Below are 144,179 nucleotides of genomic sequence, written 5' to 3' on the forward strand. Positions count from 1 at the left end.
ATGAGAATTCGAAACTCTGAGAATTCAAAGAAGTCATGAGGCTTTGGACTTTCCATAAATTATGAAATGAGGGTTGAAAAATGTTCTAAAATGAGGGTTACCAGCAAAAGATTTGGTTGTACTATCCATGACTGTCCCTAACAAGTTGTGAGTTGTGGGAAAGTACAAGTGGAGGCCCACATATATCTAAACATATATTTCTAAATATATAAAAAGTTGTAAATCAAGTGAAAAAATTGGTAAATAAAATATGTTCTAAAATCTTACCTAGACAAATATAGCTTTATAATATCAAAATTAAAAATATACATATAAAGCAATGGTTTTGATGTGACTGAAATTTGACAAAGCATCAAAGATGCCTGAAGTTACTATTGCATATGTCTGGATGTTCAGTGTATGGACTAGTTATGTTGGAATAAGAAATGAAATTTAAGCATAATTGACAAAATATATTCTATTAAATTTATTTTTTATTTCATTCCAGAAAATTCACTATGTTCTTTTGTTAATACTTTAACATAATATTTGTCTTATTGAAAACATGGCAAATTAAATAATTTTATTTGAATTATTGTAATTCTTAGAGAGTTTTTATTAATTTTATTTGTAGAAAATTTGCTTTTCTGAGGCAGTAGCAACTGCAACTGACCCCAAAAAATGTTTAAAGCTATATTTAACTGAAAAAAATATATAAATTTTACATATTATGTTCAAACATTGTAATGGGGTCAAATATAATAAAATTATCTTTATCACAGAGTATGTTACAAGATATTTACATTTCATCATATATATTACTGTTACATATACCACAATTTTTTTGCTATCTTCTAAAGCAGTATCTAGATCCATACAGTATTATTTAAGTTTTTTTTTGCTGTTGTTGTTTTTAAATATATCTTTATTGATTTCAGAGAGAGGAAGGAAGAGGGAGAGAGAGAGATGGAAACATCAGTAATGAGAGTCATTGATCGGCTGCCTCCTGCACGCCCCCAACTGGGGATCGAGCCCGCAACCCCGGGCAAGTGCCCTGACCAGGAATTGAACCCCGATCGCCTGGATCCTAGGTCAATGCTCAACTGCTGAGCCACGCCCGGCCAGGCTATTTAAGTTCTTCTTTCAGAAATTTCAATGCTGACGTGTTATAAAGAAAATTTTTAAATGGCAATATATAGCTCTCTCTCTTTAATTAAAACTATAAAATTGTTACCAGTGGACTTAAAATAGTTTGTATAGAAATTAATTTCATAATTTTTAATGTACTTATCTTTTTCTTCAAAGTTATGGAAATACTTTTATTTCCCTTTTCTGATTTCTTTTAAGTTGTTGGAATATCACTTTTGTTGAAGATTTCAAATGTGGGGGTTTTTTATTAGAAAAATCATTTTCTTTAAAATTTTTAGAAATGTTTATTTACCCATGTAGGGGAACTCACTTAGAGATGCAATATGGCTCCAGCAGCAGCAATATGGCTTCCAATACAATACGGGAAATGTTGGACTCTATCTATAAAAAGAGACCCTGTCCTGGGAGGGGCGTGGATTTTTCCTGCCCCACCACCACTGGGAGCAGCTACCTTGCCGGTGTAGGTAAGTTTCTCCTATTGGAGCTCTTATGAAATTGAATAAGACTATGTGTCAGTTCTTCAGAATCAATCCTGAATTTAGGCTTTTGGGGCCTTCCCTCAACACCCTTTAAAATAAGTATTTGTTTAATGTTGGTGGTTTTGTTCATATTAATAATAGCAAGCAACATTTCTTAACAAATAGCTATGTATATATAACTGTGGTAGGCAGTTAGACAGATGTGAGCAGAGCAAGGATGATGGGCCAGGTGCAGAAAGTCACCAGGGCAGAAAGCCCAAGGTGCCTAGCAAAGGACAACTGTAGGGCGGGACCTCGCCCCCACGGTGACCTTTCCTCCCCTAGCATGCTGCTGGCCATGTGGTTTGGACCCCTGACCTTTCCTCCCTAGAGATAACATCTAGGCCTCAGCTGTAGTTCAGCTCCAGGCCCAGAAGAGCAGCCAAACCAAACCAGAGACCCCATGGCTGACCTCAGGACCAGCTGTGTTGGATAATGACCCCCCCCACCCTGGTGTCTACCAATAAATCAGTGGAGACCACAACCCTGAAAGGACACACCTAGGAAGATGCCGAATATTCTATTGAGATCTTCCCCTGGGACCTGCCCTAAAATCTCAACCCTATACCCACCTTTGTAAAAGAAGTATGTATCTGTTCATTTTCCTTTTATCCAATCCAAGAGGTTTCCCTGCTTTGCTTTCCCCCCGCTTCCCCGATCTATTAGCAATAGATTTTATGTAACCCCCTTCCTCTCCCCCTTTGATCCTGATGCATGAACTAAGTGGTAAACTGCCACTTTCACAAGCATTTTCTCAATCCCTTGGGATTTTACTTCCCAGCCATTGTCGTCAGTTTGGATCAAAATACACTCATAAAAATTTTTACAGGTTTGAATGTTTATTACATGGACACAAATAATTATCATTGTGTGTGTGTGTGTGTGTGTGTGTGTGTGTGTGTGTGTGTGTGTGTGTGTGATGAGCAGGTTAAGGTCTCTCTCTTAGCAACTTTCAACTATATAACAGAGTGTTATTAACCACAGTTCCCACGCCGTACATTAGATCTGACTCGTCTCATAACTGCAAGATTTTCCCCTCTGGCCAATCTCCGTATTCCCTCCCTGCAACCTGCCCTGGTCCCTGGCAACTTCCAATCTGTTCTGTTTGTGTGAGTCCAATTTAAAAAAAATATTTTATACAGTATTTGTCTTTCTCTGTCTTACTTACTTTACTTCTCATAATACCCTCAAATTTCATTTAATTGTTGCAAATAGCAGGGTTCCTGTTTCTCACGGCTGAATAAATATTTCTCTGTGTGTGTGTGTGTGTGTGTGTGTGTATACAACTAAACATAATACAAATCAAAGTAAGTCTAGATTTTACAAGGAAAATAATTTTTGTTTTCAAGAATGTTATTTTTCCTCTAAAATATTTAAATGTGTTAAAAATCGTAAGGCAAACATAAATTATAATTAATAAATATCAAAAATTTAAATATTTTAAGCTGAAAATTGTAACAAATATTTCAAACTTTATTTAAATCATACTGTTTACTTGCCAGTGTAAAGAATCGATGCCACGCTGTTTGAAGAGTGTGCCTATTATGTTAGCTACATGTGCCTAAGCTTAAGAACGGCACAGGCTCACCCGTCCTCTCGCCATAGCAGCGCGGGGCGCTGGCAGCCGAGGTACAGCACTGCAGCGCCGCTGGGGGACAGCCCCCAGCAGAGACTGTGCTGGCCGGACAGGGACAGAGGCGAAACCGGACTAAGCTTGGGCGTGGCACAGAATTTTTGGACACTGGCCTTTGTTCTAGGCCTGGTGAAAAAAAGGTTGGATTTATTCTGTAGACAGAGATAAGACATCGGGAACCTGGGCATAGCTATTTAATTTAACCCCAATAAATCTTACCACCAAACCTCATCTTCCACGTGTGGGTCCCCGGAAATGCTTTTCTTGCGACTCCGTGAAAGGACCCCATTTCCACTGGCAGCATTAAGACACAATTGTTTTTCATTTCGAGGACAAAGGACAAGAGATGTGGAAAAGCATTTCTCTGGGGGAGTAAAATTATTAGTTATAAGAGCAGATTTAGAATTGCATGTCCTTAGTCCATCACTGGACACTGGGTCTCCAGGGCAGAAACACCACTGTGTTTTTAAATAAATTTATTTTTGCTGTGTTTCTGATATGAGTCCCTCTAAAATGTGGGAGCTAGGACAGAATCCCTTTGCCAGAATCAGAGTGTTACTGACACTAATGATTGTCTTAAACATTTAGTTTAGCTTTTAGCCTGGGTGTTGGTGATGAGAAGCCGCGCTCTCTTTGGCTTTGCCTCAACCGCCAGCTCTAACATGAACACCCTTATTCTAGATCTTGTGCACATTAGCTGTTTTCTTTTTATGTTTGTTTCCTTTCTATTTAACCGCACCTCCCAGACCCTGGGCTGTACTCAAGGGGGTGAGATACTCCGATTCGTCAGCCCAGTCCTGGGAGAGGGGAGCCTGCCCCACGCTGGGCTCCTGTTCACGAGGGTCCCCCAGGGCCGCCTTCCCTCCGCAGACATGACCATTAGCTCAGGGGCGGGCCCCTGAGACGCAGAGACGGGGCTTTGCAGAGATCAGCCTGGTCTCTGAGATTCTCTACTTTAAAATTGTAGGCAGTACAGACCATATGCTGTCAGATATTTTTGCTGCAAACAAGAGAATGACTAAGAAAAAACAAAACACCGAAGAGTAAGAGCCAGGAGATTAATGAAAAAAAAATCTGATGATGTCATTTGAGCCCCTGGGTCCAGGCTCACCTACTATGGATGTTTGAATTATATGAACAATTTCAGTCTTTTATTCGTTGTTGTTTTTTAAATATGGAACGTGTCACGAGTTTGCGTGTCATCCTTGTGCAGGGGCCATGCTAGTCTTCTCTGTATCATTCCAATTTTTTTTTTTTTTTTTGGATCTAATTCAGGGAAAACTTCTGTCATTTAGAACTAAAATGCTTCAGATAATACACAACCTTCCTCCCACCTGATTCTGGCCTTGTTCTTTCGTGTACTTTACTTTAGCATTTTCCACGTGTCTTCCTTGTACAAGTCTCTGTGACGCTGTGTACGAGTGAATGAAGCTAACAATGACTCGCTGGGTTTTTTCACATATAAAGGCATATATCACATCCATTGTTGTTTAATTAATTTCTCTGTGATGCGAATCATTATCCTCATGGTTATGAATGAGAAAATTTCTGCTCACAAAGTTGAAATATCTGTTGCAAGATCACAGAGCTACTGAAGCAGATTTTGGAGCCTGGAAGGACTGACTCCGAGACCTAACTTTCAGAAAACATAACCCCCAAAACAACAACCAAACAGCCTTTGTTTGTTTCAGATGCGCTAGATCAGGTTATTTCTTGGCTGCCTTTCTCTTCATGGTTCCACGCCAGACAATTGGATTTCAAATCCTGGGTTAAATATATACAGGCTCTATGACCTTGGCAAACCACCTAATTTTCATAACTCTTGATTTCCTTATTTTTAAGTAAAAATAATACTAATTCCTCTCTCGTAGAGTCATTGGGAAGAACAAATTAGATAATCTAAACATAGAAAGTGTTTAGCATAATGACTGGCACACATTAAGCACTCAGAAAATGCCTATTGCTGTCAGTTGTTGCTATTAACATAGAGGTTTTTAATAAGTATTATTAAAATATGTTTTTATTGATTTCAGAGAGAGGAAGGGAGAGAGATAGAAACATCAGCGATGAGAGAGTCATTGATTGGCTGCCTCCTGATGCCTCCTACTGGGGATCAAGGCCGAAACCCGGGTATGTGCCCTGCCCCGGAATTGAACAGCGATCTCCTGGCCCATAGGTTGACACAACTACTGAGCCATGCTGGCTGGGCTTTATTAAATATTTTAAAAATGAATTAGCTGTATGGTTCCAGACTCTCACTATTCCTGTCCCTACCCTCTGCATACATACCAGTTTCATATAGTTCCCCACGTTTAACCAACATTTTAAATAGGATGCACCCAATGAAATGTTAGAAAGACTGGCCACCTCCCTTTTGCATGGTGGTTTTTCGCATCTAATCAGGAGTTGGCTCCTATTGTGTTTGCCAGATCCCTAAAGCTTCATCAAACATGTGCCTGGGAAATCTGAGGGTAGGAATGATGGGCTTACCAGGTTGAAATCTAGCAGTGAGGATGCTAGCTTTGGCTTCAAAATTACGTGTGGACCTGAGGGCAAGATAGAAAGGACATCATGTCTTCGGTGATTCAGGGAAGCAAAGAAAATAACTGGAATTGGAGCTGGGGGTGGGGTGGAGAAAATAACAGTTAAAATTAGAAAGCAGGCTGGAGATGACAATGAAGACTTCTCTATGTGTCAGCAAGTGCCAAGCTAAAGTAATAAAACTGTACTTCTAATTATTCACTCAGATGCAGTTTGTATCCAGAGAGCTTTGCGCATTGCAATAAAACGTATGGACTCTGAACAGCTGGGGGGGAGGAGCGCAGCAGCAGAAGTGGGGGAAAGGATGTGGGGCCTGGGGCCTGACCTTTGGAGAAGCAGCTCCCTCTTGCCTTTTGTGGTGTCAGTGGAGATGCGCTTGGCAGCAGAAGTGGCCACAGAGCCTGCTGCTCGGGAGCTGCTCTGGGCACCTGCTTTCTCACGTGTTCTAGAAAGACCACGTACTTTCACCAGCCCAGATGGATGCTACCAGCCCAGAGGGATGTTTCTGTACCAACGTCCTGAATTTGTGGGCACTGAGCAGTTGCCAAAGAGTTATGTCCTGACTAAATCATAGCCGTGGGTCTGAGCCCTGCCACAGAACTAAAAGCATTTTTTCACGACCTTGACTCTGCTCTCTGCATAGAGGGGCCCACAGCTCAGGCACCTGTGGGGAAAAACCAATACCTCCCTTTTCTGAGGTATATTTGGGACTGAACCACTATAGCCTCTAGTCCAGAACATGGGCTTGATCTTCTTTTCAACAAATCTTTCTGAGTTTGGTATCTTTGAAAATGCATAATAAATATTTATTTAAAGAGTTGACTCATTGATTAGTTAATTAATTAAAAGATTGCTTCTAAACCTAATTTTTGGTTTTTTTAAGAAAGATTTAGGTCTATGTTAACTCTGGTTCACCCAAAGATAAAGTTTTCTTTTCTCTCAAATTCATTTTGAGAAAATAGAAAATAATATGTACAAATCCTGGAGCCTTAGGTGACCCAGACTTATCTCCAGGTTGCATATAAAGATACTCTAAAAACAGAAAATAAAGTAATAAAAAAAAATTGCCTGATCCTTATTTCACTCTCTCAAAGAACATTTAAGGAAATCCTCCTCAGAACCCTCATTCCTGGCACAGATCAAGCATTTCATAAACAGCAGTTTGGCTCATGTTTTTATTACCGTTTTTTATTTATTGTTGCTTTATTTTACAACCCCTTCCCCAGGTTTCCACCTCTACTGGTTCTGTCCTGAGACACGCCCTTCCTTCAGAAAAACCTCTGGTGGAAGCACACATCTTATCAGAATCGCACAGAAAGCCATTATCAGAAAGGAACACACTTTAAATTAGCTCATCAGATTGGCATTAATCACTTAAAGAAGACAAAAGTAGCCGGACAGTGGGACCCAGTAAGTAGGAAATGGCTCCTTGGCTCATAAAGTGAAGACCATTTAAGGAGGTGCTCGCAAGACGCTAAAATTCCCTAGTTTGTTTGTTTTAAAAAAGGCAAATCCCTTGAATGACTGTAATAAGAAAACAATAATTTATCCATAGGGTATAGAGTTTCTTCTCATACACTCGGAAGAAGTAGCCACCTTTAAACGTGAATGTAAAAGAAGATAGATTTATGGACTTTCTATGTCATGAGGCGAGGATATAATACAATTAAAAGTCCTACTTTAAGTCACCCTCTACAACTGAAGAGTATACGTCTCTAACATGGACTTAGAGAAACAGTTTAATTATTCAAATATTGAGAAATATACCTTGACAAGAGATTGATTCACCAACCAACAGAAATGTAGCATTGGCATGCAAGAGCGTCCCACTCTTTTCACTCTAAATTCACTAAGTAGCTTGATGTTCTCTACTTTGCCAACTGTGTGACCTTAGCCAAGTCACTTCAATTTCTGGGCCTATCGTACACATTCAGTGAAAAGTTTAAACTAGATAATCACTACGGGACTTTCAGGTGCTAAGAGTTTGTGGAAATTAATATCATTTGTAATTTTATCTCCTAAGAGAACAGCCCACCAAGAAGAGAGTATAAGAGGGCTAGTTCCAATTCTCGGGATTTATGCGATGCGCCTGTTTTCTTGTTTAACCAAGTTGCTACCTCTATTTATCTTTATTCTGGACTGATTGACCTACTTCACTAGCATAGTATTAGCGTCCACAATGAAGATCACATCACAGTTTACAAAGCACTGTCTGCTGGAAGAGAGGCAATAGGCTTAATGATCAGAGTGTGGGCTCAGGAGTCATATTGCCTGGATTTGAAACCTCTCTCTATTTCCTAGTCGCATGACCTTGGGACAGTTACTGGTGCCTCAGTGGTGTCACCTTTGCAAGAAAAGCTACTTGATGGGTTACTACAAGGATTAAGTGTATGCATACTTTAAAAGGCTTCAGACAGTTGCACAGGCCATAGTAAGCACTCAGTAACCATTAGCTACAAATTTTAATCACTACCCTCATGTCCACTGATTTTCATAAGGCTGAACAGACATTTCCAGCAGCCCTTCAGATAAAAGAACTAGAGGAGAAGACAAGTTGGACTGATCACCAAAGGTCACCCAATTCAGAAGTGTCTGGTGATGAGTGTGGACCCCAGGCATTCTAGTTTCCTGTTTAGTAATCTCTCTACACACTTTGCCTTCCGGGTGAAACCAAGGCCTAGAGTTTGACCAGTGGCTGGTCATAGGCGCTTCATTCCAACAGAATCTGCTTCTAGGTCAGATGGCATAGCCAGTTCCCCACCAGCCATTTCAAAGTTCTCATTTGAGAACCTGCAAACAGGACAAATGGCTATACGCTTTTCTGTGTACCGAGCTAGCAGAGTACCTCCCAGACAGCTGCTTTTACTGTGTTTTCACTGGAATTAATTAGTGTCATCTTTCAATGGCCATATCACTTTGCAGGTACCTCTTCCACAGAGCATCACTCCCTTCCCAGCACATGCTGTGGATTCCTGCACACATATCTTACCTGCTCTGCTCTATGCTCGCTCCTTGAGTAAATATTGCTGTCTTACTCTTTGTGCATCTGATTATGTGCTGTATTTGTTGATTAAATGGATGAATGAATGAATGGATATATACTTGAAATACTAAAGTATTTCAGATCAGAATCAAATCCTTCAGAGGGACACGACTTTTGGACAGGCAAGACTCATATTCATAAAGAAATTATACCTGGTGGGGGGGGAATGACATGAAAGAGAACTGGCAGTCCTTAAATTAGGAGGTGTTTCCAAAAATTCATGTTAAATTAGTTATTTGAAATCTGGAGTACATTTACGTATGAAAACATTGTCATAAAATATGATCTGTTTCCAATATTTGTCCACTGTATTTTGCTAGGAAAGTCAAAGATGGAAAGGACTTCAGAATTTATCTGGCCAAACCCTTTCATTTTATAGAAGATACCATATGACTTTCTTAACATCAAACAGCGGGTGAACCGAGGCTAGAATCTTAATCTCTTCATTTCCTATTAAGTGCACGTTTTAGTAACAGTACTAATGATAGAAAAAGCAATAATCGTGACAGTTAACTGTATTTATGTAAATATCTATCAAACACTCATTATGTGGCAGATGCTGTGAAAATGACTTTTCACCCAAGCTACAGACCCGGGGATCATCTGCCCAGTCTCCTCCCTCTGCTCCCTTTCCTATCACGTCCCACTGACTTGACTGCCCGGACATTCCTCAGGTCCACCCCCTTCTTCTCATTCCTTTCATCATTTCCTGAGCTCAGGCCACCTCAGCTCCTATCTAGCTGATTATAGCTGCTTCCCATGCAACCTGCAAAGTGACTTACCTACGATACCTGAAAACCAAACCAGATCATCACATTTCTCTGCTTAAACTCTGTCCACGAATCCACACTGTCTACCAGATAAAGTGGAAGCTCTATAACTTGTCCTACAAAGTTCTCTATGATCTAACTCCTTATTTTTTGTCACTCCCTGCCTCCCACTTTGTGCTCCAGCAATACATATCTGCTCTCCATCTTCTGCTCAGGCCCCGATGTCATTCCTCCCTGTGCAGGCTCCCACTCTCCTCTCTGCCTGGAATCGCCACCTCCCCTCTCCTCTCGCCTGGTGGGTCTCCCTATCTGTCCTTTGGTAACAGATTCATTTCACTCTGTCTTCAGGTTGCATACGTCCATCCCTTGAGTACAGGTTCTTGAGCTCCTTACTCAATGGAGAGTGCTCGAACAAAATTTGAAGTAATCCTACCACCACCTTATCAGGTGACCAGAGAGTGTCTAAAGATTTGATGTCTTAGGTGAGTCAAATCAGGGAATCCCTGGTATCGCTGGATCCATCGCATTGACTGAAGAACTGTGGCTGACATCTCTGAGGCAGAGACCAGACTGCACGCAGTGACTGAATCCTCAGAGAACAAGATAGTCAGGGTCCAGATAGGACTGGCCAGCTGCCCTTCTGGGAGGACTGTCCCCAGAAGGCGCTACTTCTAGGAAGCCTGCTCCCTTGTCCCCCAACACTTGCCTTTCTTTGCTTAATATCCAGGTTCTAGAAACTGTTCCATCACCCTGACACCTCTCTTGCTTGTGTCTGCCTCAGGTTCTCTCATTTGTTCTCTCAGATCTTCTCCAACAAGGTTTGACTCCACCTCCCTTACATGACAGGGGTATTGGCCTAGCATTTCCCCTAAAGCCTATGGGCCATCTACAGACACCTGGCAATTTCTTTTGTCCAGCCTTTAAACCCAGAGAGGTTCGTTTTGTGCCACAGTTGTATCTCTCTACTTAAAAAGAAATTGGTAATATTAAAAGAGGAACGTCTCTGTCGCTGCACGCACTGTGCTGCAATGATGTGTTTATGTTCCCGTCTCCAACATGCCCGTGTGTTTCTGAGAGCGGAGGCTATGTCTTATTCATTTTTGCATTTTTTATCCCAACCACAGCGTCTGACACCTAGGAGGCGCTCAGTAAGTGATCATTGCTGTTTTACTGCATTTCACTTCTCTCCTTTGATGTCTGAAGTAAATGAGGGAGCTGACACCCGCCCTCAAGGAACTTCTATCCCGTTCAACCTTGATAATTACTACTATGAAGAGTGTGACCTTTTCTTGATATGAGGTGTACATGAGACACCAAGAATTACTTTCCAGAAGGAAAACATATAGAAATATATTTAGCAAACCAACAACCAATAGCTCAGATCAGCTGAATGGCCAGCTGTGATGATCCGACATTGGTCAGAGACCTATGACAAAAGGTCCACCAGCGACGCGGACATTATTTTTTTTTCAGGGTTCTGAATGAGGTATACAGTTTGTGGAGAGTTGGTAAGTACTGTGATCTGCAGCACAGAGTCAGATACCAAAGGTGTGTTTAACAGGTACTTCTTTCAAAGTAGTTAATGTTGGGGGGGAATCCTAAAATCTAGATAAGGGTTGATTTTTAAAATCTCTCAGAGTCTTAGGAATGCATAAAGGGTGCTTAGAATAGAGACTTCTGGGAACTGTCATTCTTCAGAGGACATGAGCTGGGCACATGTGCAGCTGGCATGTAGATATCTCTCTAACCTCTTTTCTCCAAATTGCAAAACTTGGCAGAGAGGCAAGATCTTCTGGTGATGAGGGACTTCAACTAGCAGGACATTTTGCTGGAAGTCTCGTGCATCCGATGAATTCTTGCCTTGCCTTGATGACATCTTAATCTCTCAGTAGGTAGAAAAAGCAATGAGAGGAAACTGCTGCTCAGGACTTAATTATGATCAGTGAGGAAAACCTGGATAATGACTGTGTTTATAGGAAACTGGGAGGAAAGTGACTATGGCATTTCTGAAAACTATTAATAAGTGATAGGGTGGCCCCTTATTATAATAAAATATGGCAACTATCTCAGTTCCTTTTGGGAAACAGGCAGTGTATGAATAAATTAATTAAAATATTTAGATCAGTGTACTCCAGACACCAGGCCAGTAGGCTTCTAAAAATTCAGAGAAAAGAATTATGATCTTGTGACCCATGATGCAAAATAGTAATGGAGCTCCACTCTTTCATGGGGTGGACATTTCTAAAAAAAAAAAAAAAGAAAGAAATTCAAATAAAATAATTCATGTCATCCCGATTAAAAACAAAAAACAGGAGAAGTCAGCTAACAAAACCCATGGGGCCTCATAAAGAGCCCTTTGATGAGCTTAGATTGAATAAAGACACATATAAAATAAATAACGAGCAGAACGTAACTCACGACAAATCCAAAAGCGCGCATGGTTTTATAGGAACAGTAATAATATTAATTCCCAGTATTTACTGAGGATTTACTGTGTGCCCGGCGCTGTTCTCAGCACTTTGCACACACTAACTCACTGATTCTCAGAAGGACATTATGAAGCAAGTATAAAATGTATCTTGTTTTTACAGATGAAGAACCTAAGAGACAGGCTGGTTCAGTACTGACCCAGGGTTAAAAAAAACAAGAAGTAGCAGATTCGGTATTTGAATTCAAGCAAGCCGGCTCCAGACCCTTAACCTGGACGCTCTGCTTCTATCTACTTTAACTCGGGTTAAAGGGCAGAGTGCATAGGTCTTTGCACAGTAATAATTTCACATGGCTTTTAAAGTGAATATTCCGTGTAGCAAGAAGGAGGTAATAACGGGCTTCACAGAGGTAATAAGCTGGGAACAGATGTCAAAGGAAAGGCAGTCCTTGTAAACTCTTACTCTGTTGCCATTTTCTCCAAGAAGATTGTTTAGTTAAAAAGAGGAGATTAAACTTTGCTGCAATATTGAAGCCAAAACGAAAGGAAAAAGCTCCTTCCAAAATAATATCCATGCTAGGACCCTGGAGGTACTAGCTGGCCGGGGAGGAAACAAGGCACGTCTGTGCCTGAGGAGGGTAAAGGGGCGGGAGTCACGGGCCCCCAAGCCCTAAAGAGCGTCCAGCCCAGCTTTGGCCCATTTCACCCCACAGAGCCGACCAGATTACCCCCAGCTCTGGGTGTGGCACCATGGGCAGCGTTCCCCGGCCACTCCAGCCATGGCTGGGGAGGCAAAGGCCCACGATGAAGCGCGGGCATCCCGACGGAAGGGGGCTCTCCTGGGGCCGAGCGTGTGGCATTTGCACGGCACTTCACGGTTACAAGCACCGTCACATGTATCACAGTCCTTGATCCCCACAGTATTCGTCAGCCGTAGATGCTCCTGAGCCTACTTAACAGAAGTTTAGAGGAGGAGCCCGGCTGGCGTGGCTCAGCGGTTGAGCACAGACCTAGGATCCAGGAGATCACGATCCGATTCCCGGTCCGGGCACATGCCCAGGCTTTGGGCTCGATCCCCAGCAGGCAGTGTGCAGGGGACAGCCGATCAAGGACTCTCTCATCATTGATGTTTCTCTCTCTCTCCCTCTCCCTTCCTCTCTCTGAAACCAATTAAAAAAAAAAAAGTTTAGAGGAGGAAACCCACGAGGGATTGGAACTAAGTATAAAATGAAGGCTCTGCTGACCACACCAGTCTCCCCCGGGGCTGCTGTCTTCCACCGTCTAAAGGGCAGACATGTGGAACGGGGGTTAGGTTTGTTCTGTTAGCTCTATCGGGGCTCTAAAAAGGAAGGAATTTCCCAGCAGGACGGCACCCCCACCCTGAAAGTGTTCCAGTGGAACCGAGAGGTTGGCATGTGAGGCTGCTCTACTGACTGGAGGTTGGTCTGATAAAACAGTGGTCCTCAGACTTAATTGCACGAACTAAGCAACAATAATAAATGGAGGGCTGGCATAGGATTAACACTCTTACAGTTTGTCTTTTATCAGCCCATTAAACAAGGGAAACTGCAAACCAAAGAAAGAATAATCTCCTACTACCTTATATTTTTCTTTCAACATTTTGCTACAAAGTGGTAAAAAAAAAAATTTTGTCACAAACTGGCAATAATCCACAGAGCATTATTTGGGAAACATTGGATTAGAGGGTTTTTTAAGTTCTAATTCTAAAAAATGTACAAGTTTAAATCACATATTTTGGTACCTAATTATGCCTTTCATATATTTTAGCTAACATCTTGAAGTCTTACTCAGCAATGTGTTAAGTTTTTTACATGTGAGCCAATTCAATCTTCCAAATAACCCTATGTAATAGCTACTTTCAGTGGAAACTGAGACTCAGGGGAGTTCTGTGACTTGTCCCTGGTCTCACAGCTGTGAATTCAACTTTAGTCTTTGACTTCAGTGCCTTTGCTCTCAACAATTGTATTATATTCCTTCTATTATTAAATACTAATAAAATATTCCAAATATGTTTACAGACTCTGAGTTCCTAGGTAGCGGTGTTACCGGACAGGGGACCTGGCCTTGAGCGGGTCTCCCCAGGGCCAGCCTATAGTGTGTGGGTTCTTGACTTTGTGCAGGAAAGATCTCACAGGATGGTTCCAGGTGATTGAGAGTACGTTTATTAAAGCTGGGGACAGTGAAACAAGGATGGGCCTAGGATAGAAGCAACCGGAGAGACCTAGGCGGGGCTGCTTTAGCTCATTGGGAAGTCAGAGAAAAGGGGGCCTTTGAGACAGGTTCAGGAGGTTAGCCCAGGACGAGTAGCTGCTCCCCATTGATCCCCTGGTTGAAAGTCCCCAGGGGCTCTCGGAGTTTAGGAGATGCGCACCTGTGTGGGAAGAAGAGGGGGAAGGAAAGGTGCTGGCATGCTCCAGGTGGGAAAGAGCACACCAAGGCCTTCGTTTTGAAGGTTTTTATCTTTCTTATAGGCAGGAATCTTAGGGGAGGCCTCAGGAGAGGGCTTTAGCAGAATATTCATCAGTTTTCCAGGTGTGCCCTTTTAGGTCGTGGTCTCCACTGACTGGTCAGCGCCATGGCAGGGATTCATTGGGCTCATTAGTCATTGCAGTTGGTCCTGGCATTACCCACTTGGTTTTGCTGCTTTTCTGGGCCTGAAGCTGAAATATAAATGAGGTCTAGATGTTATCTCTAGAGAGGTGACCTTCTGTATCTGCTGTAAATTGCTCTGCCCGTTTGTTCAGCTCTCTGTCTCAGTTTCCCTATTCCACTTGCGTCCTGCATGTGCCCCGACCCAGCAACCCAGGCTGGGGATTGAGCCTGCAACAGAGATACATGCCCTTGGCCGGAGTAGAACCTGGGACTCTTCAGATAGTGGGGCGACGCTCTAACCACTGAGCAAATTGGCTAGGGCCATTTTTAATTTCTGAATCCCATGATTGCAGTTAGTACAGAACCTCCACTGCATTCAGCACAATCAGCAAGCATTTATTGAATGCCCACTGTGCTCGGCTAGTAAGCTCAGGGCTTACTGAGGCACACAGGAGATATTTGTTGGTTCATTAGTTGATCAGCAAATTTGTACAGGAAAATGTGAATTGATAAAATTGGTAAAATAGTACTCTCGCTTAACTTATTTACTGTGAGTATTCAAACTTACATGAATCACCAACAAGGAGGGTCTTTTCTCTGACTTAACAACCCAAAGAAGAAAAATGCTGATGTTCTGTTACTTCAGACTCCTGTCCCCACGCCAGGGAGAACATCAAGGACCCCGTCCTTCGTTTCCCGTGTTCTCCACCTCCGGCCTGTGCCTGCAGACCGTCTTACAGCCTGAAAGGCCAAAAGACTCCCCTCTGGATCTTTCTGAGCCTCTGCGCCATTAAAAAGGTGTTGAAAAGAACCTACTATGAGCCACATAGTAGGGAAAAGTGGATCTATGAGAAAAGATGAGAGAATTCGGGGTACTGTGGTCCAGAGGAAAAAGCTGTGGAAGGGCTGAGAGCTGGCGCTTGACCTCACAGTTCCCACTCGTACATTGCCCCTCTGTGCCCCGCGCCCCGCGCAGGGAGGGTCTGCACAGCACCCCCTGAACCGGGAAAAGGCTGGCTTTGCGTGTTCTGCCCAATCAGTGCAGTTGTTATCTTGGTACAAGCGCAGTGTTTGGAGCCCAGGGGCTGAGGCCTGGCTGCTGGAGTTGCCCCCCCTCTGCCAGGCCGCCTCCCCTGGAGCCGCGTGCCCTGTGCCCCTTCCGCTCTGCTCGTCCTGCCCACGGGCGCACAGCCATCCGGGGCCTGGGCCCCAGGACTGCGGGTGGGCGACAAGGAAAGCGAGAAGAGCAAAGCCTGTCCATGACAACCTGAAGGTGACCATGCTCACCTTTACTTGAAAATTGCCTGCGAGCCCGGCCGGGCGTGGCTCAGCAGTTGAGTGTCGACCTGGGATCCAGGCGAGATCGGGGTTCGATTCCCGGTCAGGGCACATGCCCGGGTTGCGGGCTCGATCAACGACTCTCTCATCATTGACGTTTCTCTCTCTCCCTCTCCTTTCCTCTCTCTGAAATCAATAAAGATATATTTAAAAAAAGAAAAGAAAAGAAAAAAGAAAATTGCCTGCGAATGAACTACAGGTTCTTGTGTGGATAGGCAAACATATGCAAATGTGTGCAAATGTGCGGCCCTCTTAACTATTTTCACCATCTGGATGTGGCCCCGTGTGGCACGGCCAGAAGAAAGTTGGCTCTAAGGGGTGGACTCTGTCTAGCTCTCCCCTTGGGCTGACGGGGGGTGGGGGGGTGGAGGGGGGGTGGTGGCTAGAGAAGCACCCTTCATGCGCCAGGCCCCCTTTTTCCTACAGAGGCCCTGAGGAAGGGGCTAGGGTGCCTCGGCATGCTCAGGCTCAGGCCATATGTATTGCTTTAATCCGGCTTGTTCTGTTCTGGATAAGGCGGACTTTCTGTTTCCTGTCCCCTTCCCCATCCCCAGTCCCCTCTACCGCCCCCCTGCGCAGACCATGACGTGCTAGGAAGACAGCATTGTATCATGTTGTTCTGGGAATCCCAGCAAACAAGGGAACTTTCACGCCCCTGGGCCTCAGCCATCGGCTCTGAAACAAAGATAAACCCACGCATTTTAAGGCACCTCCCAGAAGGTCACATGGGAATGTCTGGAATCTGCGATGGAAGACGCAGCAGCAGGGCTGTGCTGTGTGACTCACCGCGGCTGGAAGAGGGAGCGAACAGAGCCAGGGCTCAGAGTCACTCTGGACACAGGACTGGGTTCAGATGTTAGGTTCTCCTGGTTTTTAACCATTTATACTTGGACATGTTGCATCATTTCTCATTTTTTTCCCTTTCTGTACTTAACCTCTGCCCTCACGTGTGCATTGATACATATAACAGACATTCAAAATTCAAACTTTGTATCCAGCCCAGGGCTAAGCTCTAGGAATTGAAAGATAAGCCATAGACTCTGTTCGTAAGACACCTAGCCTAGGGGGAGGGACACAAGAGGACAGAGGGCCAACAGCACAGGGCGATGACTAGTATACCAGAGGTGATTTGGGAGCACAGAGCAGGTGCGCCTGACTCACCGGTGCAGCCTGCGGGGACATGGAGGGTGGCTGTAGGTCAGGGGGCTCCCGAGCAGGTCTGAAAAGCAAGTTTAGGCATTGGCTAGATGAAGAGGAACCAAGGAGAGCTTTCCAGTTCACGGAGCAGCCCTGTGCAAAGGCAAAGAGGCCCAGGAGAAGAAACTTGACTTAGCATAACTGGCAAGGCTGGAGAGGCAGGAGAGCCATGCCAAGGCCTGGCTTTACGCTAGGACAGAGGGGCCAGTGACACTTGGAGGAGCGATGTGGGCGGATAGGGCAAGTTTTCAGAACATCTCTGGCTGCAGGTGGACTTATTTTGGGACGACCAGGCTGGAGCCCGAAAGGCCCATCCAAAGGCTAGAGAAGCGAGTCCCCCCACTCGGCCCAGGAAAGCTGGATCGGAGCCACTCCAGCCAGCGTCCTGCTCCGTGAGCCCGAGCTGCTCACTGGCGGGTCCAGTTTACCCCCGAGGCTCCTCCATCTCTGCTTCGCCTTCATTTTGCTCGCTGCTCCTCAGCTGCCTGATTTTCTCCTGTTGCCCTTGACCCTCCTTTGGGCAACATTTCTGATAAATTAACCTGTACTTAGTGTCCTTTATTTAACTCATGGCCACTCTTAGAGGGATTCTGGTAACGGAGAAACACAGGCAAGGGCAGTGTTTGCCAAGAGAACGACACTGTAACAGCCTTGCCCGGAGGACTGGCCACGGAGGAGCGGGCTCAGTGGAGGGGACCGACCTATGAGGCCTGCCCGCCTTCACCCTGCCCCACTCAGGTCACATGGGAGAGGCTGACTCCAGCTAACCAGAGAAAGTTTCTGGGGTTAAGTCTGTCCCGGGAACGGGGCAGCCTGGCCTCTGCCTTAGAAACACGGCGCTCGGACACAGGGTCCAGAGTGGAGACTTGTGTGGCGGTGCACACTCGCCTGCCCCAGCGCCTGTGGGCGCACAGGTGAGTCTGGGTGTGGTCCCTCCACTACCTCGAAGGCGTGATATTTGCCATCCTGTGACATGTGGCCAGCCCTCCCCCAACGACACTCAGTCACTTCTGATCCTGCTCTCACCTCGCATCTGATTTACTGAGAGTTCCCGCCGTCACCCTTCCTAGAGGCCACCCAGAGCAAGAGAGAAGGGAAAGGTAGAAAGGTTGTGCTCCCATTGCCCACGGCCCTCAGACCTCTGCCATTGGGGGAAATATTTGAGGAAAGTCTACACTTTTGGGTCAGAGGGAGCCTGGGAACAAACAGAGATGTGTTTTTGTTTTCTCACTTTGTCTAAAGCATGGGAACCAAGTGTGTGCAGGGCCTGCTCCCAGGACATGGTAATTCCTGAATTTGGAAGTAGAATCTGGAAGGCAGAGAGACTGGAGAATGGAAAGTTCAGGGAGCCAGGGCCTTTCATCTGCTGGGGGCTGGGTAAGGGGAGGGGGGCCCTGGGTAAAGACAGAGCTGGGTTTGAATATGCAGAAAAGTGTTCATTCACTGCTCTTCAGACTTCAGTGTGCTGACATGTGCCCTGTGGTCCTGTTAAAGTGCAGATTCTGATTCCATAGCAGATCCCGTAGCAGGTCTTCCCTGGGGGCCTGAGAGTCTGTATTTTCTATAAGCTCCCAGGTCTTACCAATATTGTGACCCACAGCCCACGCTTTGAGTGGCAAGGGTGTAGAATATATGGCATCGATCTACAGGGTGTCCCAAAAACACGTATACACACTTTAACAGCTGATAGCTCAGTTGATGTTTCTTTCTTTTCAGCCAGACTAAGCTTTGAACAAAGGAAATTCATCATAAAATGCTACTGGAAGTTTGAAAGCACAATTGAAATACAAACACTGCCTTTATAATTATTATATATAAAAATGCATACACACTTTAAGAGCTGATAACTCATTTAAGTTTCACTCCTTTTCAGGTCTAACTGATTTGAAATAATAGGTGAAGCCAGACTAAGCTTTGAACAAGGAAAATTTATCCACTAGACTTTTTTATGGGGGTACATAAAAGATAAAGTTTATGGTGCAAAACCGGCAACAGTTGACGAATTGAGAGCACACAAATACCGAAGGAAATGATTCTTGATATCTGCGATTCTCTTGCTTCCCATGATCGGCAGTGCCTGGACCAGAACAGTCATCAGTTTGAAAACAGACATTGAAAAAAAAATTGTTCATTTCTGTAGATTCTTTTAAATTTTGAAAATGAACTGTATGTTAATAAACACTAACTTTATAATCATTCAAAGTGTGTATACATTATTTGGGTCACCCTATATTTCCAAAGAGTTGGGGGAAGCTCAGGGGTTGCTGAGCAGACAGGTTCTCCCCACTATTCCACCTTCCTACAAAGAGCATCCAGAAGATGGTATGTCCCTAGGGACAGAAATCACAGGAGACAATGTGTGAGAAGAGTTGGAGTGTGGTCTTTGTCGGGTCCTCGGAACAAGGTTCGGTATAATAAATGGCAGTGCTGAGGCATCACTGCTTTTTGGCGGTCGAAGAACATTTTATGCCTTGCCCTAAATAACACTGTAATGCAGCAAAGCCAGCCCAAATGCCAGCAAAATGCCTGCCAACGGCCCCCATTATCACCATTACCATCACCCCCGCTGATCGGCCTCTCATTTAAAGGGAGGCCTATCTTTCTGGGAGCTTCCTATCAAGCTCTCTGAGGAAGATTCTGTTAGCCCTTTGGTCACTAAGCTAAGTGGAGACACCAGGACAGAGGTGGAAGGGTAGCTCCCAGCAGTCCAGTGCCTTCTGGTATATCATTGCCTTTGTAGGAACTTACATTTAGGTGGAATGGCCCAGAAGGCAATGGATATTTTCCAACTGCCTGCAGGGCAAACTCTTCTTTAAGATTAATTGCAGTGCATTTCCTCCCAGCTGTAACTCATTTTACAGCTTCCACATCTGTTGGTTCATTTAATCTTTATGTCAGATCTGTGAGCCAGGCAAAACAGGTATTATTACCTGCTTTTCTCAAGAAGGAAAACTAAAATTCAGAAAGTTAGTAGGTGATGCAGCTCAAAAGGCCAGGACTCACGTCCCCAACTCAACCTGGTGCTCTCTTCAGACACACAGGGAACAGAAATGACCCTCAGAATCTCTGACCAGTGGCTGGGTATCCTGGGAGTTGTCTACTCTGGTTTGTTAAAAAGTTATTTAAATTAAGATCATCCAAGACCTGGCAACAAGGAGCAGTGGGGAATTGGTAAGCAATTTCTTAGTTCTACAACCTCTATTTATTAACATTAACTCTGGTTAATAACTTTCTAAAATATGTATTTAGGCTTCTCTGCTTTCTTTTCATAGGACACCTTCGTCTTTGTAGAGCCAGTATCATCAAATGATTCTCTAGCCAAACCCAGGTCTGGAGAGAAGTGGAGCTGAAGTGACAGCTTCTGGCCACTAGAGGGACCCCAGGCACCAGCTACAATTTTTCTGCAGCAATTGGTGCTGGGAATGGTACCCGTCTCTAGGAAAAATTTAGGTCAGATGCAAATCTGGCAAAGAATCCTTTCATTGTTTAACAAACCAGGTCCATAAAAGACCAAAGTATCTCAGTTCTAAACCAGAGGACTTTAATTTGAGGATCCAAGCAAAGATACTAAAATTAGCACAAGTGGGACCCGGACACCAGAATCAGAGAATATGCGTTTTAGTTTAGCTCTTTCATTTAACATGTTTTCATAGAGTTTTCAGAGTCTTCTAATCCCAAACAATCTGATTCAGAATATCTTTTTTTGTTTTTAGTCTTCACCTGAGGATACATTTTTACATGTTGATTTTGGAGAGAGAGAGAAAGAGAGAGAGAATCATCGATCAGCTGCCTCCCGCATGCGCCCCGACCAGGGATCGAGCCCACAACCTGGGTATGTGCCCTGACTGGGAATCACACCCACGACCTTTTAGTGTATGAGAGGACACTCCAATCAACTGAGCCACGCCAGCCAGGGCCCGATTCAGAAGATCTTAAATTGAGTTCAAAAACTACTGAAAATTTCTCCTTAGGCGATTCTGACGCACTGCCAATTTGGGGGAAGCGGTTGGACTGGTCCTGGCTGTATCCCAATGCTAGGGTGGCCCTCTACTCTGCTTCCATTACCTGTTACTGTCCAGCCTCAGCTCGAGACCTTCTGTAACCGTGAACTCACAACTCAGATCAGTTCTATCCCCTGGTTGTCTTCTCTGTCCAGCTCTTCTCTCTTACAGCAGCATTTGTGAGTTATCTGTTTGCTTAGTGCCTAATGTCTGCCTCTCCGATTTGTCTCTAAACTTCACAAGAGAAAGGCCCTCACCTGATACATTCACCACCACAGGACAAGGACACTGGACAGTGCAGAGCGTGTGGGGGCTGTTTGGGTGTATGTGTCCACGTTAACAAGAATGCCACAGCCCATCCCTGTAATCTGTGATCCAGTGGTGAATAGCCTTTCCTAACATTTAGTCAAAATCAGTCTGTGACTTCTTCCCAGCAATGTGCCTGGTTCTAAAGCTACAACTACACACTCGTCTAATGCTCATTCCACGGGACAACTATTCAGCTATGAAGACAGCTATATGTTTTCTACATTTTTCCAGCATCAGTGTCCCATCCCCACTCACCCCTGCTCTCAGCCCCTCCTTAGGGAAGTAGCACGGCCTCTAGATTGTCTTCATTTTCCCCGTTCTCCTTTTAAAAGTGCTAATTTGTTAGTGTCACTTTCAACTTGTGGTAACCAGAGCTAAGCTCTCTGTTCCAAAACTGGCCTGTCCAGGGCCGGAGTGACTGATGTAGTGCCCCCGCCCCCACCCCACTTCCCCGCCCTGTACACTGTGTCTCTTAATGCAGTTTGAGTCTGATTTGTTTTTTGGCTGCTACACATACTATTGAATCATCTTTAGCCCGTGGCCAAGTGAAAGCTTTAAGTCTTCTTTTTTTTATAAGAACTTCTGTTGAGTCAGGTGTCTTCCATCCTGTTTTTGCCATTAATATTTTTAAAACCTAGGTTTTGCATTAAACTCTATTAAATTGTATTTAATTTCTGCAATGTTTGCTATCTCGGTGAACTTCCTTCCAATTTGCTCCTCTCACACCCCAGAGCTTTCCAGCAATGTGAGGTGAACGCCCTGCCCTGGGTCATGAAGGAGCGGGTGTGAAGGAAGGACATGCTCATATTTCTGGAAGCCTCCAGGCCGATAACAGAGATGGTCCACTGCTTCCTCACCTCTTTCTCGGGTCACAGACAGAAAAGGGCCCCCTAACTTGTAAAGAGTTTTCTTTCCCAGTGCTCCGCACCTCTTATTTTCCTCGGGGTGGTCAGCCTCATTGCACTGGCTTCCAGAACCCACCGGGCGCCTCCTAACACTGGGTAAGAACATCCCGGAGGTGGCCAGGCTGCAGGACCACCCACTGACCAGGGCCTTTGTGACTTGCTGAGGGTCTTCGGCTGTGCAGTAGAGGCCTGGCCTGGGACGACTGGGTGACTGAGGACTGGCGGGTTGTCTGTGTGTCCTGGGATCCAAATGTGTTCGGGGTTATTGAGGAGAGGGTGGGAAATCCTGAGGACCAGGGAAGGAAGCTGACAGGCGTGTGCCTCGCAGTCTTCAACTTAGTAGGCATCCAAAACAACCCCTAGATGAAATGAGCTGTCCACCCCTAAGTGCTTAAAGGGCCACCCAGACCACAGAAAGGTGACTTGCCAGGAAGGGGAGGTGGCGAAGGGAGCAGGGGTGCCACCCGAAACTGAGGAGGGGAAGGGGGAAGTGATGAGGAGACAGAAACATCAGTCCTGGAGACGAAAGCGACCTTGGGGTCCTAGGAGGATGTGTGATAAAATCGGAGAAGGTGGCCACACACCACAGTGGATTCTGAGCCAATGGGTGCGTGTCCCCTTGAACTCCAGGCTCCTGGGGCCCACTGTCCCCGAGCGGAGATGACAGGCGCAGCCCTCCGCAGCGCCCCCTGCTGCCCGGAGCGCTCAGCGCCCCGAGGCGCCCCCCGGGTGCTCAGGAGACGCGCGGAGTCCCCCGGCTCCCACCCGCCAAAGGGGGCGCAGAAGACAACCCCTGGTCTCTTCTGTCCCCACGTGGTTGACGGGCAAGGGAGGCAGCCCGGGGCTCCGGGAGGGGACCCTCGCTCCACACGATGCTTTGCCCGTTGGTTCCTCCTGCCCTCGAGACTCAAGCCCCAGGGTGGGCACCGTGCCCCGCGCCCGCAGCCAGGCCGCGCACCCGCCCTGCCCACGAGCTCTCAGGGCTGCGCTCCGGGCGCAAAGCTTCTCGCCCGCTGGCAGGGCGGGGCGGCGGGGCGGCGGCGCGGAGACGGGGCTTCCGCGGGGGGCGCGCCGGGGAGGGGGCGAGCGCGGGGGTCGGGGCGACGCCCCTCGGACGTCGGGCGGCCCCTGCTGGGGGCGGTGCGCGCTGAGGTCGCAGGAGCGGCAGCCGCGGGACTGACTGGGGGGGGGGGGGTCCGTCCGGGTGGAGGAGGCGGGGGCGCGGGGCCCGGGAGGGAGGCGGGGTCGGGCACCGGGGGCAGCCTGGGGGGGAAGCGGGGTCGCCCACCCGAAGGGCAGCCTGGGGGGAAGCAGGGTGGCCCACCCGGGGGCAGCCTGGGAGGGAGACGGGGTCGCTCCGCCCCCCTCCCCCCCCCCCCCCCCGGGGGCAGCCGAGCTCTCGGAGCGGGGCCCACCCAGCGGGGCCCACGCAGCGGGGCGGGGCCGAGCCTGCTCCTCCTGGAGGCCCCTGAGTTTAACTCCAAGCACAGCGAGGGGGCCAAGCGCCCGACTTGGGGTGCCATCCTACGTCTTCCTAAAGGGAGGCTTCGTAACTGTCATCGTATTTTCCAAGACTTATAACCCCTCCTCGCCCAAAGGTAACAGCACCTGATTCAGGGGGAGAACAGAAGGCCCGGGCCTTCAGGAGGCTGCGGTTTTGGGGCCACGCACAGCGGATCCCCCCGGAATTCGGAGACCCACTTAGGAAAAACGCACAGACCATCCTTGAGAAGGGCGAGTGGAACTTGGGACATTCTCTGCGAAATCTTAGTGAGTAGACAGGTTAAAGTGCCCCCCAAATGTGGCAGAAACTTACACAGAAAGGCAGGAGAAATGGGCAGTGGGGGCGAAGGTGGGCTTCTCATGCCAGACACCAGGCCCACAAACAACTGGGCCACGCATTCAGGGTATTTGAAAATTACAAGGACTTGCTCCTCTCACTTATACAAATATGTCGAAAAGGTTCCTAAACCTAAGTGTGACATAAAGATGTCTAAAATCCCCCTAAAAAGCTATGCTTCCAAACTCCCCAAACCCACCCTCAAGTGCTTTTCTCTCTTGGAGATTCCCTCTTCCTCTCCCCCAAGTAGTTCCAGGAAAGATAAAAGCTAAAGCATTTTTGCTGAACTGATTTTTAAATTCCCTCACACCCTTCCTGCCCAAACCACCTAGAAGATGTGTAGAGATGATTTAGGACTTGAACTTGTTAATTAACCTAAACAGTCACATTCATCTGCAAGATGCATTGTCGTTAATTAAAACTGCGATTCTCCTTGTGCCCAGACAGAGGGCGGCTGATGTCAGAATAATTAAAATAGTATATGATGGTTTTCTTGAAAATCCCTGGCAATTAGAGTTGGTGATGAACTGGGTTTAAAATCCCAGTGAAGTTTTCAATTAGGCTTCCTCTCAGGGTGGCGTCTGAAGGAAGGTGATGGTGAGGCTCCGGGATAAAAGGGGTAGATAAAAGGGTGTGCGGACCAGCTACCAGCTTCCTAAATCCTCTGGGAGGGACCTGAGCTTGGAATAAATGAACCATGGGCATCAATGTGATCTTCAACCTACCCTTAAAAAATAAGGCTCTCTCCTTAAAGCAGCAAATGCGGACACACACATGCACACACGCACACACACACGTACACCCAGAGCATCCTGTGCTCCCAGGAGCTGCTCCCGGGGTTTCATCTCTCCAAGAGGAATTTTTCTTTAGTCAGGAGGCCCAGCAACTTGTACACAGCCGAAATCCCTGCCAACCCTGAGATTAAATTCTTAAGGATTCTAAGGAAACGGGGCCTGTACTCCTGAAGGGTGCATAAAAGGCGCCAGATTCAGAGGAAGGTTGAAGTGCTTGCCGGCGCACAGTGGGTTAAACAACCTGGGGTAAAGGACTCCTAGGGAAGCCTTAGAGGAAAGACAGAGGTCAGGGCTAGACATCCCAAAGAACTATCTAAATGCAGCAGAGCTGGGGGCAGGGTATCATGGGCAGGGTATCACTGGGGCAGAGCTGGGGGCAGGGTATCACGGGCAGGAGGTAACTTTAGGGAGGTGTTTCCAACCAACCTGCCCTCTTACAGGCCGCAGGCTTCTGCTCCTGCTTTCCCTTTGGGAGAGATGTGATAGCTGCTGAACTATCCAGGGTTCTCTCTAACAGGACTGAACAGGAGGGGTTTTTACTTGGAAACGTGAACTGGGGGGAGATAAGACAACCCGGTGGTCTTCAATTAAGTTTCCCTTGCATGGGGTCGACACGGAAAGATTCAGCAAGTCAGACACCCGTAACTAGGTCATTCGCCTCTGAGAATCCAGTACCTTGTAAGGGAGCTGGGCCATGCCTGGTAGGGCTGAGAGAGTGGGCCCGGGCTGGAGGGGGACCATGAGAGAAGGCTGAAAAGGAAATAAGAGAAAAATAAACCACTGGACACATTCAGGAGCCGTGTTGACATAATTTAGGTTTGTAAATGATTTTCCTCCTTCATTTTCTTTCCTTCTCTTTCAGAATGTCTCCCGCATCTCAGCCAGCCCCTAAATCCCACCTTTCAACTTAGGATGTGCCAATCAGCAGCTAAGCTAGTAGTTACTGAGAGACAGGAGGTGGGGGCTTTGCAGGGTTTGTCACTGCCCCCAACCAGGACAATTCCCAGGGCCCTTGGCACCGCCTGCCCAGGATGCTCTCGCTCATCCCTGCACCTCTCCTGCACTCTGCTAGGCATCGCCAAGCACAGAGCCAAGCAGAGCTGGTGCAGGGCAGGAGCCAGGCATAGCTCGCCTCTGAAAATGGGAAGACCACATTTGGATTTCAAAGTACGGAAACTTCTTAAGTTTCCCCAGCTTTTCATTGGGTTAGAGAGAGGAACTCTGTGTGTGTGTGTGTGTGTGTGTGTGTGTGTGTGAGAGAGAGAGAGAGAGAGAGAGAGAGAGATCTTGGGTAGGGGGTGAATTTATGGGTGGCAGTAGCAGCTGTTCCCCTTATGGACAGAGGCTTATTCATTGCTCTTCCAATCACCACCTAAATGTGGCTGTGTAGAGGCCAAGAAAAGCCTCCAGGATCAAGATTAGCAGCAAAAAATCAGGGGGGTATTTAAGGGAGAGGTGCCCAGGGCATAGGGATACAGTGTGAAAGATAGAAGAAAAGATTGTGTGTGTGTTGGGGGGAGGCTTATTCTAAGAGCTGGGGTTGGAAAGAGAAATCTGGGGGACTTTAAGCAAAAATGAATCACGTCAGGCCTCTTCCTCTTTAAGTTTCTCACACTGCACAACTTCTTGATTTTTAGTTCCCTGCACACAACCTATAACAGAAAAGATTGGGCACAGAAACAGGGGTAAAGAAAACTTACGTGTAGGGAGTGTGTCATAATTCCTGATTCCATGTCCTAAGAACAAGGAAGGAGAGAAGAATGGAGTGGGGGGGGAGGGTGAGAGAGGTGAGAGCACACACAGGTGTGTGCAATTCACACACTGATGGCGAGGCAAGCAGATATGTCACCATGTGTTATTATACGCATGCATCTAACATGGGCGTGAGTTTTAACAGATCGAGGCAGATGGACATGCTCACACACAGGGATTAAGGTCATGCTGAGGAATCAGCCTCAGAGAAATGACTCCTAGCTAGTGGCTCCTAGAATGCTCTTGATCTGTCCCCTGTACTGTGTGAGGTCCCAGGATGCTTCTCTCCACCTTTCCCGCCACCACTCTGATCCCTAAACAAAGCCAGCAGGTGGCAGGGGGACAAAAGGCGTAGAGGAAGGTAGAGCAGGCCAGACGGGGAGGGGGAGTCGCGCTCCAGGCTCATCTTTTCTCTCCTCTGCTTTGCTTTCTCCTGTTTCTATTTTTCATTCATTTGCTCTCTGTAGCAGCTTCTCTTCTTTCCTTACCTTCTAAGCCATCTCTCCTAGTTTTTTAGGGTTAGCTGCTCCCCTCATATCCTGGTCCCCTTTCTCTGCCCCCTTGGAAGAGATGGCAGTGACCTCACACGTGGAGAAAACACCTGTGTGCCCTGAGGATGTTTTCTATGTCATTCACTTTCTCCTCAAACCAGCTAGAGAAACAGAAGCTAGCAGGGCAATCTGGAGTGAAATGTCAATGTCTGTCTGTCTGTCTGTCTCTCTCTCTCTCCATTTTCCTTCCTCTCGTCTACATTTCCAGACAAAATAAGAAACCACCAGCTTCATAAAATCAGCATAGACTTTAATTCAGGTTGGCAGTGGGGAGAGAGCTACAACTTCCCTGCAAGGGTGTCCGGTGGAGAGGCCCATCCTGCGGGGAAAGGGCGAATAGCCCGGCGGCAGGACAGGGCCAGGAGCAGGGGTGTGGCCACGCAGTGCAGTATCGCCAGGGCTTCTGCCAGCTGCAGCAGCAGGTCCAGGGTCTTCTGGGTCGGGCATGACGACAACACCAAGAGCCTGGACCTCACTAGGGAGTCCAGTCCCCAGAGCACTCCATGAAGCCACCAGAAGGCAAACCAGAGCCACAAGATATCGACCCAGGGATACGGCCCCCGGCCCAATGCTTTCGTCAGCCCTTTGGCTCCTAACAAACACAGTGGCAGCAGGACAAAGACGGCGAAGCAGGCGGCGGTGTGCAGAAAGCGCACGGTGCCCTGGCTGAGTCTCAGGGTGCAGAGTCCATTGGAAGTGTCAGTGGCCAGAGTGAGTGGCAGCCCCAGTAGGAAGGCCACTCCCCAAAGTCCCACGGTGAGCTTCAGGGTGAAGCCCGGGACCTGGCCTGCGCCCAGTCTGGGACCCAGGCAGGCACGGCAGCCTATCAGCAAAGCTTGGGCAAAGGCCGAGCCATACCAGACTAGGTGGGCCAGGTGGCACAGGTAGGTGTTGTGGGCACCGCTTAGCCCTGGTGCGAGGATGGGCACCACGACGCTGAAGAGGGCACTGCCCGCAGCTAACTGTATGAGGACCTGACGGCCGGGACAGAGCTGCCGGTCAAAGATAGGTCTGAGAAGAGCGAAGAGCACAGCAGCACTCAGCAGGATGCCCAGGACCCCGGCCAGGACGTAGAACGGCAGCGAGGACTCATCCAGCAGGTTACAGGAGTGGCAGGGGGCAGCTGCGTCCAGCCCGCTGTAGTCACTGTCACCGTAGGAATAGTTCCACTCAATCGAAAAGTTACCTTCGAAGGGAGAGGCGCTGGAATTCTCAACAGTGGAGAAGTCCACCTGGAGGACATCCCCAGAGGGGACAATCATAGCGTCTAGTTACCCCGCTGAAGAGTCTCTGGGGGACTAAGGCAAGGGAAGGGGAGGAGACAGGGGAGCCCGGGCTGGAGAAAGGGGGCTGGAGGAGTTGGGTGCAGTGGGGATGATGCAAAAGGACATTACCGCTGAGAGCCCGGAGCCGGTAGAGAAACAGAGTCACGGAACTGCAAGGGGAGGTCTGAGGGCAGGACTGGAGAGCAGGGGAGGGTCAGAGGGATGGCAACCAGGGGCCTGGGTGGTACTTAACCGAAAGACAGGTGAGGGGGGAAGTGACAGGACCTAGGGGTCTGTGGTAAGAAGGGAGGGAAAGAGGGAAGGATAAGAGATGAGACGGGAAGGAGTTAGAAAGACAGACAGAGGCCAGACAGAGGGGTATTAGGGGCACAGTTGTGGGTTGTGGGCTCCTCCCCACACTCACCGGGTACAGACAGTTTCCCATGACACCGCTGGGCTCAAGGCAGGCAGAGAAAGGCTGGGGCAGTTCTGTCACCTGCTGTGGTTCTGAGATAAGTGCCAGGGACTAATGAAAGCCATCAGTTCTGGGCAGGGCCATTGGGTGGCAGGGGGTGGAGGCACATTCGGGAAGCCTTTGCCCCATGCCCGCCGCCTAAGCTTCAGGCCACGTAGGGCATTGGCCGGGGCTTCCTGTTTTGAGGTTGGAATCTGCTGGTGGGGACGTGCACTCGGGAAAGGAAGAAGGTGGGGACCAGAAGGTGGGTATTTTCCCGAAGGTGGAGAGGGAGGCTGAAAAGCCAAGGGGCTTTCCAGCAAGGATTCCTTCAGCTCGAGGAAGGAAGAGGGGCCAGGGGTGAAGTGTGAGACAGAGATAAGAGACCTGCTGGGAAGCTGGAGGGAAGGCAGCTGACGACTCTCACTGCTCCTCCACCCCTTGAACTTGAGCCAGTGAGACTTCAAAAGCCCTGCGTTTGTGAGAGGGTGTTCGTGGTGCTGGGGCTGGACCCATGGGATGCTGACAAGCTGAAGGGGGTGTGGGCGGGGCCCTGTGCATAGCCTGGGTGTGCCAAGGTGCCTATTTACCTGTGCGTGGCCCTGTGCCGTGCATCTTGCGCACGTATCTGAGGCAGCTGTCCGGGCCTGGGTCTGGGTGTTTCGGTGTGAGGGGGGAGGCCTGCCTAATGAAGCTACTTCAGGGAGGGACTGGGCATTTGCCTTGTCACCATGGGTGCAGCCAAGCATCTTTCATAGCAAGCAGGACACGGGCTGACGACTTGGAGCAGGCTCTGGGGGACAATGGGACAGCATGTTTTCAAGTGGGCCTATTGCCTCTGGGGTAATCTCTGTTCACATTTCTGTTGGGGACACAGGCTGGGCAAGCGCTGCACTGGCCTGGTGTCTCCACACTGTGTGAAGGTTCTCGTGCGGGGAGAGCTTGTTCCTCCCCAGATGGCTGACAGAAAGGGATCCGCCTGGGGGAGGATCCCCCCAAGCTGAGCTCTTTGGTAGCCCATTTTCCCCAGTTGCTTTCTCATGGTCTCTGCTGATTCATCCCCGTTCACCCCCACATTTTATTTCTTCAGTTAGGGAGACTTTCTGGACATCGGGAGAGGCGAGTCATGGGGTGTCCGAGTCGGATTGGTGAGAGAGAGAGGGCTGCTTAGGCGGCATGTTTCATTTGTCCAAGAAAGCACGTGAAGTTTTAACTCCTACTCTGCCAAGTAGCTCCCTCCCATTCACATAGGGCGCCTGGAGGTGGAGTAGGGGAGCCAAGTTGCAAAAGAATGGAGCCCTCACAAAGACCGTTCCCTAGCTCCAGTTTCAGGTTCAGCATGAGGGGAGGTTGGAAAATGAGTTTAGGGGACCTGTTGAAACTGTCCTAGAATGACGTTGGTGGCCTCTTCACCTTCATCTCCACCTTCTCCAATCCTGCCTGATGGAAGACAGTGGGAGCAGCCAGGTGCTCTGCCCCAAACACCCTGGAAAGCAAGGACCCAGCCAACGGGAGTGAACACACTTCTCTCCCTCGGAGAGTTATATTGTTTCCATACAGAGATGCCCTTGGGAGAGTGGCCTGGCGAGGCACACGCCGCCCCTGAAAGTACCAGGTGAGGGGATACCAGCAGAGCAGCCCTTATACACGTATCCCCACAGGAACAAGAGCAGCAAGAAGGAGGCAGCCGAGCGACACGGTGATCCAGATATATTGAGGGTGCCCCTCTGAGATTAGCATAGGAGAGTTAGAAAGATTATAAAGATACACGGTCCCCTCCCTGCTCCCTTCCCCACCCCCACCCACAGACAGACACACAAAACACAATGGTCCCTCTTCCCCCTCCCCCGGTACAAATATGGCTTCTGTGTAATATGGACAGAGTGATTCAGCTCAAAGAGGAAAAGTCATTTTCCCGAAAGCGGGTGCTAGGAGACAGGGAGCCCAACAGGCCTGGGGCACTGGGCTGCCTTGTTGTGTGAGGAGAGAGCCTTGGCTTAGAGGGGCTGCCTGTGGTGCCCAGGGCCCTGCCCAGCTGCTGGAAGATCCACAACGGTACTACCTGAATCGAAGGGGCGGGCAGACCTGCTGGATGCAGCTGCCCCCGTTTTACACACCCCTGGGTTGTCATAGCAGGGAGGACATGCTGGACGAGGGTGACAGCGGGCATCCTGGGTCTGAGGCAGAGTGGCTGGCTGGGCTGGGAGCATGAGCTACTTATCTCCATGGCAACCAGCTCAGGCCACAAAGGAAGACAGAAAATCAAAAGGGGGGGGGGGGTAGAGCTGGGAAGAAGACGGCAAGTTTCTCTCCAGCCCTCAACTCACTGGATACAGAAGTGACAGCGGTGGTTCTAGGGTCAGGGCCAGGGAGTGGCCTGAGGGGTGCATAGCAAAGGCTGTGGCACTGACTCCATAGCTCCAAGAGGGGAGACTGAGGCAGAGGCTCGATGCTCTATGTTTTAGGGTGAGACTAGATGGGCAACTGAGCACAAACACATCCTGGGGCTGTTTTCCCCATGACAGATGGGCACTGGGGGTGGCATGGAAAATGCCAGGATGAAACAACCTCCCAGGGGAGGTACCAAGCTGGATAGGAATCCTCCACTCCCAAGGCCCCCCTTTACTTGTTCCACAGCCCGCCCACCTGCCCAGGACCCGCCTTGCTGCCTCTCTCACACACAGATGTGCACACAAACACACACACATCCACACACTCACAAAGTTCACATTATTTTCTTTGTTTGGGCAGGAAACAGTGTAGTGAAGCTCCTTTTAGTATTTTTGTGGCTATATCTGCCTGGCTGCTGGGGAAGGGAGGAAGGACTAAGGGAGAGCTTAGGACCTGGAAGGGGCAAGGGGCACAGGGTGGGAGGAGCTGGTAAACAACGCCAACAGAGTGGGTGCCGAGCAACAGCCCGGGTGGGGTGAGAGTGAGGGGCCCCTGGGCAGCGAAGCAGACAGTTGGCCTGGAGCAGGGCCTTTCCCATAGCTGCTGGAGCAAGCAGGGCAGCCTTGCCCTGCGATTCCCCCAAGGGCAACTCCTGTGTAAAGGGCCCGGTTTCATACATCACGGGGGACAAGGGTAGGTGGGGCCATCTCTGGCATCCTTTCTCTCCAAATCTACCCCTCTTGGCAGGGAGCCACGTCCTTCCTACATGGAAGCCCTGGGGCTCTGGGGCTGCATGCCACCGGCAGGTCACACCTCCTCAGGGACCCCCATTCATTCCTTCTCCATCGGAGTGGAGCAGGGGCGTCAGAGCGGGACCTGTGTCTCTGTCCACAGCTCCAGGTATGTGACTATCAGCAGAGGACAGGCCCCTCCAGCTCCTGCTCACAACTCCCCATTCCCAGAGGCGGCCAGGAGCGGCTCTGCTGTAGAGGAGCAGGGCTGCGAGCCCCAACTAAACCAGCCCTGCTCCTCTCCTGTCCTTACCTCTTCACCCTCATCTCCTCCCAAAGCTCCAGGTTTTTGCTCTTCTCACCCCAGGGCCCTTGCCCCTCCAGCCTGGAGACAGATTTGATTTGGGATTGTTACAAAAATAATAATAACCCAAATGCAGAGAAGCCATGGAAAGGGCTGAGGGCAGCCCTCCCTCCCCCCACCCTCCTCCCTCCCCATTCCAAACCGAGTACAAAACCGCACCCAAAGCAGACATTCTGTACAGGGGTGGGGGCTGGGGAGCAAGCAGGAGGGGTGGCCCTGGGGTTGCTCTGTACAAGTCCGAGTTGGTTATGGCCCCAGAAGTCCCCACGGGGCCCCTGGAGGGGCGCAGGAAGTGGGTGGGCACCCTAGATGAAATATTCCTTCTTGTCGTCCCCGCCTGACTGCCCGCCTTCCGCGTTGATGATGGCCGTGTCCGCATCGGGCGCGTCGTCGGAGCCTTTAGCTTCATGTGTCAGGTAGGTTCCTAGGGAGGACAGAGGCTCCTCTTTCCAGGAGCAGCTTCCAAACCTCTGAAGCCCCCCTCGCCCGCTTCCCCCCACCACCATTCCTGCCATTTCCCCCCGCCCTTTAGAGCTTTATTCCTCCTCACTGACCTAACCTGCATGTTGCTGCCAACATTCCTCCCATGACCACACCCCTATGAATTAATGAATCCTGCCTTTAGTCAGAGAATCTCATCAATAATACTGGCAGAAAAATAAGTGCGTGTGTATATGTGTGTCTGTATTTGTGTATGTGTCTGTATGTACATATGCATATGTATGTGTGTTCATGTCTGTCTCTGTGTGCATGTGTCTGTGCACGTACATATGCATGTGTGTCTCTGTGTGCACGTCTCCGCATATACACATACATGTGCATGTGTTCATGTATGTGTACACGTGCGTGTATGTATGCACATGTGTGTTCATGAGTATGTGTCTATGTGTCTGTATGTACATGTGTGTCTGATGTGTGCATGCATGTCTATGTGTGTATATGCATGTGTGCATGTCTAGGTGTGCATGTGCATGTGAGTGGCTGTGTGTGCATGTGTGTATGTCTATGTGTATGTATGCATGTATGTGTGTGCATGTGTGCATGCATGCATGTGTGAGCTTGTGTATGTGTGCATGTGTATGTGGGTGCATGTGTGTATGTCTACGTGTATATATGCGTGTATGTGTGTGCATGTGTATATGTGTATGTGTGCATGGCTGTGTGTATGTGTGTGTAAGGTGGTGGTAGGGAAACTGTCATGTAGGCTCCCTGTGCAATGCAGCTGAGAGCTAGCACTTGATCAGTCATAGTCGTCTGGCTGCAGCTAGAAGTATAACAGGGGAGCATCCGAGAGGAAGGCATGTGAGGAGAGGGTAGCGAGGTGGCATTCATACAGGAAAGGAGAAAAGAGATGTTGTGGGGCAAGGAGATCAAAGGTCAAGGAAAATGAGGCCAAACAGAAAGGAGGAAAGTGTATGGAGAAATGGGAAGAAGATGCAGTTTCATCGTTCTCTGCCTACAGCAGAGAACTCTGGTGTCAGCAGCCGCTGGCTGAGTGAGGAGGTTTGACTTTATTGGATGATCAAAAAGTGGGGGGGCTTTCCTGAGGCTCCCTTCCTAGTTGGCTGCTTCTTCTTTCTCAACCGCTCACAGGGGCTACCTGGGTCTCCAGAGGCCCCTCCCGCAGCGCACTCCGCCCTGCCGGCCCCCCGCCCATCTCCCTCCCGCCCCAGCTCTCCTGCGATTCCCCGGCTCTGACCTTTGTGCCGAATCAGGTAGTGGCCCAGGAAGATGAACAGGATGAGCAGCAGAAAGACAATGAAAGCCACGATCCCGCCAATGATGGCGTGGTAGGTGCTGGAGGACGAGGGCACTGGACTGGGGTCTAGAGGGAAGGGGCAACGCACACAGTCAGGCCTGGGGCAAAACAATATCCCAGCGTTTCTGAGCTGGCTCGGGGCCATCTTACACAGCAGAGAACTGAGACTGACGTCAGGAGAACGGAGCGGCATCATTCAGCAAAGGGGATGTGCCTTATGTTGTACCCAAGTTTCTTACACAGTGTGCCGAGCATAGTAACGTTTACAAAAATTAATGTGTTCATGAATAAATAGAGACGTCTCCTCCACTTAACCCTTTAAGTTGAATTCATGGCACTGAAGCTTGACCTTAGCCAAGTCACAGATCATCGCTTTAAAGTTTAAATCATCTCTTGAGCTTTCTCCCTCGCTCTTTCTTTCCCTGTCTGCCTGTTTCTGTTTCTTTTTTCTAATTTCTGGGTTATCAGAGTCTTCCTCCCCTGTCCTCCACGCCCTCATACTCTTCTATCTGCTTGACAGTCTGAGATGGATTCTCTGCAGGGGCTTCTCCACCTAAACCCATTGCCCTGAGATCAGCTGGAGGAGCAGGAAAACACTGGTGGATCCAAGAATTAGGCACTTTGACAGCACCTTACAGAAGATGATAGACTGTGGCCCCTGTATAAAGAACATGCTCCTTCTCTGCAGAGCACTTTAAAGTTCCAGCAAAACCCCAACCCTCTAGCAAGTCTCATCAGGAGGGGCTGCAACTGCATCTTTGCTTCCCATCATCTGGAAGTTTGTGGGAAGTTGAAGATTTCCTTCACAGAAGTCCCACTGTGATGCCTCCAATGATAGCCGGTGTCTCTGCCATCGGACAGAGAACCTGTCCTCCACAGCAGCATCTACCGAGGATCGATTCCCACAGCAGAGGTGGGCTTGGTGTGCCAAGGACAACACCAGCCATAGCAGAGTCCCAAATGCCTGAGAAGACAGAGCACAGGCCCAGGATACAGTGCTGACGTGGCCAAAATTACACTCACGCAGATATGACTCGCCCACCCATGGGAGAACCACTGTTTTTCCACAGACTCAGCTTGAGTCTTGATGCCTCATTGACTCCTTGTTATATATTTTGTCTCTCCTACTTTGTCTCCTCAGGCTTGATTAGGCCAGCTTTTAAGCTTCTTGCCTGCTTATGCCTTATTTAAAAAGAAAACATTTATGCTCTGGTTTTTAATGTTTTAATTGGGGGGGAAGGAGAGGATGGGCCCAGGGGCTCCACGATATGATGGTGTGTGTGTGTGTATGTGTGTGTGTGTGTGATGGTGTAAATTAGAGGAAGCAGAATGAAGGCACCCACTATCTTTCTCCTAGGGAGTATGTGAGACTCAGTCCACATGAAAAACAAATCCTGGATAATTATTCTAGAGACTAGGGAAATGGAAATTCCCTAGAAAAAACATAGGTTTCCATAGCCAACGTCACCTCTGGGGTCATCCACAACAGGCCCCTGTCTCTAGGTGGAACACCATTTAATTTCATTCCAGGCAGGTGGGAGTCAGTACTGCTGAGGATATTCCTGCAAGATGCAGTAACTCGTTCTACCATCAGGCGTCAGCACTGGAAGCAGTTCCAATAAGACTAGCTTTCCAGCCCAGGGCAGGAAGGATCAGCAAAAGGCCAGCCACAGGGCAGGAGAACTTGCTCCCACTGCCAATCATCTTCACAGCTTGTCCGGAGAGATATGGGGGCAGGGGCTGAGCCTCAGTGCATTGCCCTTGCTCCCGACATCTAGCTTTGTTTGTTGTGCTGAGACAGTGCCCACATGCTGAGGTCTGCCCTGGAGTCCGAATCACCCCATCCAGACACTCTCAGGTCTCTTGTCCCTGGGAGGCCTGTCCATGGGAGAACTACTGTTTTTCCACCGACTCAGCTTGGCTCGACGCCTCATTGACTCCTTATTATATATTTTGTCTCTCCTACTCTGTCTCCTCAGGCTTGATTAGGCCAGCTTTAATGGGCGTTTCACTCAAGGAGCCTCCGATGTTCCCCTGACAACGCATTTCCCTTTTCTGAGGAAAGGCTTATGCGACTTTCTGACATGACCCCACTCCCCACTGCCATTGGACTCTCCAAAGAATCTCCTGCTCACTCTCCCTAAAGGGAATTCTGTGCTAGCCCATCTCTCCCGGAGCTGGGTTTTATGGTTGCACCTTTGTAAGAACTTCAGAGAAGCATCACCTAGTTCCTATAGAAGATATGGCATCTGAGAGAAGATTCTATTTCTCGGCATAGTACAAACTTATCTCCATTTCCTGCCTTGAGCCAGGTCTGCAGGGAGAGAGAACAGTAGCAGACGCACCCTGTTCTAGCCAGAGGAGCAGCAGCTCGGAGAGCCTGCTGCAAAGGGAAATGCATCTGCACACATGCTTGAGGCTCTGGGGCCTCTGATCACAGACTTCTTCCTCTTCTTCTGTTTTTTTAATACTCACCTGAGGATATTTTTTCCATTGCTTTTCAGAGACAGTGGAAGGAAGGGGGAGAGGGAGAGGGAGAGGGAGGGAGAGAGAGAGAGAGAGAGAGAGGGAAACATCGATTGGTTGTCCCCCGCATGCACCCTGACAGAGGCTGGGGATGGAACCTGCAACCGATTCTGTGCCCTTGGCTGGAATCAAACCCAGGACCCTTCAGTCTGTGGGCCGACTCTTTAACCACTGAGCAAAACCAGCCAGGGCCATAGAATTGTTATTCTTGCTGCCAGGTGAGTGCAGGGGTTGGAGGATGGTGTCACTTGAGTCATCACTGCTGAACATCCCACTGATCTTTCCTTACTGCACATCTCAGGGTGGATCTGCAGCTGAGTCTTCAGGAGGCTGTTGTCCCTTTAGTCCACTCCATCGGAGTGCTCTCAGGTGACAGAAAGGTGAAAGTGTAAGATGGACAGAGAAGGGGAGGAGAGGGATGCTGGAGGGAAACGGAGGCAGGCTCACCGTTCACATTGAGAGTATAGTAAGCCTTGTGGCTGCCCATGTTGCTGGTGGCTGTGCAGCCGTAGGTGCCGCTGTCACTCTTGTTGAGGAAGGGGAAGATCAGGGCGCTCTCCTGGGTTATCTTCAGGGGTGGCACACTGCCCTCCTTCTCCCACAGGTACTGCTGGGGACTGTGGAGTGTTCAGAAGAGAATAGGTCAGGGAGCTAAAGGAAACAAAAATAACTGGGAGCAGGGAAGTCAGGGACTGTTTGATGAAAGCTCAAGAAATTATAGGGGCCTGAGACACTGAGCTAGCTGCTCAGAGGCAGGGAGAGGGTGACCTCTTGGGGTTCCTTATGGGAACCACAGGGAACCAGGGAGGAGCCTCTCCCCACTTCTGCTCCTTTGCAGTAGAGGCAGAGGATGGGTGCTGTTAGTGTCAGGAAAAATGAGAGGCTCAGACAGTGCAGAGGAGATAGGAAGGCATTATGTGAAGATCACAATCTGAGAGCATGGAGTTGTATTAGAGGCCAGGAAATGAATCTTCTTACACAGGATTGCCACGACCCTCACAGTGTAGCAACAGCTTCTGGCCCTCGCGGGGATGTGGAGGGTCTGGCCTAATCTTCACTGTTGGTGTGTCTGTGGAGAAGGAAATTATGTCAGTGCACAACTCCCACACTGTTCAGGAGATCGCCTTGATTTCCAAATTGTTCTGTTACACATGACAACGTCCACCCCCAATGCCTCAGGGTGCAAGTGGCTGGGAACAAAGACCTTGCTCCCCCTACTTCCTGTGAGCAAGGACCGCTATTGCCGTTGAATGCATGCGGGAGTGGTACTGCCGCCTTGTGGAAGTAGGGTTCTAGATGGTCTGTCCTTGGTGAGAACCCAAGAGCTGTCTAACAGAGAGCTGAGAAGGGGTCTCACGGGTTCATCTGTGCCTAGCACACTGCCCAGTCCATAAATGGGACTTAATACATAATTGTGACAGAACAAATGCACTTGAACTTGACTGTTGAGCTCACAACCTCTCAATCCTCTCTATTCTGTACAGGGGCTTAAACCGGCAGCAATGCTTGAAGAAAAAACATCATTTTTAGTGGTCAGTACAAAAATGAAGTCAGAGCTTTGAAAGAGCAAGAGACAGGGGTCATATTTTGGCTGCAAAAAGGCACTGACACAACAGAGATGGGCTCTGCAAAGGAATGATGGCATCTGCCACCAACACCAAAGGGCTTTTGAGGAGGCTAGGTCCAGATGGCCACATAGAACAATAGAACCAGATGCTGGTTTAGAAGGACAGGTAAAGAGGCAGAGCTTCCCCTATGATAGAACCACCCTTAACAACCGTTAATGAGTGTATTGCAGTCCAATCAAACAGGACAAAGAGAATCTGGCCAGGTGTGTTCAGGGACTCACAGCCACAGAAACCTCTAGTACAGCTCCTGGAGCATAGCATTTGTTGACTGACTACTGATCATGGTTGGGCCAAAAAGCTCCCTGGAGAGTAACTTCCAGACGGTCTGGTGCCTAACAGACATCTTTGGGACAGGAGAGGGCCTTCCTTAGCCTTGGTCAGGGCCCAGACTCAGGGGAAGAAGCCCAACGCCAGGGGCCTCACCCTCAGAACTAACAATCAGAGAAAAAATTATAGCAACATAGAGCTCTGAAATTTACAACATACTTTCATAGATATTGTTTCATTGATCCTCAAGAAAATTCAGTGAAGTAAGCAAGAGCTACTAAGAGACTACATGCTTTGGTGAGAGCAACACAGCAAGTAGAGGTGCTCCAGCCAGAATCCAGGGGGTCTGCTTCCAAATTGAGAGTCTGCTAAATGGAAAGTGATGCTACTCCAAACCTACTCATGTTCAAGTTTCAGCAATGAGTTTAGCAATTGATTTAAATAGCCCTCAAGTCAGGCTTGTATCTTCCATAAGGAAGAGATTAAGGGTTTCATCATTTTAGAAAAACACCCAGCCTCCAGATGAATTAGAATAAAAAGTACATCATTTTACAACTCTTTATCTTCCACTTTTGTACTTTATTTTCTTTCCCGCTAGGTTCCTCCACTCAGAAAAGTTCTTTTTGAAAATTTCCAAATTTCCTCAGGTGAGGAGGGAAGTTCACTGTCCATAGCCAAGGCAGATTCCATAGAGAGATGAGGATCCTTGGAAGGGTTGGGGGTAGTGATCATGATCGTGGCCATTTGGGGTCAGAATCCCAGGAAAAATCAAACAGCTGTGGTAGACAGGAGAGTACCGTAGGAAAAGATCTGGGAAGGATGATGCCAGAGCGATTATGTTTCCTACCACCTGCATTTTCTTGAAACCATCGTAAGCTAGATCAAGAAGAAGCTTTAGCGGTTCCCATGTTCATCTTCTCATTTAGCAAGTAAAGAATCAAGCTCAGAGGGGTAATTTTCTTAGCATCACATGGCTAGTAAGTGGTGGAGGGCAGACTAGAACCTGCATTCTGACTCTTGATTTACTATAGTTACCATGACAACTTACAAGCTGGTTGCATCGCACCAGCCTACTCCAGGGGTTGGTAAACTTACCCATTGGGTCAAATCCTTCCAGCTACATGGTTTTGTAAATAAAATTTTATTGGAACACAGCTGTGTTTGTTTGTTTACATATTGTCTATAGCTACTTTCCCGCAAAAACAGTGGAGGTAAATAGCTGAGAAAGAGGCCATGTGACCCCCAAAGCCTAAAATGTTTGCTATTGGGGCCTTTACAGGAAAAGTTTGCTAACGCTTGGCCTAGTCCTGCCACATCTTGTCTCATTTTGTTTTCACCTGTCCAGTTATCTGTGCCTATTCCTTCATGTGCAGTCACCACCATTTTCCTTTTCCCCACCCCCCATCTCATACCTGGCTTGTCTTCACCCACAAGCCCATGACATACATAAAACTTCAATGCGCTGAGAGGTGGATCTGTCAGCTCCGTTTAGTGATTCGTGGTTCACAGAGCACACGATGTCGGCCCCATCATCCTCCCGGGTAACCTGGAACGTCACTGAGCTGCTCACGGTGAAGGTTTTACCATTGGGATCTTCCTGTATTCGGGTTGGTTCTCCTGGAGAACAGAAACCACACACACACACAGGAACAGAGTGAGCCCCAGCATACAGATACTGTGTGGGCCACTGCAGACACACAGATGGTGAGTTTCAAGTTTGACAAACTTAGCAAGTTGTGAAATGGATATGAGTGTGCACAGAGTATCTGTCATTCCCACTTTCCCTTCTACGTCAGGCCTTGTGTGCACGTACACATGTAGACACGTGCCCCTCCCTCTCTCATTCTCTGGTCCTCTCAGTGCCACCTCCTCCTGTAACCCCAAGGCCGGAGGAACTTACCATGAAGCTCTTGCTCGCCCTTCCGCCAGGTGAGATGAGCTGCAGGTTTGCTCCCAGAAGACTGACAGTTTAGGGTGGTTGTCTCCTTTTCCCGTAATGATGACTTGTAGCCAGTGATTATGGGCTTCTGTGGGATTCCTACCATGCATAGGGGGTGTCGGGATACGAAGGAGAGGGCATGAGGTTACACTCAGCTCTCCCTGCTGAGATGGCATCTCTGGGGGACAGGATACCTCCGTCCTACTCTGGTTTATGACTCGTAGAAAACTAGTTATCTTTCTCTTTGATCTCCTCCCTGAGGGCCAGGAAGAAATGTCTGGGGAGAAGAGGCGTGGTAGTGTGGAGATAAGCCACACCTGAGACATGATATGTGACCTGACAACCCAGAGCACCACTGGGTGGCTACAAAAACAGTGCGGAGCTCAGGGAAGCAGAGAAGGAAATTGAAATATAGGATAAAACAGAGGATGAGAGCACTGTGGTACTCAAGTTGGGTATTGTAATCATACATTGCATGCACCCCTCACGTTTCCCTCACATAATCTTGGGAGGGAGGGAGGACAGACATTGTCATCGTTCTGTTACAGGTTAGGAAATTCAGGCTCAGTGAGACTAAGGGCGTTGTTCCAGAGCAAACAGTAAGCAGAGGAGAAATTATTAGAAGTCAGAGCTCTTTCCGTTTTGTTCCATTGCAAGGGAAACATGGACTGAACTTTTTCAAAAGGCTTGGAGCCTTGCCTGACTCTAGGCTCCTTAAGGGACCCACCTAGAGAGATCTGTTTGCACAGAAGCATGCTGCAGTGACATGGGTTTGGGAGCCTCACCCAGCACAGTGATGAGGGACTTGGCAGTTCTCACAGGCATGGTGAAGATGGAGCAGGTGTATTCTCCCTCGTCCGCCAGGGCCACATTGCTGATGCTGATGCTGAGCTCATGGGGTGTGGATTTAACCAGCTGAATCCGATTATCTCGAAGGGCTAGGGGGGGATTGGGAGAAAGGGAAGCAAGGCTTTCACTAGCACCTTTCACGTTTATCTTCAATCCCAGGTCGGATTTTTGAGCGGAAGGGGTATAGTGTGACTTTGAGCAGGGGGGAAAACCTGTTCCTGAGTTTGAACAGTCTATAGGCCATTAATCACCTTCCTGGTCCATTGGGCACAGAGCCTCAGATACACTCAGAAAAGTAGGTTGGATCTCAAGGGCTTCCTTGTGAGACACACAGCTCAACACATCAGCTATCTCTTACTGCTCCTCTGGGGTAAAGTCAACCCAGGCCCTATAAGACCATGAATGGCCTAGGTAAGAGTTGTAGTAATGAAGTGTCTCTGAATCCAGTTGAGGAGCCCATGGCTTGTTCCCTCAAATCGCCACACCTTCGCGTGTCTCAGCCCCTGGCCTACAGGAAAATTTCCTCTTAGGGCTGCAATCCCCTTTCCCAGCCCATGGTTCCCGCAGACAGAGATAACCCTACCTCTCTTCTCCCCAAAGTAAAGAGTCTGCTGAGCAGGGTTAGACCACTGCAGGGATGAGTCCTCATGGTCTTTCACTTGGCATTTGAGCACCACGGTGCCGCCAGCCACCACGGTTTCATCAGATGTCCAGGGCTGACTGTCTGCAGGAGTAGAATAGGGTTAGTTTCCTAGAATAGGACTAGGGACTAGCAAGCCCTAGTCCCTCCACCCGTTTCTGGGCCAAAGTCCACCTCATCTAATTCAGACTATCCAAGGTCCAGGCCTCTGTGTCTCTTAAGGCATCACGGAGGAAGGAATAGGGGAAAGGAACAGACGTAGTGGTGGTGGGACCTCATTTCTTCTTGTTCTGAATGCACGGGAAAAGTTACCTGTTGAATGTTTGCTTAAGAAACGAACATGGCCACAAACACGTAGAGGAATAAAGGCCCTCCAGATCTACACAGACCACTCCACATGCATCTTTTCTGATAGAATTCTACCATTCACCTTTGAAAACGCACATAGGTGTCTGTTAGTCTATGTTTTGCCTTTCTGCCACCACCTGCCTACATGAGCAAGCACAGGAGAAGCAGTTGTGACCAATAATTCCAAAACTAAAAGTGAACGAAAGGCCAGGCCAGCCCTTGGACTGCACATTATTTATATAAGAGGTAGCTGATAAAACTTCAAACCAAACAAACAAAACAGATTTAAAAAACAAAACAAAACCGAAACATTTTGACACGGACTTTTCAACTCCTCCAACAATAGTTTCCCTTCATTCATCAGCTCCCTTAACATATTTCTTCAGTTTTAATACCACCCAGTCCCCAACACAGACCCCATCACCACCCTGGTGTTAAAGAGCCAAGGATTACAGTTGTCTCTTGGATGTGATGGAGATACGTTTACTAATTCCTCTATCCTTAGTCATGTTAAACAAAAAAAAAAGGTGTCACATGGATTAGCCACTTGAATACCAATTGTGTCTCCTGGTCGGGCGTAACTGTGAGTCCCTTGGACTGTGTGCCACTTGCTTCCTCCTCTCAGGATTATTGCCCCCTTTTCCCCACAGCATAGGGACTGATTCCCATCATCGATCCCCTGCTTCAGGACTGACTTTCTGAGACCCAACAGCACCAACCTTCACAGAACTAAAATAAACAGCTTCAGCTCTGATTCTGAAACGCCTGCAGTATTTCTTCTATGGCACTAATTCACTTAACCAGCATTCTTCCCCTCTGAATGGGAAGCCGAGGGACATAGTGTCCACGTTTCCTAATTGAGTAACTTAGACAATCCCTAGGCTCCCTGTGGCACTGACCTGGCCCCTGCCCTGTCTGCTCATCCCTTCCTTTCTTGGTCACCACAGCTCCATCTCCAACACACGAGTGCTCCTGGCAGAGAAGGTGCATGTGCTGAGGCTGAGGTCAGTGCTTCAGGATAGCTGTCTCCAAACTGAAGCACAACAGGCTGGCCACTAGTTTTAGTGTTTAGAATCAATAAAAATTAGGGCCGAAAGGGATCTTAGGGATCACGGAATCCAATTGTCTAATTTTATAGATGTAGACAACGAGACAATGGAGGTGATGTGATTGCCTAAGGTCATTCTACTTATCGGTGATTCTTGTTAGGACTAGAACTTGGTTCTTCTGACTCTCAATGCAGAGCTTATGTCATTGGAACGCCTCTCAAGTAATCATCTAATAAGAATTAAAACTATGATTTTGAGATTAATGATCTGTGGATTGAGCTGGCTGAGTTGATTTTGGAGTGGCACGTTCCTTAAATACTCCATGGAAGGTTTGGGAAGCCTTTCATTTACTGCTAGCCACATACCAAGTTTTCACTAGTGATTCCACTGTCCCTGGTTCCTTAGGAAGATTTCTACCTTGACTATGTCTTCCAGAACCTCTTCATTCTGAGCAATACACTCCTCTTGAAATCATTCTATCTTTAGAAAAAACGCGTAGGGGACCCAGAGGTCTCTGTACTAAGGAAGGAGCGGGTGCTAGAGATGTTGGTGTAGAGCTAGGAACTACAATGTCAGATGGAAAGTAGAGGAGCAGAACACGGGGTGAAGGCCACATGAGTGGGAGATGGTATGAGGATGGCGGAGGGCACTGAGAGACACTGGGATGAGGGGGCCTGGATTCTCACCTTGACTGACCAGCATGTCAGGAGTGCTCCAGACTGTGGAGCTGATGGCCTCGTCGAGTGGAGCCAGAGTTCCCAGCTCCAAATCCTGCTCCTGCCAGTAGCCTGGGGAGAGAATCTCCATCAAGGATGAGCCCTACATATATGCTGCTGTAGGATGGGATCTGTACTCTCATTTTTGGAGGTGGGGGAGAGGTAGGCCCCTGTGAAAAGCAGGTTCACCAGAATACCCAAGAGAAGGTGGGTTTCTCACAAAAAGGAGCCGTTAACTAAAGTACTGACCAAGGAAGCCAACTCTTCCTCCCAAGGGCTGGATTAAAGGAGGGTGCTAACTTTCATCAGCCACTCACATCACCTTAGAGCCAAAAGATCCTAGAGGTCATCTGGTCCAGGCCTCCTACTTCCTGTGTGAAAGGTTAAAGGTGACACGGAGGAGGTCACTACGAAGAACGTGACAGCTAACCAAAGACTTGTCTTTCCTTAGCCAGGATTCTCTCTGCTACACTCTATTATCTACTAAAATAAGGGCAGGTTTAATAAACAGAAAATACTTTCACATTTACAAAGACCTGTAAAATCAGTACCCTGGTGTCACCATTACTTTGCAGGGTGGACACAGAATGAAGTGACTTGTCCGAGGTCACAGAAATAGAAGAAAAAGACTAGAAACTAAATGCCCGACCCAAATCCAAAGCCCTGTTCGTTTCAGGTAGGCCCCTACCACTGAAGGCAGCGCCCAGGGCAGAAGCGAGCCCAGCCCCCCTCCGGGTCACCTCCTCCGCGGCGCTCAGGTCCTCCGGCCCAGCCGCCACTTACATCACTGACTCTGCTCGATCCTCGGGCTCAACAAGCCTCCCTCTTCCTAGCAGGGAGCCCCGAAACCCTTTGGGGACTACACAGTGTCGAGGGCCTGTTTCCTGCGATTCACCCGAAGGGCCAGAGGGACAAAGAAACCAGGCGATCTTTTCAGGGTCTCCCGCCACAAGCCCAGCGGTAGCCAATCACGTGCGCAAAACTCAGTGAGGTCATCGGCTGCCGGGCAGAGTTCTCAGCCGCTTCTAGTCCCGGCCGAGTCCCGGCAGAACTTCAGGAGCGGCGGCGGCTGGGGGCGCGGAGGAGGGGGCGCGGGCGGAGGGGAGGTGCGGGGAGGGGCAGGGAGGCAGGGGTGCGAGACTAAAGGGAAGTGCACGGGGCTTAGGGTCCGAGGAGAGGGAAGAGGGGAGGGAGAGAATAGCTGGAGCAGAAGGAGAAGAGGGGAGGGGGAAGGGGGAAGGGAGATAGGAGAGAGGGGGACCGGAAGGGGGAGCTAGAGAGAGATTCTGCGTCTGGATGGAGCTCTAAGAGAGAGTTTCAGGGGCTCACAGGCCTTCCTGGAGACGCCCCCTCTCCGGAGTTTCTCATGGACATGCTCTTGGAAATTTAGAAATTACTCTGTTCTCAAACAGAAGTGCTGATGCCCAAATGAGAGGGGGAGTCAAGCAGAAGAAACAACGTCTGTGGCAGATACAGAGAAGTAGGCAGAAAGGGGACAGGGAGAGTGCTGGTTAAGAAAGCCAGCAAAGTGAGGACAAGAAAGCAAGGTGGCCGGAGAGGGCGAGGACTCCCACCCAGCGGAGACCCTCCCTGGGTGCCAGGGTCTCATCCGCCGCCTTCTGTGGACCTCAAGGATGGAGGCAACCTGACGCGGGTGAGTGTTTCATACTGTTTTTTGGGTTGCGTGTCTGTGGGTGAAGCGAAATGGTTGTGCTGGAGTTTGGGGTGGTGGAGGAAAGGGATAGCCAGAGAGGGTCGGTGCTCAGCCCACAATATTGGAACCCAGTGCCCAAAGGAAGCGCTAAACAGGCCTTTGCTCAAACAGAGGAAATAGCCATCTCATACCTTGGCTTAGGACTTTCGGTTTGCAGAGTGGATTTTCAACCATGAATTCACTGAATGTCAAAACAACCTTGAAAAATAAGCAACCAGCTATAATGGCTTTTTAGAGATGTGGTTTAGAGAGGTTCAGGGACTTACCTAAAGGCACACAAATAGCACAGCTCTCAAGGATCCTCTCTCTCTCCGGTGGTGCTCTCAGAGCTGTTCAACAGCTCCTTTTTCTTACAGCATTTCAGGCCATTGTACTGCAATTTACTTGTTTAGTTCTCAGTCTTCTCATGTAAACATTGGGTTGCATGAGAGCAGGGGTCTTACTTTACTCATCTCTGTATCTCTGGCATTTAGCTCATGGTGGGCTCTCAGGATATTTAATTGGCCTGGTAACTCGTTGCGTCTCAACTGGCACTGCGCTATGTCTGTTGCTAGTCAGGCAGTCTGTCCATCAGCCTGGATTTAGTCTTCACTCTCCTGCTCCTTTCATCTGTGCTTTGTTTTTGGCCCTCAGTTCTGTTCTCCTTGCTTACATTCCTTTCATCTCTTCCCTCCTCCTGCATTTTCTTGGGCCTTTTTTTTTTTTTGCATAGGATGAATAAATAAAATGGTGATTAGGTCATTCAAGCTTAACTAAATTGTTCAGATGAGGGAACTGATATCTCCAATAAATGGCATATTTATAATGTGCTTGATATATTGTCTCTGTAGGCTTAAGAGAACTCTGGTTTGTAGTGTTTTAAGTAACTGCTTAAGAGGTAGATGTTTCATTTCTCCCTCTGGGGTGACTCTTCTTTCTCTAATTTTGCGAAATACTTAAGTTTTCTTTCTGTTTTTATAAAATTGTACACCTGTAATGATAAATTCTGAATGCCAACTCCATGGGAGCAGATGAGTAATTATAATTCTACCAACAGGAACATGAGTAAGTAGAAAAAATTATTACCTGGTCTGTGAAAGGCTAGTGCCTTTTTTGAATTTAGGTCTCGGGCCAATTATTTACGACATCAACACAATTCCATCAATAGACTCAGACTGGAAAGGAAAACTTAAGAGTACTCTGAAAGGGCCACTTGGACTTTGAAGTGGAAATAGGGAAAATCCTTCTCAGGCAAGGTCTTTGGAAGGAAATGAGGACATTGAAACCACAGGACCATTAGAGAGGGGAGGACCCTCACATAGAAAAAGAGATGAAGAGAGCTCTGGTCATATTGGTCATATTGTTTCCCTGCTGAGGAACCTTCCCTGACTTCCCAGTGTCTACAGATCATGTCCAGGTTTGTTAGCCTGGCCTCTACAATCCTGTACTGATGCCAGCGTGCCTCTCAGCGTTGTCTTTTCTTTACTTCACTCACCCGCATCCCAGGCATAGGACTCTATTTGGAATTCTTTCTGTAAGCTCTTTGCTTTCTGGCAAACATTCCCTTTCCTACAGTAACTCTGTTGGTAATTCCATTCACCCATCCTCACACATCTAAGCCCTGTTCATTCTTGAAGCCTATTTTCTGTGGCATCTCCTTCAAAAAGTCTCCCCTGATTGTCCCGGGTGAAAATAATTTCTCATTTCTCTGAGTTACAGCACTTTATCTGCCTTCCTTAAATGATGTGTCACTCTACTTTGTACTGCATGTTTGGGTTCCCTCCAAAATTGCACAGATCATGCAGGTAGGGTTGGGATCTGATGCATTTTTTTTTAATCTAGTACTGGACCTAATACAGCATGTTACACATAGAAGGTGCTTAAAAATATTTATTTAATAAATGAAACAAAGGGGCCGAGTGAGCCCCTTCCAGTGTGAGGACTAGGCTCAACGTCTGCCAGTGAAGACGCAACAGTAAACAAGAGAGGGTAAGAACAAACAGGCCTCGGAGGAGGCTCCCCCGTCCAAAGGCTGAAGTTCCAGAAGTCTGCAAGATGATGGGAATCGATATTTATCGGTCACCCTCTGTGTTTCAAGATCCAAGTTAGTTGTTCTATACTTGTTACTCCGGAACAACACATTTAAGGTATTATACTCATGTTAAGGATGAGTTAACTAGGACCCAGACACTAACTAAGGCTAAGAGAAGCTAAATAACTCATCCTTATGATGGATTCAGTACGCCCTGAGATGGGACAGGCTTTAAACTTAGATCTCTCTGACCACAAAGCCCAGCCCTTCTGCACATCTCCACCACTTGCCGCCTTTTGCAGAGCATGCATTTTGTATCTGTGGTTGTGGGGCAGGGGTTACAGGGGGAAATTCCTTTCTGCATTGTTGGCCAAGGGTGACTCACCTAAACAGTATTTACACCCCCACCTGCAAGGTGATTAAAAAAACAACAGTGTAACAAGTTGGAAATGAGTGTTTGTGGTGGTGGTGGTGGTGCAATTTGTACCCACTGGGTTGCATTTTTTATTGGATTTCTTACTAGATCTTCCTCTGTACCTTTGGAGGCTATTTCATGTACCCTTAAGAGCCTTACAGGGTGGGGCTCTTCAGTTAACAAAATTATAGATGTGTGCGGTTAAAACTAATGGAATGGCCTCATTTTTCACAGCACTCTAACACCTAGGCTGAAAACTAACATGATCTTCCTGTTTGCCCTCAGTTGCCTTGGAGGTTCTTAATTCTTTATTTTCCCACTGGTTCAAGTATCTTTAGGATTCCCAGCATTTTAAAGGACAACATAGCCCTTCCATTCCCTAATTTCCTTCCGATTGACGTTCATACTAAGGGGAGCAGAGGAGGGAATTGGTAACTTACTAATGAGCCTCCATAAAGCATATACTGGCACTGCGATTGAGGTTTTCACTCAGACCCCAGGACCTTGCACTCAGCAAGTGCTCAATAAATATTTCTCAAAAAAATAAATGAGCGACTCGAATGAATAAAAATGTCTTCTCTCTCCAACTTCAGGGGTGCTGGTAGGGAAGTCTAGGTGACAGTCCAATCCCCGATTGCTTAGTTTTTATATCGCCCTCGCCCTGTCTGTTTTGGGAATCTAAGGTGCATTGGCCTGAGGGTCAGGGGAGCACAGGTGCACATTGAGGATGGTGGGACAAGGGGACAGAACTCCCCCACGTAACTGCTGCTGCCCTTGCCAGAGCTTGGGCCCAGAGCCCCACTTCACAGACTAGAGAAAATAAGCTCCCTGAGTAAGAGTTGATGGTGACGGTGACGGTGACGGTGAAGATGACTCAGCATTTCTCTAACTGCGGCATTAAAAATACTCTTCATCTCAGCCTACTTATTTCTCATGACTACTGTGACAGGTGGGTGGAGGAGTGTTATCTCCAAGGGAAAAATACACTGAGATCTGTGGCCCAGAAAACCGAAGGGACACACCCTTAGAATGGTTTACCCAGTCCCACGCTGGGCCCGGGGCCAGGTGATTTCACTCCAGTCTTCCCTGACCTCAGACACGTGGGAAAACCTTGTGCCACACACTGAAGACACTGCCATGGCAAAGTCAGAATTAGGTCTTAGCCCCTCAAGCTTTTCTTTATGCCCAGAGCCAGTCCCGTCTGAGTCCTGATTTAGGCAAAACCTCCAACGTTTTGGAATTCACTTTGACCTGACAGACTTCAGAGCACAATACCCTGATCAAAAAAGGGCTCTATTTAACCTTCTTCAGAGGCTCTTGGGCTGCCAGAAATTACGCTACTCCTATGAAGCACATTTCTTAGTGTGATTTCTTAGTGTAAGACTTTGAGGGGCTGAGCACCAAAATATTTCTTATTTTCTGCCCTCCATTCCTTTCTAACTTTGCTTGCCTTCCCTTAAGTTCATAATTCTCTGATATCCCCGGTATTACAGCGCAGTCAAATAAAAGCTGGGGCCATGGGGGTGGGAGTTACTGTCATCTGAGATTGTCTGTCATTTCAGGCGCCCTCTGGGCATTTCCTTCTCTTTCTGTTGTTCCTCGGGGACGGGGCTGTGTCCCCTCACAGGCAGCAGGATCTCCTAAAGCCTCTCCCTGCTTAGCTCAGATACGCTCCAGGTCACATTTACTTCGGAGCTTCAGAGCTCAGTCACGCTTCGGCTGCCTGCTGCCTCCCCAGCGAGGCCTTCTCTCCAGCTCGCTGCACCCTCCGCCCTCTCTGGCTGGGCTGCTGAGTTTTGCTCCCTGTTTCCTCCCTCCCTCCCTTGTTCTTTCTGTCGCTGTCTGTTTTTTTTCTCCCTCAGTTTTGTTTCCCTGTTTTCCTTTTGGCTTCCAGCAGCCGCTTGGGCCTAAAGTCACTACTCTCAGCTTTACTTTATTCTCTCAGGAGGCTCACAGGATATAAGTGAAAACAGGTGGGAACTAGAGGTGGGAACAGAAGCTTCACTCTAAGAAGCTCCTACCCTGCTGATTAGCCCTGTAGCTTGGAAAAGCATGGCCAAAAAACCCAGGGTTTATATAACCTACACTGTTAGATGACCCAAGGTGGACGGGGCAGTGAGGACTCAAACGGGTTCATTGTGCATCGGCTGGCACCTTCCGCTTCCATCCTAAGCAGGTTGGTGCAAATGAAAGGCTTTGTTTCCTGGGCTGGGAAACAAATGGTGTGTGGCTAAGCTTTTCCAGGCCGAAGGAAAGAAGGGAACCTTTTGGGTAGTTGGCTGGCTTGCCTGTGGTGGGCATAGGGGTGGGGTTAAAACAAAAGGCTTATCTTGGTGTTAACCCTCTTTTCACTGAAAAGCAAAAACCAAAACCCAGTTATTCCAACTCTAATAGGTCATGAATAAATATATTCTGTGTATTTCCTAAAACCCTGCAATCAATTTGCACGTCTGGTCATTTTCTACTAACCCCTGATGGCCAGATGTGGCTATTTTAAAGATCTTTTTCATTCTACCAGACAGGATGGAACTGGTATCCTTTTAAACCCTGTTAGCAAAGTACAGCCCTTTGCCCGGCCGGGCGTTGGCTCAGCGGTTAAGCATTGACCTAGGATCCAGGAGATCAAGGTTTGATTCCCAGTCAGGACACATGCCCGGTTCCCAGCAGGGGGTGTGCGGGAGGCAGCCGATCAATGACGGCTCTCACCATTGATGTTTCTATCTCTCTCCCTCTCCCTTCCTCTCTCTGAAATCAATAAAGACTTAAAAAAAAAAAAAAAGTTCAGTGATTCCCCTCCTCTTTCTATCACACCTCCTTCTTCCCAAAATATTTCCCCTGTGTGGTTTTTAGAAGCATAAACTTTGAGAGTTGACAAGAATCCTAAGTAGCGTCTAGTGCAACCCATTTATTTATTTATTTTGTAATTGATTCTAGAGAGAAGAAGGAACGGGGGGAGAGGAAGAGAGACGGGGGGGGGGGGAGGGAGGCGAGAGAAACACTGATCTTTGCCTCCTGTACTCAGGCTCAAACCCACAACCGAGAATCGAGCCCACAACCTTTTGGTGTATGGGCTGATGCTCCAACCAGCTGAGCCACACCAGCCAGGCAACCTCTTATTTTAAAGATGAAGAACTAAGGTTCAGAGGGGTCTGCAAACTTAAGCACAGCGGACAGGCAGCTGGTGGGAGCTGTGGTTATGTCCTAGTCTGCTGTATTCATTGCCATTTGACAGCAGGTCTCTGTACTAGCTAATGCAAAGGTTGTTTCCATCTCCTTTCTGATCCCCATCTCCCTATGCATTGTTGTGAGAAACCCCGGACCCCTAGACGGCAAGGAAAGTAACTATACTAAATGCCCGGCAAGTGAGAGAAGTTGCAGTGAGATGAGAATGCAGACCCTGGAGACGCAAAGAATGGCATCTTCACAAACTTCAGGACCTTACAGGCAGATTCAGTTCTCACAAAAGATGAGGCCAAGGGACAGAAGCCACTTCTGTGCCCTTAGGAGTTAAAAAGGGTGATCATGAGGACAGGCCGTGTGTGTGTGTGGGGGGGGCATCTGCATGGGAGAGAGCTGGAGGAATGCTAACCTGATTGTGAAATGGGAGACAGAGACTAGAAGAGATAAAAATGCAGAAGAGCATGGCCTATTCTCGAGCTAGAGAGAGAAAATCTGGAGGAAGAGTGGGCTTGCAGTAGGCTGACGGGGGCCCTGAGAAACTTGGTTAAAATTCCTAGGAGCAGAGACTGGGAAGTGGGTGGCAGAGAAGGAGGCGGGGACAGCTGTTGCTTTGATTTGATACTGAGTCAGTGTTCTCCGTGCATTAGTGCTGGGAGGGAGCCCTGGGCTTGCCCCCAACTAAAACAAGCCCCTCTGTAGCCAATACTGCGTTGTAGCAAAAACTGCAACTGGGAAAAAACAGAAAGGAAGAGGAATCTATTCCCAGAGAGCCTCTTCCCAGCCTTAGCTCCTTGCTCCTAGGACTGTGCATCTAGCATTCTGTGCTAAGGCTAGTAAGGGACACAAGATAGAGAAGGGATGGCTCTGTAAGCACTGCTGCTGGGGAAACAGGTCCTGGGCAGGGATCTGATTCTAATCAGCTGTTTCTCAGGTAAGCCCCTAGGCTGGCCGCACAATCCTCAGGTGGATGCCAGTCCTGAGACATTTTAGGAGTGTCCATTTGCCCCATTTCCTCCCCACCATGCTCACACACTCAGAAATCAGGACCAGAACGACCTAGGATCTGTATTCTATGTAATAGAGAGTCAGGAGGCCAGACTTTATCTGAGCTTTTAAATGTCCCTTGAACCAAGTGCAGGCACTTACACCTTCTGCTAAATTTATCTTGCTGCTTTCATACGTATGTACTAGAACCGGGGAACCCCCCCCCCCCAATCTTAGGAAGTACTTGGAAAGGAAACATCACAGTGTCAGTGTGGAGTAAATGAAAGCAGAATCCAGCTTAGCTCATTGGAAAATAGGTTTAACTGTGGGAAATCGGGCTGCAAAAGGGCAAGAAAGCCCAGAGATAGGGAGAAGTAAAGGGTAGATTGATTCCCTAAGGATGAGACATCTTAGTCCAGGTTCTGAAGCCCTGCGCCCACCCTCCAGAACGTCAGTGCTTGTTTGAGTGCATGGATGAGTCCCCTCTCTCTACAGGCTCTGCCTTCTCAGGCTGATGACCTGGTGTGCTAGGGTTACTATGCTGTTAAAAAGTTTAATTTGTTAGAAGTCAGGCAAGAAAGCATTTTTCTTTGTTGGTTCTGATTTTACGGACTTGTTTTTACTGTTTCCTTTCGCTGGGTGATCAGTCCAGGTGCAGATGACAGGGTCAGGGCAGTGGTTGGGACATTACATGAAGTATAATGTGGTCCACTCTCCACGCCCACACTATTCCAGGCTCCCCCTTCTCCCAATCCTACCTGAGATTCAGTCTATTCCTCTCTCTTTTTCACTTAAAAATGTGTATTTTTCAGAGGGGGCACATTGTTCAATTAGCCTTACTTTGTGCCTTCCTGGGAGTTTAACTCTTCTGTGAAACAGAAACATTCTTCTAAGTCTACAGACTTCACAGTCCCCAGAGTTGCAAATAACACTGTTCTGACCCAAAGACCTCCTCTTCTTTTCTCTTCTTAAACCTTCATCGAGTGTCTCTTCTTTAATGTGGGGGTATATTCATTTTTGTGCCCCAGGTGCACATATATTCCAATCTGGTCATGCTCTGCTTTTCCTTCAACATGTGTCCCTCAACATACATGGCGTGCTACAATTTCTACTAGTCACATATCTGTTTTATTTTGGGGGGGGGCATAAACACACAGCTTTTCTTATGACCCAGATACAGAGCAATTTTCACAAGCCCATTATTAATCAGAACCTCTTATTTCCAGAAAGCCATATGGCTTAAATGCAGACATTCTCCCCAAAGCAGAATCCAGGCTCTCTTTTCTGCTCATACTCCCCAGGAGAGGGCCAGAATCCTCTCCTCCCCAGGGCTGAGGCTCTGTCCATCTGTTACTGACATTGGACTCCAGGGCTTGGAAACCAGAAAAGGGTTGGCATTATGCAGCAGTTGAGGATAAATGAGAATATGTAAGGCCCAGGGGCTTAGTGATGGTTTTTATATTTATCTGATATTACAGGATAGAGATTAGGGGAGGAAACATATATGTGTTTGGAAAAATTTCATCTTTAAGAACTAGAGTAAGAACCAGTAGGAATGAGTACTTGTCCTACTGTCAGTTTTGCATTTTCTGAGGAAGAAATGATTAGGAGCAGATGGTATAACTGGCCCCTGATTCTATCATAATAAAAGAACTTGGCCCTAGGCCCTTCGAAGGCTGACCTAGGCTATACTAAGTCTCAAGTTACTTGTCATCAGTGTATTTATTAGAGTCTTGCTGGGTTTCCAAGAAGTACCAGGTATTTAAGTCAGAGACTCAACAAACCAGTTTACCTCTGGAGCTTTTTACCCTGTCTGAGGCTTTGGATGGAATTTTCTAGAATCAGAATAGCAAAGAGCCAGGGCACAGAAGAAGAAATGTATGAAGCATGGATCTGCATATTCCCAGTGAAATACGGTATTGAAAGTACTAGTTTTCCATTCTACTTTGCCAAAATCTGGGACTATATGAAGGAAGTGGAGAGCTAAGTAATGGTTAGCTTAGAGATGAATGGCTGAGACATCAGCCTTCACTTCTTTTTCCTTTCCCTGCCCTAGGGCAAGGTGATGAATCTGGCTGTTCTGACCCTGAACTGGAAGTAAATGAGCAAAAGGTGTTTATGGTTCTCAATCAATACACAATTAGTGTAGGTCTAGCTGGGGCAAGAAAAAACAAATCCTTAGAGAAGACCTCTAGGGAAAAGATGGAGAGAGATGAAAGGGTGAAATAATCCCAGAGGTAAGAGTTCACATAGAAGAGTGACACACATGTTGAAAAAAATGTTGGAACCTCTGCACTAGAATCCTTTCTGAAACATGTCTGCTATTCATGAGAACAGGGGGCTCGAGGAGATGAGCAGATGGAAGATACTCCAGCTGTTACTGTAACTTTAATTCTGTCTTCTTAAAGGCTCGCTCATAGAGATAAATCACTCTATTACCTGTCCTTGAAGAATGAAGTTTCTCCTTGTTTCAAATGAGGAAATGGAATGAAATTCATTCTGGAAGCCTGCTTCCCAAACCAGACTCTGCTGTAGGTCATTCATTGGTGTTAACTATTATATGAACTATTATGCAGGAATTGGCACAGGGAAATCAGCATTTAGAAGAAGAGAAGCTTGTGTCATTCTTATGCGATGGGAGGAACAAGCTGTCTAGTCTCAGACTGGCAGGGGCTGAGCATTCTCGGCTCCTTGCCACACTTGATGTCATCCACTTATTGGCAGATACCCCAAAAGAGTAGCAGAATCCAGTTTAAAGATGCATCTCCTGAGATTTAGCCAAGCATTTGGACTCTGGGATGGATGGGATGGTTATGTATTTAAGGCCATTTAGTTCTTTATAAGATGGTTGTAACAATGGAGAACATGAGTCAGGGTTTTGATATTTGTTTTCTATGCCTCTCATGTATTGAATCCCTCCATTATCTATTCTGATAACCCATCACTATGTGTTGTCTACGCATTTCTAAGACTGAGGGAAAGGGGGAAAGAAGCTCCATAGCATTGGTCATCAAGCTCAGAGTGGTTTTAAGAGGTTCATGCTTATACACTGAGTAAGACTCATTTTGCATTCTGCATTTATAGTGTATGCATGGTTATTGTACATGAGCAATACTGCCTTAATAGAAAACATGACTATTTGTAGTTCTGTTTTTAATATGAGTCCACATATGGCAAAAAATCCAGCTCTTTTGAGGCCCTTTGAGGTCACTCTAGGCTCTAGTCTCCTGGACATTTCAAACAACAGTTCTGTCAACCTCAGGATTGCTTGTTTTTTCTGTCCCCTTCCTACAGTTGGTTAGATGGTTGTGAGGACTCTCCAGATCTATATCTCAAGGTTTTGTTTCCCCTTTCCTGGTGGAGCACGTCAGGGGTCAGAACCAAGATCATGTGTGTGTTTGTGATGGGGGAGGGAGATTCCAACACTCTTCTGAGGGCTGTGTTGTGGAGAGTAGAGATGATGAAGCAGGGAGCGAGAGCAGCACCATGGAGAGCGACCAGAAGAGTCTGGAGCGTCACCATGGGCGCAGCACCATGGAGAGCTCAGAGCAAAGGTGGTTTGTTCCACGAAGAGCAGGGGAAGCAAGTGGGACCCTGGGTGAAGGCAGCCAGCTCTCTAGCAATCAACAAACATCGGGGCTTCTGTTAAGATCATGTTACATACCCATCCCTTGCTCTAAAAGGCCTCCTGAAGTATTTTGTTTGAACCTGTCATGTATACACCCAAGAGTATATAAAAATGAGGACTACCATCAGACTTAATTTGTCAACATGAGCCTCAGTAATTACGACAAATTACCTAAGTATTAGTGGTGGTGGAAAGGGTTTTAATTTGCTACAACCAATTAGGAATAAAATTACAGTTATCATCTAATGAGGTAAGCAGTGCCACAAAGCCTGTCCTCTCAGAGACACTAGGGCATGAGGAAGTCAGAATATATTACCACAAGATAGAGTATGATCTGAATTAGTCAGAATGCTCTAAGGTACCCCAAAGGTATCACACATGAAGAGGAGAAGTGGATCATGCCTCTTCAGAAGGGTATTGTTCTCAGGACATTGAGGCCGCTGTGTTCATTGGGACATTTGGTCACTTTCCTTCAGCTTAGGGAGATTTTGGTAAAGAGAGAAACAGCTTTGTTTTTAGTACTTGTTGCTTCAGAGAGAATATGTAGCTTTATCGAGCCTCTATTCTGTAAAAATTTCAACAGCTTCATGTGTTTCAGACTCTTGAGAGCTTGGTTTCTCAGTGCTAGAAGGGATAGATCTCCTTGTCATAACAGAAGATTGAACTGGATTTTTATTTGGGTTATAGGAACCCTTGGCATCAATGGGTTCTGCTCTTGTAAGGAATCATCACTACTACTGATTTTGGAGATTATGGATGGACCTCCAGGACATGACCTCATCCAGGAAACAAAATATTCCAATATAGGGGCCTATAGGCAATGGTTAAGTGGAAATTATTAAATTTTAACATGCAAAACAAAGGAGGAAATATAATTACTAAAACTTTCTAATACCCTAGATTTTTCATTCAGTAGTCAGTAAGGGGCTGGTCCAGCCCACAGCTTGTTTTCATGGAGAATCTAGAGCCTAGATTACCATCCTCAGATGAAATTCCATTAGTAGGAAGTAGATGACTAAAGGGACAGTTGGTCCAGTATACAGCTCTACTGGAACAGGAAACAACAGAGTGTGACTAGTCACAGCCCCAGGGGTTTTATTTCTCTGGTAATAACTATGAAGATATTTTTCCTAGCATGTGACTTAAGAAAAAGCAGCTTTTGATCAAATTCTACATATTGTTTGGGCTGCAATAAAGTAGTAACAGCAAGGAGCACCAAAATAAAATCTAAAGTTTTGCAGAGCAATGGCTCAACTACCCAATCTGCTATTTCAAAATGACCAGAACACCAAGAAAGAAAAAAAAGAAAAAAGAAAAAAAAAAAAAAAGCCATCTGTAGAATTTCATGGCTGCAGAACTATGAGTCACTCTCCAAGTGAATAGTGAATGTCTTCAACAATGTAGTCTTGGAATTAGATTTGGACTTTCTTCCTCAGTTGGAAGAGGAAGGAGAGGGAAAGAGGGAGAGGCAGGAAGAAAGAGAGAACCTAAGAGTAGTGAGCTGACTCATTTTACCGCCAGTCTAGGGCCCAGGATTTCAAATGTTATGTAGCAGAGCACCAGGTTGTACCTTATGGATTATGGGGAGCGTGGGGAAGCCAAGAAGAAGAGTAAAGGGACTACAGGTCTTAATTCTCTGTTTCAACGAGAATAATTTTCCTTTTATCTGTTATGTTTATTTGAGAAAGAAGTTTATATCCTTTTTTTAAAAAAAGACAGAAAACCACTTCCCTAGAGGAAACTACTAAAACCAAGAGTGCTTAGTCCTGGAGAGAACTCGAGGAGAATCTTTGACATAACTGCTGGATAGGACATTCCACAGCTTGGGCTCCACAGCAGGCAGGCTGGTCCTGCATGGAATTAACTAAACTACTAGACCAGTGTCTCTTAGTGGTCTCAGCGCCTCTGTACCAGAAAATGCACCTGTCTGAAGGGAGACCATATCCTTCCCAAGGGTTCCAGCTGCAACTAGGAAAAGAGGAACAGAAACCAAACAGAATAGTTAACAGCTGCAACTAGGAACAGAAAGTAGATAGTTACAACCACAGCTCGGAATGGAAAGTGGATGGAGTAGGTCTGCCAAGCAGGTATGCAGGCTGCTCTAGAGTGAATGCCTTCTGGACTTTCTGGCACACTGGGCATGATCTCTACCCTGGGCACCTGGCCAGGGGGCTGCAGAATGGATGGCAGTGAACAGAAGGTCATTGGGAAGGGAGAAGATATTCATGTGTGGGGCAGTGCAGTACAAGGTTAAATTGCTATAACCTGGTCTAAAGCAAAGTGAGGCTGTCCACTTACATATCTCTACATTAGATCAATTCACAGAGTGCTAGAAGTAACTTGAGAAGGAAGAGTCCAAGGAAGGCTGGTCACAATGTTGAATGTCAAACTGCTCACCAGAGAGAGAACCGCAGGACACATGAAGTTCGTAGGGCTTGTATTCACCACACCTGGAATTGCTAACTTCTGCCAATACTAGTGGAAAAATGTGAGAAGGAAAGGGCAGGTGGAAAACTCTGAATGTCTAAACCGTTCCTGAGTTTCTAGCCACAGCAGTAATGGCCAGGTTCAGATATCACTGCTTGCCCTTCTCCAGCCTCTCAATCCCTCTTCAGCCTTGAGCCTAAAAAATGTATGCTGTCCTCCAGGGAGCAATACACCTCAGCAGCACATGAAACCTGTTTTTTCTTATTCTGAGTAGACACAGCCGCTCTACCACATACCCTTGACCACTCAAGCATCAGTGTATTAAGGTATCTTGTTCTGAAACCTTCAAACCACATCTCTCCATGTTTTGGTCAAACATTACCAGGTAAGTTATGAACTGCCTAACTTCCTGCCCAGGGGCCCCAGACCAACTAAGTGGCACTAGACATCCCTTCTGCATGAGCCTGGCCAGAACGGCTTCATCAGTGAGCATTCTACCTGTGCCCCTGCCTCCCACTCTCAGAGCTGGCGCTGTTAGATCCAGAAACTAAGAGGTAGCATTAATTTAGATAAAGATCATGTGATTGTAGCTCTCCTGCATCAGTGCATCCTAAAACATGGTACACCAGACATAAGCCCACTCTCTGGACAGATAATTCTCTATAAGGAAAACGATGCTAGATTGGACTCTTCCTAGTTAACAGGCCTCCTTCCCCAACTTTGTCTTCCCAACATCTTTAGAAATTCTCCATTCAAATGTAGTGCCTCCCACTCTTTCCCTCAAGCCACTGGCCTAAGACATATTTATAAATATGAGGATAAAACATTTCTCTTCTTCTCAACCTTAGGCCTGCGTGGGGCTGGGCCTCCAAGTTGAGGACAAAAAAGAATAGTGCAGTTGGTGAAGACTTAGCTAGCATAAAGATGTACTCTGTTCTCCAGTGTTTACATTCTAGACTTGAAGAACTCACAGCTTTCTGGGATGGCTTCTTTCTGCTTAGGGACCAGCCTGGCACCGTTAGTTCCCATTGCCGAACACTTGCAGTTTGGGTCACACTCGTCTCTTTAGTGCAGCTAGCAGGCTGGGAAGGCCAGGGCTGCGGTTGAAAGGCAGCCTCCTAGAGGGCCATCACTGTGCTGCAAACACCCAGTGCCTCTCCCTGCCTTGCACTTCATGTGCCCTCCGGGACTCTCCGCACCCTGGGGGAGGTGGGTCAGCAGTGCAGGCCTCTGGGGAGGGGGGATCCCCACGGGGAGGGGAGAGGCTGCTGTCTCTGTGGCGACTCAGGCAGCAACTCCCTTTGGGGAGCGTTGATGGGTACAGGGGGGAAGGATTCAGCCAGCCAGCTGTGGGAAGGGGATCCCCAGTGTCCCCATACCAGGGGACGCTTTTATCACTGATGAAGGCGGGCTGGGGGAGGAGGTGGGGCAAGATGGAGTGACTGTCTCTCCAGCGCTCTGGCTCTTGGCCTGTTCTCTTGAAATGAAATTCTCTACATCATCCCCCCAGTTCCATTCCCGCCCCTTCCACCCGCCCCCGCCCTGTGCCCATCCCTCCTGGCCACCGGGTCCATCGCCCAGGAGCCGCCTCCCCTGCGGTTCTTTCTGTTTCTGCCGCCATCTGGCCGGGCACAGCCGCCGCGCGCCCCTCACCGCCCCAGACGCCCCAGGAGGGCGCATTCCTCTAGTCCCCCCGCCCCGGACCCGAGGCGCCGAGCTCCGGCGGCCGCCCGCCCCCTCGCCAACTGCCTCCCACCGGGCCCTTCGGACGCGGGGTGCGCTCGGCGCTGACCTACATAGCCGGCCGCGCTGGGGGGGCTCTTCCCGGGTCCCGCACCCCGCGCCCGCCTCCTCTCCCCACACTCTTCCTTCAGCTGCCTGTCGTTACAGACCCAGCCAGCGCTGAGCTCCAGGCGGGGGTAAGGGGGTGGGCATGCTACCCCACCCCAAATTTGGGGAAAACCCGTGTTTAGCCCGGGAAAGCTTTGGGTTTTCCATGCACCCCCTTCCCGGATACCTCGATGGTTCCTTTTGCCCAACCAGCCCCCCCGCGGCCCCGGCGGGTTCTCTCCTCCCACCTCAGCCGCCGCCCTCCACGTTGCCACCCCGGGGCCCCCTCCGCCCGGTGTTGTTGTTTTGCTCCAAGGAGAACCCCCCTTCCCTGCCCACGCCCCCTCCACAGCCTCGCTCAGGCCCTGCCCTGGCCACTCGGCGCTCCGCCGCGGGAGGGGGAGCAGAAGCGTCTGCACGGAGCAGTTTGGGGGATTGCACTGGCCACCAACCCTCCAGACAGACAGACACAAACAACCAACACGCCCTGGCTGTCTCACTCCGCCCCCGACACACACCGACACAGACGCACACGGATGCCAGCCCAGGATCGCGGAGCCAGGGCCGCCGGAGACGCGCACCCCCAGACACACGGACACCCCCACATCCCGACCCCGGGCTGCGCGGACGGACACAGCCCCGGGGCGCACACAACGCGCGGGTCGGTGCACAAGGAGGGTGCCGCCCGGCACACCCACGACCCACAGACAGATGCGCAGACAGACACGGGGTCCCGGCGGCGGTGACGACCCGCGCCCCAGGTTGCAAACAAAGCGGACGCGCCCCGGCCGCGGCCGCCCGGCCCCACTCACCGTCCTGGGAGAGGTTGGCCCGGCCCGGCGCCCCGCGGCAGGCGAGCAGCAGGAGCAGGGCCAGGGCGGAGGGCGCCCCCATCGCGGTCCCGCGGGCTCCCTGCTGGGCGCTGGGCTGGGCGGGGAGACGCCGACGCCGACGCCGCCGGGAAGGGCGCCCCGGAGCCGCTGAACCCCGGGGCCGAGGCGGGACCGGGAGGGAGCCGGCGCTGCTGCAGTCGCCGGGATTAAATAGGACGCTCGGAGCAAACCATTCGGCTGGAGGTGGAGGGGGGTGGCGGGGGGCTGGGCCGGTGGCGGGGGGCCGACTGCGGCGCTCCCCGCTCCCGCCGCCCCCTCGCCCCCTCCGCGCCGCCGTGGCGTCTCCCACCCGCTCCCGCGGGAGCTCGGCCCGCGCGGCCGGGGCGTGGGGCTGAGCGCGGGAGCCGGCTCGGCGGCGGGACCCGCGCACCCCTCCTAGGTCGGGGTGGAGGGAGGGAGCTGGCATGGCCCTGGGCCAGCTGGCGGGAGCGGCCACTGCAGCCTGGACAAGGGTGTGCCCACCAGCCCGAGGCCTCCAGCCCCGCCCTCCTCCCTTTGGCCGCTGAGATCCCCAGGAGCCCTGGGGTCCCCTATCAACAGTGTGCCCAGGGGCATCTCCCCACTGGGTAACCAGTTACCTTGACCACTCTAAATACTAACACCTCTAGTTCCTATAACCCAAGGGCCCTTAGTTACCTCTCCAGCAACAATTCGTGGCCCCAGGCGATCTCCCTTGAAGGGCATCTTTCAGCAAACCCACAGGTCATGAGACTCAACATTTCCCTCGGTCCTTTGTCTCAGACGTTACCTCCCTCCCCCAAAGCAGTGGTTTCCCTCCAGACTCTTGCCCAACCAAGTGGCTTACTAAGCAACTCAGTATTTTCCCCCTTAATCTTTCCTGTGCTCCCCTTTACTCCCAGGCTTCCCTCCAATGTATTTTTTTTCTTTTTTCTTAATCTTTCAGAGGATTTTGTTTTTTCTTCTCAAGTTTTAGTGAGTAGGACTCCTGAGTGAATGGTCTGATCTACGGACCCTCAGAAAGCTGCCCCCCTAAGGACCGATGGGTCTGTGACTAACGCAGTTCTTGTCCCCGAGGCCCATGTGGTTTGGATGAGAGGCAGGGCGTCTATACTCCCTCTTGGCTCTAGAGTTCCAGTCCCTGGGGCTGCTGTTCTTTGTGTTTGAGTATCTTTGGAAGAGCCTTGCGCATCTCAGAAAGGGATCCTTCTGAGTCAGTTGGCTCAAACTTAGCTTTTGGGAATCAACTTCTCAACTTTTTAAATCTCTGAATCAAATAATTTTACATTTATATGCATTTTTAAAAAATATTTGGTCCAACCCCTTATAATTCAGGTGCAACTTAGGTCCAAAGGGTATGAACTGACCTACCCAAGATTATACTGACAGTTAATTGTAGAAAACACAGGTACTTATTAGGACATGGAACCATATGATTCTCAAAGTGCCTTCCTTTTCTGTGTGGCCATATTTTGTCCCTAGATGAGGGATTTGGGTCCATGTCTTTCAGTTCCTGGACCAGTCCCCTCCTGTGCTGATGACTAGGCCTCCGCCTGCTAATCCTTAATATTTGGGTTATCTTTTTCCCTCTCAGACAAGCTTTCTCAGTCCTCTGTGATGGATGCAAGGACCACGGTGTGGGAAGTACTTTGTAATCAGTAAAGCTCTGTATAAATGTTAGTTGCTGATGGAGAGGCCAAGAGAGAATATTCTCCAGGGACATCCTTCAGGATGGTCAGATGCTTCCTCCACGGTTTCCCCCTCACTGTTTCTAGAGCTTGCCGGTGGTTTCTGGGAGAAGAGCTCTGCTGCTTTTTGAACATCTCCTGAGTGTCTGAGTAGCTGTTAAGAATTATTGGCAGGACAGTGTTTGACCACCGTGGGCTGCCTGCCTTGCCTGCCTTGACACTGTTTAGAGATTGCAGACCATCCCTCCTCCCTGGGTTCTCCGGCATCTTGAAATCTCTGAGAGGCAGAGATGGAGGGAGTAGTGTTGTTGAGGGATGTAGAGACCCGGGTTTAAGAGAAAGGAGAGGATGGTCTATGGGGTGGAGGAGGGAGAGATAATGGGAAGACTGGACTATCTGGCAGAGGTGGGACCAAGTTGGCATGAGTTTAGTCATGCAGAGAAAAGCATGAGCTGGTGTGTTTTCAAAAAGAGAATGGGACTTCAGCGGGGAAGGATCAGGCTACCCTAGTTAAAGGATCTTGATGGGTAAAGATTATTTATTATATTTGGAGCTAGAAGAAACCTTAGAGATCATGTAAGTGGGCTTAACAGAGGGCAGGTTGGTGTGGGGCTGGGGGGAGGGGATCGGCAGGATGTGGGATTAGGTTCAAGCACCTCTAGCTAATGGTCTTTTGCGTCCGCTGCTCTGCTGTGGAGCCCTTCTGCCTGCTCTCCCTTAATTCTCTGATGACGGCTGGGCCCAGCCCTGCCCTGCACTGGCGCTGCCTGGGAGGAAAACCACGTGTGGGAGGGGGGGGAGTTGTTGTTGAGAGAGTATTGAGAACAAGCAAAGGAGACTCTGGAATGCTCTTTTCCTCCTGGCTCCCTTTCCCTTTTTTGCATCATCGGCATCAGCTTGGCAGTACTTTAGGCCCTGCGAATTGCAAGCAGTCATTGGCTTTTAGAATCAGAGAATAAAAGCACATTAGGGTTGTAAGGGACCTTCGAGATTACCTGTTCAAAACCATTGTTGAACCAACCATGAAAATGAAGCTCAGAGAAATTAAGTGACTTTCTGCATTCACATAACCATACAGGAAAGGGTTCCCAGTATGGGATGGGGGAGACACAGGCCACCCCGCGAGGCAGGAGGAACAAGCGGAAACAATCCTGGGGCTCCCCAGCCAATCCCGGGGCTCCCCAGCCGGGTCCAATTGGAGGAGCTCCTCACTCCAGCACAGCTCAGAGGGAAGAGGTAGTTTTTCTCCTACAGATGTGGATGTCTTCACAGGAATAACTCCTTATCTGTAATCATTCTGGGGCACCCAGTATTTTACAGGCACCCTGTTCACTAGGAATAGAGTTTTACAAAGAAGACTGGCCCACAAGGATTATCCTCATCATAAAAATAGGTGAAACAAAAGTATCCGTGTTGGAATGTGATCTCGTGGTTACTTACCACTCTAAAATGCTATGGTGTGCAATATGTGTTTCCCACATGTTGTACAAAGAGGTTTGCACAAAGTCTGGAGTAGGTTGTCTGTGGGATTAAAGGACTGGCAGCCACAGTGAAAACTGGGGGTGGGGTAGAGCAGGGCAGTGGAGGGAAGGCAGGTTTTGGCTCCTGGATGCCCCTGTCCGCTCAGCAATAGCCTGGGTCACTGGGGGTGTGGAATGTGAAGCTGGCACCAGTGCCGGCTCCACTGGCTGTGTGGGCCCTGGCATTCCTTCCCCACGCCGCTTCTGTGGAGGGAGGGGGCCTCAGCCTGAGTGGGGAGAACACTGCATATTCATCTGCGAGGGGGCGACGGCACCTGTAGGAAAAAACCACACCTCAGAAGACTTGGCTCAGTTCTGCTTTGCACCCTAACCCTCCTTCTCTGTATGACTTTTTCTCTATCTGTAAATTCTACACCGATTTTTCAGTTTTCCTCTTTCATTTTCCACCCAACTAAACCAGAACCCCTTAGTTGGCTTCTTACGTATGCTATCCAGTTTTAATTAACCCCATCCTTAATAATAAGCTCTGTGTGCGTTTTAATTCTAACCTTAATTGAATTCTAATTTCAATCCTAACTTTAATCTAACACAGACTCTAACTACTAATCCTAATACCAAACCCAAATTAATTGTTGATTTTAACCAATATCTTAATTCTAACCTGTTATAAGCCCGCAACCAGGACAGCAACTTGCACATAATGAAAATTATTACAACTAGCATTTGTCAAGACCCCATAGTGCGCCCACTTTGCACTGGGTACTTTCCATATGTGCTATCTCAGTTAGGCACCTGAAAGTACCCGAATGGGGTTGGCATTATTAGCCGCCTTACAAATATGAGGAAACAAAGGTTTAACTAGATTATGCAGTTTGTAAATACTAGATCCAAATCCACTATTTAACTTCTGCTTGACTGGAAAGCCTGTGCTCATTCCTTTTCCACCAACCAATTCTTTTTAATGAACTGCTGTCTAAAATCCTAACTAATTGTAACTGGAATGATTTCTAACATACTGAGTTTTTTGAAAGTGTATCATTAGATTTTATAAGATAAAAAGTAATACAAAATAGAAAACAAACAAACAAATACCAAAACCCAAATTTTCCTGCCCAGAAACTCCATTGACACTTAAAAACATTAAAGTAATATAATTATAAAATTAAAACCATCAAACTATAAAGAAACAAACTGGAAGTGAAAGCATCCTCTCCTTCCCAGGCTGGCCGTCCTGCACACCCCCGGGGTGTCAGCACAGAGCCCTGCCTCCATGGCCTCACAGGGTAGATAAAGTCAAGGTAAATGCCAGTGCAACCACCTGTGTATGTGCATGACTTAGACACGAAGACCACTGGACAATTTGAATTTACGATAACTACTAAAGGCCAAGGTTCTATATACTAAGCTCTTTACATGGATTATGCCTTTTAATATTCACGAGCTCTCTGCGCGGCGTACATCCCTCTTATTTTACAGATGAGGACAGCAAGGCCTGGAGAAGCCAAGTTACTGGCACAAGAGCACAAACATGGTGAATGAGAGGCCCAGGTTTCAAATACAGATTTGTCTCACTCCAACGCCTAAATTTTTAACCAGTAGACTTAGCCAAGAGGGCTTGTGAGAGGACAGGTTATTTCATCTTGCTCCTGAAGGAGAGATAGAAAGAAGAATTGCCTATGAGACTGGACTCAGATCAATGTGGGAGGAAACATTACAAGGGGAAAAACAGCAAGAGAACTAGAGCGCAGAGAGAAATGAGCAATCGGGGAATAGAACAGGTATGCGCGGGGACCAGGGACAGTTTTGTGATAAATTCAGAAAAAAATAAAACCATGTTGTAAATACGAGTGTCACTGTTGCTTCAGTTTCTGGCTGATTGATGTATTTTGGAAAGACAGTAGACACACATAATTATCTACAAACAAAAATACACATTTTCGGTTACATGTATCTGTAGCCTCTCCAGCGAATCCCCTCTTCATTTCTCCACTTGCACCCTGTGCTCCAGCAATATCAAAAGACTTGTAATTGCCGAAGCACACTGTTTGGTTTCGGGCCTCAGTGTTTTTGCACATGCTATTTCCTATACCTGTGTTGCCCATCTTATTAAGCCTGATGAAACTTGTGCTTGTGTTTATCCACCCGAACATTGACGAGGTATCACCACCTCTGTGAAGCCTTGTACCCCGAGATAATCACTCCCTGCTAGGTGCCACCATTACATTGACTGTATGCTTCCACTGTTGCACTGCTTTCACTGTTGCAGTGATTCGTCTGCGTGTTTGTCTCCTCTAGCTTTGAGCTCTTTGAGGGCAGGAATGGTATAATTCGTGAATCTTGTTATTCCTGCTTAGTGTAGAAATGGAAAAGTAATAGATTCTCAGTTAATTCTAGTAAATTAAGCTGAAATAATATATTTATAAGCACATAGGCTACATAAACCATTTTTTTCAGAAGCACATAGGTAATACTAATTACCTCAAAGTTTACGCACAGTTATGGGTCATGATTTAAGTACATCAATCTGGAGTTGATTGGCATATTATCTTGTTAGCATCAGAGCCTTTAGGCCACAGAAAGTCTAACTAAAAAGAAAAAACATCTATCATAAATCTTTTCTGAGAAAGGTCAGGTAATGGTACAAATATCACCACATTTCATTGGTATAACCCTGTAAGTAGGTATATGTTCTTATAGATATACTGTGTCCAAAATAAGGTGAGTCATTCTAATATCCATGTATACATATTTTCATCTACTTAGTCAAGGGGCACTTTGTAATTCTTGGACTTGACTTGAGAGCTGCCACATCCTTTTGCAGATCATCAGTTGTGAAAAGTTCTCATCCTTGCAGGCTGGCTTTTAATTTTGAAAATAGCCAAATGTCTTTGGGATCCAAGTCTTATGAATAAGTTTTGTATCACTCAACATGAGGTTCATGCTGGGTAATACAAATACAAAATTTGGTTGTAAAGTAATATGAAATGGCTTATAGGTTGACTAATATGTTGGTTCTTAAGATAGTTCCCAAAAAGTATTTCTAAAAATTTCTGAACAGTGTCATTCTGGTCTATTTGTTAATACAAACAAAATAAAACTTGAGTTTTATCATTTTATTGTCACACCTGGTAAACATATAAGAACACAAAAAGTCATGTGTCTGGAATAGAACTGATCATTCATTTATAGTTTATTTAATTTGTATGTGAAATGTACAATGCTAGTTGAAATTGGGTGTTTTGTCCCAGCTGTTTTGTCGTAATGTATAAAAAAATTATAAACTCTCAGGCTTTACTTTTTTTATTACAAAATAAAATGATTCGCGATGCTCTTATCCCATCCCCAACTCCCCCCCGTTTTTGAGCCTCATTTCATCTGTGAGGAGTCACTCAAGGGTCAAGAACAGGATAATATTCAGGGATGCAAAATACTTGGTGACTAAAACCAATCTGAGAGCAATGATTTGCCTTTTAGAATCGTAAAATAGGAGTGACTATGAAAAAGAAATGCTGGGGTCTTGAGTATACAAAGATAAGTCAGTAAGCATGAAACTTGCCTTCAAGGAACTCCTAGTCCAGTCGGGACAGTGGGCAAACACATAGTTACCGCACCGTGTGCTGAATGCTACGGCACAATTATGTGTAAGTCACTGCAGAACCAAAGAAGAGGCAGAGATTAAATCTGTAGAAGACCTTAAGGAATGGCTAAGAGTTGGCCAGATGTAAAAGGATGCAAGGCGTTACAGAAAAGGGAACAACAGCACTGACCTAGGATCCAGGACGTGGAGGTTCCCTTCCCGGTCAGGGCTCCTCCCAGCAGGGGGCGTGCAGGAGACAGCCCATCAATGACTCTCTCATCACTGATGTTTCTCTCTCTCCCTCTCCCTCCCTCTCTCTGAAATCAATAAAGATATATTTAACCAAAAAAAGGGGCGGGGGGCGGGGACAATGTATGCAAAATCAGGAAAGCAGAAAACAGTATATAGTCAGTGTGGCTAGCCTGTGGAGGGAGTTTTGCTCGAGATTGCTCTATATTCTGCACACAAGGAGTCATCGAAGGGTCCTGAGCTGGGACATGTCAGTGCCAGATTTGCATTTCAGAGCGAAAGCTCTGGCAGTGGTAGATGGATGGACTGAAGGACACATGCCACTTGTTTATGAAGCCTGCCCCTTCTGAGAACCACAAATCCAGTAACATGACATTGCATAGGACCCACTGAGTGTGATCTTGTCCGAACCTAGGGGTGAGGTGGATATAACACCCAGAGCACTGCTGTAGAACCCAGACATCAGTCCACAGCGTGGCCAGTGGCGTGGAGAGCGCAGACGCAGACGGTGGTGTGCACAGCGTCATGAAGTTTGCGTTCGGTAACCAGCTTTCCTGGCTTGCCAGGGACTGAGGCACTTTCCAGGACTTGCAGTGCAAACATTGGGCAAGTCCCTGACTAACTGGGAGGGACGGTTACCTTAGGCAGTGCCTGGGACGAACAGTCTGCACTCAGTGGCAACCGTTACTCAGGCCTTCTCCCTGGCAACCAGCTGGGGGCCGTCTCCAGGGCCCACTGGGGGGCGGGGGTGAGTTACTTTGTGCCTTAGAGGAAGGTAGAAGTGGGAAGGGGTAGGGGGCAGTGATGAGTCGGAAAGGCCAGGCCATTTGAATGGGAGGACAGAGAGGAAAGGCTAAGCAGGAGCCAGACGACGAGGTTGGTGTTTGTTCCTGCATCCTGGGCTCTCTGCTGGTGTTAAGGAACATTGCAGACTCGAAACAGCAAGCGCTGCAAAGAGCTACTATACATATTTAGTTTTTTATTCATGCATAGCTTTCATATGTCCATCATACCTTCATCCAACATTAATGGAGGACCTACTGTGTGACTGGCACACCACATATGCTCTATCATGTAGTCTTCAGGCACAGCCCTATGCCTTGTAGATCGGATTATTCCCTTTTCACAGGTGATAAAAATGAAGCTCAGGAAATGGAGTAACTTCCTACAAGTGACACATTAAGTGGTGGAGCCCAAATCTTAATTTAGGTGTGTCTTCAAAGTCCCTGGTTATTTTCTAAAACCATTATATCCTTCGGTGCCTGATCATGAGAGTGTCATGGGGCACCAGTGCAGGTATCGAGGAGATTCTGGTTCCAAAGGTTGATGACAAAGATCCCCAGACTTTCTGTTAACAAGTGCTCCCAGGTGATCCCTAGGCCCTGACAATCCTGAAAAACAGCATCCCACAGCCTGGATCTCCTCACGAGGAGCTCACTGACTCCTGAAAGAACCATAGTGTAAACAGTCCATTAGAACACAGTTATATTAAGTTTAAAATCAAAATGTGTCACTGAGCCTTTCAACAAATAATTTCCTTGACTATTCCTATCCAGTGATTGCTAACCTTGTTTATAAAACGCTGTGCAGTCTGGCCCCTGCCTATCTCTCCGGCCTGTGTAACCTCACGGCCACACTCCTCCTCCTTTTGTATCTCTAACACACAGGCTCATGCCCACACTAAAGCTTTGCACAGGCTGGTCATCCTGAACTGGAACCTTCCCTCTCTACTCTGTGCAGAGCTTCTTTTGCTTGCACATCTAGTTTAAATGTCACCTCCTCAAAAATAAACCAATGGGACTGCATCAAAATAAAAAGCTTCTGCACAGCAAAAGGAACCATCAACAAAATAAAAAAGGGAGCCCACTGTATGGGAGAACATATTTGCCAGTGACACATCTGATAAAGGGTTAATATCCAAAATATATAAGGAACTCATACAGCTTAACAAAAGAAAGATAAACAATCCAATTAAAAAATGGGCAAAGGTCCTAAATAGACACTTCTCCAAAGAGGACATACAGATGGCCCATAGACATATGGAAAGATGCTTAAAGTCACTAATCATCAGAGAGATGCAAATTAAAACCACAATGAGGTATCACCTCACACCTGCCAGAATGGCTCCATCAACAAATCAACGAACAACACATGCTAGTGAGGGTGTGGAGAAAAGGGGACCCTGGTGCACTGCTGGTGGGAATGCAGACTGGTGCAACCACTATGGAAAACAGTATGGAGGTTCCTCAAAAAATTAAAAATGGAAGAGCCGTTTGACCCAGTGACCTCACTTCTGGGGATATATCCTAAGAAACCTGAAACACTAATCAGAAAGAATGTATGCACCCCTGTGTTCACAGCAGTGCAATTGACAATAGCTAAGGTCTGGAAACAGCTCAAGTGCCCATCAGTAAATGAGTGGATAAAAAAGCTGAGGGACATTTACACCATGGAGTACCATGTAGCTGTAAAGAAGGAGGATTTCTTACCCTTTGAGACAGCATGGAGGGACCTGGAGAGTATTATGCTGAGTGAAATGAACCAGAGAAAGACAAGTATCACGTGATCTCACTCATATGTGGAATCTAATGAACAAAATAAGTTGATGAAAAGATAGATCCAGAGACATAGAAGCATGGAGCAGACTGAAGAATCCCAGAAGTAAGGCGTGGGTGAGGGAGTGGGTGGGGAGAGATTAATCAAAGAACTTCAATGCTTATATCTGTATAACTCAGGGACACAGATGGCAGCATGGGGAAGGCCTGGGAAAGGGCAGATTCAGGGTGGAGGGGATCAATGGCAGGAGAAAAGGGGGCATCTGTAATACTTTCAACACTAAAGATAAATAAAATGTCACCTCCTCGGAGAGGCCTTCTCATTCCCTTGTAATACCTTATTATTTTTTACTATTTTCTTTATAATTTATCTTTTGTTTGTTTATTTGCTGCCTGTATCCCTTTCCCAGTAAACACAGGCTCAGTGAGAAAAGTATCCTCAATTTTGTTCAAAGTTGTACTGCCAGAAACCAAAAGGATATTGCACATAAGGCCTGGCACGTAATAGGTGCTTAGTAAGTGTTTGAATGAGAACATGAAATTGGACACATTTGGAGAAGACTGTCCACATTCTTTGGCTTTACAATCAAGAACTTTTTTCTTAGGCCCAAAATAACCCCCACTGCCATTTAGGGCTTTCCCCTCTGGTTCCTGGAAGAAGATATCTTTTTCTCTTCTCTGGCCTCTAAATGATGTGTCTCTAGAGGCTTTGATACTGTTATTAAATTGCCCCTCAACCTCCTGTATAAGAGATGAAGTGTCCTCATTGTTAACCTTCTGCCAGTTCTTTTATCATTTCCAAACCTCTTCTCTGATCCTTTTTCCATAGATAGTTGGGTTCAGAACAGGTCCTGGTAGGTGAGTGAGGTTGATGGCTATGAGTTGGACATGAGATGCTATGTCAGGCCCTCTTGTATGTTTTCCTGTTATTCTTGATTTTTAAATCTGATTGCTTTGGCTAACTCGTGGTTACCTGTGGTCCATTTTGGCCCTAAGATCTTCCTAAGCCCAGAGCTTGCTAGCACTAGAGTAGCGTTCCCTAGCCGGGCGACACCTGATGAGATCTGCACCAGAGCTTCCAATCCCGCGGCTCGTTTGTGGACGCGCCTGGCAGGCGCACATGCCCCTCAGGCTGGCCATTGCTGCTGCCATTTCTGTGGTTAAGCCTGAGATGGCAGCAGATACATTTAGGACTCTCGCTGCTTTCATGGGAAGTTGCTGTCGGGGGGGCTGTGAAGCCCCAGGGATGCCTGTGTCCTGCTCTGAGGAAAGTAAACAGGGTCTGCGCCCAGCCGCCAGGGGCCATTCCTCACTCAGCTCGTGGAAGAGGCCGCACGGGGCCCGCGTGCGAACGCGGGGATTTTGAAGTTAGACTCACTGCACTCGAATACCGGCTGTGCTACTTCCTTTACTTGAGGTCAGTTTTTCTGTTTGCTAAACAGTGACATTATTCTTGTCTATTTTGCAGGCACCCTGCGAAGATTAAATGAGGACATTTATCCTAAGCTCCTAGTTTAAAAATCGGTGCACATTCGTGCCCCCTTCGCCTTGGGGCACCTGAGTGAGAGGTGCTTGTCTGCTCCACGTGGGGGTACCATAGAGTCTTGCTCTGTGCCCACTGTCTGAATATGAAGTGCTGCCTGGATCTAGGCTTTAAGTTCCAATAAGTTGTCTATTTGCTCCCAGGGCGCCGGTTGAGCCTGCTCTCTGCTGCCCTCCGCTGGCCGCTCTGACCCTCGCCATTCCTGATCCTCTGCTCCCTCGGTGTGGCCGCTTCGCCGTAACGCAGCCTCTTCCCAGCTGCTTGGCCCCCCGAGCTCCCCACTCCTCTGAGTTAAGACCAAGTACATAAAACCTTTTTTTTGTTTATGTTACATCTAATTAATTTTTAACACATGGCTCTGTTTTTAATTTTTAAATTAAATTGATTGGGGTAGCATTGGTTAACAACATTATGTAAATTTCAGGTGTACGACTTTTTTATAATCTGTATATTCCATTGTGTGCTCACCATCCGAAGTTTAATCTCCTGCAGACGCCATATATTTGATGCCCTTCGCCCGCGCCGCCCTCCCTCCACCCGTGTCCCCTCTGGAAACCACCTTTCTGTGGCCTGTATCTATGAGTTTGTTTGTTCGATTGTTGCCTTTTGTTTTATCTCCGCAGGTGGGTGAGGCCATAGGGTTCTTGCCCTTCTTCACCCGATTTATTTCACTGAACATGCCGTTCTCAAGATGCAAATGTGCTGTGGCCAATGGCAGTATTTTACCTTTTCTTACCGCTGAGAGACATTCCAGTGTACGTATGTATCACATCTTCTTTGTCCAATCATCCGTCCAAGGACGCTTAGGCCGTTCCCACGCCATGGCCACTGCGACAATGCTGCATAATGAATGTAGGACTACACACACTCTACGAGCAAGTGTTTTCAACTTGTTTCATGTAGATTCCCGGAAGAGTGATTGCCGGGCCACACGGTAGTTCTGGCCTTAATTTTTGGAGGGGCCGCCACCCTGTTTTCCACAGCGGCCACACTAATTTACATCCCGCCAGGGGTGAGTGAGGCTCCCTTTCTCCGCAGCCTCTCCAACACTTGTTATTACTTGTCTTAGTGGTAATGGCCACTCTAGCAGGTGTGAGGTGGCACCTCTTTGTAATGTCAGCCTCCTCTTCTCAGGTAGTATTACCTCAGTTCTAAGAATTTCTTTCTAATATTTATCTCATCTGCCAGAGATTCTGGAGGAAACATATAATGCATTTTTACAATTTGGATGCCCGTAAGGTCCCTAAGTTTCAAATCCCATTATCTGTTAAATTATTCAGCATCAAGTTCTCTGTCCTATGGATGCTGAAAAAGCAATATGCTGCCATTGGTTATTTAATCATAGAAATGCCCTCCTTCTGCTCTCAAAGTCAGATCCCTTTGCGTTCATAAGGAAAAATACACCTATTTTTGTCTTGCCAAAAGTGGACCATCGATAGTCCGAAATGCCAGTGCTTTAGAGTGAAGATGAGTGGACAAAAGGCTCGATCGGCTTTGCCCCTCTCCTAATTGTGTAGCATGTCTGGCAAGGGGAATGGAGGACTTTTTAGGATACAGTAAGGACACCAATTTGTTTGATAATAAAGTTGGTGAGGTGGCTTTAAACCAAATTTGAGAGGGCAAGACTTGAAAACCAGACACTGAAGAACTTTATTTTTATCCTAAGTCAGAGGGGAAGTTTTCATAGCAGTATGTTATGTGATTGAATTGGTATTAAAACATTAATCTTCAGATTCAGTACGGTAAATATGTTAATTCTCTCTTCCTCTTAATCTGTAAATTCAATGCAATCCTATGCTAAATCCCAATAGTTTATTTTATGAAACTTGACCAGTCCATTCTAACATTCCCTTGGAAAATAAATATGGAAATGCCAGCAGTGCTTTTTCCACAAACCTGTTCCATAGATCTATTCGCATATGAATGCCATGATTTACATATATAGAGGTAACTGACATCATTGTTTCTGGAAGTGAGAAATGGAAAACAACCTGTGATAGGCAGGCAGATGTGAGCAGATGGGCCAGGTACAGAAGGTCATCAGGGTGGCAAGCCCCAGGTGCCTAGCAACGGACAATTGTAGGGTGGAACCTTGCCCCCAGGGTGGCCTTTTCTTCCCTAGCATATCAGTGGTCACGTGGTTTGGACCCTCTGACCTTTCCTCCCTAGAGATAACTTCTGGGCCTCAGTTGTATTTCAGCTCCAGGCCCAGAAAAGCAACAAAACCAGACCAGCAACCCCAAGGCTGACCTCAGGATCAGCCGCACTGGATAATGACCCCCTGCCCTGGCACCAACCAATCAATCAGTGGAGACCTAGATACTGAAAGGACACGCCTGGAAAGCTGCTGAATATTCTATTCAGATCTTCCCCTGGGATCTCTCCTAAGCTCTCCACCCTTAAAACCAGTGAGACAGAGGACTCAGCGCTCTCCCTCCCTGGAGAAAGCTCTGCCCTTCCCTCTCCCTCCCCGGGGAGTCCCTCCCCCCCCAGGAGCATTACCATTACCTCCCTCACTTCCAAGCTCCGAGGACCTTTCCTTTGCCTCTGTAACTTATTTCCTAAGCCCAATACTTCTAGGAATTGCTTCTACCTCTGTAATTTTATAAATAAATGTTCTCTTGTAGTTTGAATTCTTTCTTAACCAGAACCCAAGTACCAAGGTTGCTGAACCCAGGTCCACTGTGACCCCACCGGTCTAACACCTGGTGCCCTCCCCGCCACCCACAACAAACCTAAATATCCATCAGTAGTGAATTGGTTAAGTAAATTAAACTATTTTCATACTTTGTAATAGCACCTAACCATTAAAAATGATGAGGTAAATTTATATGTGCCAACAAGATATATTGGTGATCGAAAATACAAAGAAAATAAACACACAGACTATTATCCCTTTTGCCTAAAATAGGGGGGAAAGGCCGTGTTTATAACATACATCTGCATATGCTACATTCTGCATACATGTGAATGCGTGTTTAGTGACTGAATAGGTGCTTCCTGGCGGTAGGACCTTGGGCAAGACGCTTCACCTCTCAGTGTTTTACTCTCCTCGGATGGAAGTGAAGATCATAACAGTACATTGTACGATGAGGCTTAAATAAGTTAATCTATTTAAAGTGATTCGAATAGTGCCTCGCACATAGTAGGCACTTGATACTATCCGATTGATATCATTGTAATTAACCTAGTTATTAATAACAGGAAAGGAGCAAAGGGAAGGCCAAATATTGTAGGCATGTCATTTGGGCAGCTTTGCCAGGAAGTTACAACTGGACACTCCCTAGGGGTCCAACTGAGGGGAGCTAGAAGCTTGCCCAGTAAAGTTGGGGTGACATAGGGAAGGTACTTGCCTCTCAGTCACCCCTGGGAACAGGCCATTGACAAGAATAGGTGTGGCCAGTGCAAGGGCACAAAATTTGGGATATTTAATCTCCTAAACAAAGGAGTTAGCTCTCTTGTGCTCTCTTGGGACTCTTGTTTTAGGGGGTACACTCACTCTCTTGGCTCCCCTGCCATTGTGTGGGGTCCACAGCCCATACGATGAACTAATGGACTGTAACTAGCCTGATGCTGAACTGGACCCAGCTACAACATGGAATGGAAACTCTGGACACTGGCTTTGCTTCTAGCTCTACTGAAACCCCAGTACACTTCTTCCGGGACTGGATTAAGGGAAATGGGACTTTGGAAACCCAGGGATTTAATTCCATGCAAATAAAAATCAGTCATCCTGTGCAAGTCTCAGAAAATTCTTTTTCTCGAGATATGGTAAGGAGTCCACCCCCAGCACTCAGTGGGGAAAGGGGACACCCCAGTGTTCCCAATAACACTATTATTCAGATACATGTTAAACTTGGGGGGGAAATTATTATTCCTGAGGCAGGAATAAGAGTTAAGGCATAAGAGGAGGCTATAATTGTTTATATTATACGCTTAATTTTTTAAAGTGATCATATGCTTATGTCATGACTAAAATATATTTTTTAGAAGTTTATCTAAGGACGTCTGTCAATGAATGATTATAGAAATCCAGGAACAAAGTCAAACAGTCCTGCGCTAAGGCAGGAGCACTGGGAAAGAAAGGAGGTGCAACATCAGATGTTGGTTATGGGAAGCCAGGGGGAGGGAGAAGGCAAAGGGGCTCTCAGCTTGGGGGTTTGAGTGACAGCCTTGGAAAATGCTGAAACATGGAAAGGAACAGTGAAGTCAGGAGAATCATTTTGGGGGTGTAGTGTTTTAGGATGGAGGAAGGTTAGTGTTGTTGGAACTATGTTGAGTTTAAGCTTATGGGAACCCATCTAACAGGACATATTCAGTAGACTGGAGGAAGTTGAATGTTTCAACTACCACTTTGAGGCAGAGCAGCAGCAGAAGTCTCAAATCCTTGGGTGTCATTTTAACAGTTTCCATCTAATATTTCCATTATAAAAATAAATAATTGTGGTATTATGGAACCATCTCTGGGCTTGGGAGACAGATCTGTTCTAGTCTCTCAGACTGGCAAGGGTAGAAGGAACTGAAGTTGCTCACCGACTGGGAGGAGACAGACATGCACAAAACTGACTGCAACATAGTGTTCTCAGTGTTCCCATAGCCACAGGCACAGGGTGTGTAACGGTGTGAAGATGGGTGTGATCCAATCTGCTTAGGTTATGGTGGATGTCAGGGAAGATATAGAAAATGAGGTGACTGAGCTGAACCCTCAAAGAGGAGTAGCTGTCTTCCAGACATGTGAGGGCGGGAAGAGAAGGGCATTCCAGAAAGAGGAACTGTCTCCTACGAAGGCAGGGCACTACGGAACCAGAACAATTTTTGTGTTTGTTTGGGGAACTGTAACTACTTTGGCATTGCATAACTTAAGACCAGGGGTGGGAGTGGGAGATAATAATAAATGAAATTGAAAAGAGGGACAAGGATCCCTAGCCCCTATTGCTCAGTGGTTAGAGCCTCTGCCCGAGGACTGAAGGGTCTCGGATTGGATCCTGCTCAAGGGCACACACCTTGGTTGCAGGCTCGATCCCTGGCCATGGTCGGGGCACGTGCGGGAGGCAACCAATCGATGTGTCTCTCTTACATTGATGTTTCTCTCTCCCTTCCACTCTCTGAAAAGCAATGGAAAAAATATCCTCGGGTGAGGATTGAAAAAAAGAAGAGAGAGGCAAGCATCCGACCCTAGATGGCCTCTAGGCTCTTCTCTGGGCAATGGATGGACAAACATTGAGTGGAGTTGCCTTTAAGAAGAATCACAATTGTTCTGTTTGTGGTATGGCAGATTGGTAAGAAGACAACAGGAATGTTTGCAGGTAGACAAGTGAGGGGTATTTAAAATATTTAAATTGCTCTGTTTACAAAGGATGAACTATCTGAACTATGCCAAAGCAATAGAAATGGAAAGTGATGGGCAGAATTGATAGGACTCTGTAGTTGATTAATTTTGGAGAATAAAGGTGAGGGAAGGAGTTTTGACAGGCCTCATGTTTCCAGCTTAAGTGACTGGATGACCAATTCTTTCTCTCTAATACTGTTTATGTCAAATCAATCATCTTCCAATTGACTGTTGTAGAGCCGATTCTATTACTGGAGTCCAGATCTCCATTATAGCTTACCTTGACCACTGGAAAGCCTCCTCAAGAGCCCTCTTGAAATTATTCAGCATGCTGCAACCAGAGCAATCTGTCTAAAATGCAAATAAAGTCATAGTTCTCCCTTCCTTAAAATCCTTCACTGTCTCTTCATCTCCTGCAGGATTAAAGTCGAAGGCCTTTTATGTGATATATGAAGGTCTCGTGGGCTGGTCTTTCTAGGCACATTGTTGCTCCTGCCTGGGACTTCGGGCTTCAGCAGCTCCTCATTTCTTGTAGTTTCTTACAAACCAGATGGCTTCTGCTACATCTTTGCTCTTGCCACTCCCTCTTCTTAGAGTGTCTTTCTTCCTCGGTTTCCCCAACACACACACGCACACGTGCACACATGCACACACATGCACACCCTCCTTACCTCAATCTCTTGTTTTCTGCCCTCAGGTTAACAACTGTTCTTACTTGAAACCTTGGTTAAGCCTGTAGCTCTAGAAAACTTTCCTAGAGTCCTCAGACTGGGTTAGTTTGCTCATGTTCTTTGTCATTATAGTATGTTTGATGTGTCTCTACAGTTGGGCAACTTTGCTTTATGATTCTATTTATTTTATGTTTCTGACTGATGTTATTGAGGGCAGATATGATGTCTTTATTATTTTTGTGCCTCAAATGCCTAGCACATTTCTTGATATATATACCACATGTTTATGGGTTTGTGGAATAAATGAATTAATAAATGAGTTGCTGGGTGGTGCTACCATTAACTAAATTAGTGGGATTATGGAAATAAAAAAGTAGAATTATGGAAATAAAAAGGGAAATTTATGATTCTATCATAAATAAATTTTATGAAAATATAAGTTCAGATTTGTACATTTTATAATTGAAATGCCTGTGAATCATAGAGGGATGGCTACATCAAGTCAGCTAAATAAAGCAATCTGGCTTTTAGGTGAGATGCCTGGTTTTAAGGTACAGATATGAGAGTTTCCACTCATAGTTGGTAATGTGTGCTGTGCTGATATTTAAGATCATTCAGGGAGAAAATAGAAGGGAGCCAATGCACACTTTACGGCAGTGTTTTGACCTACAGAAGAAGTCAATTGAGAGCACACCTATCCACACAAATACATGTGTGTGTACCTGAGACAAACATTTATGGAACAGGGCATGCTTCTGTTGTTTTCTTTATTTATTCTGTCCTGTCCTACTCTATCCTGTCCTATCCCATCCTATCCTATCCTGGCCTGTCCTATCCTTTTCTAGTTAATAACATAAAAATGCTGTTAACGTTCTGGCTGGCAGTCTGATAAATACAGCTCTTTGCAGCACTTATATTTAAGAAGAAAGAGAAATGCTGGTGAAGGAGACTGATAATATGGGGCAGAGAAATAGGAGACAAGATAGAAGAGGGCAGTGTTTGTCAGAGAAACCAGAGGGATGAACATTTTCGGGAAGGAAGGTGTGGTTGCCAGTGAGAATTACTGCAGAAAGGAGAAGTGAGGCTATGGAATTTGATGATTAGGAAGCTATTAGTGACTTTAGTGAGAACATTTTAGCATTAGCTAAGTTGAAGTCCTTTGAGGAGTGGGTGAGGGGTAAAGGAAAAGAGCCTGAGCATAACCTGCTCTCTGTAAAAACAGAGACTGCCAGGCACTAGTTAACCAAGAATCTTTTCACCCTTAAGCTCATTTATTACTTATAGAGACCTGACAAGGTAGGCATTATTCCTGGTGTGAATTTTTAAAATTAAACGAGCATCTGAGCCTCAGAGTTTGTTTGGGAGCGCTTGGTGCATTATCACACAGTAAGTTGTAGAGCCGGAATTCAAACCTTGGTCTGTCTTGAATGTAAAGTCTGTAGCTTGCCAATTGGACCATAACAGTTAGTCTATTTTTGTAATACTGGATAAGTAATTTAATTTCTATGAGTATGAGTTTACTAATCTATGCAATTATAGATGGAGAAGCTTGACAAAAATTATAGACTGCAGAAATATGGAAAGTAAAGTGCAAACATTCACCCACTTAGCATTATCAATTTAATTTTCAAACTAGTTTTTTTTTTTTTATTTGTACAAGTAATTAGAGTATATGATAAAAATTCAACTGATGACATTAGGTTAAAATTGAGACTTAATTATTTTAAAATCTTTTTTCCATTTTGAGCATTCAGTGATTCCAGGAAAAGGTTATTTGATCTATTTCAATTTTCTCATTTATCAGCCAAGACTGAATACTAAGCATTTTGCTCTCCCGCACCCTCTTCTTCCCTGCACTGTGCATAGAGACTATAGTGGGTGTTCAGGAGTGATTTGGTGGGAGTATGGTGGGATAAATGAGCACTGAGGTAAGAGTCAGGAAACCTGGAACCGAGTACCAGCTTTGCGAGTGACTAGCCAACTGACCTTGAACAAGTCGTTTTATTTATCTGAACATCAGTTCTCTATGTTTTGCAAAGGCAGGGAAGAGACTTGTAAGGAAAAGTCTCAAAATCTCACTTCTTGAGACAAATCATAATGAGGTAGCCAGTATCTCTTAGTGAATACCTTCTGTGGGACACCTGCTCGGACTGGCGACAGTGGTCAGAACTCTGTGCTGGTGGCTCTCCTCAGCCCACCACTTCCGAACCGGGTGACTTTGTGAAACCACTTGAATGTCTTTGATCAAGGTTTTTCTTTTGTGAAAGCATAATCATAGTCACTCTTTTTACAAACTAGGGTAGTTCTGATGATAAAATGAGAGAAAGAATTTAAAATACTTCTATCGTCGTTATGACTACTGCTAATACTATTTCTTAGAACTGTAGACAGTGTGAGGAAGGACCTTGCAATTTATCTATAACCTTTTAAACAAGGAGAATCTGAGCCTGAAGGAGATTAAGTGGTTTACTCAAGGTCAAATGCTTCCGCCTAATCCTGACCCTGCTTTCAGTGTGGGGACTGAATGTTCTTTAGGACAGGATTTAGAAGGCCCAGTCCTGTGTAGACAGTGACCGGCTGCTGTGTAGGATAAATTGTCATCTTGCCTTGACTTGTCTGTCAGAGCTTCCTATGTGAGGACAAGTATAATATCTGGATTGAACACTTCACGGTCATACTTTTTGTTTAAACTGTTGCCTGTAAAAGATGAACACCTGTCTTCTTTGGCCGTTACAGAGTCTGCTTTATTATGTTCCCCTCAAGTCTCCTTCCAGGTAGCATGGGAAGTGGAGCTGAGGTAGGCAAGAGAGAAAGAAAGCCCCATTTTCTCCCAATATCAGGCAAAAACAATGTTCTTGAATCCCTTGACCTATGATCATAGAATCATTGACTCCTTAAGGATTCATCTTTTAATTCTTTGGCCTTGGGCCTAGAGTTTCTGCCCCTTTAAATACCAGAGGCTCGTCCAACCGGCATGACTCAGTTGGTTGAGCAGCGACCACTGATCCAGGAGATCCTGGTTCAATTCCCGGTCAGGGCACATGCCCCAGTTGCAGGCTCGATCCCCAGCAGGGGGTGTGCGGGAGGCAGCCCATCAATGACTCTCATCACTGATGTTTCTCTCCCTCTCCCTTCCTTTCTCTGAAATCAATAAAGATATATTACAAAAGATAAAGAAAGAAAAGCGAGAGGCTCTGTGGTGACTGTGAAGATTAAGGAGCCTGGTTTCCAGCCCATTTCCATGGCAACTAGATTCCATAGGGGTTAGGAGGGCCCTGTTCAGGCCCTTCCAGTTTTAAAGCCAGTAGTGCACAGAGTCCCAGGTTAAAAAGGTAAGATAGATACATGTGTGTTATAGAGTCAGAAAGATCCCAAGATGCATGGAGGTAAACATCACATAGCTGGGAATCTGGTACCGTATGGACTGGGTGGAAGAAGATTTAGAAAAACAAGTAGTAGAGGCTGAATATTTAAGGAGGAGAGATCTGGACCAAAAGAATTGGGGCAAAGTAAAGGGGTATGGAAAATGAAATTTGGCAGACAGAAAAAGAAGGTTTGGGGGTGAAGAAATGATAATATCAAGATTCTGAAGCCAGCTGACAGAGTAGCATTATTGAGTGTAAAGGCAGAGGGGCTTGGACACCTGGGAAACTCGGAGAGCCCTGAAGATGTCGGCTCAGGGGAGCAGAGACCAAGAGGAGCTGTAGCTGCAGGAGGAGTGTTTGGAAGGGACGGATCTTAGATGAAAACAGATGGGGAAATGGCCAAGACCCTGAGCATTACAGAGGCTAGGGACTGGATGGGGAAGGATTAGGGAATGTCAGCGGCAGAATGTGGGAGAAGTGAAATGGGCGAGAATGAGGAGAGGCGTGGGCGGGGGGGAGAGCATCTGAAATGAGGAAATGACTAAGGGCCACGCACCCTGAGGAAGGGGAGGTTGATGGAGAAGCAAGAAGAGACAGCGAGATGCGGGACCGGGAGCTAGTGCTGAACACCCAAGGGGGCGGTGGCCCGGAGTTAGGGCCGGGGGCGAGGGCAACCTGGATTGGAAAGAGGAGAGTGTTGGACTTGAGAGGCAGCACCAGGAACGTAGTGCCATCTGCGGGGGAGTGAGGGCGAGGCAGGGAGCACCTTTCCCACCCAATTCCCAGAAAGATTTGGTGGGACACGATCTCTGCCTCTCCTTTAGTGAAACACTCATAGCTTCCTCACCCTTCTTGAGCAAAGAGAGAATTCCTATCCTTGGAGACCCACTCTAGAATTCTCTCCACAGTTTTCTAGAAAAGGCTGAGAGAGACAAACAGGTAAGGAAGCTGCCGTCTCCAGATTCTTCACCATTCCTCAGGTTTTCTTAGGGGGCCGACCGCTGTGTGGACTCTGTTGTGACCTTTCCTGGTCACTGGAGGTCTAGCCCCCTTTGAGGCAGGCTGGTTCTAGGTTTACTCTAGGGGAGGTCTGGCAGGCCTGGGTGACCAGCTGTACTGGGCTAGGCCTATAGTGATTTCTGAAAGCAGGATGTGATGATTCAAGCAAAATGGGCCCTGTGTTTGTTCTCCTTTGGCTTAATTCTAAGACCCATCTGGATTACCTCACTTCGTCCCATTTCTAGAGGATTTCAATAAGGTTTGGGACCCCACACCCATCGTTACAAAATAGTTATGAGGATGGGATAAGGGGGCATAGCACAGGGAGTACAGTCGATGGTGTTGTGGTGACTGTGTGGTGCCAGGTAGGTGCTGCACTCGTTGTGGGGAATCACTTCTTAAATTGTGTAGGTGCTGGCACTGTATTGTACACCTGAAACTAATATAAAATAATGTTGAATATCAACTGTAACTGGAAAATAAAATTGATACAAAATCTAAAAGAAAAAAAGAATTGACATCTTAAAAAATAAGGTTTGGGACACTGTAGGGACTGAGAGATAAAGTATAGTATGTAAGAACTATGTTATCCAAATGACTATTTTACTCTCTTACTCCATTTAGTGTTTAAAACACAGACTAGTTTAATATAGTCAATAATATTGTAATCGCTATGTATGGTATCAGGTGGGTTACTAGACTTATTGGGTGATAACTTTGTAAGTTATATAAGTGTCTAATTACTATGTCTTATACTTGAAACTAATATCATATCTCAACTGTAATTGGAAAAAAAAATTTTTTTTTTTCAAGAAACCCCCTCAGAACATGGACTAGTTTGTACCTTTAGGGAAGCTGTGAGTAGGACCATAGCAGGATGTGGGATTTAATAGTTTTTGTTTCTGGGCCAACAGGATACTTTTTTGGCATTTATCATATGTATCCCGGCAATGCTTTATGAGTGAAATAATGAGGGAGCATCACCAGAGTGTCTGCGGGGTCAAAGGCTGGTATTCAGTTAGTAGCACGAGTAATGTTTGAGTTACAGATCTTTGGAGAATTAAATCAATACAAAAAGTTTTTGGAGGGGGATTGTACTTACCTTGTTAAAGGTTTACATGAACACAAATGACATACCTAGTTTAAAAGGAAAAGATGCGCTGTCTTCCATCATTTTGAATGGCTCGACTTCCACTTTCCTGCCCCTTTAAAACTTCCACTTTCTTTAATTGTTTCCCCCCTTATTTTTAAATTGAAAACCTAGTTTAGAGCATTATTCTCACTTATCAAGAAGCTTTATCTGATTTATGGATGATAAAGTGAAACAAGGGATGCCAGAGAGACATCTCTTATTTGAAAAAACACCCTTGGACAATGTCCAGAGTACTTTTGTTGATATAGATTAGTAATATAAGGGGTCCTGGAAAAACTTGTTGAAGAAGGGTGCTTTTTGCTACAATAGAGAGGTTTCTGTTGTGGGAAAAGGTGGTGGGAGTGGAAGAATGAGGGAAAGATAAAGGAAGGCTGTTTAAGAAGAAAGGGGCAACCCAGGCGATAGTCAAGAATTGTAACTCTGCCCGGCCAGGTGTGGCTCAGCGGCTGAGCCTCGGCCTGGGATCCAGGCGATCGGGGTTTGATTCCCGGTCAGGGCACATGCCCGGGTTGCGGGCTCAATCAATGACTCTCTCATCATTGATGTTTCTATCTCTCTCTCTCCCTTTCCTCTCTCTGAAATCAATAAAGATATATTTTTTAAAAAAAGAAAAAAAAAAGAATTGTAACTGATGGAACAGAGGAAGGAAGGGGACAATACCTAGTGACCTGAAGTCTCAGCTAATCTTTATGAATAGCATTTATTATTGCCCCCAGTTTGTGACGTAGAGAGGGAAGATTGAGAAGTTGTTTTCTCAGGGTTTTGAAGCAAGCAAGCTGCACAGCTTGCTGTGGAAGCTGGGCCTTTCTGCTTCCAGAGTTAGGTCTTGGTGTTACCTTGGAAAATTGACACCTTATTTGGTGGACAGCAAGATTAACGCTGTCATTTCTTCCATATGTCATTCAGAGTAGTTGCTACATTTGAATTTACATGCAGGATCCTTGAGGGTGGGACCGTGTCACTTTTTACCTTTTATTATTGCATCCCCAATGCCAAGTGAGAGCGTTGCAAACAATGAATGAAACTGCTGGAGGGACTGAAGCTGCCTCTTCATTCAGCTTCTAGAGAACAGATGATCTCTTAAGAGACAATGAAGCTTTGGGCAAAACTTGGTCTAATAGATTTCTTAGATATAGGACAATACCTTTATGAAAAGCAGAGGGCATGTGTCTGCGTCAGAGAGAACATCGAGCACGCCCGGTGGGAAGTGTCCTGAGAACTTGAATTGCATTCGAGTGGTTCATGGGTGGCCTGTAGAGCTGAGCTTCCCTTTACAGGCACAGGGACCTCCTGACAATTTATTTAACCAACACCTTGTTAGTAGGCACTCAAAGCAATACAATCTCTGGCTAGCACTGTGTTCTCTGTGCCAGGTTCTTGGAGTTGCCTAGGGTAAATGTGCTAAGAAAGGTCTATTCTGTGTTTCCTTGTTGTAGGTTTATTATATACACCATCGGTTTTACTTTTCTGAGCTCCTGTCTAGGTCCTAGATGGGAGGCGTGTTTGGTGGAGAATCTGCTTTTCCCCAGATGTCCGAGTCTCCTCCTTGCATTCCAACCTGACTGAATCACTTTGGTCCTGTTCTCTCAGAGCTCATTCTTGGGGCTATATGAATGGGTAGGGAAGTGTGAGATATTGTGAATATAGTCTTAGAGTTAGAAGGGTCTTTAAAGATCTTTCAAATGAAGCTCTTCATATTGTCCAATTGCTCTTCACTTGGCCGTCACCTGGTCTCACAGGTTACAAAGAACTATTTCGAGTTACTATTGAAGTCGGTTGGCGGTGTCCAGAGCTGTGGGCCATAGAAGCACACACTGTGAAAGAAGAGGGAGTCCAAGCCAGCTTTCTGCTTTTATTGTAACCTTTTGAGTGGGATTGCTGTGGTGAATGCTGACTCGAAGTCTTTAAATTAATGCATTGTCATTGGAACATAGAGGACAATTGTCTCTTGATGTATCTGGGAATCAAATAGGAAAAATAAATGAGCTGAAGGTGAGGTAAGAAGGACTTAGATTAGGCATTCAGAAGAACTGGCATAGTGGAACCTATAGCCAACAGTGATTGTGGATTTGTCTTCTCTAGGAAGCTTTTAAAAATAGGAACTATTTTTTTGGATCTGGGCTGCTGCTATGAAGGCCTTTATACAGGGGTGGGCAAAAGTAAGTTTACAGTTGTGAGTATAGGAAACACAGAGTTTATTCTTGTATTATTATTTATTAATTACTGCATTATTTATTTGTATTACAATTGGAAACCTACACTTGCCCACCCCTGTGTATGGTTATGAAAGGATGGTCACTTTGATTTTCCTAGGAAGCCTCTAGCAAGCCCAGGCAGCTGAGAAATCCTCATTCTTTAAGGGAGGCAGCCTTGGGAAGGAAAATGACAGGCTTGCAGCTAGGGAAGGCAGGGGGAGGGGAAACAGGTATTCTTAGAGGGCCGGGTGAGGGCCATCTGCATTTCATTAGGGAGCTGCCACTCTCACCCCTCCTCCCGTGTGCAAGCTCGCGCTCGCTCTCTCTCTCACACACACACACACGCACGCACACTCTGTACACACACACTCACCACTGCTCTGTCTCCTCCCGCACCCTTCATCCACGTGAAGATGCTGAAGGAGCATCTCAGGCTCCCAGCGCCTCTTCCCAGGCTTGGCGAGCACAGCTCTCCGAGCCGAGAACCGGGCGAGTCCCGAGGCGGCCTCCCTGCAGCCTCGGCCGGCTTCCCGCCGTTTCCTGACCGAGCGACTCCTTTGTCTCGCAGGCCCAGGGTTTTCCCGAATCCCCAGCCCCTCCGGGGGCGGGACGGGGGCAGCTGCGGCGGTGGGAGGGGCGGCTCCGCTGGGCTCCGCTGGGCTCCGCGGGCCGGCGCGGGGATGCTGAGCCTGTGCCCTGTTCCTCCCTCAGGGGCGCGGCGGGAAGGGCAGCAGAGGCTCCAGCTCTGTCCCACGCGGGCAGGGACTCCGGGGCTGGGAGAGGGACCCCCCGTTCCCCAGGGCCCCGAGGACCCGAGGACCCCGCAGGAGGGAGGAGAGCCCGGACGGAGCCGGCTGCGCGATCTCCACGCCAGATTTTCCAGCTGCCCGTGTCCCACCCGCGGAGCGGGCAGGATGCTGAGATGGCTCTGTGATGCAGAAGGTATGTGCCTTTTCAGTTCTGGTGCTGATGCTGTGGAAGTGGTGAGGTCTCTGTGGCGCAATGGACGAGCGCGCTGGACTTCTAATCCAGAGGTTCCGGGTTCGAGTCCCGGCAGAGATGGTCACCTGGCGAGTTCCCCTTTTAATTTTTATGCTCTCACGCTAGGCTCGTAATTATATTTATCCCTCCCTGGAGGCTCGGGGCCGAGGAAGGAAGCCCCTTTGCTTGGGAATCCTGGGCCTCCCCTCTCTTCCATTATTTCCTCCATTCATTCTCTGCCCCTCCCTCGCCGAGTCTCACTGTTAGCGAGGCTCAGACGTCGGCCGCATCTCTGCTCAGCCTGAACGACTCAGCCACTGCATCTTCTGCTTCGGGGGGAATCGCTGGTCCACAGTGACCGGGATGCCGGGCCACCGGTTCTGGGACCAGAACGGTTTGCCTCTGAAAGCACAAAAAGGCAGATTGTACCATGTGCCGGTGAGGAAATGTCCAGCTGTCCTCTAAGGTAGCCGCCACCTTGACCTGGACAGGTCGGGAGAGGGACGGGGTCACGCGGGGGTGATTTCTGGTGCTGTCCCTGTCACCTGTGCATTCGCATCACTGGGGCTCCCGCCTCCTCACCTGCAGGCTGGGCTGTAGCCGCTGCTCTTTGTCTCGGTGGGACGCTACACAGCAGCGCACTGATCGCCAGGGGCAGGTGACTCGTCGGGGGAAACCCGAAGGTCTTGTGCTTAAATGCTCGCTGCTGTGAAAAGTTTGCAGCTTTTCCTGTTTGCAAGGCAAGTTCTGAGGGCTGTATCCAAATGTCATTTTTGCAATCCCTGGTTTCCAACAGGCCATCTTCTCACCACCTCTCTCATGCCCCGTTCACTTCTGCTCTCTTTTCCTGCCTCACCTTGGGCAAGATCGGGAGGGAGCCTGGGTTTCTAGTTTGGGCTGGCCTGGCTCTCTGCCCCTTGCGTATTGCAGCCTGCTGCCTGCCGGTTAGCTAGAGGGTGTCACCCGAGCCAGGAACTGACCTTCACCTCCCGTGAACCCAGGAAATCCGGGGAGGCATGTCTTCCCTTCCACTGCTGAGGAGTCAACATATTTCCCACTTGGGGCTCTTGACAGGTGACCAGAGGACACAGCCAGCCATGCGTTCGGCTCTGAGGAAGCTGGGGTGGGGTGAAGGGGGAGCGTCCACGCACAATTTAACCGCACCAACACCATACCAAGAGGTAGGAGTTGGCAGAGCAGACAGGAGGGCTCTGGAGGGAGACCAATACTTTCGCCTTTTGGACTTGTGCACGTTTGTAGCAAATTGAAATTCCTGAAATCCTTTTGAAGTAGTGCCGGCTCTTTAAAGACTTACAATTCTTGTAGTAAGAGCCCACATAGCTTTCCCTCCCTGAGTTACCTCGGTGGAGCCCAATTCAGATATTAACTATCCCTGTCAGTCTCATGGACATGCCCTTTGGAGGATGCTTCTGTGGGCCAGAAATTCCTGTGCAGACCCTCTGGAGCCTGTCTTTTATTGCTAGCTCAGCCTATCCTAGAAATTTTTGCTTAAGCTTTGGCCTGAAAGGAAAAATTAGTGTGTGGGGAGGGGACCAGGAATGGGGGTGGGGATAGGGAGTTTAGAGAAGGGGCTTTTACATTTTTCAACCATATGTGGAATACTCCGTCTTTCAAGTGTCTCTTGCATCATTTGATAGCAATGGGACTGCTTGACAGTAAGGAGAAATAATGAGGTGTCCCCTCTGTCACCCTTCAAGGTTGGGGCAAAGGTCTAGGTTGATCACGGCCCACATTAAGGTTTGTTCAAATCTAGAAGCTTCTAGGAATAGAGACTTCATGGAATTGTGGAGGTTAGGAGTGGGGGTTGGGAACTGAGAGGAGGTGTGTACCCAAGTAGACATCAAACTGACACGAGTTCAGATGTTTGACCAGAGTGCAACCTAGCCAGTTCCTTGGGTGAAATTCTATACTGGTGAGAATTAAGACCCGCAGACAATCCCTCAAACCTGATTTTAGTCAATTGTTTCGTTTTCTAACTGGAAACCAGAAGACATTGGTTCAAGCTGCAGTTTTGTCAAGCTGCTAAACCTCTCCAAACTTTAATTTGCTTATTTATATTATGTATCCTCCCAATGTGAAAATGAATGAGAGAGTGCCCTGTGCAACTCTGTACAGATGTACAGGCTATGTTAATGTTCTCGTGGCTTTTGTCTCTCTCCTCGACAGGTAAGAAAGTACATGGCCGCAAAGAGGGAAATAAATGGGCCTGGACAATCAGCCCTGCCGGAGCATCCGGGGTGACTGTCTGCCTTCCACTGGGGCTGATGTGGACTGTGCTCCCCTAAGAAAGAGGCTAGATTGGACTTTCCCAGCTGGTGGAGTCCGTCAGAGGACAGATGGACCCTCTGTGCCTTAGGTGGGGACTTCATCTGGGCAGATAGGTCTAGGTACCTGCTGGCTATACTACTTATGGGAACTAGAAGCTTACACCAGCTCAAACATCACCCAGGCTTCAGCCCCCGCGGTGTCTGAGGGGTGCTTTTTCGGGGACTTGGAGAAGAGCATCGCGGGACTGGGGGCAAGATTTTCCACATTGGTTGAAATTCCTCTGTATGTGGTAGCAGTTTTATTATTCTTTAATACTGAGAGCGAGCTCCTAATTTGTGAATATTGTAATTACTGTGTTTTAAAGATAGAATATAAAATAGAGACGAGTGGGCTTTTGTAAAGTTACTTCACTGTGGAACTCAAATGCTTCACAGGTTTGGAGCTGATCGTTGATTACAAAGAATGACAGCAGAATGTGTCTTATTTATTACTGTATTCTCAGTGCCTGAAATATGGTAGGCATTTGATTGATATATTTGAAAGAATTGATGCTGACTTAGATTGGCTATAAATTATGAATATAAGAAAGAGAAAGAGACATAGCTCCCAGGGATCACAAACACAGGCAATATCTTCGTGCATTAATTCACTCACTTTCCAAATATCCATCAAGCGCCCACTTTGTGCCACTTTCCGTGTTCCAGGCGCTGAGATCCAAAACAGCAGCGGCCCACCTGTCGCGGAGTGCGCACTCTCACGGTAGAGAAAAGAACAGATAGTGAAATGACACTATAATAGAATTGTAGTAGAGATGCAGTGGGCTCCTTTTATCCAGGCTTTTGCTTTCCTCAGTTTCAGGTTCCCGTGGTCAACCATGGTCCGAAGATACTAAATGGCAAATTCTGGAAATAAACAACTCATAAGTTTTAAACTGCAGGCCATTCTGAGGAGTGTGACAAATTCTCAAACCTCCCCACTCCATCCCGCCCACGAAGAGTCCTCGCTCGTCCAGCACACCCATGCTTTAAACGCCCCCCCCATGAAGCGCTTAGCAGCCGCCTTAGTTATCAGGGTGGCTGTCAAGCTATTACGGTGTTTGTGCTGATCTTACTTAATAAGGGCCCCAAATCCATTCACATAACTTTTATTACAGCGTATTGTTACAATCGTTTTATTTGATTATTAGTTATTGCTGTTCATTTCTTACTGTGCCTAATTTTTAATTAAACTTCATTATAAATATGCATGTCTATACAGGAATAAACAGTATGTATAGGGTTTGGCGTTGTCCGTGGCTTCGGGCATCCGCCTAGGGATAAGGGGAGCTACTGTACGTGCTGGAGGGACTTACCTGATGACACGGGGTAGAGCAATGTGAAGCGTGGTTGTCACAGAAGACCTCTCAGAGGAGGTAACATCTGAGTGAAGAGGCTCGAAGCGAGCGAGCGAGGTCAAGGAGATTGAAGGGTGGGCGTTTCAGACGGAGAAGCAGGAACAGGGACCCCGAGGTGGGCTGGAGCTTCATGGCTCGGAGAGAAGCACAGGCGACCGTGTGGCTGGAACGGAGCGAGCGACGGGCGAGTTAGTCTCAGAGACTGATGTGGGCTGTCATATAGGACAGCGCCCTCCGCCTTATCACATCCAAATGTGCCTTGCAGAAGTCCAGTACTTTTTCACTTCTCCTTTACCCTCCTGCAGTGAAACTCATGGGTAATTAATATACGCTTCCTACACATATAATTAAAAGAAATCAAATAATATTTTACTTGTAAAATGAGAGAAATAAAAAAATTTGTAATGAATAATATATATTTTAATATGTAAATGCCACACTAACAGACTTGTACCAATTTGAAGACTTACTTTCAATGCAACAGGTTTTATATTTATGTTATTTTTATATTTATATTTATACTAATGCTAGCATGTTGCATTGCTGACAGCTATCATGAGGCATGTCATTCATCATCAATGTTGCAATTTTCCAAACTGCTGAAAATTTCTTGATAAATTTATGATCAAAACAAATGAACTCTTCTGGCAAAATACACAGTATTTTACATTTCTGGGTATTTAAAGAAGTTTTAAACCAGAAACTCTTTATATTTATATATGAAAATGAGTTAGAGTCTAGGCTCAGATGCCAACAGCTAAGTTTTTATTAGGTCATTCAAAATAAATACACAACACAAGGTAAGTCTTCTTTGTGTAAGATGCACTTGCACATTGCAGGATCCCAGCTACCCTTCCTCGCTTCAGCTAATTCTGGTCCCCATCATCATGAAAACAAAAGCTACTCCACCAAATTTTCAAACCATTTTCTAAGGGCAATTCCAGACCCACTGGCAAGCAATGACGTAAGGCTTGTTTGTAGGTCAGGTTTCCTTCATGTTAATGAAAACCATTGGTGAGTTTGAGCAGAGGAGTGAAAGAATGTGATATATGTGTTAAAAGGCACATTTTTAGCTGTTGGTGGAAAATAAACTTGGTTGGGGATGGGAGAAGGTTTGCACATTTGCTGGACCCAGAGCCTGTTAGAAGCAGCAAAGAGAGGTGGAGGCAAATCTGGTACCACTGGAAGTGGAGGGTTTTGTAGTGACGCGCCTACAAGTGATTTACCGTCTTTGGGGGCTGACTCAGCGTGGGTCACGCATGTCTGCCTGGGAAGTAGTGATTCTTATTTATTGTCATCACAATGGCTGCTCCTTACTAGTAGAAATGTTTATTTTGTTTGTATTTAAAGGCCATAGCAAATGGAACTTACTCTCCCAACACTATTTCAGTGTCCAAGTGCTTAGTTCCTCTAAATTATAACGGGACAGAACGTCTTAACATCTCTGTGTCTTCCTTGGAACTTGGATCTTTCGCTTTTGCAATAGTGATGTTCTGTGATGGTTCTGTTGAGAGAACAAATGGTGAGACATGGACAGAAGCTGGAAACATGAGCTTAGTGGAAAAAGCAACTTTGTGGGAATGACACGGACCTTGGTCTGCATCTGAGGCCTTGCTGTTTACTTGTACAACTGGGCACACAGTAGGTCTCTTGAGCCTTGATTTCCTCATCTAGAAAATGAGCCAATATAATAATACCTAGGATTAAATAAGGTACAAGGTAAAAGTGTCTGTGTACTTACATACATGGTAAGTGCAAAAACAATGCTAGCTTGCTTTGCTTATGAACAGTTCTTTCCAACAGGCTCTTCAGGCTGCAGGCATCATGCTGGTTTCTTTTAGATTGTGGGTTTGGGGGCTTAGCCATGGGCCTCATTTTTCTGTCCCTTGAAAATGCTAGGATAAAGTGCAGTGCTAAGGGGAGTAAGAAATTCATAATATGTCTCTGACGATAGTTACCCTCCAAGAGAACTTTCTCTGCCCTGTAGTAATGGTGGGAGCCCTGGATTTCTTTCTGGGGCTATGAGCATAGAAACTTTGCAGCAGGCCCTAGTCCAGCCCTGGGAACAAGGTTTCACAGGCGCTGTGGAGACGGTCACACGATGCCTTTTCTGCAGGGAGCAACGCAGGGCTTTAAAACCAAGGATGAGGGACGAGTGTATCTATCTAGAGAAGGTACACAGGTGACTCAGGAGTGAAATCAGACTAAAAACAAATTCCTGAGGAGCTGGGAGGAGAGAGGAGACCAGATCTCAGCTGTTGTGTTTCTGGTCGGGGCCCTTTCTGGGCGCCTTCCCTGCCATGGACCCAGCTCAGTCCTGAGCCTCGGATGGGCATCTTCTGGGAGTCACCAACAACCCTTAATAATCTTCTCTTCCTTTTGCTACATCTACTGGCCACTTTTGAGGCCGGAGATGGTACCATTGAAAATAGCGGGCAATTTAGAACCAATTATGTTTATTTTGAATATGAAACTATTTCTTTTCTAATTATGTTCAAACTTCTAACAGTGCTTTCTAAATGTTTGTACTTAAGTATGCCGTTAAAAGGAGGAACGTGCATGATTGCTTACCCCAAGGTGTCAGAAGCAGAGCTCAACGTGGTCTTTGCCAAGTAGTACACTTTTTTGAAGTCTTACACTTTACGCTACATTGTAGTAAACAGTTTGGGTTCTATTTCATTGTACCTGAATTTTCTAAGTATGAAAAATTTAAGGCCCCAAATCTTAGAGTAAAAGTGATCCCTCGCATGCCGCACATAGGGGTGTTGTTGGGCATACCCTAGTCATAAAAGCACAGAAATAGATTAGCATTAAAAATGAGTTTGTGCTCCCTGAGTATCCACCCAGAGATGAAGGGGAGATAGTTCAGAGACAGGTTAAGTTGACAGAAACCTGAACAGGAAATAAACATTAATTTATTTATTCAACAAATATTTATTTAGTACCTACTATGTGCAAAATGTTGAACTAGGTACTGGAATACAGTGATGAGCAAAAAGAGACAGAAATTATCACACAAATATATGTAAAACTTCAGCTGTGAATGAAGGAGAGATCTATGGAGCAAAGAAAGTTTATGGTGGGGAACTGACCTCTTCAGAGAGGCTGGGAAAAGCTTCTGCCAGGAAGTGTCTCTTGGCTTGAGTCTGAAAGATCATAGAAAATAATGAGGCAAAGAATGAAAGAAGGAGCTTTCCAGACAGGAACAGGGACACAAAGGTCTTGTGCTGGGAAGGAGATCATACGACTGAAAAGCAAGTTGGTTTTGCTACAGAGAATGAGGCAGAAACTGGGGAGAAATGAAGTTGGAGAGACAGGCAGGAGGCTGACCCCACAGGGCCTGGTGGTAAGTGTAGGGGGTTTTGCCCTTACCAGACAAAGGAAAACCACTGGAGAATTTTAAGCCAGAGAATACCATGATTAGATTTGCATTTTAGAAAGCTTACTCCAGCTGCTGCTCGGAGAGCAGAGAGGAAGGGTGCCAGGACAGGGCTGGAACGGAATCAGCAGTTACTGCCAGTTGTTGTGAGAAGTTATGCTAGCCTGGGTTAGGGGGATGATGGTGGTGGTAGTGGTGGAGAGAGAAGTGGTTTTAGAGATATTTGTGAGCTAAAATGCGTAGGATTTGGTGATGGATTAGAAATTGTAGAAAGAGGAAGTCGTTAAGGATGGTGCCAAGATTTCTGGCTTGCATTACATTGACCAAGATAAGAAACACTGGAAGAAGACCAGGTTTGGGGGAGGAAATGGTGAATTTACTTTTGAGCTTCAAATATGAGGTGCTTTTGAGATATCCAAGAGAAGGCATCAAGCACGTATGAAGCTGAGAGCTGGGTCAGGGTCTGAATTATCCTTTGATTTGGGGAGTCATCTGCACGTTGGTGGAATTTGAAGCCATAGAACGAATAAGATCACCTAGGAGAGAGAAAGTGTAGAGTGAGAAGAGAGGCTTAGACATGGACTAAGAGCAACTCCAACATCTGCTAGAGAAGGAATTAGAAGAGCCGTGGCCCAGAGGTCACAGGGAAGCTGGAGCCTTACCATGGCCACAGGAAGGGCGTGCGCAGGAAGGAACCTGCTTGGGCACAGTGTGCACTGAGAAGCCAAGAAGGATGGTAACTGAAAATCATACATTAGATTAAGTGACATGGAAATTAGTGGTGGCGGTTGTTTCAGGGTCTATGGAGTAACAGGTCAAGACGCCAGACCGAGTGGCCTGCAGAGGGTGTGGGAAGCCAGGACACTGAAAACACGCCAGTAGGCAACCGTTTTGGTAGAAGTTCAGCGGAGAAGGCCCGCGGAGAAGGTGGCGATCCAGAAGGCACGAGCAGGCAAACAATTTTTTTTTCTTAAGAACTTTTAATTATGGAAAATTCTAAACATAAATAAAATTAGACAGCGTAGTGTTATGAACCCACACTGCTCAGTTTCAACAGTGATTAACTCGTGATCAAATTTGTAACCTCTAACCATTTTTTTAAATTTGCTTTTTAGTGGGAGAGACTTGAGCTAATTTGAAAGCTATTAGGAAGGAAATCATTGAGAAAGAGAGTTATGAATATTCAAGAGAGAGACCAAAAAATTAGGCATAAATGATAGCCAAGGTTTCTGAGGGGGGGGAGAGGGACAGCGCAGGGGGAACCCGGGAACCGCAGAGCCAGCTCCCCTGTGGCTGGAGGAGGGAGAGCGGGAGGCGGGCGGGTGTGTGCAGGTGCAGAGGTGCACGTGTAGCACTGGAAGGAAAGGAAAGGTCACCCTCTGCTGGGGGAGCTCTTCTTTTCCTCCCCATCATTTTCTCTGTCTTTTGCTTTTTCTCTTTTTTCCCTTTGTTTTGTTAATCCTGACCTGAGGATATTTTCCCACTGATTTTTAGAGCGTGGAGGGGGCGGGGAGAGAGAGAGACATGGATGTGAGAGAGACACATCAGCTGGTTGCCTTCTGCACGGGGTCGGGCCGGAGGTCGAGCCTGCAACCCAGGTAGTGCCCCCGACCGCCCTCGACAGGGAATCAAACCTGAGGCCCTTTGGTCTGGGGGCCGATGCTCTAACCATTGAGCAAAACTGACCAGGGCTCTATTTTTTCTTCTTTTAAATTAATAGTCACATCATCTTCAGAGAATGGCTGAGAAAAAGGCTGTTGGGTTTTTGAAGGGAACATAGAACATTGGGTTAGTTTTGTGGAGAGAGAATAATATCGCAGAAAAATGTGGAATATTTACTAGGCAGTGTCAAAGACCCATTTGGAGAACCTGGATTGGCCCTGAGAAACAGATTCAATTTGTATGTGTATATGTATAAGTATATGTATATGTATGTGTATGTATATGTGTATTTGTATGTGTATGTGTATATATGTATATGTGTGTGTATATATTTAGAGAGAGAAATGTGCCCATGCACATGTTTATGTGTGTTTTTACAGAGGGCATGGATTCCACAATCCCCTGAGTGTGATCAGAATATATATATATCAAAAGGGAGGTGATTTTAATGCTTAAAGGGTAGGTAAGTGGACGTGTACATTGCCACTTGTGTTTCACATTAATTGGTTCAGGGCGCCACCCGCTGGGAAGCATGCTCGGCATCGCCGGCCGGATTTTTCCAACGCAGAATCGAAACCTTTAGTCTCTGAAAAGGCAGTGTTCTTACCTACAGCATGTCCCCCATGATTTGTGAGTTTCATTTTTAGATACTTTTTTATTTCGTTTGTGTAGTACATCAGGAACATTATAATGTGTGTGTTTTTCCCTGGCTTGATTTTGGTCAAAGATCCTATCTATCCTGTTTCAATGCATTTAGGATCAGAATGACTGGAAATGGCACAAATGGTAAGTAGGTTATTCAAGATGTAGGAATTATAGATGAGGCAGAGACCAACATTTTCCAGATTAAGAGATGTATTATTTACAATCCCTTACATTCGGATCTTGTTGCTCACCCGCTTCTTGTCTCAAAAATCTTCTCTTTTGAGTTCTTTAACTAAAATATGTGTTTCTTTATCATTTCTAACCTGACATTTCGGGAAACTAGTCTGCTATAAGTGATCTTTTTTATAGTCTATCTTAACTTGAGTATAGTGTCCATTAAAACTTTTTCTTCAAGGTTTCTAGGTCACACCACTAAACTGCTCCTAGTTTCTAGGTTTTCATTAAATCATTCCTTTCCTTCAAATGAACTTATTTTATAGAAGAGTTTAGGGATAATAAAATTACTCTGATGGCTTCTCTTTCTTTAATTCAAGCAATAACTCTTATTAATTATGGTCACTTTACATATACAAATTCAGTCATGATTCATAAGGAATTTGGAGAAATGCCAGAATAAAGTACTAAGTCATTCACAAGGAACGGAGCGTTGGCTCATTTACTCAGTCCGTCTTTATTACGTGCATCCTGTGCCAGGAGCTTTGAGGGTATGGAGTCATTTAAGGAACAAGCCAGGCATGGTCTCACAGAGTTGGCTACTCAGTGTGGAAAATGGACATTGATTAAGTCAGCCCAGCAAGTTCTGCTGAGCTCTCTGCTGGGGGAACTACAGAGAATGCTCTGGAATATCTAGAAGCTAGAAAGTCCTGGAGGTCCTCTAGGAAGAAGTGTTATTAAACCATGAAAAAAGGGGAAGCCAAAAAGACACCAGGCAGGCGATGGGGCGGAAGCGTGATGTTGAGAGCCAGATAGTGGAGAGGCTGTTAAGCCTTTTGGAAGAGCCTGGATTTTATTCTAAGAGCAATTACCGAATTAACAGCCAATGAAAGATTTTAAATGCATGTGTCTGTGTGGCAGGGGCATGCGGAGAGGTGGTGGTGACCACGCTTGGATTTATATTCTGGAAGCATTATTCTAGATAAAATTTTGAGAAGGGCTGAAGGGAAGCCAGATTGAACATTAATGTAAAGGTATGTGTGACGTGGCATTGGCTTCTTTTCCACTGAGAAGGAGAGAAGTGAATTAATCTGATAGATGCTTAAGATGTTGAATGGAAAAAACTTGGTAGAAATTAGTCATTAGAAGTAAATAAAAGAGTCCAAGATGGACTCAGCTTTTTACCTTGAGCAAATAGGTAAAAGGAAATACCATTTAATGAGACGGGGTTACTGGAAAAGTAGATTCTCAAAATGGCCAGGGAAGGTGGACATTTTCCCTTCAGACATGTTGAATTTGAGTTTAAAGTGTGTAGGTGTGTAAGTCTAGTGAGCAATTAGACACATGAACCGGGAACTCTGAGGAGAAATCTGGGCCAGAGATACAAATTAGGAATGATTAGTCTGTTGAGAGTAAATTGATGTTTTGTGGGTGATTAATATCTCATCAAATGCAGAGCGAGAAAGAAGAATGACTGAGAAGGAGCCCCGAGGAGCCAATCATTTAGAGATTTGTTAGAGAAGGTAGAAGGCAACAAATCAGATCCGTCAGGAAAGCTGGAAGGAAACCAGGAGGGCTGCAGCCAGAGCCGATGAAAGGAAGCTTTTCCCACGGGAAGAGCATGTGCAAGTGTCAAATGTGGCCGATAGGCCTGGTGTTTTCTTTATGAATCAGCAGTATGTGGTCTGGTCGAGTGCAGATCCAGCAGAGTGACTCGATTTTAGTGAGTAGGGGTGAGGAAGTGGAGGCGGTAAAGGCATTAAGATAAAATACTTGTTATGAAATGGACTTTTTGGATGGGGTGGGAGCTGGTGGGAGAGGCCTGACTAAGGGGGTGATATTGTTTTGTTTTGGTTTTTTTGGAAAGGGAATGGTTGAGAATGTTTAAATGCTCAAGAAAATTACCCCATAAAGAAAAAGAAGACTGATGGATTAAGAGAGAGAGTGCTCAATAGATAGTTTAGTCCCTGAAGAGGCAGCCAGAGATGATGATGATGATGATGATGATCATTTATTGTGCTCTTGGTTGTTTAGGAACTATTCTAAAAGCATTACCTAATTTAACTCTTACACAGTATCTCTGAGAGAGGTACTACTATCATCATCCCATTTTTAAGATGAAAACACTGAGGCACAGACTGGGGTGAGTAACTAAGCCCACGTGATAAATGGTGGAGCTGAGGTTCGTGCCCGGGCATCTCCCTTGAGACTGGCATCGTTACTCACGAGGCCTTATTGTGGGAGCCCCGGCCTAGCTGGAGGCTATGGCAACGGCAGAGAAGGGAAACGGGCAGGCACGGGTGTAGGTAAGTGTCGGCTGGGCGAGCGTTTCTCGTTTCCGAGGGCTGCCGTAACAAATTACCTCAAACTGGGCGGCTTACCAACAACAGAAATTTATTCTCTCACAGTTTTGCAAGCCAAGAGTCCAAAATCAAGGCACCGTCCACATCTCACCCCCTCGGAAGGGGCTGTGTACCTCCAACCTCTGCCCGTCTCCACGTGGCTGGCTTCTCTGCATCTCAGATCTCTCTCCACCTTTCTCTTTGAAGGACGCCTGCCGTTGGATTTAGGGCTCACCCTAAATCCAGGATGATCTCATCTTGAGACCCTTAGCTTAGTTGATTACACCTGCAAAGAATCTTTTTCCGAATAGGGTCACATTCACAGGTTTCAAGCGTCAGGATCTAGACGTATCTTTTGGACGCCATCGTCAACCCATTATAGTCAGAGAGCTGAGGGCCCCCTGCCCAGTGGATCCCCGACTTCTGTGGAGTAGGTGAGGGGGACCTCACGTGAAGAGGGATGAATATCTGAGGAGCTGAGGAAATATTGACGCAGATATTATTGAAATCTGGAGTTAGCTGAGTAGGAAAAAGTACATTTGTGGAGAGGTGTGGAGAAAACAGATAAAGCGTGTCATTAGTTTATCGTTGTGTGACTTTTCTCTAGCAGCAATTAGCAGCCTGTGTACAAACGTGGAGAAAGCTGACAGTTGGAGTGACCTAAGTGACAGCCTGGGGGGCACAGATGTGAAGGAAGGATAGAGACAGAAGAGGCCTCAGGACTCTGCGAGTGGTGGCTTTCTGCGGGCGTGGAAGCACAGCTAGGCCTGCAGGGAGGCGAGGTGGAAGGACGGCTGGTGGCCGGGTCATAAAGCAGGCACAACACCAGCTGTAATGGCATGAAGTTAACCTCAGAGTGCGGAATATTGGTTGTGCTATTTCACAGGAAGGCACAAATCTGGTTGCAGTAGACACAAACAGAAGGTTGAAGGAAACGGAAAAGTCAGAGAAAGAGAAGATCATGTGCTTGGGACTAAGGTTGCTAAGCCATAGGCTCTGTCCCTAGTCACCTGCACTAAGGCATGCCTTATTGCTTCCCAGCGCGATTCTACAAATATCAGGTTGTATTTTTGTTCCTGATAATACCAGAGACTTTGCACACCTGGAACAGAGGTTTTACCTGGTCACCTTAAGAGAGAGCCACAGTGCTGGGCATGGGCGGAGACTTCAGGCCGGTGAAATTTTGGTAACATGTTTTCCTCTTTGCTTCATTTATTCCTTCCCTAAGCCCTGCTCTCAGACAGGAATATCTCTTATCGTGTGAATGTGTTTAGGAGGTTGCCAGGAGGCTGAGGAGGTGAGAAAGCTGGAGATCAAGGTTAGAGGCCGAAGGGGACACTCACCAGCACAGTTTTGAGGGTCTGCGACGTTGGAAGGCAGGGGGTTGACTTGCAAATGTTGTGTTCAGAGTCCTGGTCCCAGAGCTAAAATGTTTTATTTTTGCCGCTAGGAATTCCCATAGTGACATTATGAGAACTGCCAGTTTTCCAGTCCTTTCTCCCTAGAGGACATGGAAATGCAGCTATAACTCTGCCTAAAATTCCAGTGTCCCGTGTCCCCTGCTTTCTGAAGTAAGAGTGCCTGGTACCTACACACCATCCCCTTTCCCTAGAGGGTCAACCATGAGCCAATCACATTAGAAAAAGAACCTCTAATCCTCACAGGATCCTTGAAAATTAGGTATTGTTCCAACTTGAGAGAAGAGAACATTGAGGCTCAGAGAGGTGAGTAACTTGTCCTTAATTAGATGGCTTCTAGGTGACAGGTTTGAGTCAAAATCACATCTATTTCATTCCATCTGTGCTCTTTCTCTCAGTGTCTCTCCCTGTTTTTCTATTTTTTTGTCTTGCCCTTTATAACTAGGTGCCCTGAACAAGTATCTTATTACCCTGTCTGAGCTCTAGAATTAAAAAACAACAGTTCACATAAGATTAATAAATCTTTATTAAAAATTGCTATATTCTTAAATTCTAGTAAGAGTCCTAGCCAGTTTGGCTCAGTGAGTGTTGGCCCCTGGAATGAAGGGTCCTGGGTTTGATTCCAGCCAAGGGCATGTACCTTGGTTGCAGGTTTGGTCCCTGGCCCGGGTCAGGGCAAGTGCAGGAGGCAGTCAATTGATGTATCTCTCTCACATTGATGTTTCTCTCCCCCCCCCCTCCCTTCCACTTTCTCTGTAAAGCAATGAGAAAAATACCCTCAGGGTTTAAAAAAAAAATTCTAATAAGAGCAATGCTCTGGGTTGGCAAAGGGTCTCTCTCTCCCTTGACATTATTATTATTGTTGTTGTTACTCTTTTCGTATTTGTCTCCTAAATCTGCTCTCACAGCCCCTGGCTAAGCATGTGAGTTTAACTCATTTTAGAGCTAGTATGTGCCTACAGTTAAGTAGGTCTTGGCTATAAAGCTTGCTTTGGTGTATTGTTGGTTGTCTGCTAGTTTGCTGTCATTCTGTTTTACTGGCAGAGGGCATATTTTCCCTCATAATAATCAGGGGTTTTAGAGGAGGCTTTCCCACAATCTGCTGTTACAAATTTAGACACACCGTGGCTTTGATACTTGGCTCAGAGAAGTAGTCAGGCTGGGCCATACGATCAGCATGTCCAGACCCTGATCCCTGGGGTCCCTGCTACCACAGCCTTCCAGGGGCTTTACTCCGCCAGTCACACGTCAGCCTACTAACAGGAGAATTGGAAGCAGAGCATGGGGGTATCATTCAAATATGGGAAAAATATTAAAATCAGCTTCAATCTCGGTGCGGCTTGGGGAGATCCAGTTGCCACCACGAAGGATGCACTGGGAGGTCAAGTTATTCAGGCCTTTCTCCTGCACAGCCTTCCTGCTGCCTTACATGCGGGCGCCACCTTACCTGTTTTCCTCTTACTTTCCTGGGCTGGCGAGAAGGGGGTGTTGCTTCTCCAGGGGACCCCTGATACATTGGGACTGTAATGACCATGATCTGGAGAGTTGTTCTTTCTGACCCAAAACTCCAGCCCCAAAGCAACACATTGAAATAAAAAAAATTCTGAACTTTTCTAATAATGGTCATGCCACATAAAGGAAACTATTAGAGGTTTTAGGTTGCAGTTTTTTGTTTTTGTTTATTTGTTTGCTTTTTCAGCTGGTTGCCCTGTATACTCTACTTTAAGACTGGGGGGAGAATCTCAAAGAATAATAGGATTACTGAAGATGGCAGCAGACAAGAGCCCAGACGTTTTTCATAGTCTAGAACAGAGACTAACAAACTTTTTCTGTAGAGGACCAGATAATAAATATGTTAGGTTTTGTGGCCCTTCTCTTTCTGTGAAATATTAATCTTTGCTTGGATTTACAATCTTTTAAAAATATAAAAACCATTCTTAGCTCAGGATCCCTACAAAAATGAACCACAGGCCCAGCTTGGCCTGCAGTTTGCCAACTCCTGTTCTATAAGCTCAATCTCAATTTTAGAGCAACAAAATATCATGGAAAAAACTTCGAGAGACATGGTAAATTTTGAGAGGAAGCAATGAACGGGAATATCAGGATCAAGCACGAATAATTAGGGAAGAATTTCTGAAAAAGACAATTGAGCGAAAGAAAGGAAAGAGGCCCTGGCTGGGTAGCTTAGTTGGTTGGAGTGTCATCCTGATGCACCAGGGTTGCAGGTTTGGTCACCGGTCAGAGAACATATAAAAGCCAACCAATGAATTCATAAATGAGTGGAACGACAGGTTGGTGTTTCTCTCTCTCTCTCCCCCCGCCACTTACTCTCTCCCTACAATCTAAAGAAAGGAAGGGAAGGACAGAGATTGTGAGAAAATTATTTAAAGTGACTTGGGATGTGGGAAAGAGGCAGGGACATGGGATAAAGACTGATCAGAGCACCTTGAACAAAGCAGAGACTCTGGACATAGTAGAGACTATGTCCTAGTATAGTTCATGGCAAATACCCAGGAGCGTTGCCGTGTAACAAAGTAGATGGGCATGGGAATTGGAGAAGGACTTTCCTTCCACCTTGGGGCTGACAGCTGCAGTTCTCTTTAAACCGCAGGCCTTTGCACGCGTCCCTGCCCTGTCCCAACGCTGCGATTCAGCGCTTGTTCAATTCGCTTTCATGATTTGAAAAAAATGGGGGACAAGTCCGTGAGTCGCTGCTCTGGGGCGTGGGTTGGCAGGGTGAGTGGGAGGAACAGCAATGACTGTGGAGCGCTTTCTGCGAATTGAAACGTAAATGAGGTATTATCAGCCTGCAACTTTCATCAAAATGTAAAATTTCTCCTCCCGGATAATTGAGCTTCAGAAAATATTCAAGATGGAAACAAAGTAAAATCGGAACGTGAGCTGTAAGGTAGGACATGTCAAAGAGAAAGAAAATTAATCTCAAAGGTAAAACCAGGCTGGAAAACAGATAAACAGGCTACTTTTTGCTAAAAGATAATTTGAAAGACAGGAACTTCTAAATACCTTAGAAATATTAGACATCATAAGGAAGCACCCATTTCCCCAGAATTTTGACAGAGCACTGAATTAGGAGGCCAAATATCTTGGCTTTCGTTTGCTCCCTACTAGCCTTGTGACTTCTGGAAATTCTCAGCTTATCTGAGTCTCAGTTTCCTCATCAGCAAAATGGAGAGACTGTGTTTTTCCTATTTCATACTGTTGTTTTATAAATAGGTATTAAAGGGCTCTGTAAGTATTAAGAACTATGGCAATGACAGAGATTGTATGATTGATAGTATTTTATTATTTCTTATTAGTATTTTAGTAGTGTGTGGACTTCACTCGTCCATAGCAGGCTGTGTACTATGATTGAGAGATTTCCAAATGACAAGCTGCCTGTCAAATTCCTTCTCAGTTGGACTGTGGTTACATGATTAAGTCATTTTCATGGGGTCCAAAGTTTCTATAGTCCTCAGATTATGAAAATAAGGAACACTAAAATGCAAATGTATCAAAGACAGGACTTGATTCAGCCTTGGACACCTGAGCTCTTGAGTAGCTGGTCACCTAGCAATGTCTGGGGAGAATGGGGCAAAACTGCCATTAAATAGAAGGGGCCAAAGAGCTTGGGGTCACCATGAATGCATTAAATCCCATCAGAGCACCAGAGGGGAGCAAGGTATTAAGGAAGAGAGGAAAGGTCTCTGCAAATAACTTCACGACTGTGACTTAGTCTAGTTCTGCTTAGAGTTAGGGTTTTTATGAATTGGCAGCCTGTGATCTTTTTTCCCAGTGCCCCATTTTTTCCTAAATAATTGTTTTCAGAACAGGATTCTGACAAACCCTCCTGGAGCTATTATGGCAAAGACAGCTAACTTTCCATCCAAAATTCATGCTCCCCTTCCAGGGGCCACCTGGATTTAGACGGGACTGTGGGCCAATGGCACGTGTGTGGATGTGATGTGCGCCTCTTACAGGCTGAGGTGCCTTAAAAGCCAATGGACTTTCTCCGCTCTCTATTTTTTGGCCTGCTCACTGGATATTGCTATCAGTGGTGATGCTGGAAAGCAAATCTTGAAGATGGAACACAAATAAAAGGAAACTGGGCATCTGAGTCACTGCTTGGAGAAGAGCTCTCGACCAGGAACACATACATTGAACTAGAACATGAGCAAAAGATCCACTGGGATCTTTGGGTTTTCTTGTGTCTCGTATCACCTGAATTATTAGCTATGGGCATTCTCCAACCTCTTCAGACTATTCTGTTTTCCACAGGTTGCAGTTGGCTAGCCTTTTCTCTTGAGCAGCGGCCCTGCCCTTTCCCATTTTTCTCCAGATGCTTTCTATCCTTCTTGTAATCATGCCCTCAGGTAAATAATGGCATCGACACAGAGCAAAGAGACAGGAGAATAATGGATATTTCATGCATGAATGCATGCATTCATTCATTTTTTCCTGCCTGACTTGACTTCACAGGAGTAGCCCAGCTGCTGGATGGGAGCCAAGGACAGATGTCTAAACTCTTGTGCTCAATTTTTAAAAAGTATAAACAGTAAAGGCCATATGTTTCAATTACATGATTTTAAATTGGGAACCAAGAGGAAGAGTGCTTTCTCAACACTTTACACCATGGAATTTGCCTTTTTCATTTCTTACTTTTTATTTGGCAGGGTGCCCTGGAACTGTAAGATTCATCAGTGGAGCACCCTGTGGTCATTACTTACTAATAAAATTGGCATAAGGGCCTGGCTGGTGTGGCTCAGTTGATTGAGCATCGTTCCATGCACCGAGAGGTCATGGGTTCAATTCCCAGTCAGGGCACATGCCTAGGCTGTGGGTTTGACTCCCCATTAGGGGGAGTGCAGGAGGCAGCCAGTCAGATCGATGTTTCTCTCTCATTGATGTTTCTATCTCTCTTTCCCTCTCCCTTCCTCTTTCTCTAAAAATCAACAAAAACATTTTAAAAATTGGCATAGGAAGATCAGAGAGTTGTTTCTACCAAAAACCAAGCTATATGCCTAGAGCACAGGTTTAAATACTTGGATGAGAGAGAAACTGAGAGCCCACATATGGAAGGAGGGTAAAGTCACACATACACAATAAGTAAACAAAACCTAAAAAACAAAACCAACTAAACACAGGAGTTTACATTAGCACAGCAAACCAGCCTCTGAGCTCTCATAACTTTCCCACTTATACAGATTGTGCTCACAGGTCCACTCACAATATGATCAAGTAGAGTTTTAAACTGGCTGTCATAGCCTGCTATTTGAGTAGTAGAGTTGGGTAAAATGTGGCTTCTAAATAAGAAAATTACTCCATAGTCACTTTGGGATTAAGTGGCGGAATTGAAAACATGCTTTGAGGGTGTCCTCAAAATAGTTATATCACCAGCTGATAGACAGTGGACACTCTCATTTGTCTTGAATAATCCTTTAACTTTCCACAGCTGAGTACACGGCTCTTGGGGGAATTGCTTATGATGTGCTGGGTTCTGGACGAGACTCCCCAGGTTGGAATCTTGACGCTACCACTTACTATCTCCATGACTTTCGGTAAGTTACAAAAACCTCCTTTTGCCTCCATTTCCAGATCAATACAATGGAGATAATCACAGGGCCTACCTCATAGAGCTACCAGAGGGACTGAATGAGCTAGTAGAAAGAAATCATTACAAAAGTAACTGCTAAAATTGGTTGTTGCTATTGTTTTTTTGTGTTTTGTTTTGGGGTAAATGCATTTCCTCTTGTTTGAGCTTATTTTGAACCAGAACACAGCTGATCATGCACAGACACGTTAAGGTCCTGACCGGGTTCCTTCTGCCTTCTCTGGAGCGTGTTCCCTGCACCTGATGTCCATAACTAGCCTCTCCCCCCAGCGGTCACAGATAGTCACGGCCCTTTCTCTCGAGCTGTAGCCCTTTCTCTTCATCTTCCCTCCACTGATTCCGTGTCCCCTGCAATCATCTCCTCATCCCATTGGCAATTTTACACATGCTAGTTTAATCTTCTAGGTCTCGTTCAAGAGTTATAATGATGATTTTCTCTTAAACTGGAGTGGACAGTTTAGTTTAGGAACAGAAGGCAGAACAGTAACTGTGATAGCGACACAGTCTGTCCAAAAGAGGGGCGCAGGTGACAAAGCAAGCTGCCCTGGGATCCTTGTGCAGGACAAACTGAACATGTTTTGTCTTCCCAACTAAAAACTGTAACAAATTAACTTAATTGCACGTCTAATAGATAGTAACATATGTAAAATGAATTATTTCAAGTGTCTTTTGCACATAGGACTCTGATGGTTCATCTTTTGGTGGCATGTTTTCTAAGGACAAAAAGAACTCAAGGGAATCTTAAATTTCACGGAGTTTTTTGTGGGGTTTTTTTGCAGGTTTTTAAAAAAATTTTATTTTTGTTTAAAATATTACAGATGTCCCTTTTTCTCCCCAATTACCCACTCCACCCTGTCCCATTTCCCTCCCCAGGCCCTCTCCCCACCATTGTCCGTGCCCTTGGGCTGTACATATATGCATATAAATTCTTTGGTTTCTCATGGAGTAGTTTTATTGTTGATGTTGTAATTTTGAAATTATAGCATGTCTAGTGTAGAATAAAGCAGTTAAGGAAAACAGTAGTTTTAATTTAAGAATACTTGGTATACAATATTATATGAGTTTCAAGCATACAATATAGTGATTTGACATTTATATATCTTACGATGTCGTTACCACACTAAGTCTAGTAACCATCTGTCACCATGCAAACTTACAATATTATTGACTATATTTCCATTCACCTTTTACTCTATCCCCAATTTCCTCTGCTTGGCAACCATTAGTTTGATCTCTGTTTCTATCAGTCTTTTTATTTTGTTTGTTCATTTGTGTCTTTAGATTCCACATATAAGTGAAACCATACGGTATTTGTCTTTCTCTGTCTGACTTATCTCACTTAGTATAATACCCTCTAGGTCCGTCCATGTTGTCATAAATGGCAAGATTTCATTCATTTTTATTGCTGAGTAATAGTACATTTTTTATACCACGTCTTCTTTACCCACTCACCTATTGATGAACACCTAGCTTGTTCCTATATCTTGGCTATTGTAAATAATGCTGAAATGAACATAGGGGTGCATATATCTTTTCAAATTCGTGTCTTTGTTTTCTTTGACTAAATACCCCAAAGGGGATTTGCTGGGTTGTATGAAAGCTCTCCTTTTAGTTTTTTGAGGAATCTTCATATTGTTTTCCATAGTGGTTGTGCCAATTAACATTCCCACCAATAGTGCAACACATGCTCTTTGTTGACTTTTTGATAATACAGTAGTCATTCTAACTGGTGTGAAGTGGTATCTCATTGTGGTGTTGCTTTGCATTTCTGTTGATCATTTTAGGGTCTGAGGTTTTCAATGTATGAAAAAAGAGAAAACAAATAGAAACAAGGAGGTTAATGTGATGAGAGGACAGGAAATAACAGTACGAGCTCAAGCGTATATGATATAAGCTACACATAATCTATGTAAAATATAGCATGTACTATATACAATATACATAGTTATATGTATTTATATCAACATAATATATGTCTATATGATATATGGATACATATATAAACACACATACATATATGTGTGTGTACAGAGGACAGAGAGAGAAAAAATGTAAGAATATGCTCTGTCCAGTGAAAGAGCTTAGAAACCATTTTGCTTCAGTAACAGTGAGTCCACTTGACGTTCAGATACTGTTTCCTAAACTATCTCACCAAAAAGAACCAAGAATCCTTAAAGAAAAAGCCAGTTCTGTGTTTGAGGCAGAGAAAATTTAAGGTGAGCTTAAGATCTATTATGGTATCAGATTGCTAGAAAATAGTAAAGACTAACTGGGGTCTTGTTAAAGGATGCAGGTGAATGGGCTCTCATTGGCCACGTTCAGGAAAATATGAGCATCAAATCATTGATATGATTGATTGTATCAATAAAAATGTCTGAGCCCATAATGATAATAAAAGAAACAAAATAAAAAACCAAAAAGGAGAAAGAGGAAATAAAATCTTATTTACTATAATGAAGATTCTTAGGACACAACTCTTTATTCTGAAAATTAGTAACTAAAAGGAAATATTTAAGCTTTACTTTGCATTAGTCAGGACAGGTCCATTTTTCTGCAAACATCAAAATCTCAGTGGCTTAAAACAAAGGCGTTTATGTTTCACTTTTACTACATTTCTGTCTTGAGTGAGCAGGTGTTCTGCTTCACATCACCCTCTCTCAAGGAGGCAAAGTGACAGGGACTTAATAATTTAGAACGCTGCTGGTCTGTGGCAGCAGGAAGGAAGGTGCTGGAAAACACACCATATTTCATTGGCTCAAGCAAACTCTATGGCCATGTCCAAGTTTAGGAGGGTGGAAGAGTTCAATCCCGCAATGGAAGATTGTATAATTTTTCAGGAAATAATTTCCTTCTTTTCTCTTATGCAGGAACAGAGTAAAATTCCTCCTGTACTGACCTGGGCCTTGCTTTGGCTGACGCAGTGTGGGCGGAAGTGACAGTGCGTTGGCCCGAAGCAGAGACTCTAAGAGGCATCTCAGGATTTTACTCTTTTGTACTCACACCATCCAGCAAAAGAAGAGCAACCCCTAGGAGCCATCACTTCTCCCCCCCCAATTTTATTTATTTCTTTTACTTCAAATAATTTTTTATTTTTCAATTATAGTAGACATGCAATATTATATTAGTTTTAGGTGTACAACCCAGTTATTAGACATTCTATAACTTACTAAGTGATCACCCCAATAAACCTAGTACCCATCTGATGCATACAGAGTTATTACAACATTATTGACTGTATTCCCTATGCTGCGCTTTACATTTCTGAGACTATTCTGTAATTACCAATTTGTTCTTCTTAATTCCTTCAGACTCCCCGCTTGAGAGACACGAAACGCTGATCTAGACCCTAAAACAAAGCCCAGAGGAGGTACAGCTGAGACACAGGCAAATCACAGAACTGTGAGCAAGAAATGTTTGTTGATATCAGCCACTAAGGTTTTGGGGTTGTCTGTAACTGAAGAAAAAGATCTGTGATACACCCATCATATACTTAGAAGGAAGGAAAAACTTGAATGTTGGTGAATCGCCTAAACGATGACCACATTGCCTCTTAAAGGAAAAATTGTTGTGAATATTGCAGAAGATTGCCAGCTAACACACGTAGGAGAGATGATACCACAAGAATCACCGTTTGCCATCTTGACATATTTGATTCAGGTAATTATTATCAATGAATTTTAGAACCATAGGCAAGCGTTTGTGAGGAAATAGAATATTTGGATGAGGCTAAGTGTCACCCTAGAGATCACTTGCACTTTTCAAAAGGTGAAATGTACCTTTAAAATAGAGGGAACCGTTATCATTATTGTCTGCCTCGCTGACAGCAGACAGGTTGACCTTGGGGCCCCCTGGTGTGATGCAATGTGAGGCAAGAGCACTGCCCTTGAAATACCCTTGCCTAAAATGTTTCATCTGTATTTAATTAAGATTTTAGTTCAGAGTTCCAATATGTAAGGCTCACAGGAAACAGAGAAACATGTTATATAATGCTACAAGAGAAAACACATCAGGAATATGGTAAATTTATGAAGTGATTATGTTACTGTAGATGGTCCGTCTGTGTGCCAGGGAGTCTCCCCCATGGGGGAAGATGGCACAGGAAGGGGGTTCTTGCACTAAGTGTGCCAAAAGCTAGAAAGATGATTGGACAGGGCCCCAGCCCACCAAAACCTACAAAGAAAATGTAAGTGACATCATATGGTATTTGTCTTTCTCTGACTGGCTTATCTTGCTTAGCATAATAATCTCTAGGTCCTTCCATGCTGTTCCAAAGGGTACGAGATCCTTCTTGTTTATAGCTGCATAGTATTCCATTGTGCAAATATCCCACAGCTTTTTATCCACTCATCTACTGATGGGAACTTGGGCTATTTCCAGATCTTGGCTATTGTAAATATCACTTTCAGTATTCTTAGGATATATTCCCAGAAGTGGGATCATTGGTCAAAAGGCAGCTCCATTTTTAATTTTTTTGCTGAAACTCCATACTGTTTTCCACAGTGACTGCACCAGTCTGCATTCCCACCAACAGTGCACTAGGGTTCCCTCTTCTCCACACCCTCACCAGCACTTGTTGTTTGTTCACTTATTGACGGTTGCCACTCTGACAGGTTTGAAGTGATACTTCACTGTACTTTTAATTTGCATCTCTCTGATGATTAGTGACATTGAACATTCTTTCATGTCTTTTGTCCATCTGTATATCTTCTTTGGACCAGTGTCCATTTTTAAATTGAATTATTTTATGTCTTAATTCTGTTGAGTTGTATGAGTTCTTTATATATTTTTGAAATTAACCCCTTAGCAGATGTATCATTGGCAAATATCTTCTCCCATACAGTGTGTTCCCCTTTTCGTTTTGTTGATGGTTTCTTTTGCTGTGCAAAAGCTTTTTTGTTTGATGCAGTCCCATTGTTTACTTTTTCCTTACCCCTAGGAGATATATTGGCAAAAATGTTTCTAAGAGAGATGGCTAAGATTTTACTGCCTATTTTTTCTTCTAGAATTTTTACGGTTTCATGACTTACATTTAAATATTTTATTCATTTTTGAGTTCGTTCTTGTATATGGTGTAAATTGGTGGTCTAGTTTCATTTTTTGCATGGATCTAATTTTTCCTACACCATTTATTGAAGAGACTGTCTTTTCTCCATTGTGTGCTCTTGTCTCCTTTTTCAAATATTAATTGACCATAAAAAGGTGGGTTTATTTCTGCGCTCTCTGTTCTGTGCCATTGATCTATATGCCTGTTCTTGTGCCAGTACCAGGCTGTTTTGATTACAATGGTCTTGAAGTATAGTTTGATATCTGGTATTGTGATCACTCCAACTTTGTTCTTCTTTCTCAAGATTGCTAAGGATATTTTGGGCCTTTTTTGGTTCCATATAAATTTCTGGAATATTTGTTCTAGATCTGTGAAATATGTCATTGGTATTTTAATAGGAATTATGTTGAATCTATACATTGCTTTGGGTAGTATATACATTTTAATGATGTTAATTCTTACAATCCAGGAACATGGCATATACTTCCATTTGGTTCTATCTTCCTCAGTTTTTTTGTCAATGTCCTATAGTTTTCTTCTTTTTTTTTTTTAAATACATCTTTACTGATTTCAGAGAGAGGAAAAGAGAGAGACAGAAACATCAATGATGAGAGAGTCATTGATCGAGCCCGCAACCCAGGCATGTGCCCTGACCGGGAATCGAACCCTGACCGCCTGGATCCTAGGTTGACACTCAACCGCTGAGCCACGCCCGGCCGGGCTGTCCTATAGTTTTCTGAATACAAGTCTTTTACCTCCTTGGTTAAATTTATTGCTAAGGCCCCGCCCAGTGTGGCTCAGTGGTTGAGCGTCAACCTATGAACCAGGAGGCGGCGGTTCAGTTCCCGGTCAGGGCACATGCTGGGGTTGCTGGCTCCATCCCCAGTCGAGGTGTGCAGGAGGCAGCTGATTGATGATGTTTCTCTCTCATCAGTGTTTCTACCTTTATATCCCTTTCCCTTCCTCTCTCTCTAAAAATCAATTAAAAACATATTTTAAAAAATTATTCCTAAGTACCTTCTTTTGTTGTTGTTGTAATAGTAAATGGGATTGTTTTCTTTGTTTCTCTTTCTGATAGTTCATTATTGGTGTATAGACGTGCCATCAATTTCTGGATATTGATATTATATCCTGCTATTTTGCCAAAATCATTTATTAAATGTAGAAGTCTGTTGGTGGAGTCTTTAGGGTTTTCTGTGAACAATATCATGTCATCTGAGAATAATACAGTTTTACTTCCTCCTTTCCAATTGGGATGCCTTTTATTTTTTCTTCTTTTCTGATCACTGTGGCTAGAACTTCCAGTACCATATTGAACAAGAGCGGTAAAAGCAGACAGCCCTATCTTGTTCCTGATTTTAAGGGAAATGCTTTTAGTTTTTGCACATTGAGTGTGATGTTGGCTGTAAATTTATCATATTTTGCCTTTATTATGTTGAGGTATGATCGCTCTATTCTCACTTTACTGAGAGTTTTTATCATAAATGGATGCTGAATTCTATTGAATGCTTTTTCTGTATGTATTGATATGATCATGTATTTTTATCTTTCATTTTGTTTATGTAATATATCGCATTTATTGATTTTCAAATATTGCATGTCCAGAATAAATCCTATTTGATCATGATGTATGATCTTTTTAATGTATTGCTGGATCCTTTTTGCTAATATTTTGTTGAGGATTTTTCTATCTAAGCTCATCAGGGATGCTGGTCTATAATTGTCTTTCTTTGTAGTGTCTTTATCTGGTTTTCAAATTAGGATACTGCTGGCCTTATAAAAAGAGCTTGGGTCTTCCCTCCTCTTGAGAACTTTTTGGAATAGTTAAAGAGGATAGGTGTTAGTTCTTCAAATATTTGGTAAAATTTGCCTTTGAACCATCCCATCCAGGACTTTTGTTTACTGGGAGTTTTTTTAATTACTGCTTCAATTTCATTAGTTGTTATTGGTCTATTTAAGTTTTATGATTTTTCCATGATTCAGTTTTGGAAGACTGCATGTTTCTAGCGGTTTGTCCATTTCGCCCATGTTATCCAATTTGTTGGCATAGAGTTGTTCATAGTATTTTCTTATAATCCTTTGTATTTCTGTGATATCAGTTTGTTACTTTACCTCTTTCACTTCTGATCTTATTTATTCGGGTCCTCCCTATTTATTTGTTGATAAGTCTAGTTAAAGGTTCATTAATCTTGTTTATCTTTTCAAAGAACCAGATCTAGGTTTTATTGATCTTTCGTATTGATTTTTTTCAGTCTCTGTATTATTTATTTCCACTCTGATCTTTATTATTTTCTTCATTCTACTTACTCTGGGCTTTTCTTGTGGTACTTTTCTAATTATTTAGGTGTAAAGTTAGATTGTTTACTTGAGATTTTTCTTGTTTGTTGAGATAGGCCTGTAATGCTATGAACTTCCCTCTCAGGACTGCTTTTGCTGTGTCCCATAGATTTTAGGTGGTTGTGTGTTCATTTTCATTTGTTTCCAGGTAGTCTTTTTAAAATTCCTTTCTTGATCTCATTAGTAACCCACTCATTGTTTAATAGAATGCTATTTAGCCTCCATGTGTTTGAATGTTTTTGAATTTTTTTATTGTAGTTGATTTTTAGTTTCATGCCATTGTGATCCTAGAATGTGCTTGATATGATTTCAATCTTCTTGAAATTGTAGGGACATAATTTGTGTCCTAACATGCAACAGACAAACTCAACTGTCAATAGCCAATGCCTCCAGCAGCTGGGGAATGAATGCTTCTTTGTGGGCTCAGGGGCTCTGAGTGGTGCTCTACAGCCTCTAATCCAGTGATCTTGTGATTTTGGGCCTAAGGAAAGGGTACTTGAGTGACCATTTTTGTCTGGGCTGGTACATAACTTAAAGAGCTAAAGCAGAGTGACCCTGTATTTTGTTTTGCATTCAGCTATCTTGAGAATAAAAAAATTGAAAGTAGGAAAAGAACTTCTTAAGGAAGAGCCACATAGTGAGACTTCTCTGAGTAAGAAACCCTAAATATAGTGGAACTGGACAAACAACTCAAAATTGCAGCCTCTTTAAGCAAAACACCTGCTCTGTATCTACCTTTTGTGCTTCTGTTTGCTGATCCACCTTGGTTTTTACCATTAATTAAAGTTGTACTTCTTCACATTGCCAGTAGGGACAGTAGTGTGTAATCTTCAAGGGCATGTGATATGACTTTATGCGGCTGAAGTTCAACTCAACTTCTACCACTTATTAGTTGTGTGATCTTGGGCCATTCACATAACACCTCTAGGCCTTTATTTCCTCATCTATAAAATGTGGATAATAATAGTTCTTACTTTGCATGGTTGTTAGAAACATTAATTAAATTAATACTTCTAAGCACCTAGGTTAGTGGCTCAGAGACAGCTGGTCACCCAGGCCAGAAGCTAGTATGTAAATCTTGTCCATCTCATATGTGCAAAAATCCTTAGCCAGGTGTGTTGTTCGTGTGTGTGTGGGGGGTATTTTTAAAAGAAGGATGTTGTGTTATCTTTGAATAAAGGTAAAAGGAGGGAAGATAGATGTAGTGGATTGTTGAAGGACTAAAAGTCAATACATAGAAAAAAAGCTGAAACTGATATTTGGAAACCACAGTTTCACTGAAGCTGGAGCTTGGTGGAGGAACATCATTTGCCTCCTGGGAGGTATCTGTTGGGACTTAATAGGGAAAACCAGGCTGGAGCTGTAGGTCATGCCCTTGACATTTTGAGCCAACAAACAGCAGGCCCAAGTGATTCATGAAGCTCCTGGTATCTAGGGCACCTTCATCCCATGGTTCTAAGGCATGTTCTGTTATTGAAAATATATCCTGGCCATATGGTCAGGAAGATGTGGGATCCAGGTGTTGTCAACACAACTTTTATGTGTCACACACACATGCTACTCCATTTGCCAAAGCCAATTCAATCATCCTAGGCCTGTCCTATCTCTCCTTCCTATCTTCGGTCCCACCTGTTATCCCAATTGTTACTCACCCAGCGTATCACTGGTTGCATTAACTCTTTCCATCATTTTATAACTTTCCCCTCATCTACTTTGGTAAATAAGATATAAGAAAGGAGCAAGAATAAACTGGTAGCCCCAACTGGTGTGGCTCAGTTGATTGAGTACCATCCCATGCACCAACATGTCTTAGGTTCAATTCCCAGTCAGGGCACATGCCCAGGTTGCAGATCGATCCCAGGTCAGAGTGCATGTGGAAGGCAGCCAACTGACGCTTCTTTCTCTCTCTCCCTCTCCCTTTCTCTCTCTCTCTGAAATCAATAAAAACATACTTCTAAAAAAGAGTGAATTGGAAAGTTTCTGATTATGCAGAAAACCTTAGGTATCAAAGGACCATTTGGCATAACCAACTCTGCTACTTGTCACTATTAAATTCAAAATTAGACTCTCCAGAATAAATGAAAAGCCTGAGGTTACTTTTTATAACACACAGATGGTATGATAGATTATTATCATTACAAATTCATTAATAAATGATTAATATAAATTTGGGGATATAAATACCAAAATAAGCATTCTGAACCCCATGTTATTTCAAGAACAGTTCAGCACAAGGGAAGTTCCTTCAGCCAGGCTTCCCATTGGTATTTAAAGGTTAACTTAATGTCAGGGCCGGTGATCAGTTTTGTTTATCATAACCTCACCTGATGGCCATCATCCCTACCATCACCCCTGACTCAGCCTTGTCACTAGTATTGTCGATATGAACAACATTGGCTAGATGTAGAAGTCAAGGAATAAGAAAGAATTAGAGATGACTATGAGGTTTGGGGCCAGTTCACTGGGACAACTGTGTTTCCACTAATAGTAAAAGAGGAGTCAGGATGAGAAGGTACTTGGAGGCCTGAGGTAATTACTGATTAAGGATATGTTGAATGTGAGTGTTTCATTATACATCTAGATAGAAATGTTTAGCATGAAATTTTGAGTGCACACCTTGAAATCTAGGGTGGCAGAGTGGTGGGGAGTCACGGGCATTTAGGTTTGGAATTATTTTTGTAGTGCATAAGGATTGCATATTTAACAAACCTTCATTGAAGTTTTACTATATTCCAGTCCCTGTAGTGGTTTTCTTTTTTAAACAAGATAGATTTAGTTTCTGCCCCCACTAAGTTTATATTTTGGCGAATAAAGCAAATACGACATTAGGCCTCATGAAACAATCTGATGAAGATGCTAATCCTGATGATATTCATAATAATGGACAGTGTTTGCTAAGAGCTTTCTATCTTTCAGTTACTTTGCTTAGTGATTCAAGTGCATAATTTCTTTTAATATTTACACCACCTGCATGGATCAGGTACTGACAGCCTTCAGTAGGTTAAGAGACCTGCCCAGCGTCACACAAGTGTGTAGAGTGGGGGCTTTAACTTTGTGCAGTGTCGTGCCAGAGCCCGTGCAGGTCTTTGCACACCATTGCTGCTTGGGAAGTCCTGGGTGCAATAGTGTTCGGATAAATTACTGTTTGGAGTTTTATATTACCACAGCTATGTAAATAAACCTCACGGTTAAGCCAAGCAGTATGTTATATTTACATTTCCTTCCTTATGTATCTTTATTTTCTTGTTGCAAAGTCAATGGCACTTCTTTAATAATTTGTTCAGTTTTACCTTATCACAAATTCTTTCTCAACTGGCAAAGTTGTAAAAATTTCCCTTCAAAATCCATTGAGATAATTAATCAGTAATCACTCCGCCTGTCTTCCTTGAGTCCTTTCTCTCCCGCACCAGCCTGGGCCGGCTGCTTTCCGGCCAGGGCGTGTCAAGGCTCAGGGACCTCCCTTCACCGTCACACTGGGGATTCCCTGAAAATGTCTGCTTACTACTTGCATTTATGTGCAATTAATTATCACCCGAGTATAGGATACCAGGCTGAAATTTGTTTTCCTTCGAATGTTAAAGAAATTGCTCTACTGTCTTCGAGCTTCTGGCGCTGCTGTCAAGGTGGCCAACGCCATTCCTATTCCTAGTCCTTGGGTGTGATCTAGTTTGTCTCTGGAAGCACTTAAGATCTCATTTCCCCTTGGTATTTTGTCATTTTAAAATAATGTGCTTTTGTATATGTTGTCCGCCCATTCATCAAACTAGATATTATTTCTTTGATGACTTCCTTTCCTCCACTTTCTCTGTTTGCTCTGGCTTGAGCACCTATCAGCTGGTAATTATTCACCCTGTCATAAATCTCTAAACTTCTTACCTTTGCCTTTCTTATTTTTCCATCTCATTGTCTTCTAGGTAGACTTTTAAAGGAAACTCCTCAACTCCATCCTCTGCCACTCTATTAACTTTAATTTTTCTTGCTATCCCATTTAGAAAACACATCTCTAAACACTCTTCAGATATTTGCTTTTCATACTTATTAGCACTATGCTTTTGTTCCATTGTTGCAGTGCCTTCTCTTATCTCTCTGATGACTCTCTCCATATATATTTATATACAGAGGTGAGTATAAGTAGGTCTGTAGTTGTAATACAAATAAATAATACAATAATGAATAAGTAATAATACAAGAATAAACTGTTTTGTGTACTCACAACTGTAGACCTACTTTTGCCCATATATATATATATATAAAAAATGTTTCAAGTATACAATTCTGTAGTACAGCTCTCTTGGCAAATTTCCCCTGCTTTGTCTCTATATCTTTTAAGTTCCTTTTTCATTGTTTTTTTTTTCCCCCCCGTCTTTTATAAAGTTAAAAGTTTATCTGAATGTGATTTGTGTCTATTTACACATATTTAAGAGTAAAAAGAACACACACATACACACAGAGTGATTGTAATTCTTTGTGTTTGAGCCAAGTGTTTATTTAAAGGCTGGTTTCATTATAGAATTAACAGAAGAGGGCCTAGAGCAATACAAAGGTGTTGTCAATAACTAGAATGATTTTTCTCTTCTTGGGTCAGCTAGTATTGTGGGGTGCTCCAGTCTTCTGCTTCTTGCACAAGCCTGGCTGTCAGCACTCTAAGAGTCAAGGGGGAAAGTGCTTGGAGATTCCACTTTTGTCTGTGTAGAATTTTCCTTAAAACTTTCTTTTTTAGCATGTTGCCTTCACAACGGCCTCTGTACCCAGTGTTCTGCAGTCTGGTGTGTCTCTCTTGGGATGAAGCTGGAGGATGAATACTTACCTGGCTGCCCAGGGCACAGAAGTATGCCTCTTCCACACAGAGACCTTCCTAACTTCATCCCTCAACCCACCATTCACAGAACCCGAAGACCTGCCCCACTCAGCCTCTCTGGGGTGAACATAATTGGTTCTTGTTGGGGTCTCCCTTCCACTTACTAAGTCATTTATCCCACATCCTTCCACTTTCCACCTGCCACACATTTGTTTCAGTTCTTTTTTGTCTTGTTTTGGTTTTAAATTAAATTCATTGGGGTGACACTGGTTAAAAATTATATAGGTTTCAAGTTATCAATTCTGTAATACATCATCTGTATATTTCATTTTATGTCCATCACCCAAAGTCAAATTTTCTTCCATTACCGTATATTTGACCCCTTTACACTTTACTACCCCCCAAAAAAAGAAAAGTAATCTAAGGGAGGGGTGGAGAACATGCTGATAAGAGGGGGTCTCACTAATAAAGTGATAGCTGAGCCAACATCTGGGGGGTGTGGAAGGTGAGGAGGTTCTGTAACTCTTGGATGATTACCTGAGCTTGGTTAGTGCTCCTGCTGTAGATGCTCTCATAGCACTTTGAGTGTGCTGAAATTATAACACTTATTACCATGCAGGGTTGTAATTACTCAATTTCATGTCTATTTCCTTGACTTGGCAGAGCTACTAAATATCTGGGATCTTGTCTTATTAATGTTTGTACTCTTGAGTCTAATATATCATATTAGGTATTCAGTAAATGTTTGTTTTTTCTTGGCTGTACTGAGGTATAATTGACAAATAAAATTGTAATATATTTAAATCATACCACATGATGATTCAAAATACATATACATTATGAAATGATTAACGACAATAAAGTTAACTAAAATTTTTAGCTTTAGTTATATAGTTTACAGGCTTGGTAACTAATATATTCAGAAAGCTATTGTTCCAGGAACTGAAGTATATGACTGGACCTACCCTGACTCCAGGGGACCCACACGCAATTGGATCTTTGTGCCCCAGGAGGACTGAAGTGATCAAGGTGATATCTGAGCCACTGTGCTCCAGGGAGAGCCCAGGACGCAGATAAAGAATCACCAGCCAGCTGATGAAAGGATGCTCAGAAAATCGCCTGACTGCAGCTTTTATCTGATTAACCTTTTCCCTGCATCCCAAACCCCACACCTATGTTTTCCTGAATTCCAAATCCTTTCCTTTACCTCCACTTTTCTTCTCCTTATAAAAAAGGTCAGCTTGAAATGAGATGTAAGACGGTCTTTAGGGTCCATAACCCACCATCTTCTCAGATTCCCAGCCATCTGAATAAAGTGCCATAAAGATTAAATCCTTGTTTCTACTTATTGGTTCTGGTAGTGTCAGGCTGCACGAATGCTGACTTTTGGGGTTTCATATTCTGGTGACTGTGGTGGGACAGCTCCAGGACTCTCCCATAAGTCTGGGTATTTGTCGGGGGGTCCTACTGGCTGCTTGGACGGGGGGCCAGGGTGCGGATTTGGAGACTCCTTAGCAGCTGCCAAGCGATTCCACTTGGAGTCTCTCCTCCAACTTTCGGTGCTCCTCATCACCTTCACTTTTGATTGAATCGCTGTGCTTTCTGGTTCAGGATTACAGTCCCAGTTACAATCGATCGTAATGAATTAAGGTACGTTCTGGTTTGGTTTGTGTGATATGACAGAACTCTGGTAGAATTGGAGAGAGAGCCTCAGTTCTGTGAAACAGCCCTTTGGGGTGAGTTTTGGCTGATTGGCTGACCTATGCTTATACACCTATGACTAAAAAGGAAACGATTTTTTATTGTAATACTGCTTGGTTATGTATAATCTGGACTCAAGAGAGTTCTGGCCCCTGAAGGGGTCTATGCTATACTGCAATTGGAGTTGTTCTGTCAAAGATCAGGGAAATGGGACGAAATACTTTATGTACAAGTTTTTATGACTTTGCATAATAAAGATGCAGGATCAAAAGGAAATAGATTAACGATCCAGAGAAAAGGGACTTTGCTTGTGGCAGACAGCAGAAGCTCAGAAGAGAGGGGCCAGGAAGATCTGGATGTTATGGTTACTACGAAGATGGTCAGGTTTTCACGGCCCCTCCAGCCCTGGGGGATCTTCCTCCTTACTCGGCTGTGGGAGCCGGAGCTGGTGAGCCTGAACTGGTCTCTCCATTCTGAACCCACCAGGGAACCAAGTTTGGTGGAGGACAAGTCCTTACCCGGGGCAGGGCAACACGTTTTGCGAAGATTTCCAGCTTGAGTAGGGCTAGAGGGCCAACCCACTGAATAATATTGGACACATACTCCATTTTCTACATCAGATCTGTTAAAGTGGAAAACCTCAAGACCTTCATATAGGGATGAGCCTACTAAAATGACTGACTTAGTTATGTCCATTTTTGCCACCCACCATCCCAGTTGGGCAGGTTTAGCATGTGGCCCCTTTGCTTCTGGGGGATGAATGAAGGTTGGTATTGAATAAGGCAAATGAAACAGCTTGGAGACTGCACCAAGAAAATCCAGATGGGGCTCTCGACCCTACTAAGGCAATACCTTTAATCAAGCCCCACTGGGACCCTAATGAGAATGGCCTTCTGCTCTTACAGCATTAGAAGAGGTGCATCCTTGATGAACTGAAGAAAGGAGTCTCTAAGCAGAAAAGTCTCAGCATGGTCCAGGTGATAGAGCAAAAGCCCACAGAGGAGCCCTCTAAGTTTCTTTAAAGAAATATGCCAGGCTTATAGAAAATATACTGATTTGGATCCACAAGCCCCTGAAAATATTAGAATGGTGAACATGACCTTTATCTCTTAAAGTGCCCCTTACATCACAAAGAAACTCAGAAGTAGAGGGAGAAATAGGCAGGCATGAATCCTTCCCAATTAGTAAACATTGCCTTCAGTTTATAACAGAGAACAGAAAAATGGCCACTATTTTCTTGGAACAGGTCTCAGGGCAATTCCACTGGCTGACAATAGGAGCCCAGCTCCCATCTAAAATGCCTGCCACTGATCAGTGCACATATTGGCAAGGAAAGGGCAAAAACTGAATGCCCCAAGTGAGGGAAAGGGGAGTCAGAGTCTGAGCACTTGAGAGTTATGGTAGAAAAAGGAAATAGCTCTGACTATGAATGACAGGGCCCAGAGGTTCAATTATTACAACAACCTATTAAAGTTACCCCCCAGGAACCTCTGGTAAAACTAACAGTAAGGGGACAAATTATAAACTTTCTGATTGATGCCAGAGTGACATATTCCATGGTCAATAGACCTCTAACTGAGTCCTTGTGACAGGCTATACCTGTGCCTGAAATTTCTGGAAGCCCTGAAAGCCAATTTTTCTTGAAGGCGTTAGAAAGTGCTGTGGGAGATACAGTTTTAACTCATGAATCTATATATTCCTAAGTGTCTAATTTCTCTTCTGGGAAGGGACTTGCTGTCAAAACTCCGTGTTCAGATCGTTTTTTCTCCAAAAGAACAATAGCTCCACCTACAGGTCCCTCCAGAGCATGCTTGGCAGTTCCTTATGAAAGTGTCCGAGGAAGAAAAACGACCCTGGCCAAAAGAAATTGAGAATCAGGTAAACCCCATTGTGTGGGCTGCTGTAAAGCCATGGGGGCTAAGTGAGCCTCCTTTATTAAAGCTGACCTCAGACCAGGGGCAGAGATGCCCCGTAAGAGGCAGTGTCCCTTGTGGAAAGATACCCTAGAAGGAATATGGCCAATAATTCAGAAGTTTCAGGAATATGAACATTTTTGGCCTTGCTGCTCCTCAAACAATACACCCATATTGCCCATTGAGAAACCCCACTCAAATGAGTATTGATTTGTACAAGATTTAAAGGCCATAAATGACATTGTACAGAACATTCACCTCCACTGTCCCAAATCCTAATATTTTGGTGAACAGTATACCCTGGGACAGCCTCTGGCATTCAGAATAGGACTTAAAAGACGCCTTCTTTTGCATTCCAGTTGATCAGGACTCCACTGTTGTTTGCTTTCGAATGACAGGGCCTAGAATCTCCGGCCAAGACTCAGTACTGCTGGACAGTCTTACCACTAGGGTTCAAGAACTCCCCCATAATTTTTTGGGAGACCCTGAGCCGAGATTTAAAGGGCCTAAAACTAGAAGGAGGAGCTCTGTTACAATATATAGATGACTTCTTAATTACTGGGACATCATTTCAGCAATGTTTAATTAATACTATATAGCTACCTTGAACCACCTGGCATCTTGTGGATATAAAGTCTCAACAATGATGGACCAGATTTGCCAACAAGCAGCAAGGTTTCTTGAGTTCCTGCTTGAACCTAGCAAAAGGAGTTTTATTGGAAGCAGAAAAGAAACCATAATTCAAATGCAAGTTCCTAATACCAAGGAAGAGTTAAGAGGATTACTAGGAATGGTGGGTTACTGCTGCAGTTGGATTCCAAACTTTGGGCTCATTGCTAAACCATTGTATGAAATTCTGAAAGTTCCAGAACATAGCCCTTTAGAATGGACAAAGGAGTGCACTTTGGCTTCTGAGTCCCTGAAGGTGCACCTGGCTTCTGCACCAGCTTGGGGCTTCCAAACTTGCGAAAGCCCTTTCAGTTTTATGTTCATGAAAGGCAAGGTCTTGCCTTGGAGTCCTCAACCCATCGCATACTTGTCAAAGAAATTAGATCACAATGTCCAAAGATGGCCAGCCTGCTTGAGAGCGGTGGCAGCCACCTGCAAGCTTTTACAGGAAGCTGAAAAGTTTTCCTTGGGATAACCTATCACCATTTATGTACCCCACCAAGTGTTGAGCCTGCTAGAGCAAAAAGGAAATGTGTCTCACTGCTAGAAGAATGGGCAGGTACCAAGCAATTCTTCTTGACAATCACAACATCTCTCTCAAAACTATAAGTTAAAAGTCCTTTCTACCTTCTCCTAGAGCCTGACTCAGCTGCACTAATGCATAATTGTGCTGAAATAATGGATGAAGTTTATTCTAGCAGAATCGATTTACAGGACCATCCTCTAAAAGAGGCAGACTGAGCTCTATATGCAAATGGAAGAAGTTATATGGACGAAGGAAACAGAAAAGCTGGCTATGCAGATGTGACTCTTGAAGGAACAGTAGAGGCCAAGGCCTTCCTGTCAGGAACCTCTGCTCAGAAAGTTGAACTGATGGCATTGACGAGGGCATGAGAATTGTCTCACAAAGAGAGAGTGAATGTGTACACCCACTCGAGGTACCCTTTCCTAATTTTAAACACACGGCTCAGTCTGGAAGGAATGAGGACTTTTAACCATGCAGCAGAAAATTTTAAATTATTAGAAGCTGTCCCGGTACCTTTACAGGTGGCAGTTAAACACTGCCCTGGCCATCAGAAAGAGGCCACTGAAATGGCTAAAGGAAACAATCTGGCCGATTGAGCAGCAAAAGAGGTTGTTAAAGGAACAGTTATAATGCTTTTGGTATCTGTTCTAGACTTGTCACAATTCAACCCTGAATATTCAACTTAGAGAAAGCTAAAAGCTGGGGTTTTTTTTGTTTTTTTTTGTGTGTGTTTTTTAAAATATATCTTTATTGATTTCAGAGAGAGGAAAGGAGAGGAATAGAGAGAGATAGAAACATCAATGGTGAGAGAGTCATTGATCGAGCCCACAACCGGGGCATGTGCCCTGACGGAATCGAACCCCGATCGCCTGGATCCTAGGTCGCCGCTCAACCGCTGAGCCACGCCCGGCCGGGCGAGCTGGGTTTTTAATGAGGGAGATCCTGTTAGTAGATGCAGAAAGAATAAGAAAGGAGTTCCACTGCTTCCTGAACATTTAGCAGAGCCAGACATGAAGCATTTGCATGAGGCCACTCACTGTGAAAGGGATTCATTAACCACCTCTATTGAACCACGGCTCACAGGTCCTGGGATTTCTAAAGCAATGTGAAAATAGCTACACGTGTTTGTACCAGAACAACCCCAGGACAGACCCCTATCTGTAACACTTTCAACAATAAAAAATAAAAAAAAATAAAGGGTAGCAATACCAAGGGCAACACCCGCTTGAGGACTGGCAAATGGGTTTTGCCCAGATGCCAAGGGTCTGAGGGTGGATATGTTCGTTAGTCTTTGCTGATACCTGTTCAGGATGGATAGCTGCCTACCCTACCAGAACTGAGAAGTCCCCGGAGGTAGCCAGAGCCTTACTGAAGGAAGCAATTCCTCGCTTTGGCCTACCCAGCAGCATCCAGAGCTATAATGGACCTGCCTGTTTCAGAAATTTAGTAAATTTTTAGGAATCAAGTGGAGATTCCACATGGCATGGAAACCTCAGGCTTCTGGGAAGGTAGAGAAGATGAATCACACCTTGAAAAAATATAACCAAACTGGGTCAAGAAACTCATCTCCATTGGGATCAAGTTTTACTTATTGCCCTTCCCAGGATTAGGGTGACTCTTTGAAGTGGAATTGAATTGAGTCCTTATAAAATTGCATATGGGCAAGCATTTCAAGCTGTGATTGGAGTGGGAGATACGTATGCAGATCAAGAGGTAACGGTAAAGAACTATGTACAACATTTAAATTAGTACTTAGCTGTAATTGATGACCTGGCTTGTATGAGAGACTTCTCCCCCACAGGTTCACTACATTCCCTTGAGCCTGGAGATAAAGTGCTACTCAAGACTTGGAAGACAGGATCCTCAGAAAGCCAATGAAAAGAAAAGGAGACTGGACCTTGGGACACGCTTCTCATCACCCCAACTGCTGTGACGTTGATGGGAATAAAGCCCTGGATTTATCAGAGTAAAGAAATCTCCAGAACAAGGGACCAGAGAACCGCAAGAAGACCTCAAAGTCATCTTTCAGAAACAATGACTTATATCCTTTTTATTACTTTTTGTTTAACCCCATGTTATGGAGAACTTATTCCTTTTAAACAAGATAAAAATATTTGGGTGGGTTTAGCAAAATAATGTTCTAAAAATCTCTGACTTTTGTGTTGCAGGAGGAACCTGTGTTGAACAAACTTTCACTTCATGTCTTGTAGGTGTTTGTACTCCCCTAGAAAGCCTTAGAAATTATTCTTTGTTTCAGGGTATCAATAAGACCATCCTACTTTGATATTTATACTTGTAGACCTGTGGTAATTCTAAAGAACAGGAAAATATTTTTCTTAAAAGTTACTAATGTAGCCCCACTTTTGCCAACTGTACCAAAAATTGTTTTATGCTTTCAGCAGGCATAGAGATGTATTGCAACACTACCACTAATGTATCTTATGCTTTTGGTCACATCAGTTGCCTGTAGGATGGTTTCTAATATGTGGAAGGACTGCTTATTCCTATGTTCCAGCGAACAGTTCCAGAGGACCGTGCTATCTCGGAGGATTGATGGTGTTTATGCCTCAGAAGCCCCAGTCCACCGGGGCTTGATGGGAGCTCTCACTTGCACCTGATTGTGACAGTGATTTGTACCTTTTTGGCTCCATGGGATGTATACCTTTTACTATATTTGTGATCCCAGTCATGGTAACCTCTTTGAATATAGAAGTAAGTATATTAACCTGTGCTATGGTAAAGGCTTTGAATGTCACCTCTCAAGCCATTAGTGTCATCAGTCAAGAAATAGGACAAGTTAGAGAAGCCGCATCAGAAAGTCACACAGCTATAGACTACATCCATTTAAGACATAATCATGAATGTGAAGAATTTAAAGGACTCTGCTGTTTCAACCTGACTGGTAATTCACAGCTTATAGAACATAAAGTAAAGCAAGTAAAAGAAATAGTGTCCAAGATAAAATGAAGAGAGGTATTCTTTGGTATTGATTTGTCTAAACTAACCTCCTGGCTGACTAGTATTACTGGTCTTCGAGAGACATTTGTCATCTTCATTGTTTTCATCTCTTTTAGTATCGTAGCTTATTATTGCATACAATGTGCCCCCTTATGAGGATCTGCAATTAAATGTATTTCTAACTCCCCCAAGAGACTTTCTAATGCTAAGATACATGCTCAATAGCAAAATGATTACTTCCATCTGAAACTAATCTCATAGAAATAAGATAAAGACTAACAGTGGGGAATGATGGGAAACCCAGGAAGTTAAGCATTTTTAGCTTTAGTTATACGGTCTAGGTAATAGGCTTGGTAATTAACGCATGTAGAAAGCTATTGTTCCAGGAACTAGAATGTATGACCAAACCTACCCTGACTGCAAAGACCCACAAGCAATTAGATCTTTCTGTCCCAGGAGAACTGAAATGATCAAGATGGTATCTGAGCCTTTGTGCTCCAGGGAGAAAACGTCCGCCACCCAGGACGCAGATAAAGAATCACCAGCAGCTGAGGAAGGGATGCTCAGAAAATCACCCGACTGCAGCTTTTATCTGATTAACCCTTTCTCTGAATTCCAAACCCCTCGCCTACTTCTTTCCTGAATTCCAAACACTTTACCTACACTTTTCTTCCCCTTATAAAAATGGTCGGCTTGCGATAAGATGTAAGATGGTCTTTCGGGTCCATAACTCGCCGTCTTCTCAGATCACCAGCCATCTGAATAAAGTGCCATAAAGATTCAATCCTTGTCTCTACTTGTTGGTTCTGGTAGTGACAGGCAAAATGAACACCAACTTTTCCCATTTTAAAAACACTTACTCTATACTCTTTTAGCAAATGTCAAGTGTACAATACGGTATTATTAACTATTGTCTGTCACCATGATGTAAATTAGATCCTCAGAACTTATTTATATTATACCTGAAAGTTTGTACCTGTTGACCAACATCGCCCCATTTCCTTCACCCTCTTGCCCCTGGCAACCACCATTCTACTCCATATTTTTATGAATTTGACATTTTAAAAAATTAGATTGTACATATAAGGGACAACGTAGAGTATTTGTCTTTCTCTGGCTTATTTCACCTAGCATCCATGTTTCTTCAAGCGGCTGGATTTGTTTTTTCATGGCTGAATAATATTTTATTGTATATATATGTAATTTTTTATTCATTTATTCCTTGACAGACATTTAGGTTGTTTCCATGTCTAAGCTATTGTGAATAACGCTCCAATGAACATGGGAGTACAGATATCTCTTTGAGATTGTGATTTCATTTCCTTTGGATGTTTACCCAGAAGTGGGATTACTGGATCACATGGCAATTCTATTTTTAAATTTTTTAGGAACCTCTATATTGTTTTCCATGATAGTTGTACCAATTTACACCCCCACCAACAGTGTACCAGGGTTCCACTTTCTCCAAAGCCTCACCAGTCTTTGTTATTGCTTTCTAGAAATAGAACAGACATTTTAACAGGTGTAAAGTGAGTGATATCTCATGTGGGTTTTTAAAAAATCATTTTTGAGCATTTATTCCATTGTTGCCGGCAAAATGGGAGAACAGGGGGGTTCGTCCACATAAAACCTGTCCTGCCCTTTCCCTTATTACTTGGCTGGTTATATAGGGCTGCATGCAAAAGGAAAGGGGCTGGGGGATGGCTGCAGGGACTGTGGTCTGTGGGTCTCCTTCCATGATCTTGAAGTCATGGGGTTTTCATTTGCATTTCCCTGAGATTAGTGATGTTGAGTGTCTTTTCATATTCCTATTGGCCATTTGAGTTTTTACTGCTTCTAGTCTTTGGTCTGAGACTCTCATTTGGACCTTGGGGTAAAAGGAGGTGTGTATTATAATTTTATGCGAGGGTTTTAAGATGTTCCAGAGTCTACATAGCTTTTAAAGTCACCCAGATTATTCAGATACACTTCCCTGAGCATCTCTGCTAGCAGGCTCTCTGAAGAGCAAGCAGCACATCAGTGATCGGAAGCTAAGCACCAGGGTGCGCTTGGGTTAGAGAGGAGAGACCGATGGGCTCTGCACAGGAAGACAAGACTGAGGGAAAACCCAGCCATGCTCTTCACCCCCATAGGTCTTGAACCTGAAAAAATAGGCATCAGCTCTGAAAGAATGGACTCACTTCTGTTTTACTGTCACTTTAAGCTACAAACCCTTGTGTCTCTGAGCCTGTGTTTTCCCTTTTAAGCTTCAGACTCCCTGGTGGTTTCAATACCAGTCTACCCTTAAGACTGACCATTATGCCACAGTTCCCTGGCTGGGTCTCCAGATTACCTTTCTGGGTAGGGAGCCACTTCTTGACTTAAGCCCCTACGTAACACTTGGAAATCTCCCAATAAAGAATGCTTCTCCTTACACAGTACAGGGCCTCATCTTCCTGACCCCAGGCCTGTCTCTGAAGCCTCTGGTTTGCCCTAGAGGGCTGCTGTGGTGTGATATCAAGCTCATGCTATTTATCATTTATTACCCCAGAACTCTCATTTTAGCTGGAAAGCCTCTCCATTCCAGCCTTGTCCTTCTACCTTCCCCATACTTCTTCTCATAATGTCTCTATCCTTTAGAAAAGATATCCACCTATGTTCTCTTTTCAACCTCAAATCCAGGTTGCAATCTTCAATCCCAGGTAAAACTGTTATTTATCACGTCTGTTACTACTATATATGTACTTCTATCACTTTTTATACGATAGCTAACTTTGATTGAGTGATTGCCTGTTGCAAGGCTCTGTAGCACGTTCTTGACTTACTTTCATGGAATAATCTTATTCTTACAGTAATTCTTCAGTGTAGAGGGTAAAACTTTCCCCATCTTATAGTTGAGGAGGGTTGCAGTTTTCCAGATGTCACACAGCTAGTCAATGGCAGACAATGTTGGAGCCTCTGACTGCCTTGCCACACAGCTGTCAGCCTTAGGCAGCAAGTTAACATTGTTGGAAATCCTAGAAGGGGGGAGAGACCCAGAAACCCTGGGCTGAAGGAGATGGGCACCATTTCTTCATAGAAGATGCCACACATGACTTCCTTTGTTTCACAAGGTGTGTCTCTAAGAGGAATTATTGTAAGGTGTCATTTCCTAAATCAATTTTCCCTTTTTCCTTCTGCATCATCAATTTTCCCCCTATTAGCTCATTTTTTATCAGCATGAAAAGCATATAATTTCTTCCCTGTTAGAAAAGTGAGCCAACAAACAAAAACCTCTCTCAACCCCCATGTCCCTCCAGCTTCCTCGACATTTATCTGGCTCCTGTACAGAAAAGGGTTGGCGTTACTTACACTCTTCCTTTTCTCCACTACTCCCTCAAAACTGCTCTTGTCAACGTCAGCAGTGATGCCACACTGTGGCACATCCTGCGTCATTTCTGCGGTCCTCATTTTACCTAGCATATTGGAAGCATGTGACCCACTTGATCCCTTTACCGGCTTAAGAACTATCTTCTCCTAACACTCTGCCTGGTTTTTGTCTTCCCTTGTCAGTTATACCCTCACAGTCTCGTAGCTGGTCAGCCCTCACCCCTGATACTCTAAACACTGTGGTGGCCCAGGACTTAGCGTGGGCTTCTTTCTGTCTACACTCCCTCCTTTGATGAAGTCATTCATCCTCTGGTTTTATCTACTCCTACCTGTGTGCTAATGACTCCCAAATTTATATATCTCCTGAACTCTGCCTGCATACCTGAAATATGTTCCTAAAGCTCTAATAGGTATCTCAGACTTAACATGTCCAAACCCAAATCCTTGAACTTCACTCTAACATACTCCAAATCTGCTCCTCTGACACACACACACACACACACACACACACACATATATAACACATATATATATAATACTTCGAATCCAACCGTGTATCCCCACCGCTACTCTCCTAGACCAGGGCACCTTCATCTCTCGCCTGCATCAGAACAATAGCCGCCTAACTGGTCTTACTGCTCCCATCCTTGCTGCCCTTCTATATATTCTTATTCAGGAAGCCAGAGCGATGTACTAAATATGTAAGTCACATATATGCTGCACATTTCTGCTCAAAACCCTGTAATTTCACCCAGAGAACAAACTGCTTACCAGACCCGACATGATCTGCCTAAATCTTCGTCTCTTGACTTGGTATTTACCTACCCTCCCTTGTTTTCTTTTCCAGCAACACTGATTTAACATTCCTTGAATGCTCCAGAAACACTTTTGTCTCAGGCCCCTGAACTTTCTGTTCTCTCTTCCTAGAGTTCTACTTGCTCTGGTAGCTGCTGTGTTGCTTTCTCACCTCCTCAGTTCTCTGCTTACATTTTACTTTTTCACTTTCTGGCCTCCACCTGTTCTGACCACTCAATCTAGGTTAGCAACTCCATCCCCTACTCCTGCACTCTCTGCTTTCCCCGGCTTTATTTTCCTCCACAGAATGTATCACCACCTGAGGTGTTTTTAATATGCTTATTTGTCGATTTTCAGTTTCTCCTACTAGCAAAGAAGCTCTGTGAGAACAAAGATATTTTTGTCTCTTTGGTTTATTTGTTCATATTTACAGTTCCCAGAACATATAGATACATTTAAGGTATTTGTTAAATATTCGTTGATTTAAAAAATAGATAATAAATCTCTCTTCCAAGCCTGCATAAGCAAGAGAATGGCCGCCCGTATGTGCGTGTGTGCGCACGTGCGTGTTTGTGTAACAAAAGCCAGACCTAAAGGTTGAAGGGAATATTACCCAGCTGAACCCTCAAAGCCAAAGATTGATGCTAACCCGCAAACTCGAGTCCTTTGATTGCTAAATCAGTTGTGGCCATGGCATGGAACAACCATGGGTTAGCTCACTGCTTAGAGGAATTTGGAATTTGTCAATTGGTCTTGCTGTCATAGATGCGGCGACACACATCAACCGCACTGACACTTCCTTCTCCCTTTGTAGCCTCTGCTCCAGCTGAATGGACTTGGTTGTACACTGAGTGAGCGCCGACCTCTGTCCCATGCCATACATTTCATCCCCGAGAGTGACATTCTCTAGACCATAACTTGCTTGGCGTAGCCTTAGACTCTGACCCCCTTCACCAGCAGCCTGCATTCGCCTACACCTGCTGCTAAGATCCTTTCAGGAGAGGTCAGATGGCTTGAAGAATGGGCCAGATTTCCACCGGACTCTGAGTTCTATGTCCTGCCTAGCCTCTTGGTTTAAATACCGTCACTTTCTGCCACAATGAATTTTCTCAGTTACTGATATATTCTGAGCCAAACTGCTTCTGTCATGTCGTTTTGGACATAGTGCCCTGGAATGCTGACTGCCTCTAGAAGAATGGGTCCTTCTCTGTGTCAGTACCCCCAGTTTCATCTCAGCTGATCTCACCTCGTTCACCCCCTACCTCCGTCCACATTCTTCGAAATCTTTAGCCTACATAATTTATGACAGCCAGGATGCTATGAGGCTAAGACAGAACTAATGGCAGTGACTTAGGGAAACAGGAAAATAGGGAACAAAGGAAACGGGACAGGTGATCGAAATGAAGAGTATATCACATGGGAATGGGCATAATGAGAGCTGGGCCATGAATCAATTGGATACTTGAATATCTCCACCCTCAAATCCTAAAAGCATTCCAAACACAATATATTATTACTTCTCCCATGAATACCTCTTAGTTTATTTATTAGTAAATTTATTAATAAATTTATTCCTCCTTCCTTATTTTCATTTACCACCTAGTTTTCCAAACTAGAAACCTAATATAATAATTGTTTTTCTCTCTCTTTCATCTTCAATTGTTAATTAATGCCTGTGGATCAATGTCCCTGAACTCAAACCCATTCTCTTCCACACTATCATTTATTTTTGCAATTCCTTAAGGCTGAGTATATATCCTTCAAACTCAAAATTTCGATTCATCATGGGGAATGTGGTTCTTTGGCAAGAAGGGAGCTTTGAGAGGGCACAAAATCCACACATCTGCATCTGGGTTGGACCACGTACAAACCTTGAACCATTTTTTTCTTAAGGCAGCATGGCATGATAGAAAGAGATGGCTTTTGTAACCAAACAGAGATATATTAATCAGGCTCTACCACTTAACTCTCTGTGTGTTATTGGACAAGTTATGTAGTTACTCCAATTTTCAATTTCCTATTTGTGAAATGGAGGTAGTAATTTCTATATCAAGGCTAAATTAGTTAATTAATTTATACTAAGGTAGTCGCTGAGCCTATGCTCTGTGCCAGTCTCTCTTCTAAGTGCTGGAATACAGCAGGAAACAATAGACAAAGCTCCTTACCCTTGCGGACCTTACAGTCTAGTGGGTGGAGACAAATAAAGAAAACGAATAAAATATGTAAACAAAACCTGGTCTGCTGAATTTTTAGACAAGACATTTCTAGAGAGTTGATTTAACAAATATTTATTCAACAAATATTTATTTAATATTTAATTGTGTGCCAGATACTATTCTAAGAGTTAGGAGTGCAGCCATGAACAGAAGAAATATCTGCCCATATGGCAGGTCTATTCCAGTAGAGACTGACGACTAAACATTAAACAAATAGCAATAAAGTATATACTATAACACAAAGCAGGTAAGTGCTATGAAGAAATGTTGTAAGATAATAAAGAGTAATGGAGTCATATGCAATTTTACTAAATGTGCTCAGGAAAGGTTGAGTTTAGGAAGGGACAAATTGAGCAGAAATCTAAACAGTGTGAGGAAACAAGCTGTGCAGATATTCTGGGTACAGAGATTTACATGATGTAGGCAAAGAAAATAAATGCTAATATTGGAATTATAAAAGGACTAGATATTTGGGGAACAGGTGCCTTTCTAATCACAGCCAATAACAACGGCCGCCACCTCCTCCTTTTTTTAAAACAGGAAATCATTACACGCTCTGTACAATAAGGCAGCTGGCAACAGAAAGAGCAGAGGACCTGGATGAAGAAAACTTGAGCTCAGGCCTGTTTACTTCTTTTTACCGTCTGTGTGGAGTCAGATAAGTCATATATATGTGTATATATGATAATGGTAGATGAGAATTCAGTATTATTTCCCATATAGATGGTCATTTGTCCCAACACCTTTTGTAGATGTCTATCCTTCCTTTCTGATTTATAACGCTCCTCAGGTTGTATACCATGCTTTCATGTGTGTGTGGTTGTGTTTTCACACTCCCTATTAGTTGATTTTTCTCTGTGCCACTATCACATTGCTTTAATTATTATATATTTGCAATGAGTATTGATATTTAGTAAGGATAATACTTCCTAATAAGCATCTTCAACTTATTTGGGGTATTTGTCTCTACTTTTTCATGTAGGTTTTAGGATTATTCTGGTAAGTTCTACAGAAAGATTTTGTGTGAAGTTTATAGGTTTATTTGGTAAGAATAGCAATTTTCATTTCATTGAACCTTCCCATTCAAAGTATCATATATATTATCATTTATTTAGGTCTTCTTATAAATCTTTCAATAAAGTTTTACAATTTTTTCTTTAACAGCCCTTCATATATTTTGTTAGATGCTCTTAAGTACTTTGTAGTTATTAGAAATTATACTTTTTTATTTAATATTATTTTCAATTGGAGTGTTGCTCAAACAAAAGATGGCAATTTTTGTAGATTGATCCTATATGTGGGACATTGCTGAATTATTTGTAATTTTTGTGTATTATTTTGGATATTACACATACACAGTAAAATTACCGCAATGTGGTATTGGCAACAAGATAGAGAAATCTATGGAACAAAAGAACAAAGAATCCAGAAATCGACCCATATATACACACACACACACACACATATATATACATATATATACAGATATACATATATCTATATGGACAGTTGATTTTCAACAGGAGTGCAAGAACAATTCAGTAAAAAAGGGATTGTATTTTTAACATACGATTCTGAGAAAATTTATATCCATGTGAAAAAGAATGAGCTTTGAATCATACCTCACACCATATACAAAATAACTCAAAATAGATAAAAGACTTAAGTGTAAAAACCGCAAACTGTAAAATTTCTAGAGGAAAAACACAGGAGAAAATCTTCTGATGGTGAGTTAGGCAAAGAGTTCACAGATGTCATACCAGACGCACAATCCACGAGAGATGAAATTGTTAAGTTGGGCTTAATTTATTACTTAAGAAGTTTTTACTTATATTTCAACTAAATCTCTTTTGTTGTACTGTACATTTTATGTTTATTTTCCCTTTAAAAAGATACTAACAACAGTGTGATCAAGGTTGATGGAAACCCAGTCACTGTGGCAGGGAGGGCTCAGCAAAGGAACGATGGCCTCTGCCAGCACTTTTGTCTGGGACAAAGCTGCCCCCTCAGCTCTTGCCCTGATGCCAGACAATTTAGTTCCTCCCTGCATATCCCTGGATCCTTTCAAGCTGCTGCGGGCGCTGGGGCTCAGAGGGCGCGCGTCTGAATGAGTCAGTGCGCAGGCCCTTGGTGAGGAGCGGCCTGGGACTCCCGCAGCCTAATGTCCCTCAGCCACAGCCCCCGCTGGTTTTCACAGCCTGAAGTCACGGGACTTCTCTTCTCAGCACTGGAACCCTGGGCTGAGGTGGCCTGGTGTGGGGCCGGGACCCCTTGCTCCTCACGTAGACCTCAGCAGCCAAGATACCCCTTCAGATTAAAAAACGCCGCACATGGGTGTGGGACCAGGCCATTCCGCGCCTCTGCCCCTCCCGCCGGTCTCCCTGTGGCTCTGCTCTGTCCCCTCGCTGGGGGACCTCCGGGCAGCCAGGTGTCAGGCGGTTCTGAACGAGGGGGATTCTGTGGCTCACCTGTAATCTTGTGTGGTGTGGGGGGATGCGAGGGCCACGCTGACCTACACTGCCGTCTTCAGTTGTTTTTTCCGACGATCGTTCTGTAATTTAGTTGTAATTCCAGTTCTGGGCCGGGGGGCGGTGGCAAGGGCCACTTCCACCTCCTCTACCACTATCTTTTGGGCCTTAGGTGATCTTGGTATTAACAGACCTGGATAACATCACTGATGAGAAACTGGGCAGATTTAAGTTCTTTCTGCCAGAGGAGTTCATAATCTCCGCAGACAAACTAGAAAAGGCAAATAGGATGTTTCAAAACTGGTGTAGTCTCTGCCGTAATGAGCACCATTTGTGTGTTTTTAGAAGATGAATTGTAGGCATGTGGCAAAAGTCTTCAGGAAGACATGGGGAAAGGTAATGTGAGTACATTCTAGATCCCTTTCTCTGAATAGTCTGGGCCTTTCCTTTCACGACGTCAGTGGTATCAGGTCCCTGTGCTTGTCATTGGAGTGTTTTGCAAACTTTGGGCAGTGCCCCTTTCCCTTCTTTTACTAAGAATCTCTAGGGAGTGTTTGTTACAAATTTAAAAAATGATTCTTGTATTTATTTGTCATCTTTTGTCTCATTTACCATTTTATAATCTTTTCACTTGGCCTGTCATTGTCTCTGTTGGGAAGAAAAATTTCTTCCTACTCCTAGAGGTTCTTTTGGCCAGATTAAGCATTAAATTGACATAAGACAGAGTAATTAGAGAAAAATTAAATTTAATATCACACATACAGGGGCTCCATAAGAATATGAGGCCCAGAGACAATCAGGCAACTGAAGATCATATGTCATCTAGAACTAAGAACAAGGGGGAAGGGATCTGAGACTTCCAAGGGCAGCAGGAAAACAACACACAGGAAGATGGAAAAACAAATCTTTAATAAACGAGTGTTTGCCACAACATAGGGAAACAAAGGGACACAGAGAGTGACTGGAACAAGCAGGCCTCACTAAGTCCCCCCAGTGCACCACACCCAGCTCCTATGCTTTACTATCTCTGGTGAGAGCTCACCTCCTGGAACAGACCCTCCTACCTAAATTTTTTAAAGCAGTTAAAGGGGAGGTTAAAAGCCTTTCCTGAGTCTTTTGTTTCTTCAAAGTAATCAGCTTAGCCCTGGCTGGTTTAGCTCAGTGGTTAGAGCATAGGCCCTCCCACTGAAGGGTCCCAGGTTCGATTCTGGCCCAGGGCAGGCACCTCTGTTGCAGGCTCGATCCCTGACCCTATTGAGATGCATGCCGGAGGCAACAGTCGATGTGTTTCTCTCACATCAGTGTTTCTCTCTCTCCCTTCCAATCTCTCTGAAAAGCAATGGGAAAAATGTCCTCAGGTGAGGATTAGAAAAACAAAAACCAAATAATCAGCTTAAAATAATCTTCATGCCAAAGAGATATTTTGGGATGGCAGTTTGTTCCCCTACACCTCCAATCTACTTTGCAGAAGACATGGACACAGGACTTAAATGTTAGGTTGTTTAGGTACTATTTACACAAGCATGCAATGTTCTCAAATGTCACTGAAGGCTTGAGGATAACAAAGAAATGAACTGGGATGTTAGACACATTTTCCCTCCACAGGGTCTGCGCATTCCTCTTCTTGTCCCCTGCCTGCTATGGTTTCACCTGTTCCTCTTTCCTTCACTGGGAACCTTCCAGTCACAGATCCTCTCTCCTTTTTTTTTTTTTATTGTTGACAGTATTAAAGATGGCCCCCATTTCTCCCCTTTTGCTCCCCTCCACATAGCCCCGACACCAGCCCAGGCCTTCACTGCACTATTGTCTGTCCATGGGCTATGCATATATGCACGTAAGTTCATTGGTTAATCTCTTCCTGCCCACCTTCCCACCGAAATACTTCATTCTGGTTCATGCTTCAATATCTCTGGATCTTTTTTGTTTGTCAGTTTATTTTGTTCATTAGATTCCTCATATAAGTGAGATCATGCAAGATTTGTCTTTGACTAGCTTCTTTTGCTTGGCATAATAATGCCCAGGTCCCTCCATGCTGTCTCAAAGGGTAAGAGATCCCTCTTTTTCACAGCTGCATAGTATTCCACAGCTTTTTCCATGGTGTGAATGTCCCACAGCTTTTTATCCACTCATCTACTGATGGGCACTTGTGCTGTTTCCAGATCTTAGCTATTGTAAATAACGCTGCTGTGAACATAGGGGTGCATATATTCTTTCTGATGGGTGTTTCAGGCTTCTTAGGATGTATTTCTAGAAGTGGGATCACTGGGTTAAATGGTGGATCCATTTTTAATTTTTTGAGGACACTCCGCACTGTTTTCCACAGTGGCTGCATCAGTCTGCGTTCCCACCACCATGTACCAGGGCCCCCCTTTCTCCACACCCATTTCACCCAGGTGTCCAACTTGTTGACAGAGTTGTTCATAGCATTTTCTTACTATTCGTTGTATTTCTGTGGTGTCAGTTGCTACTTTGTCTCTTTCGTTTCTGATTTTCTTTGTTTGGATCCTCTCTGTTTCTTCATGAGTCTGGCAAAAGATTCATCAGTCTTGTTCAACTTTTCAAAAAACCAGCTTTTGGTTTCATTGAGGTTTTGTTTTGTTTTTTTAGTCTCTGTGTAATTTATTTCCACTCTGACCTTTATTATTTCCTTTCTTCTACTTATTTGGGGCTTATCTTGTTGTTCTCTAGAGATTTCATTCTTTTAGTTGTAGATTTAGACAGTTTGTTTGAGATTTTTCTTGTTCTTGGGGTAGGCCTGTGATGCTATGAACTTCCCTCTCAGGACTACTTTTGCTGTGCCCCATAGATTTCCGCTTGGTGTGTGTTCATTTTCATTTGTTTCCAGGTAAATTTTGATTTCTTTCTTGACTGCATTGGTTGCCCATTCATTGTTTATTAACATGGTATTAAGTCCTCCATGTGTTTGAATGTTTTTGACTATTTTTGTTGTAGTTGATTTCTAGTTTCATGCCATTATGTTCCGAGATGACCCTTGATATTATTGTATTTTTCTTGAACTTGTAGGGCCTTATTTTGTGTCTTATCTATGGTCTATCTTTGAGAATGTCCCATGTGTACTTGAGAAGATTGTATATTCTGCAGCTGTGAAATGACATGTTTTGTAAATATCCTTTAAGTGAATCTGATCTAATGTGTCATTTAAGGCTGCTGTTTTCTTATTGATTTTTTTGTCTGGAAGATATATCCAGTGGTGTCAGTGTGGTGTTAATGTCCCCCTCTATGACTGAACTGCTGTTTCTCTCTCCCTTAAAGTTCTACCAAAATTATTTTTATATATTTAAGTGTTCCTGTATTGGGTGCATATATGTTTATCAGGGTTATATACTCTTGGATCAATCCTTTTAGTATTATGTATGTGCCTTCTTTGTCCCTTGTTAGGGCCTTTGTTTTGAAGTCTATTTTTCCAGGTATAAGTATTGCTACCCCTACTTCTTTTTGTTTCAATTTGCATGGAAATTTTTTTTCCATCCCTTCATTTTCAACCTGTGTGAGTGTTTTGTTCTGAGGTGGGTCTCTTCCAGAAAGCATATATATGGATCGTGCTTTCTTATCCATTTAGCTACCCTCTAATTTTTTTATTGGAATATTTAACCCATTTACATTTAAAGGTACTATTTATTGCCTTTCTTATACTTATGCTTATGTTCCTGACTCTCTCTATATATATCTATTTATATATAAATCTCTATATATTTTTCCTTCTCCTGCTCCTTCCAGCAGTCCCATTAACATTTTTTGCAATGCTGGTTTGGTAGTCATCGATGCCTTTAATTTACTTTTGTTTGTTTGTTTGTTTTGTATGGGAAGGTCTTTATTTCGCCTTCAATTTGAATGATATGGTGTGTGCTCCAAGTCTGCACGTGGAGAAGCCCCAGGGCTGGAGCTGCAGGGCAGTGGTAGCTCCTCGGCAAGAGAGCCCAAAAAACCTGCGCCCAAGTCCCACACAGGCAGACACACACTCTCACACACACACACATGCACACTTGTCCTCTCACACACTCACTCACACACGCTCACACGCCACCCCTGCCAGGTTCCAGGTCGAATGACCACAGATCTTTTCTTTGTAATTCAGGGATTCTCTCTTCTATCTTCTACCGCTGGTGACACTATACATTTCCCACATCAAAGACTTTATAAAAGATTACTTATTGCATTGTTGAACTTCTCCATTTAAAGTATCAGGATTTGGTTTACATCCCTGATTTTGTTCCCTAGTAATTGAAACATCCTGGCTTTATACCTAAGTGACTAAAAAGATCCAACAAAGGAGGACCTCTTCCACATGAGAGCCTCCAAATGCAACAATTTTAGGATTCTACATACAACTCTAACAGCAAAAATTACAACAGCTTTTACGTGTGTGTGTGTGTGTGTGTGTGTGTGTGTGTGTGTGTGTGTATGTACACAACATGGCTAACATGGTCTCTCATGCGTGATTTTTATGATACATAAATGATAACATGTAAGTAATGATATAAGCACATAGTGCTATACAGGTATCAAGTATTATGTTGTTTAAGGAACTTGACAGAAGGGCCTACTTATATCATGCATTTTATTTTCTGCTGCTAGCTGAAGTCAGAAAGTGTAGCTCTTAGAGATGCCGCATGGTGGCAGTAACTACATACAGCTTCTTTCAGTAATTAACAGCCTGGTGCTATCTGTTCTTGGACAAGAGGCATGAAATGTAAAACTGTTGACAAATACAGGCCGAAGATGTTTAGGAATGTCTTTTTTCCCCCCTAAATCAAGAATTTGTTCTTCTTTCTGTCCAAGATAGCACCAAATTTCCACTACTGCCATCTTTCCTCCATTTTGATCCTAAAATTTTATTATGCTCACCAGGTAAGAATAATCCCATTCGGGGTCAGGTAGAAAACTTAGGAATGATTGGTAGTTCTGTACCCTATACAAGAAGTTGATTAAGTTCTTATTTTATAGCTTAAAATCCCATCCTCGATTACTTTGGATGTAGCAAACTTTATATTCTGCTAGGAAACCGTCTTTTGTTTTGTTCTCTCTAGGTTTCACCTGTCACTCTGTTGCATGTTCTCTCTGCATGGCCATTCCATACCTGCACACAAAGGGCTACGTGGTGTCCTACTTCCATTTCCACCTAATGGCTCATAGAGGATGTCTGGAGAAATATTGAGTGAAGACAGAGTAAATAATAAGCAGATGATATAGGTTTTTATGTGAACAAAGAGAAAAAATATGAGGGCACTTAACACTTGGAAAACGGAAGCGAGAGAGAATGGGGTCAATATCAATAAGAGTCCTGTAAGATTTAAATAGAAGGTTGAAAATGATGAATGAAATAATAAATAAAAATCTACACCTTATTTTTAAGGAGGAGAGATACTTGGTCAGCAGATACACTCTTCCATAAATATTTCCATAATACCACAATGTGTGAGATAAAAAATTGTGATATGATATGGCAGAATAATAAAGTGATTCCATTCGTATAGCTCGAGTCTGTTTTTTCTGTTCTATTGTCAGCATAGACGGGAGATTTTTGCCTGCATTCCTCTCAGAAACAGCTGCTTCATGGAACTAACTTACCATTGGAAACTAAGTTTTACTTTTTCCTAGAGCAGAGATCCCTCTAATATCGCTACAGATTCAACCACTTTCTGCTCTTTGAAAAGTAGTGACAGACAACCCATTGCCTCATAAGACAGCACATTCTACTCGTACACAGCTCTAATTATTAAATCATTCTTATTCCTAGTAAATTCAAAGGGATTGGATTGCCTTGTTGCTTCAGCCAGGAACTGCTCAAGTTCTAGCAGAAAAAACATCTGACAATTTTTTTTACCCCTCTTCTTCCTGAGAGGGTCTTAATCTTGCTACATGGTCTTTTAAAAGTCAAGACTGTAAGTTGGCTTTTCATAATAAAATATAACTTGACCACTGACATGGGTACCCAGAGCTAGATTACATAGTTGCATTATGGTGGAGGCACCAGCATGTTATCTACTCTTTCATTTATTTATCTCTTCAGTAATTAATAATTGAACATCTAACAGGTAGCAAGATCTATTTTAGGTTCTGATGATAAAACAGTGTTAAAAACAAATGCAAATTTTATAGAGCTTATACTCTAATAAGGGACATAGATATTTTTTGATAATAAATTAATGAATGAATAAAACGAGATTAGTGCTCTTACTGAAAAGGAGATAGTCCTTTAAAAGCAAATTATTTTACCAGGCCTGCTGTACAAAAGTAACACTATCTAGGTGGGTTCTACAACAGAAACTTGTGGTCATTTTTCTGGAAGCCTTAAGTCTGAGGTTGTGAGTGTAGAGTTGGCTCTTCCTGAGGGCTGTGAGGAATGCTCTATTCTATGTCTCTCCCCTGCTCCTGGTGGTTTGCAGACAATCTTTGAATTGCAGGTTCACCATTCCAACCTCTGCCTTCATCTTCACATAATCTTCTCCCTGCATATGTCTTTCTGTGTCCAATTATTTTTATAAGGCACCAGTCATAATGGATTAGCCAATAATGATCTTAATATCCTCATCTTAAATTATCTAATTACATCTGCCATGATTCTGTTTTAAAATAACACATTCTTTTATACGGGGAGTCAGGAATTCCACATTTGAATTTTGAAAGACTACAATTCAGCCTCTCTGTGATTCCATACAGTCATGTTTTTCTCACATGCAAAATACATTAATTCCATTTCAACATCAACACAAATCTCAACCTATTCCAGGATTAAATTTCAGTTCAAAATCTCACCTAAATATTATCAACATAAGTGTAGGTGAAACTCAGGGTATGGTTCATTCTGGGGACAAATTTCTCTCCAATGGTGAACCTGGGAAACCAGAAAACATTTAATTTGCTTCTAAAACAAAATAACATGGCATAGAATAGACATTTTTATTTCAAAAGAGAAAAAAGAAGGAAGAAATAGTTCACTGGTCTGAAGAAAATCTGAAACCTAGCAGGGCAAATTCTATTTGACTTTAAGGCTTGAGAATAATCCTTTTTGGATCACTGCTCTGTATTCTAAAGTCCAAGCTGGCAGTGTTTTAGCTGAGATGGTGGATTGGATCTACAAGTCAACATGGCTAATTTTTTTAGCAAGTGGCTGTCCAATCACACTTTTGCTATTTTCTTCAGAACAACTTCAGTTTTTTTGCAATAAAAATAGGCTAAGAATTTGCCAAGTATTTAAGTTTGGGTTCTTTTTTCTTAACATTTACTTTTCAGTTTATCTCTCTCACATTTTATTATAAGCAGCAAAAAGAATATAGGCTGTGCTTTAAAACTGTGCTCACATATCTCTTCAGCTAAATAATAAAGTTCATCACTTACAAGCTGTATTTTTATCCAACAGAACACATTTCAGCCAAGTTCTTTGCTTCTTTATAACAAAGGAATACCTTTCCTCAAGTTTTCAATAATTTGTTTCTGATTTCCTTCTGAGACTTCACCATAAGGTAACATTTATATTTCTAACATTTTATTCATGAAGAGATACTTATTGTCTTAGATGTTAGCATGTTTTTTGATATAAGCTTTCTTTATGGCTTTTTTTCCCTGACTGTAACCAAACCCAGGTTCAGCTGCCTGCTACAAAAGCTGAACTCCTGAGATAGGTGCTGGTGAAAAGAAAAGAGGTTTATTCAAGTACTGGCCACCTGAGAAGATGGAGGACTCCTGTCCCAAAACCCAGCTTAACATCTAAGTGCAGGCAGAAGGGTTTTTTTGGGGGGGAAGGGGGAAGCAGAACAATGAGGTCAAAAGTGTGTGTGTGTGTGGGGGGGGGGCTGTGAACATGCAGGCAGTGTCCTTGCTGGTCCCAATATGGATTTTCATGGTCAGCATCCTTAAATGGGCCATCTGGTTGAATTCCCACGTCTAGGGACCTTGAGATCAGGCTGCTGCATAGGTTTACACAGGAACTGAAACTGCTGATTTTAATAAAGTACACTTAGAAAAGAAACTTTTAACATGTAAGCTTTAAAGATAAAAAAATTATGTTAGAGTAATAAGTTGGGTTTTACATTTACTAAGACTAATATGGGTAGTTTTATATAACTATAGCATATCAATTCCCTGTTATAATTCCTCACTGTCAATTATTTTTCCATATCTATGGAGCTTTTGAATTTTCTGGAGCAATGAATAACTTGAGCCTATTGTAAAGCAAAATATTGTGAGTTAAAAGCAGATACATTTCTTAGGGGCAACTGTTGGGCAGATGCAATTTTTCCTGCACAAGGAAAACAAGCCATAAGGATTTTTAAAACAATAAAGGCAAGCATTATAAAGAAAAAAATGGTTAAACCTAAATTAAAAATTTTTTTCTAATAAATCCCAAGTCCTTGTGGTATCTACTGACTCACAAACTAATCTCCATTTTCCTCAGAGAGAGGAGTATGATGGTCCAATATTTGCTGAAGCCAGGGAGCATGTTTCCTGATTTGGTGATACTTGTTTCTACCTGAGCTGAGCTGTTAATATAAGTACAACAGGAGCATTTGATGATCATGTAACACCTCCTTGTTCTGCTAATATGTAGTTTAAGGCTATTTGATTATCTAGAACAACCTTAGTCAGAGAAGCTAGAAATCTTGAGAGATTAAAGAGTGAAGTGGCAGTTTCATTGGCTATTATGATTAAAGTCTTAGATTCTGAAGTACATACTGATGTGTAGCTACAACCTACCAGGGTAATAGAGTACATCTTTGTTGTTTCTCTGTTTCCCCATTTTGGCTGCATCTTTGTGTTTGTTTTTATGTATGAGATAGATCTGCTATGACTCCCAGTCCCATGGGACCCAGTGTGCTGTCTCTTGGTCACCTGAGCTGGGTGCTCTAGGAATGTCCCTTGTTAACATTATGTGGGCTCTCCTATTGTAATTGAGTCTTGATTTCTATAAGCCCATTCATGTATGGGATTGAACTTCAGACTGGTTGACTCTCAGGCTCAACCCCCAACACAGCATGCAAGCTGCTGTGTAGGTGCTGATCACATGAAACAGAATTCACCTCAGCAGGGTTTGGTGCCTGCCATGGTCTTTCTTTGGGTATACTGCTAGTGAAGATTAATGAATCCTTTTCTGTTGTTGCCTGAATCTGGGCACTGGGGTTCTGGACCTCTTTGAAGGGTCTCTGGTACAGGCCAATGTCTGATGCTGCCTATGACTGGCCCTAGGCAACCTGTTTGGGCTTATCAGTGATCCACAGCTGTGGCTCCCTCTGCTGGGCCTGTGTATGTGCAGAGACAACCAAGCTGTGCACCAAGGCTGGCTTTTACCAGCACCTGGCCTTGGGACAATTCAGCAAGTGTCTCAAAGCATCCAGAGATCTGCTTCTTCCTGTCAGCTCCCTGTT

At 45.0% G+C, this 144,179-nt stretch overlaps 2 protein-coding genes and 1 long non-coding RNA gene across 8 annotated transcripts; 1 reads left to right on the plus strand and 2 right to left on the minus strand.

Annotated features, from left to right (window-relative positions):
• Positions 1–27,592: 27,592 nt before the first annotated feature.
• On the minus strand, positions 27,593–30,153 carry ACKR1 (atypical chemokine receptor 1 (Duffy blood group)). The gene is made up of 2 exons (XM_081120843.1): positions 29,051–30,153; positions 27,593–28,593 (listed from the first exon to the last, which is right to left on the minus strand). Exons 1-2 carry the CDS (start codon positions 29,069–29,071, stop codon positions 27,640–27,642), a joined length of 975 nt encoding a protein of 324 aa, XP_080976969.1. The 5' UTR covers positions 29,072–30,153; the 3' UTR covers positions 27,593–27,639.
• Positions 30,154–30,595: 442 nt separating this feature from the next.
• Positions 30,596–61,524, minus strand: CADM3 (cell adhesion molecule 3). 5 transcript variants are annotated; one of them, XM_081120842.1, is made up of 11 exons: positions 45,071–45,296; positions 44,610–44,658; positions 44,258–44,359; positions 42,118–42,258; positions 41,471–41,623; positions 40,647–40,784; positions 40,193–40,363; positions 37,830–37,920; positions 37,299–37,468; positions 34,266–34,391; positions 30,596–32,990 (listed from the first exon to the last, which is right to left on the minus strand). In XM_081120842.1, the coding sequence occupies exons 3-11, from the start codon at positions 44,271–44,273 to the stop codon at positions 32,872–32,874; spliced, it is 1,125 nt and encodes a 374-aa protein (XP_080976968.1). In that variant the 5' UTR covers positions 44,274–44,359; positions 44,610–44,658; positions 45,071–45,296; the 3' UTR covers positions 30,596–32,871. The 5 variants fall into 5 exon arrangements, with proteins under 5 accessions (XP_080976968.1, XP_080976967.1, XP_080976964.1 ...); XM_081120841.1 differs by having other exon boundaries at positions 44,605–44,658; XM_081120838.1 differs by lacking the exons at positions 44,610–44,658; positions 45,071–45,296 and adding an exon at positions 61,289–61,520.
• On the plus strand, positions 45,562–119,531 carry LOC308548779. 2 transcript variants are annotated; one of them, XR_013997671.1, is made up of 4 exons: positions 45,562–45,941; positions 105,865–105,970; positions 108,891–109,680; positions 118,125–119,513. It is a non-coding gene; the product is annotated as an uncharacterized lncRNA (long non-coding RNA). The 2 variants fall into 2 exon arrangements; XR_013997672.1 differs by lacking the exon at positions 45,562–45,941 and adding an exon at positions 86,799–87,074 and having other exon boundaries at positions 118,125–119,531.
• Positions 119,532–144,179: the final 24,648 nt, after the last annotated feature.

This window comes from Miniopterus schreibersii (genome assembly GCF_964146895.1).
Source record: "Miniopterus schreibersii genome assembly, chromosome: 19".
Classification (NCBI taxonomy): domain Eukaryota; kingdom Metazoa; phylum Chordata; class Mammalia; order Chiroptera; family Miniopteridae; genus Miniopterus; species Miniopterus schreibersii.

Bases quoted from the DNA above. Each gene is read 5' to 3' on its own strand.
- ACKR1 (XM_081120843.1), bottom strand. From the start codon at position 29,071: ATGGGAAACTGTCTGTACCCG. The intron at 28,594-29,050 runs GTGAGTGTGGGG...GATGTCCTCCAG, and splicing joins TGGGAAACTGTCTGTACCCG to GTGGACTTCTCCACTGTTGA.
- CADM3 (XM_081120838.1), bottom strand. From the start codon at position 61,370: ATGGGGGCGCCCTCCGCCCTGGCCCTGCTCCTGCTGCTCGCCTGCCGC. The intron at 41,624-42,117 runs GTAGGGTTATCT...ATCCCCCCCTAG, and splicing joins TTACTTTGGGGAGAAGAGAG to CCCTTCGAGATAATCGGATT. The intron at 37,921-40,192 runs GTATGTCATGGG...CCTTCTCCACAG, and splicing joins TCAGCGCATTGAAGTTTTAT to ACACACCAACAGTGAAGATT.